This window comes from Rutidosis leptorrhynchoides, chromosome 2 (genome assembly GCF_046630445.1).
Source record: "Rutidosis leptorrhynchoides isolate AG116_Rl617_1_P2 chromosome 2, CSIRO_AGI_Rlap_v1, whole genome shotgun sequence".
Taxonomy (NCBI): Eukaryota; Viridiplantae; Streptophyta; class Magnoliopsida; order Asterales; family Asteraceae; genus Rutidosis; species Rutidosis leptorrhynchoides.
The window spans coordinates 282,789,433-282,933,611 of NC_092334.1; positions in this window are offsets into that span (position 1 = coordinate 282,789,433).

Consider the following 144,179-nt stretch of genomic DNA (forward strand, 5'->3'; position numbering starts at 1 on the left):
GAGAACTAAAAACACTATAAACCCAAGGGTGAAGTAGAAGAAAACAGATTCCTCCGGTGGAAGTTGGAAAAGGAGAATGATTATGGCGATAGTCAGGATAAGGACCAGGATTAGAACTAGACTAAGCATTTTCATAATCTTTTGGATGTATGAACTAAGAAAGAAAGTATAGGGATGGTGAGAATAATGGGATGGAGGAGTTTAATTTATAATGGAAACATCAGACAGAGTAATCGAGGCAGATCACAGTATTTAATTATAGAGATCTTAATTTCCTTATTCACCGAAGAATCAAATCTTATAGATTTCGAAGATTTTCTTTTAAATCCTTTGAATTCCGGAATTTAACTAAGACAATGTCAAAAGTTAAAACGAAAATTCATTTATTCATTTCACTCTTTTGTGATAGCTTCATTCGTGCTCTTCGAATAATCGAATTATTTTATCTGTATTATTCAATAATGATAAAACTCAATTTATCAACTCATATTTGTCATGAAAACATTTTAATTGTTAGCCATGACCACCTCACTCAAATTTCGGGACGAAATTTCTTTAACGGGTAGGTACTGTGAAGCGTTCAACGGTTCTTCGGCCTACCACCTTTCTCAAGGTTGAGCTTGTTTAATTGAAGCTAATGCTATGCTGCCCTTCCCTTGTTCAAGAGAAAGCGAGGACTTTCTTTTGGCCCAAACAAAAGAGATTAGCCTCTTGATCGATCGATTGATTGGATCGAACCACGCGATAGGTCAGCGAAGCGTGAGCGGGGGCGGAGAAGGAAAGGCCAAAGACTTCAGCCTAACGGGTTTCAACCAAATTTAAACTTAATTCTTATTTGGTTTCGAAAAGATAAGCAAGGTCTGTAATATTGAAATCTCGAAAATGTTTGGACTGTATCATATATCCATTTGACCTTTGACAATTTCCGACGATTCACGAACCATTAATTGTAATAAATGTGTATATATATAAATATAAATATAAATATATGTATATAATATATATATATATATATATATATATATATATATATATATATATATATATATATATATATATATATATATATATATATATATATATATATATATATATATATATATATATATATATATATATATATATATATATATATATATATATATATATATATATATATATATATATATATAATAACCTAAAATACTAACATATGATTTAATCGTTAGGACAGAAAATGTAAAATAATATACGATATAATTAAATTGGTATATATATATATATATATATATATATATATATATACATATATATATATATATATATATATATATAGAAAGTGTACATCAAATGTAATTATTTAATACTTGTAATGCACGTTGGACATTTTGATTATTATTTAGGGAAGGTTAATTCGAACTTATGAGATTTTAAAATAAATGTTGATCAGAAAATGGATTATATTTATATTTGTTTAAATATTACTCAGTATTACTTTTGGACTTATAGTTGACACGGCTCACTACTATTAATTTTTTTTTCCAATTGAATCTTACCGATTAATCAATGATAATTAATAAAGTATTTTTCTACTTTATAATTGGTAATATTTTAACATCAATCATGTTTGACATTTCATTTTTTTTTATTGTTACGATATACATCACTAGTGTTTGTTACCAGTCCTTTTCTATCTATAAATAAATTATATATATGGTATATGATGATATATGATACATGTAATCGATCCCCACAATCCACTACATAACAAATCACCAAATTCTTTACTATGTTAAATTGATCTTTACTATACTAAATTGCCTTAATTGATTGAGTTATAGTTTCAAAAGTCTACTTTCTTGTTACCTATCATTTTCCATCGATATATCTGTCTATGTTCATATATCGGTATCTATCTATATATATTAGATATACATATACATACATATGGACAGAAACACATTCCCAACACCATCACCTTTTTAAATCATGAACCATCATTCTTCATCAATAGCTATTAAATAAATAAACCATCTATACATATCCGCAACCAGAAGTTGTCTATAGTTTCTACTCAAAAAATACCATCGAGCCACCTCCACCTTAATGAACAATCACCACCGGGAGCACCATTGAGCATCAACTCAAATCATCATCATCATTTGGTAATCAACAACTTCCATTATGTTTATTTATTTTTTTCAAACAAGATCTCAAATCTGCAATAACACATAATATTATTTCATCAACTTTATAATATTTCAATTTCATATACAATTCAGAGAAGTTGTTTTTAAGGATCCAAGATTTATTAAACTCACAAAATACTAGTCTAAACCAAAGATGTTTATCTTTTGTTACATTGTCAAACAGCAATTAAATCAGTAATGGCAGTTTATACCTGTTTACTCATGAATGGGTCGAAGTCATATGCTTTAAAAATGGTCAAAGAGTCAATCGGTTCAACCAGGCATAACAGTTACCCATAATTAACCCAAATCCATTTTGACATCCCTAAGATATGTACGGCTTACCTCTTTGAAGGAATGAATGCCGCTTTCCCAGGGACAAACATCACGACTGTAGTGACCCGAAATTTTCCATGTTTATATATATTAATTGAGATTGATGTTTACATGATTAAATGTTTCCAACATGTTAAGCAATCAAACTTGTTAAGACTTGATTAATTGAAATAGGTTTCATATAGACAATTGACCATCCAAGTTGACCGGTGATTCACGAACGTTAAAACTTGTAAAAAAACTATATGATGACATATATATGGTTATATATATAGTTAACATGATATTATGATAAGTAAACATATCATTAATTATATTAACAATGAACTACATATGTAAAAACAAGACTACTAACTTAATGATTTTGAAACGAGACATATATGTAACGTTTATCGTTGTAACGACATTTAATGTATATATATCATATTAAAAGATATTCGTACATCATAATATCATGATAATATAATAATTTAAAATCTCTTTTGATATTATAAACATTGGGTTAACAACATTTAACAAGATCGTTAACCTAAAGGTTTCAAAACAACACTTACATGTAACGACTAACGATGACTTAACGACTCAGTTAAAATGTATATACATGTAGTGTTTTAATATGTATTTATACACTTTTGAAAGACTTCAATACACTTATCAAAATACTTCTACTTAACAAAAATGCTTACAATTACATTCTCGTTCAGTTTCATCAACAATTCTACTCGTATGCAACCGTATTCGTACTCGTACAATACACAGCTTTTAGATGTATGTACTATTGGTATATACACTCCAATGATCAGCTCTTAGCAGCCCATGTGAGTCACCTAACACATGTGGGAACCATCATTTGGCAACTAGCATGAAATATCTCATAAGATTACAAAAATATGAGTAATCATTCATGACTTATTTACATGAAAACAAAATTACATATCCTTTATATCTAATCCATACACCAACGACCAAAAACACCTACAAACACTTTCATTCTTCAATTTTCTTCATCTAATTGAACTCTCTCAAGTTCTATCTTCAAGTTCTAAGTGTTCTTCATAAATTCCAAAAGTTCTAGTTTCATAAAATCAAGAATACTTTCAAGTTTGCTAGCTCACTTCCAATCTTGTAAGGTGATCATCCAACCTCAAGAAATCTTTGTTTCTTACAGTAGGTTATCATTCTAATACAAGGTAATAATCATATTCAAACTTTGGTTCAATTTCTATAACTATAACAATCTTATTTCAAGTGATGATCTTACTTGAACTTGTTTTCGTGTCATGATTTTGCTTCAAGAACTTTGAGCCATCCAAGGATCCATTGAAGCTAGATCCATTTTTCTCTTTTCCAGTAGGTTCATCCAAGGAACTTAAGGTAGTAATGATGTTCATAACATCATTCGATTCATACATATAAAGCTATCTTATTCGAAGGTTTAAACTTGTAATCACTAGAACATAGTTTAGTTAATTCTAAACTTGTTCGCAAACAAAAGTTAATCCTTCTAACTTGACTTTTAAAATCAACTAAACACATGTTCTATATCTATATGATATGCTAACTTAATGATTTAAAACCTGGAAACACGAAAAACACCGTAAAACCGGATTTACGCCGTCGTAGTAACACCGCGGGCTGTTTTGGGTTAGTTAATTAAAAACTATGATAAACTTTGATTTAAAAGTTGTTATTCTGAGAAAATGATTTTTATTATGAACATGAAACTATATCCAAAAATTATGGTTAAACTCAAAGTGGAAGTATGTTTTCTAAAATGGTCATCTAGACGTCGTTCTTTCGACTGAAATGACTACCTTTACAAAAACGACTTGTAACTTATTTTTCCGACTAGAAACCTATACTTTTTTTGTTTAGATTCATAAAATAGAGTTCAATATGAAACCATAGCAATTTGATTCACTCAAAACGGATTTAAAATGAAGAAGTTATGGGTAAAACAAGATTGAATAATTTTTCTCATTTTAGCTACGTGAAAATTGGTAACAAATCTATTCCAACCATAACTTAATCAACTTGTATTATATATTATGTAATCTTGAGATACCATAGACACGTATACAATGTTTCGACCTATCATGTCGACACATCTATATATATTTCGGAACAACCATAGACACTCTATATGTGAATGTTGGAGTTAGCTATACAGGGTTGAGGTTGATTCCAAAATATATATAGTTTGAGTTGTGATCAATACTGAGATACGTATACACTGGGTCGTGGATTGATTCAAGATAATATTTATCGATTTATTTCTGTACATCTAACTGTGGACAACTAGTTGTAGGTTACTAACGAGGACAGCTGACTTAATAAACTTAAAACATCAAAATATATTAAAAGTGTTGTAAATATATTTTGAACATACTTTGATATATATGTATATATTGTTATAGGTTCGTGAATCAACCAGTGGCCAAGTCTTACTTCCCGACGAAGTAAAAATCTGTGAAAGTGAGTTATAGTCCCACTTTTAAAATCTAATATTTTTGGGATGAGAATACATGCAGGTTTTATAAATGATTTACAAAATAGACACAAGTACGTGAAACTACATTCTATGGTTGAATTATCGAAATCGAATATGCCCCTTTTTATTAAGTCTGGTAATCTAAGAATTAGGGAACAGACACCCTAATTGACGCGAATCCTAAAGATAGATCTATTGGGCCTAACAAACCCCATCCAAAGTACCGGATGCTTTAGTACTTCGAAATTTATATCATATCCGAAGGGTGTCCCGGAATGATGGGGATATTCTTATATATGCATCTTGTTATTGTCGGTTACCAGGTGTTCACCATATGAATGATTTTTATCTCTATGTATGGGATGTGTATTGAAATATGAAATCTTGTGGTCTATTGTTACGATTTGATATATATAGGTTAAACCTATAACTCACCAACATTTTTGTTGACGTTTTAAGCATGTTTATTCTCAGGTGATTATTAAGAGCTTCCGCTGTCGCATACTTAAATAAGGACAAGATTTGGAGTCCATGCTTGTATGATATTGTGTAAAAACTGCATTCAAGAAACTTATTTTGTTGTAACATATTTGTATTGTAAACCATTATGTAATGGTCGTGTGTAAACAGGATATTTTAGATTATCATTGTTTGATAATCTACGTAAAGCTTTTTAAACCTTTATTGATGAAATAAAGGTTATGGTTTGTTTAAAAATGAATGCAGTCTTTGAAAAACGTCTCATATAGAGGTCAAAACCTCGCAACGAAATCAATTAATATGGAACGTTTTTAATCAATAAGAACGGAACATTTCAGTTGGTATCCGAGCGTTGGTCTTAGAGAACCAGAAAATTTGCATTAGTGTGTCTTATCGAGTTTGTTAGGATGCATTAGTGAGTCTGGACTTCGACCGTGTTTTCTTTAAAAATGATTGCTTAACATTTTTGTTGGAAACTATATATTTTTAACATATGAATATTATGTGATATATTAATCTCTTAACGTGTTTGATATTATGTGATAGATGTCTACCTCTAGAACAAGTCCCATTGACTCACCTAATAATAATGAAGAGTCAAATGTAAATTGGAATTATTCGTGGACTGATTCACAAGTTCCCGAAGAGGAACCGGAAGAAGAGTCGGAACCGGAAGAAGAATCGGAACCGGACGAAGAATCGGAACCGGAAGAAGAATCGGAACCGGTGGGGGAAATAATAAAACGGTTAAGTAAAAGAGAATCCTCAACCAACCGACCAAGGTTAATTATGGTCAATGGTGTTTCCGCCAAGGAAGCAAAATATTGGGAGGATTACCAATTCTCCGATGAATCGGATTCCGACGAGAATTCCAATGATGTTATAGAAATTACCCCAACTGAATTTAAAAAGGCAAAAGAAAATAATAAGGGAAAGGGCATAAAAATAGAGAAATCTAATTCCAACCCCGATGAACTTTATATGTATCGTCAACCCCCGAAGTTCTTAAGTTGTAACAATGACCCGGGAACCTCTAAACCACCAGGTTTTTCTAAACCAATGTGGACAACGACGGCTCGTATTAGGGGAACGTCATATATCCCTAGAAACTTGGCAAAACGAACCAAAACCGAAGAAGAAGAAACGACCGAGTCGGAATAAGATAGTTGTATTCGTGTGGTGTAATATATGTAATATAGTGTTCTTATGCTTTATGATATATGTAAAAATTGCTTGTATTAATAAGTATTTTTTTATGAATCTAACTCTTGTCTATTTTACAGTTTAAAAACACAAAATGGATAGACAACCCGATATTTTAAGAGACCTACCCGGAGACATGATTGATGAAATCTTGTCTAGAGTCGGCCAGAATTCCTCGGCACAACTATTTAAGGCGAGATCAGTTTGTAAGACATTCGAAGAACGTTCCAAGAATGTCTTAGTTTATAAGAGACTTTCGTTTGAAAGATGGGGGATATCACATTGGGAAACCCATAAGTTACGATGTGTTTACTTTGACGCATATATTGCGGGGAACCCAAATGCTATTTTACGCAACGGGTTAAGAAATTATTTTGACTCAATATATCCGAATATTGGACTTCGTGATTTAGAAAAAGCGGCTAACATGCAACATAAAGAAGCATGTTATGCTTACGGATTAGTAATGTTCGCTTCTCACCAAAGTGAGAACAAGAACATCGGGCTACAACTATTAAACAAAACGTTTCCACAAGTGACGGAGTCGGTAATTGGGGTAAGAAATGAGGTTTTTAGATTATTACGGGACTGTTGGACATTACGTAACCCTCATCCCTTTGACGACGTTACAACACGCTGTCTTATCAACGGCCATAACGGTTATGTTGCACAAGACCAAGGATGGGAAGTAGTCCTAGTAAAACCAGAATGCATGACTTGTTTCTGGACGTATGAATTACGTGTCTTCATTGCCTTTGCTGAACGACTTGTGTACTAGCTAGAATTATCTTCACAACTATCTTGTATCAAAGTTATTGTGTGCTATATTTCATGCTTTATGTAAAATAAGCGGTATTGTAAGTTTGTAAAATATTGTATAAAAGTTTGAACGCGAAATATTATTATAATCAGTTTTTCATATAGAATTGTAGTAGTTGAATTGTATATTAGCTACTAAGTATGAACTTAACGGGTAGGTACTACCCGAATTTAAACTTATAAAACGCTAATATGAAGAAAAAGCTTTTATAAATGAGTTCATATTATGCTACGAAATACTATTAACTACTCTTAATATTCTGTATGATTAACTTGTTCAATTTGACTATTTTGAAGGAAATGGCACCGACTACTCGACACACCGTGAATATGAATGAAGAGGAATTCCGTACTTTTCTAGCTTCAAACATAGCCGCAGTACAGGCTGCGCTACATACCAACAATAACCTCGGATCTGGCAGTACAGGAAATCGTGTAGGATGCACCTACAAAGAATTCACTGCCTGCAAACCTTTGGAATTTGATGGAACCGAAGGACCGATCGGATTGAAACGGTGGACCGAGAAGGTCGAATCGGTGTTTGCCATAAGTAAGTGTACTGAAGAGGACAAAGTGAAGTACGCTACGCATACCTTCACAGGTTCTGCGTTAACATGGTGGAATACCTATCTAGAGCAAGTGGGACAAGACGATGCGTACGCACTACCGTGGTCAGCATTCAAGCACTTGATGAACGAGAAGTACCGTCCCAGAACCGAGGTCAATAAGCTCAAGACAGAACTTAGAGGGTTACGAACCCAAGGATTTGATATTACCACGTACGAAAGACGATTCACAGAATTGTGCCTATTGTGTCCGGGAGCATTCGAAGATGAGGAAGAGAAGATCGACGCGTTTGTGAAAGGATTACCGGAAAGAATCCAAGAAGATATAAGTTCACACGAGCCCGCCTCCATACAACAGGCATGTAGAATGGCTCACAAACTAGTGAACCAGATTGAAGAAAGAATTAAAGAACAGACTGCTGAAGAGGCCAATGTGAAGCAAGTCAAAAGAAAGTGGGAGGAAAACGGTGATAAGAATCACCAATACAATAACAACAGCAATTACAACAATAATCGCAACAATTATCCCAACAATCGCAACATCAATCGCAACTACAACAAACGGCCCAACAACAACAACAACAACAGCAACAACAACAGCAACTACAACAATCATCCCAACAACAATAATAACCGCAACAACAACAACAATCAGAAGCAACTATGCCAAAGGTGTGAAAAGAATCACTCGGGGTTCTGCACCAAATTTTGCAACAAGTGTAAAAGAAATGGTCATAGCGCGGGGAAGTGTGAGGTCTACGGACCAGGGGTTAATAGAACGAAAGGAACAAATGGTGTCGGAACGAGTAATGGCGGAGCAAGTAGTGTCGGAGCAAGTTATGCCAATGTAGTTTGTTATAAATGTGGAAAACCAGGCCACATTATTAGAAATTGCCCGAACCAGGAGAACACGAATGGACAAGGCCGTGGAAGAGTTTTCAATATTAATGCGGTAGAGGCACAGGAAGACCCGGAGCTTGTTACGGGTACGTTTCTTATTGACAATAAATCTGCTTACGTTTTATTTGATTCGGGTCCGGATAGAAGCTATATGAGTAGAGATTTTTGTGCTAAATTAAGTTGTCCATTGACGCCTTTGGATAGTAAATTTTTACTCGAATTAGCAAATGGTAAATTAATTTCAGCAGATAATATATGTCAGAATCGAGAAATTAAACTGGTTAGCGAAACATTTAAGATTGATTTGATACCAGTAGAGTTAGGGAGTTTTGATGTGATAATCGGTATGGACTGGTTGAAAGAAGTGAAAGCGGAGATCGTTTGTTACAAAAATGCAATTCGCATTATACGAGAAAAAGGAAAACCCTTAATGGTGTACGGAGAAAAGGGCAACACGAAGCTACATCTTATTAGTAATTTGAAGGCACAAAAACTAATAAGAAAAGGTTGCTATGCTGTTCTAGCACACGTCGAGAAAGTACAAACTGAAGAAAAGAGCATCAATGATGTTCCCATTGCAAAAGAATTTCCCGATGTATTTCCGAAAGAATTACCGGGATTACCCCCACATCGATCCATTGAATTTCAAATAGATCTTGTACCAGGAGCTGCACCAATAGCTCGTGCTCCTTACAGACTCGCACCCAGCGAGATGAAAGAACTGCAAAGCCAATTACAAGAACTTTTAGAGCGTGGTTTCATTCGACCAAGCACATCACCGTGGGGAGCTCCTGTTTTGTTTGTCAAGAAGAAAGATGGTACATTCAGGTTGTGTATCGACTACCGAGAGTTGAACAAACTTACCATCAAGAACCGCTACCCACTACCGAGAATTGACGACTTATTTGATCAACTACAAGGCTCGTCTGTTTATTCAAAGATTGACTTACGTTCCGGGTATCATCAAATGCGGGTGAAAGAAGATGATATTCCAAAGACTGCTTTCAGAACACGTTACGGTCATTACGAGTTTATGGTCATGCCGTTTGGTTTAACTAATGCACCAGCTGTGTTCATGGACCTTATGAACCGAGTGTGTGGACCATACCTTGACAAGTTTGTCATTGTTTTCATTGATGACATACTTATTTACTCAAAGAATGACCAAGAACACGGTGAACATTTGAGAAAGGTGTTAGAAGTATTGAGGAAGGAAGAATTGTACACTAAGTTTTCAAAGTGTGCATTTTGGTTGGAAGAAGTTCAATTCCTCGGTCACATAGTGAACAAAGAAGGTATTAAGGTGGATCCGGCAAAGATAAAAACTGTTGAAAAGTGGGAAACCCCGAAAACTCCGAAACACATACGCCAGTTTTTAGGACTAGCTGGTTACTACAGAAGGTTCATCCAAGACTTTTCCAGAATAGCAAAACCCTTGACTGCATTAACGCATAAAGGGAAGAAATTTGAATGGAATGATGAACAAGAGAAAGCGTTTCAGTTATTGAAGAAAAAGCTAACTACGGCACCTATATTGTCATTGCCTGAAGGGAATGATGATTTTGTGATTTATTGTGACGCATCAAAGCAAGGTCTCGGTTGTGTATTAATGCAACGAACGAAGGTGATTGCTTATGCGTCTAGACAATTGAAGATTCACGAACAAAATTATACGACGCATGATTTGGAATTAGGCGCGGTTGTTTTTGCATTAAAGACTTGGAGGCACTACTTATATGGGGTCAAAAGTATTATATATACCGACCACAAAAGTCTTCAACACATATTTAATCAGAAACAACTAAATATGAGGCAGCGTAGGTGGATTGAATTATTGAATGATTACGATTTTGAGATTCGTTACCACCCGGGGAAGGCAAATGTGGTAGCCGATGCCTTGAGCAGGAAGGATAGAGAACCCATTCGAGTAAAATCTATGAATATAATGATTCATAATAACATTACTACTCAAATAAAGGAGGCGCAACAAGGAGTTTTAAAAGAGGGAAATTTAAAGGATGAAATACCCAAAGGATCGGAGAAGCATCTTAATATTCGGGAAGACGGAACCCGGTATAGGGCTGAAAGGATTTGGGTACCAAAATTTGGAGATATGAGAGAAATGGTACTTAGAGAAGCTCATAAAACCAGATACTCAATACATCCTGGAACGGGGAAGATGTACAAGGATCTCAAGAAACATTTTTGGTGGCCGGGTATGAAAGCCGATGTTGCTAAATACGTAGGAGAATGTTTGACGTGTTCTAAGGTCAAAGCTGAGCATCAGAAACCATCAGGTCTACTTCAACAACCCGAAATCCCGGAATGGAAATGGGAAAACATTACCATGGATTTCATCACTAAATTGCCAAGGACTGCAAGTGGTTTTGATACTATTTGGGTAATAGTTGATCGTCTCACCAAATCAGCACACTTCCTACCAATAAGAGAAGATGACAAGATGGAGAAGTTAGCACGACTGTATTTGAAGGAAGTCGTCTCCAGACATGGAATACCAATCTCTATTATCTCTGATAGGGATGGCAGATTTATTTCAAGATTCTGGCAGACATTACAGCAAGCATTAGGAACTCGTCTAGACATGAGTACTGCCTATCATCCACAAACTGATGGGCAGAGCGAAAGGACGATACAAACGCTTGAAGACATGCTACGAGCATGTGTTATTGATTTCGGAAACAGTTGGGATCGACATCTACCGTTAGCAGAATTTTCCTACAACAACAGCTACCATTCAAGCATTGAGATGGCGCCGTTTGAAGCACTTTATGGTAGAAAGTGCAGGTCTCCGATTTGTTGGAGTGAGGTGGGAGATAGACAGATTACGGGTCCGGAGATTATACAAGAAACTACCGAGAAGATCATCCAAATTCAACAACGGTTGAAAACCGCCCAAAGTCGACAAAAGAGCTACGCTGACATTAAAAGAAAAGATATAGAATTTGAAATTGGAGAGATGGTCATGCTTAAAGTTTCACCTTGGAAAGGCGTTGTTCGATTTGGTAAACGAGGGAAATTAAATCCAAGGTATATTGGACCATTCAAGATTATTGATCGTGTCGGACCAGTAGCTTACCGACTTGAGTTACCTCAACAACTCGCGGCTGTACATAACACTTTCCACGTCTCGAATTTGAAGAAATGTTTTGCTAAAGAAGATCTCACTATTCCGTTAGATGAAATCCAAATCAACGAAAAACTCCAATTCATCGAAGAACCCGTCGAAATAATGGATCGTGAGGTTAAAAGACTTAAGCAAAACAAGATACCAATTGTTAAGGTTCGATGGAATGCTCGTAGAGGACCCGAGTTCACCTGGGAGCGTGAAGATCGGATGAAGAAGAAATACCCGCATCTATTTCCAGAAGATTCGTCAACACCTTCAACAGCTTAAAATTTCGGGACGAAATTTATTTAACGGGTAGGTACTGTAGTGACCCGAAATTTTCCATGTTTATATATATTAATTGAGATTGATGTTTACATGATTAAATGTTTCCAACATGTTAAGCAATCAAACTTGTTAAGACTTGATTAATTGAAATAGGTTTCATATAGACAATTGACCATCCAAGTTGACCGGTGATTCACGAACGTTAAAACTTGTAAAAAAACTATATGATGACATATATATGGTTATATATATAGTTAACATGATATTATGATAAGTAAACATATCATTAATTATATTAACAATGAACTACATATGTAAAAACAAGACTACTAACTTAATGATTTTGAAACGAGACATATATGTAACGTTTATCGTTGTAACGACATTTAATGTATATATATCATATTAAAAGATATTCGTACATCATAATATCATGATAATATAATAATTTAAAATCTCTTTTGATATTATAAACATTGGGTTAACAACATTTAACAAGATCGTTAACCTAAAGGTTTCAAAACAACACTTACATGTAACGACTAACGATGACTTAACGACTCAGTTAAAATGTATATACATGTAGTGTTTTAATATGTATTTATACACTTTTGAAAGACTTCAATACACTTATCAAAATACTTCTACTTAACAAAAATGCTTACAATTACATTCTCGTTCAGTTTCATCAACAATTCTACTCGTATGCAACCGTATTCGTGCTCGTACAATACACAGCTTTTAGATGTATGTACTATTGGTATATACACTCCAATGATCAGCTCTTAGCAGCCCATGTGAGTCACCTAACACATGTGGGAACCATCATTTGGCAACTAGCATGAAATATCTCATAAGATTACAAAAATATGAGTAATCATTCATGACTTATTTACATGAAAACAAAATTACATATCCTTTATATCTAATCCATACACCAACGACCAAAAACACCTACAAACACTTTCATTCTTCAATTTTCTTCATCTAATTGAACTCTCTCAAGTTCTATCTTCAAGTTCTAAGTGTTCTTCATAAATTCCAAAAGTTCTAGTTTCATAAAATCAAGAATACTTTCAAGTTTGCTAGCTCACTTCCAATCTTGTAAGGTGATCATCCAACCTCAAGAAATCTTTGTTTCTTACAGTAGGTTATCATTCTAATACAAGGTAATAATCATATTCAAACTTTGGTTCAATTTCTATAACTATAACAATCTTATTTCAAGTGATGATCTTACTTGAACTTGTTTTCGTGTCATGATTTTGCTTCAAGAACTTTGAGCCATCCAAGGATCCATTGAAGCTAGATCCATTTTTCTCTTTTCCAGTAGGTTCATCCAAGGAACTTAAGGTAGTAATGATGTTCATAACATCATTCGATTCATACATATAAAGCTATCTTATTCGAAGGTTTAAACTTGTAATCACTAGAACATAGTTTAGTTAATTCTAAACTTGTTCGCAAACAAAAGTTAATCCTTCTAACTTGACTTTTAAAATCAACTAAACACATGTTCTATATCTATATGATATGCTAACTTAATGATTTAAAACCTGGAAACACGAAAAACACCGTAAAACCGGATTTACGCCGTCGTAGTAACACCGCGGGCTGTTTTGGGTTAGTTAATTAAAAACTATGATAAACTTTGATTTAAAAGTTGTTATTCTGAGAAAATGATTTTTATTATGAACATGAAACTATATCCAAAAATTATGGTTAAACTCAAAGTGGAAGTATGTTTTCTAAAATGGTCATCTAGACGTCGTTCTTTCGACTGAAATGACTACCTTTACAAAAACGACTTGTAACTTATTTTTCCGACTAGAAACCTATACTTTTTTTGTTTAGATTCATAAAATAGAGTTCAATATGAAACCATAGCAATTTGATTCACTCAAAACGGATTTAAAATGAAGAAGTTATGGGTAAAACAAGATTGGATAATTTTTCTCATTTTAGCTACGTGAAAATTGGTAACAAATCTATTCCAACCATAACTTAATCAACTTGTATTATATATTATGTAATCTTGAGATACCATAGACACGTATACAATGTTTCGACCTATCATGTCGACACATCTATATATATTTCGGAACAACCATAGACACTCTATATGTGAATGTTGGAGTTAGCTATACAGGGTTGAGGTTGATTCCAAAATATATATAGTTTGAGTTGTGATCAATACTGAGATACGTATACACTGGGTCGTGGATTGATTCAAGATAATATTTATCGATTTATTTCTGTACATCTAACTGTGGACAACTAGTTGTAGGTTACTAACGAGGACAGCTGACTTAATAAACTTAAAACATCAAAATATATTAAAAGTGTTGTAAATATATTTTGAACATACTTTGATATATATGTATATATTGTTATAGGTTCGTGAATCAACCAGTGGCCAAGTCTTACTTCCCGACGAAGTAAAAATCTGTGAAAGTGAGTTATAGTCCCACTTTTAAAATCTAATATTTTTGGGATGAGAATACATGCAGGTTTTATAAATGATTTACAAAATAGACACAAGTACGTGAAACTACATTCTATGGTTGAATTATCGAAATCGAATATGCCCCTTTTTATTAAGTCTGGTAATCTAAGAATTAGGGAACAGACACCCTAATTGACGCGAATCCTAAAGATAGATCTATTGGGCCTAACAAACCCCATCCAAAGTACCGGATGCTTTAGTACTTCGAAATTTATATCATATCCGAAGGGTGTCCCGGAATGATGGGGATATTCTTATATATGCATCTTGTTATTGTCGGTTACCAGGTGTTCACCATATGAATGATTTTTATCTCTATGTATGGGATGTGTATTGAAATATGAAATCTTGTGGTCTATTGTTACGATTTGATATATATAGGTTAAACCTATAACTCACCAACATTTTTGTTGACGTTTTAAGCATGTTTATTCTCAGGTGATTATTAAGAGCTTCCGCTGTCGCATACTTAAATAAGGACAAGATTTGGAGTCCATGCTTGTATGATATTGTGTAAAAACTGCATTCAAGAAACTTATTTTGTTGTAACATATTTGTATTGTAAACCATTATGTAATGGTCGTGTGTAAACAGGATATTTTAGATTATCATTGTTTGATAATCTACGTAAAGCTTTTTAAACCTTTATTGATGAAATAAAGGTTATGGTTTGTTTAAAAATGAATGCAGTCTTTGAAAAACGTCTCATATAGAGGTCAAAACCTCGCAACGAAATCAATTAATATGGAACGTTTTTAATCAATAAGAACGGAACATTTCAACGACCACATCTCAGACACTCATATATCCTTCCACAGTTATCACCTACACGGACTGCGTCCTCAGGACCTGCTTCTGTAACTCGCACGATTTTAGAAATATTATAGGAATTGGTTTCTTAGCTACAACCAAATCAAAACAGGTCATTGTAACTATATATATATATATATATATATATATATATATATATATATATATATATATATATATACACTGACTCATATCAACATAGAATTAATTCGTGTGTTACTGAAATCTGTTACTGCAATAAAATTATTTCTGTCCAACGAAGTATGACATCAATCAAAACTTGCTATATTTTTTTTCTCGATAATCATTCAAACCAGAATCCATGGATACCGTTGTCTAATTCCACTATATTGCAATCACAAACAACTTTGAATCTGTCGGAAAATTTTATCTATATATTTTTTTTCTCGACTATCATCAACTACCCAAATCACAACCCACCAAAAACACCAATTATTATTATTGATTGTTTGATACATCTATAATGTACAGAGTAATTATATATAGAGGTAAAGAAATTTAGGAAATTTAATGAATCATTTACCTATTTCGTTAATTCAGGAAACGATTCCTTGATCGATGAGGATGGATGATGATCGATGATGATGACGATTACTGTTGATGATGATGAACGAGAATGATGACGGATTGATGGCCTGCTATTCATCGATGATTGCTACTTGATTGATCTATAGGAGATGAAGATAAATGATATTCGATTGATCGATGATGAAGAATTATTTTTTTTTTCTTCTTCTTTTCTTTTCTCTGCGTGTTATAATCGCTAGATCTCGATCTGGTTTAGAAACAGTGAACGAGGGATCCCATTTATTTAGGTAAATATATTATTATTAATTATTAATTTATCTTTCTAATTTTTATTATTATTATTATTAGTTATTATTATTATTATTATTATTTTTATTATTATTATTATTATTATTATTATTATTATTATTATTATTATTATTATTATTATTGTTATTATTGTTATTATTGTGATTACTATTATCGTTATTGTTATTATTAGTGTTATAGTCATTATTATAAGTATCATAATTGTATTTATTAATATTATCATAAAAATAAGTATCATATCTATTACTACTACTATTATTATTATGAGTAGTACTTATGATATTATTATTTTTAAAACTTTAATATTATTATCATTATGATGAAAAGGTTTATTATTATCATTATGAACATAATACAAATTATTATTATTTTCGTAAATACCAATATTAGTATCTTTTTGTAAATAATAAAATTGTGAATATTAACATAAGTATTATTATTTATATTATCATGAATAATATTATTATTAATTACTAAAATCATTATCATAACAACCATTAACCGTAAAATTTATATTATTATCATTAATATCATTATTATTATTATTATCTTATAACGAATAATGATTATTAATTATAGAAAATAAATAAAGTAAATATATTAAATTTATCTATATTTATACAACATATCATATAACAAGTATATTATGAATAATAAAATATATAAATTGTTCGATTACGATTATGTGTTTTAATATATATATATACGAATGATATAGGTTCGTGAATCTGAGGCCAACCCTGCATTGTTCAATATTATCATATGTATTTTTACTACAAAATACATTAGGTGAGTTTCATTTGCTCCCTTTTTAAATGCTTTTGCAATATATATTTTTGGGACTGAGAATACATGCGTTGTTTTTATAACTGTTTTACAAAATAGACACAAGTAATCGAAACTACATTCTATGGCTGGATTATTAAACCGAATATGCCCCTTTTTAGTCTGGTAATTTAAGAATTAGGGAACAGACACCCTAATTGACGCGAATCCTAAAGATAGATATATCGGGCCCAACAAGCCCCATCCAAAGTACCGGATGCTTTAGTACTTCAAAATTTATATCATGTCCGAAGGAGGATCCCGGAATGATGGGGATATTCTTATATGCATATTGTGAATGTCGGTTACCAGGTGTTCAATCCATATGAATGATATTTTTGTCTCTATACATGGGACGTATATTTATGAGAACTAAAAATGAAAATCTTGTGGTCTATTAAAATGATGAAAATGATTATTTATGTTAAACTAATGAACTCACCAACCTTTTGGTTGACACTTTAAAGCATGTTTATTCTCAGGTATGAAAGAAATCTTCCGCTGTGCATTAGCTCATTTTAAAGATATTACTTGAAGTCATTCATGGCATATTTTGAAAGACGTTGCATTCGAGTCGTTGAGTTCATCAAGATTATTATTAGGTCAATTATAGTTTGATATATTATGAAATGGTATGCATGTCGTCCACATTCGATGTAAATGAAAGGTTGTCTTTTAAAAACGAATGCAATGTTTGTAAAATGTATCATATAGAGGTCAAGTACCTCGTGATGTAACCAACTATTGTGAATCATTTGTAATCGATATGGACATTGTCCGAATGGATTAGGATGGGTCATGAAAGACCAAACCCTATATTCAAAGAATCCAGGTAATTCTGGATCCGATGAAATCTTTAGAGAATATCTTGCCCCGAAGCCATGTTAAAATCTTGCGAAAAATTTTTCTTCATCAAACTTCGAACTTAGAAATTCCAAAAATATAGGAATGGTGAGAATAATGGAAACGGAAGAGTTTAATTTATAATGGAAATATCAGACGGAGTAATCGAGGCAGATCACCGTATTTGATTATAGAGATCTTAATTTCCTTACTCGCCGAAGAATCAAATCTTTTAGATTTCGAAGATTTTCTTTAAATCCCTTAAATTTCAGAAATCAACCGTGACTACGTCACCGGTTAAGACAAACTTGCATTTACTCATTTCATTCTTTTGTGATAGCTTCACTCGTACTCTTCGAGTAATCGAATTATTTTATCTTTATTACTCAATGATGTTAAAGCTCTATTTATCAACTCATATGAGTCATGAAAACACACTTATTGTCATCCATGACCATTCTACTCAAATTTTGAGACGGAATTTCTTTAACGGGTAGGTACTGTGATGACCCGGAAATTTTTGACCAAATATAAACGTAATCTTTACATGGTTTCGACACGATAAGCAAAGTCTGTAATGTTGAGTCTCAAAAATTTTGAACTATTTCATAAATTCAATTGACCTTCGACCATTACCGACGATTCACGAACAACTAATTTGTAAATATATATATATAATTTTATTTGAAATATTATTTGAAATAATATATGATTTAATTGTTTAGAAATAATATCCGTATATTTAATATTATTAATTTAATATATAATATATAGATATGCATATAATTAAATATACATATATATACATATATATATATATATATATATATATATATATATATATATATATATATATATATATATATATATATATATATATGTATATTATAAAAAGAAGTGTTATATATTGTAATTGTTATAATCAATGTTGAAAAATCATAATAATGTATAACAATTATTATTTAAAGAGTATATATATATATATATATATATATATATATATATATATATATATATATATATAATAAAGTATATAGAATATATATTTTGTGATTTCGAAGCTATTTAACAAACGATGCTAACACTCAATTGTCATTCAATAGATAGTAAATGAGTTAAAAAGGAACTTATTTGATTTTAAAATAAACGGTGATCCGAAAATGAGTTTTATAAATTATAGGCTTAGTAAAAATGTATTTAGAAGCTATTTTTTTAAATTTTAAAACTTTTTATATTTTACTTGGGGTTGGGAGTGAATAATTAATGTAATTTTTATTTAATAGTTAATGATCGAATTTTATACCATAATGACCAAAATAAATAAATATAGTTAATTTAAAAATATGAGATTTTTCCAAATACTTTTATTCGTCACTAATTATCAACGGGGTACGATATAATATTCATATTAAAACTGTCGGCACTAAGTTTCAGAATTTAGGCTGCTTTTCATTTTATAACACGTTTTTAATTTTTATTTATTATTATATTATATATATTATTACTATCCTAAATCTTATACACAAACTTACATGAAGTTTAAAACAAAAACTCTGGCTGCTTACTATTTGATATTCCTATTTGACACTGTATCTAATTGAAAGGTTTTGGAACTTACTGTACTTGATTTTTATCTCACTAATTCTATAAATATGATACATATGCATACTAGATATTAGATATACTTAACCGTTGAATTTTACGACTACACACTACCACCTCAACCTACCTCCGGTGATAACTCCCATCACCAATCTTCTTCATCCACAACCATTACCTTAACCAACATACCACCCTAAACCATCACCACCATCACCTTATTTTTCCTCTCTATATCTCTCTTGAATCCACTCAAACATACACCATGACACCACCTTAATCCACCACAACTTACACCATATCAGACCACCATATTCACCCTCGTTAAGAGTTGCTGTGCTGCTGCCCAACCATCACAGACTCGCCACCACTCAACAGCCACCAACACTTCACAACACCACCCTCACCATCAACAAACCCACCACTATTTTCTATTGCAAACAAGCTAAAACAAAAATTACAAAACCATTTGATTACCTGCTGATACTTGAGTTTGCCTACTTATTTTTCTAAAATATGTTCGACCCAAACACTACCATCACCCTACTCTCTCTTTTCCCTCCCTCTCCCTTGCTTCTATTTTTTAAAACCCCAACAATAATTCGAATGCATCTATTTGTCTGCGTATTGTATCTGTTTACCATAATGAAACCACAAGAATCACCAAAACACTACTACACCCTTCTTCTTCTGTTTCTTTTCGTGAATCCACCTCACACAAACATAAACAACCACAGTAAAACACCAACGCCATGTTATTTTTTTTATTTTTCTTCTTTTCCTTCTTCATTTTTACGAACCCAGCTCAAAAAGTTGTTATTTTTCGCTATTCTTCTGTGTATGAACGATCACAATAAATCACTAAACAATCACTATTTATCCACCGTGAAATTCTTGTAGCTGCTATGCTAGTTCCCTTCTATTTTTCTGTCCAGCTTCAGCCTCAAAAACACTGATGTCCCACTTCAAATTCTATTAAACTCGCTGCTATTTTTGCTACTATTTAAATTGCTATAGCCGTACCTCTTTGAGGACCATTCTCAGTTGACAACCACAAGGAAATGGGGACGAATATATTTCCAATTTAAAATTTTGCCAACTTTTTTATAGAATAATAACATATGGTGTTTTACTAAATAATCAAGTGGGACAATATGGGACATCATGGCCGACCAAGAGGGTTTCCAAAAAGGGACGTTCATTATTTTTTTTCCTGAGGTAATTACGCATGTCATATGGTTAATACAATAGTTGATGATGATAATCATAAACCGAATCCTTTACATTATCCTGACCGACATTTAAGAAACACAAATGGGACTTGTTTATATTATTTGGGCTACTGCGTTAATAATTGGACTTGATCAAGTTAATTGGGTTTGTTAATCGGTTGTATGGGCTTCAATATATTGTTGGGCCAAAAGTCAAGTTATAGTTTTTCGTTGGGACGAACGATATTGTTGATGTTAATCACGTATTGTTTAAACATTGATAATGATGCTTAAATGATCAATGATGATGATCATGGTTCGGAAAGATTATGATGATGATGGAAGCTAGATGATATTAGATACTTTGATTATTTATGTTAAAATGTGGAAGATAAAAACAGAAAGAAGGATAAATAGATTAAGTTATGAATTGAATAAGAAAAGCAATAGCAGAGGAATGGTTTGATGTTGTTTGGTTTAACGAGAGGTCTTGGGTTCGAGCCTGAGTTATGGCATTTTTTTTTCTATATAAAAAGAAGAATACAGATATTTGTATTAGGATAAATAGATTGTTGTATTAATTAAATTAGAAATGAGGTGACCAAGGAATGGTTAAAGGCGTTATCGGGTTAGCGGGACGTCGCGGGTTCAAACCCGGACTTGGGCATTTTTTAAGGACTACTTCTTTGAGGTAGTATTACTATTACCATTATTATTATATTATTATTATTATTATTATTATTATTATTATTATTATTATTATTATTATTATTATTATTATTATTATTATTATTATTATTATTATTATTATAGTTATTATTATCATTAATATAATTTATATTATTATCATTATTATTATATTTAATATAAGTATTATTATTAATATCATTATTATTATGATTATTAGAAAAATCATTATTATTATAGTTATTATAATTATTATTATTATTATTAATATCATTTTTATCAAAATTTATAAAATTAACATTTAGATTATTATTAGTATCAATATTATTATTATTATCATTATTACTTTCATATTAATAAAATTATTATAACAAATAAATATTTTCTATATAAGAATATATTAATTACAACTATCATAATATTTCATATAATTATATATATTAGGATTACTTATATAAATATTTACATATAACAAATTATTGATTTTTAATATAATATTAATCATATGTATATATAACACTATATAAATATTAACTATTTTAAATATATATACAAATTAAATATATAAGATATATAATTCAAGATAATATATAAATTTGCTTGACTACGATTATATATATTAATATATATACCTGATATAGGTTCGTGAATCCAAGGCCAACCTTGCATTGTTCAGTTTCGTCGTATGAATATTTTTACTACAAAATATTGGATTGTGAGTTTCGTTACTCCTTTTTTAAATGCTTTTGCAATATATATTTTTGGGACTGGGAATACATGCGCTGCTTTTATAAATGTTTTACGAAATAGACACAAGTAATTGAAACTACATTATATGGGTGAATGATCGAAGCCGAATATGCCCCTTTTGCTTGGTAGCCTAAGAATTAGTAAACCGATCTACTAATTGACGTGAATCCTAAAGATAGATCTATTGGGCTTAACGAACCCCATTCAAAGTACCAGATGCTTTAGTACTTCGAATTCGTTTTTATCATGTCCGAAGGATTTCCCGGAATGATAGGGGATATTCTTATATGCATCTTGTTAATGTCGGTTACCAGGTGTTCACCATATGAATGATTATTTTTGTCTCTATGCATGGGACGTATATTTATGAGAAATGAAAATCTTGTGGTCTATTAAAATGATGAAAATGATCGATTATGATAAAATAATGAACTCACCAACCTTTTGGTTGACACTTGAAAGCATGTTTATTCTCAGGTATTAAAGAAATCTTCCGCTGTACATTAGCTCATTTTAAGGATATTATTGGGAGTCATTCATGGCATATTTCGAAAGACGTTGCATTCGAGTCGTTGAGTTCATCAAGATTATTATTAGGTCAATTATAGTTGAATGTAATATGAAATGGTATGCATGCCGTCAACTTTCATTGTAAAGAAATTTTGTCTTTTAAAAACGAATGCAATGTTTGTAAAATGTATCATATAGAGGTCAAGTACCTCGCGATGTAACCAAATGTAATGTATTCATCCAGATGGATTAGGACGGGTCTTTAAAATATCAAATCCTTGTGTTCGTAATCCCTTAAGCTCTACTTTTAGCTTATTGACCTCGCTTCTGGGACGATACTGCTCAGTCATCAGATGTTTGAATGCTGACCACAGTAGTACGTAAGCAGCATCTTGTCCCACCTGCTCGAGATAGGTATTCCACAATGTTAATGCAGCACCTGTGAAAGTATGCGTAGCGTACTTTACTTTGTCTTCTTCAGTGCACTTACTTATGGCAAACACCGATTCGACCTTTTCGGTCCACCGTTTCAATCCGATTGGACCCTAGGTCTCATCAAATTCCAGGGGTTTACAGGCAATGAATTCTTTGTAGGAGCAGCCTACACGATTTCTTATGGCGTTATTTGCATTGCTAGATTCCGAGTTATTGTTGTTGTTTTGCATTGCAGCTTGTACTGCGTCTATGTTTACTGCAAGGAAAACATGGAAGTCTTCCTCGCTCATGTTCAAATTCTGACGAGTCGTCGGTGCCATTTCCTTCAAAAATAGCCGAAAAGAATTAAGTTAATCATATAGAATATTAAGAGTAGTCAATAGTATTTCGTAGCATAATATGAACTCATTTATAAAAGCTTTTTCTTCATATTAGCGTTTTATAGTTTTAATTCGGGTAGTACCTACCCGTTAAGTTCGTACTTAGTAGCTAATATACCATTCAACTACTATAATTCTATATGAAAAACTGATTATAATAATATTTCGCATTCAAACTTTTATACAATATTTTACAAACTTACAATACCGCTATTATACATATAACATAAAATATAGCACACAATAACTTTGATACAAAATAGTTGTGACAACAATTTCTAGTTTAACGCAAGTTGTTCAGCAAAGGCAATAAAGACACGTAATTCATAGGTCCAGAAACAAGTCATGCATTATGGTTTTACTAAGACTACTTCCCATCCTTGGTCTTATGGAACATAACCGTTGTGGCCATTGACAAGACAGCATGTTGTAACGTAGTCAAAGGGATGAGGGTTTCGTAATGCCCAATAGCCCCGTAATAATCTAAAAACCTTGTTTCTCACCCCAACTACTGAATCCGTCACTTGTGGGAAGGTTTTATTTAAAAGTTGAAATCCGATGTTCTTTTTCTCACTTTGGTGAGAAGTGAACATCACTAACCTGTAAGCATAACATGCTTCTTTATGTTGCATGTTAGCAGCTCTTTCTAAAGCTCGAAGTCCTATGTTGGGATATGTTGAGTCAAAATAGGTTTTTAACCCGTAGCGTAAAATTGCATTTGAGTTCTCGCATTTAACGCTTTAAAGAAAATACGGCGTAACTTACGGTCTCCCCAATGTGATATACCCCATCTTTTAAATGAAAGCCTTTTATAAACTAAGGCATGCCTGGAATGTTCATCAAATGTTCTACACACTAATTTTGCCGTAAATAATTGTGCCGACGAATTCTGACCAACTTTAGACAAGATTTCATGAATCATGCCCCCGGGTAGGTCTTCTAAAATTTTTGGTTATCTATCCTTAACATCCATTTTTTTTTATACTGTAAAAAATAGACGAGGGTTAGATTCGTAAAAGATAATTATCAAATAATACAAGCAATTTTCACATACAACAAGAAAAGTACAAGCACACTTATTTTACATATTTTACACCTCATGATTACAACTATTTATTCTGACTTACTAGTTTCTTCCTCTTCGGACCTGTTTTGTTTTGCTAATTTTCTAGGGATATATGATGTTCCTCTAATACGAGCCGTTGTTTTCACAAATGGTTTAGAAAAACCTGGTGGCTTAGAGGTTCCCGGGTTATTGTTACAACTTAAGAAATACGGGTGTTGACGATACATATAAAGTTCATCGGGGTTGGAATCAGGTTTCTCTATTTTGATGCCCTTTCCGTTATTATTTTATTTTGACTTTTCAAATTAGGTCGAGGTAATTTCTATAACATCATCGGAATCCTCATCGGGATCCGATTCATCGGAAAATTGGTAATCTTCCCAATATTTTTCTTCCCCGGCGGAAACACCATTGACCATTTTTAACTTTAGTCCATTGTTTGAGGATTTTTTTATTTATCTGTTTTTCTATGGTTCCTAATATTTCCTCCTCCGGAACCTCTTCTTCCAGTTCCTCTTCTTCCGGTTCCTCCTCTTCCGGTTCCTCCTCTTCCGGTTCCTCCTCTTCCGGTTCCTCTTCGAGAATTTGTGAATCTTCCCAAACTATATTCGTCTCTTCATTATTATTAGGTGAGTCGATGGGATTTGTACTAGAGGTAGACATCTAACACACAATATCAAACACGTTAAGAGATTAATATATCACATAATATTTATATGTTAACAATATATAGTTTCGAACAAAAATGTTAAGCAATCGTTTTTCAAGTAAACACGGTCGAAGTCCAGACTCACTAATGCATCCTAACAAACTCGATAAGACACACTAATGCAAATTTCTGGTCCTCTAAGACTAACGCTTGGATACCAACTGAAATGTCCCGTTCATATTGATTATAAACGTTCCATATTAATTGATTTCGTTGCGAGGTTTTGACCTCTATATGAGACGTTTTTCAAAGACTGCATTCATTTTTAAAACAACCATAACCTTTATTTTATCGATAAAGGTTTAAAAAGCATTACGTAGATTATCAAATAATGATAATCTAAAATATATCGTTTACACACGACCATTACATAATGGTTGACCATAAGAATATATTACATCAAAAATAAGTTTCTTGAATGCAGTTTTTACACAATATCATACAAGCATGAACTCCAAATCTTGTCCTTATTTTAGTATGCAACAGCGGAAGCTCTTAATAATCACCTGAGAATAAACATGCTTAAAACGTCAACAAAAATGTTCGTGAGTTATAGGTTTAACCTATATATTATCAAATCATAATAATAGACCGCAAGATTTCATTTTTATAATACATCTCATATCAGGCATTTCGCAAACTGCATAGAGATAAAAATCATTCATATGTTGAACACCTAGTAACCGACATTAACATAATGCATAGAATATCCCCAAAACAGAACCTCTCGTCTGTATAATAATCTCGAAGTACTAAACCATCCATAACCTGAATGGGGGTTGTTAAGCCCAATAGATCTATCTTTAGGATTCGCGTCAATTAGGGGCCATTTCCCTAATTCTTAGGTTACCAGACTTGAAGGGCGATATTCGGGTTAATAATCCAACCATAGAATGTAGTTTTGCGTACTTGTTTCTATTTTATAAAACATTTATAAAGCTGCATGTATTCTCATCCCAAAAAAAAATATTAGATTGTAAAAGTGGGACTATAACTCACTTTCACAGATTTTTACTTTACCGGAAGTAAGACTTGGCCACTGGTCGATTCACGAACCTATAACAAATGTGTACATATATATATCAAAGTATGATCGAAATATATTCACAACATTTTTTATTACGTTTTTATGATTTAAGTTTGTTAAGTTAGCAGTCATCGTTAGTAACCTACAACTAGTTATCCACAGTTAGATGTACAGAAATAAATCAATATATATTATCTTGAATCAATCCACGACCCAGTGTATACACGTCTCAGCCTAGATCACAACTCAAAGTATATATATTTTTGGAATCAACCTCAACCCTGTATAGCTAACTCAAACATTACTACATATAGAGTGTCTATGGTTGTTCCAAATAATATATATAGATGGATCGATATGATATGTCAAAATATTGTATACGTGTCTATGGTATCCCAAGATTACATAATATGTATAATACAATATAAATTAGTTAGGATATGTTTAGTCTAGATTTGTTACAAAATTTTCGTAGCTAAAACTAGCAAGTTTATCCAATTTTATTTTACCCGTCATTTCTTCGTTTCAAATCCGTTTGGAGTGATTCAAGTTGCTATGGTTTCATAATGAATAAAAATTTATGAAACTAAACAGAAAATTTTATAGTCGGAAATACAGGTTACAAGTCATTTTTTAAAGAGGTAGTCATTTCGGTCAAAAAAACGACATCTTGATGACCATTTTGAAAAGCATACTTCCACTTTGAGTTTAACCATGATTTTTGGATATAGTTTCATGTTCATAAGAAAAATCATTTTCCTAGAAGAACAACTTTTAAATCAAAGTTTATCATATTTTTTAATTAACTAACCCAAAACAGCCCGCGGTGTTACTACGACGGCGTATGTCCGGTTTTACGGTGTTTTTCATGTTTCCAGGTTTTAAATCATTAAGTTAGCATATCATATAGATATAGATCATGTGTTTAGTTGATTTTGAAAGTCAAGTTAGAAGGATTAACTTTATTTGCCAACAAGTTTAGAATTAACTAAACTATGTTCTAGTAATTACAAGTTTAAATCTTCGAATAAGATAGTTATATATATATGAATTGAATGATGTTATGAACATCATTACTACCTCAAGATTAGTAGGTAAACCTATTGGAAGTAACAAAAATTTATCTAGCTTCAAAGGATTCTTGGATGGCTTGAAAGTTCTTGAAGTAGAATCATGACACGAAAACAAGTTCAAGTAAGATTTCCACTCGAAATAAGATAGTTACAGTTATAGAAATTGAATCAACGTTTGAATATGAGTATTACTTTGTATTATAAAGATATCTTACTGTAAATAAGAAAGATTTCTTGAGCTTAGATGACTACTTGGATTGAATTAGAAAGCTTGGAAGTAATCTTGCAAACTTGATAGTATTCTTGATTTTATGAAACTAGAATTTATAGAATTTATGAAGAACACTTAGAACTTGAAGATAGAACTTGAGAGAGATTAGTTAGATGAAGAAAATTGAAGAATGAAAGTGTTTGTAGGTGTTTTTGATCGTTGGTATATGGATTAGATATAAAGGATGTGTAAGTTTGTTTTCATGTAAATAATTCATGAATGATTTATAATATTTTTTGTAATTTTGTGAGATATTTCATGCTAGTTGTCAAATGATGGTTCCCAAATGTTTAATGACTCACATGGGCTACTAAGGAGCTGATCATTGAAGTGTATATACCAATAGTATATACATCTAGAAGCTGTGTATTGTATGAGTACGAATACGGGTGCATACGAGTAGAATTGTTGATGAAAATGAATGAGGATGTAATTGTAAGCATTTTTTTTAAGTAGAAGTACTTTGATATGTGTCTTGAAGTCTTTCAAAAGTGTACAAATACATCTTAATACACTACATGTATATATATTTTAACTGAGTCGTTAAGTCATCGTTAGTCGTTATATGTAAGTGTTGTTTCGGAACCTTTAAGTTAACGATCTTGTTAAATGTAATTGATCCATTGTTATAATACTTAAATAAGATGTTAAATTGTTATGTTAACATGATAACATGGTGTATGGATATAACTTAACATCATATATATATATATATATATATATATATATATATATATATATATATATATATATATATATATATATATATATATATATGTTAAAATACTTTTACAACGATAATCGTTACATATATATATATTGTTTCGAAATCCTTAAGTTAGTAGTCTCATTTTACTTCTATAGTTCATTGTTAATACACTCAATGATATAGTTAATTATCATTTTATCATGTTAAATATAGTATATCAATATCTTAATACAATACATATGTATTTAGTAAGACGTTGTTATAACGATAATCGTTATGTATATCATTTCGAGCTTCATAATTCAATATTCCCATTTTATGAATATAACTCATTGTTAATATACCTAGTGATACTTTCTTATCATAATATCATGTTAACTATATATATCCATATATATATATATATATATATATATATATATATATATATATATATATATATATATATATATATATATATATATATATATATATATATATATATATCATCATATAATTTTTACAAGTTTTAAAGTTCGTGAATCGCCGGTCAACTTGGGTGGTCACTTGTCTACATGAAACTCATTTTAAATAATCAAGTCTTAACAAGTTTGATTACTTAACATGTTGGAAACATTTAATCATGCAAATATAGTTTTTATTTAATATATAATCATGGCATAATCATGGAAAAGTTCGGATCACTACAAGACACATGCTACTTCTACTATTTACAATTTAGACACAAGTACCAACTGTTAAATTATACTATACCTGGCTATGTCCTGCAAAGTCCCTACAGTGATATTTTTAATTGCTCGTTAAATGCATTCTTAATTATTGGGGGTAGGCCTATCGGGAGTAACGTCCCCAATACATTTGACTAAGTCTTTGTATTACTTAATAATGAAATTAAACCGAAAAGGACAGAACAACTTGTCATTGGGGAAAATTTTAAACGTTTAGTCTAAATATAACAAACTGGCATAACTTTTTGATCTGCGAGATCAACTTTATAAACAAAAATCTTGTGGTCTAAAACAACAGTCAAACATATTTGTTAAACCTATGAACTTCACTCAACCTTTTTGGTTGACACTTTAGCATGTTTTGTCTCAGGTGCTGATTGATCAAGTTTACTTACCTACTACTTTTGTGATGCTACTTGGACTTAGGATCAAGAACTATCGCATTTATTATTCTTGCATTTGAAATATTTACTTTATTGTAATTTTAAATTCTTGTAACGACATTCTATTTTTCGCTGCGTACTCAATAAAGTTTGTTTTATCATATAGTATTGTTCTCGTATTATAATATGTTGGTTTATTTGATATTAAGTCACATTTCACCCAGGCCCTAACTGGGGGTGTGATAAATTTCTTTCTTAGAACATTAACTATGTTCAATTCGAAATTCATATCTACGAATTATGGACCATTATTCGCTTGACTTGAAGTTGGGAAGGAAAAACAAAAACATGTAGCTTCAGAATATAAATAAGAATCTGAGCGAAAAGAAATTACAAACCGTGTATATCGATGCGTATAGCAATATAAAGACACGGGAGAACTAAAAATATTATAAACCCAAGAGCATAGTAGAAGTAAATAGATTCCTCTGGTGGTAGATGAAAAAGAAGAATGACAGATATGAAAGTTAGGAGTATATCAAGAATCAGAACTGGATGAAGCATAATGACGAATGCTTTAAAGTATAAAATGGGAAAGAAAGTATAGGAGATGAGAGTGTGGATATAAGGAAACGAAGATGGTGGATTTATAGTAAAATATTCGACAGAGAAATCAAAATATATTATCGCATTTAACTAATGAGAATCCTAATTTCCTTAATTACCGAAGAATCAAATTTTATTACGAAGATTTTCTCTAAACCATTGAATTCTGGAAATCAACCGTGATTACGTCACTGGTTAAGACGAACCTGCATTTACTCATTTCACTCTTTTGTGATAGCTTCACTCGTACTCTTCACATAAACAAATTGTTTTATCATTATTACTCACTGATGATAAAACTCTAATTTCCAACTCGTATGAGTCATGAAAACATACTTATTGTCAGCCATGACGATCCCAATCAAATTTCATGACGAAATTTCTTTTAACGAGTAGGTACTGTCATGACCCAGAAATTTCGGTCAAATTTAAACTCTGATAACTCCTACAAGATAAGCAAATTGATATGTTGCATTAAAATGTTTTCATACATTTAATTAACCTTTAGACTTTTCCCTGCGATTCACGAACATACTGTAATTTAAAACTCGAACCTGTCATGATTTATATATGATTTTACCTTCTTAAACGAAGACGTTTTATGATATAATAATTTCTATTACTATAACCTCATAATAAAATGATTTTGAATATAATTAGTTCTAGAAAACTAAATTTTATAATATTTATATATGAAATGATAATTACTATTAAACGATGCTATTTCAAATTAAAATTTTTTTACGTATTAAGTCGATTTATTTTTATGATATAATTTCTGTATTTTTTTAAGAAACGAAGTTAAATTAAAAATGTACAATTTGTAAAGCACAACGTATAATAATGTAACTTAAATAGTTGAACAGAAATTAATTCATTTACTATTCATATGAATAGTAAATGAAACAAAGTTAATTAATTTACTATTCACATGAAAATGACATGATAGAAATTATTAATTATAAGTTATATAATATACCCCTGAAGTATTTAATAAATACGACTTTTTAAAAATTTACTATTCAAATTTGATTCTAAATTTATTATTATATTATTATATTTTATTTAAATATTATTATATTCATTATATTATTATATTAAAATTTATATTATATTATATATCTTTGTTCAGTCAAAAATTAGGAAAACACATATTACGCTTATAAACATTATAAACAAATTTTTTTACAACTAATTTTATAAATCTTAAGATCAAAATAGATATATATAAATATTCAAATATAAAAAGTGAAATTTTTACTCATACTTTTACCCGTCAATTATTAGCAACAGAGTACGAAATACCGGTCCGTGAAAACTGTCGGCAGAAATTGATAAAATGAATTTCACACATTTTTTTATTATTATTATATTATTACTTTATTATATTATTATATTATATTTATATTATTATATTATTATATTTTATTTCAAGATTATTATATTATTATTTTATTAATCTATATATATGAATGATCGATTTTTCATTCTGGCTCATTCAATTTTTACACCGCATATTATCATTAGTATTTATATTATTATTATTATTATTATTATTATTACACTTATTATCAATCTTATTATTAATATTAAGTAGTATTATTATTAGTATTATATATAAAATACTACGACGGGGGTATGCTCGGGTGATTTCAAAATGGGTTTTTCAAATGGTTTAAAGTTAAGGAATTCATGGGTATTAAATAAGGAGTTTATGGGTAGTGATCGGGGGTATTGTTCGTGAATCAAAGGCGAACCTTGCATTTATCATCTCCGTTGCGTCTGCATACTTTTCCTACAATATTGAATCACAATATTGGTACGTTCGTGAATCCGAGGCAACCCAACACTTGTTCAGTGCCGTCATATACATAGTTGCTACGAAATACAGTATTGTAAGTTTCATTTGCTCCCTTTTTAAATGCTGTTGCATTATATATTTTTGCGCTGAAAATACATACGTTATTTTTATAACTATTTTACGAAATGGACATAAGTACTAAAAACATATTCTACGTTGAGTTGTACCACTTTGTATATTTTTCCCTAATAGCTTGGTAACTAATATTTACATGTTGTAAGAGCATGTAAGCACGAATCCTATTGATAGATCTATTGGGTTTGACAACCCCAACCGGGCTAGTCGCTCTAGTATCGTAAACGGTTGCATAGTACTTCGTTTTTACTACACTTGGTACAGTGTAGGGAGATTTCATAATAAAGGGAATATGCCACATTAATTGTTAAGTATGGTTACCGAAGTGCTCAACAACTTATATAATACTTTTGTACACTTGCGAGTGTACGGATATTTATGGAAACTAAAATCTTGTGGTCTATTAAGATTATGGAAATGATTGATTATGATAAACTAAAGAACTCACCAACCTTTTGGTTGACACTTTTAAGCATATTTATTCTCAGGTATGAAAGAAATCTTCCGCTGTGTATTTGCTCAATTTAGAGATATTATTGGGAGTCATTCATGGCATATTTCAAACGACGTTGCTTTCAAATTATTTGAGTTTAAAAAGATTGTTAATAAATGAATGTCAGATTAGTCAATTATATTTGGGAAACATGAAAATATCATTGGTATGCATATTTGTAAACTTTCGTTGAAATGAAAGTTACTCTTTTAAAAAAAGAATGCAATGTTTCTAAAACGTATCATATAGAGGTCAGTACCTCGCAATGTAATCAACTATTGTGAATCATTTATAATCGGTATGAACGAGTCCTTTCAGTTGGTATAAGAGCGGTAGTCTTAGCGAACCAGGTCTTGCATTAGTGTATCTAACTGATAGTTGATAAGATGCATTAGTAAGTCTGAACTTTGACCTTAGCTGCATGTCAAAAGTTTTGCTTATCATTTCTTGTCAAAAATTACCTGCTTATCGTTCTTAAGTCTAGACGCGTTTTCCTGCATTTATTGCATAAATAGTGTATAGACGAATTCCTATCTTAGCATATCTGTTACTATGAACTTTGCCTGACATCTTTCAAAGATTCCTCCGTAATTTATGGGATTTTGGTATTATATATACATATGTAAATTATGTATTGAAGAATACCAAATCTAAGTCCCATATCTATTTCATACCAAAAATTCTTTCCCTGATTATACAAGATGGATCCCGCATTTAGTTCAAATTCCTCGGATTTCGACAGCTATTCCGATATGGAATTCAACATGAGCTCCGAAAGCAACGTAATCGGAATGGATCAATCAATTAGCCATCATCTATTCTGGATGAATTAGGAATGGGTTCATAATCTACTTAACCATTGGATACAAGAAGAAGGTGATCCCTTCCATCCACCACATTCACCTCTTGGCGAAGAACCTGAAGCACTTATCGGTGAACCTGTTCGGAACAACTTTTTCTCTCTCATTTCCAGAGTATCTCGTCACAATTATATACTATCCCAAATACTGAATCTTATTCATTCGCTCGTCCGAACCGACAATCATCCCGGTGTAATAGAGGAAGTCAACGAGCTTCGCGCTAGCGTGACGGCTTTGGAGAATATGGTGCAAGGATTAAAAGCACCATCAACAACACCAGTACCGCTAACAACATCCACATCGGAAGCCTCAATACCACAAACACCAGCAGCATCACTGACATCAACAGTACCATCATCAACATCAACAGTATCATTACCACCACCAACCACGTCCACATCCCACACCTCAATATCACATCTAAAATCTGTACTTCGAGCATCAACATCATATGCACCATAGGTACCAAGGAGTACCAACAATAACAAATGATGAAGTATCGATTCATCACTTCATTGAAGAAATATTCTGCAGAGAATATGTAATTTCTAAAAAATTTTAGAGATTACTTATTCTAGTTCTAACCATAAACCATAAGAGTAGATGGATAGAGATGATAGAGGAAACCCTGACAAGAATGGTGTGTGATCTACAAGCTAGACTGGTTATACAAGCGTCACCAGAAGTACCACCAGCATCACTATCAGTATCACCAACACCAGTAACACCTGTAGCATCACAAGCTCCACCAACTCCATAACCACCGACGATATCGACAACACAATCACCGAGGAGTATATTGGAATAATGTGTTATGAAGTATTAACTCATTATTTCCAAAGAATTTATATATTATATATATGAATTTTGGAAACCATAATATATCTTTTCGTACTAAGCTATTAAGTATGAATTGAAAAAGAGTAGATACTACTCGGTTAATTCATATTACTAATATGCTAGGATGTACATCCTTTGTTAACTACAATATCTGTTTCAAACCAATGAATTCCATTTCATAATAAACCAAGTGTATTATTCAACTACAGGTTTGATTTTACACTCCTATTTTCGATATACACAAAACTTTCCAGAAAACATCATTCGTACTTTGCGGAATTCACAAGTATTTCATGAGCATCAACATCCTTCACCAAGGAATATCAATAAGAATAAATAATGATGTATTAATTACATTAGTGAAATACTCCGCAAAGATTATGTAATCTCTAAATTTTTAGGGATTATTCATTTCTAGTTCCAACCGTAAACTAAATGAGATTAATATAATATTAACTCATTAAATGCATATTACATCTGAAGAAAATATACATACATATATTTTCATAAAGCATGTAATAAAAATTCTTTTGTACAAAATATTACTTCTGAAATTTTATTTTAACGGGTAGGTAATACTCGAGAAATACTTGAGTTCTCATTAATATGTTACGCTGTATATTTTAAATGATGTTTCGACAATTGTTAATTATACTCTCTCCTTTCATAGCAATATACATCATTTCACAAAAATCAAGACAACCATTTTCCATGCCAATTCAATTACATATTCTGATTTTGAAAAATCTAAATCCAAGTCAAGATTTAAGAAGTGTCATCAATCTTAAATTCCTACATCCTTTGAAACCATACTTTGAATTCAAAATGTTATTCATAAAACCGAGGAGAATATTATTCGTATCTTTCATAATTCGCGATGATTTCACCTCCATCATCATATACTAATGGATACAACCTGTGTTCAAATACTCCAATTCAAAATTCTTGAAAGCACTCCAGTTTAAGAATCAATTCTTGGAATTTTGAAAAGCTGATGAAGCAGCAAAAACTGTAAATGACCTTAACAGTCAAAAGTTTGATGATAAAGAATAGCGTGTTGAAAAAGCTCGAAAAATGAGAAAATTTGGTACTAAAAAATGGATAGAGCAAACCATGAAGGAGGCTGTGGACAAATCACAAAGACAAAATCTACCTTCAAAGAATCCAAATTATTCAGTATCTACTGAAGACATTAGCGAATACCTTGCTCCTGACTCTAAACCTTTACGGACAAATCTTTTTCATCATCCTTCGATATTAGAAATTCTAAGATATCATCGTATCTTTCATTATAAATATGATCGATATTTCTGAAGATATTTTCATAATTATTCTTATCTGAAATCATTTATGTGACGACCCGGGAATTTCTGACTAAATTTAAACTTAATCTTTATATATTTTTGACACGATAAGCAAAGTCTGTAATGTTGAAATCTTACAAACTTTGAACTGTGTTTAATATATTCATTTGACCTTTGACTATTTCCGACGATTCACGAACATCTGTGTGTAAATAAATATGTAAATATATATATACACATATATAAATATAAGAGTACATATTAAGTTGAATTAATAAAATGCAAAATAATCATTTGAATTGAAAATGTAAAGTAAGGTGCAAAGTAATTAAGTTGTTATATATATATATATATATATATATATATATATATATATATAACATATAAATATTCAAATAGGTTATTATATAATACATCATATGATTAATAAATATTAAATAATTAAAATATAGTTGTTATACTATTACTACTTTCATAAATATTAAAATTGATATTAATATCAGTATTATGAATATTATTACTTTAATATAATATATAGATATAAAATTTGATACCTTTAAATTGTACTAATGTTATTGTTATCATTATAAATATCATTAATTAGTAGTAACATTATGATCTTAATTATCATTATGATTAATATTAGTAATAAAAATTATCATTTATAATTTAATTACTAAAAATTATATATATTTTTTTAAAATCTCTATTATCATTATTTTTACGATTTTTATCATTGTTTTTATTATTAGTATTATTTTGATATTATTAATATTTTTATTTTTATTATTAGTTTTTCTAATAATATTAACAATATTATTATTGGTAGTATATTTATATTTTACTAAATACTAATATTAACTATATAGATAAAATCACATAGAATCCAATTCTGTTTCAAGTCTCGATCCTACTGTAATGACTTTTGTTTTGTGTCTCTGATTTGGTTACAAGATCAAATTCAATCTCAATTGAAGACAAAATCCGTTGCAATTTAGTATCGACTTTTAATTTTTATTTAATTTTTTTTTATTTCTTCCTGAGCTATTATAATCTGTCAAGCACTTCAGTTATAAAAATAAATGGTGTTATCCTTCGACATGAATAACTTCATGAAGTTCCTTCATCCTCACTGTCAAATATCACCTTAATCCATCTTCCTTTAATCGAATTTAACCTGAAAATCAATGCCATCCCCTGTTCTTACTTTTTTTATTCAAAAGCTCGATATTGAATGAGATTTCAAAAACTAAAAATGTGGTTTTGTTAGGAATACTTTAAAAGATCTTTATGCAAAATTTTAAGTTTCAATTCATCATATCAATCGAGAATTTGTGGAGTCAAAGTTTCGATGTTAAAAGTCAAACGAATTGTCATTAGTAAAATTCAAGTTCGTTTTATGGATTTTGGATCAATTGATGATTCACACAATTTATATGAATGGATACTACATATTTCAAGTAGTAATTTTAAACTAAAAATGTCTAGAAATTTGAAACAAGTTTCGAGTTCATATGGGTTCATTATCGAGTCCTGTTGCTGCTATTTTTGATGTTTTTCTTTTCTGTAAAATTAATCCAATAACAACTGAGTGATTCGTTTCATTTCCATAACCTAATTAAAATCTTGAATGCACAGTTATGATTATTTGGGTTCCAGTCAGTTATTGTGTGAAGAAGGAGGTGAAGAAGAACATGAAACAGATATGATATATAATTAAATTAGGATAGATTAATCTCAGAAAAGATAGAAATAGAGGGACGGTTCAAGAGTGTTTGTGTTTACCAGGAGGTCTCGGGTTCGAACCTAGCTTGATGCAATTGTTTTTAAAATGGCTCTTTAAGGTAGTCTTTTTTTTTCTTAAATTTATTATTATTATTATTATTATTATTATTATTATTATTATTATTATTATTATTATTATTATTATTATTATTATTATTATTATTATTATTATTATTATTATTATTGTTATTATTATTATTATTTATTGTTATTATTATTATCGTTATTACTACCAATATTATTGCTAATAAAAGTATTAGTTACAATTTATTATTATTATCATTACAATTATTATTATTGTTATTATTATTATTGTTGTTATTATTAATTGTTATTACTACTAATTAGTAGCATTATAATTATTACTAGTATTATAATTATTGTGAGTATTATAACCAATATTATTATCATTAATATTAGTATTAGTATCATTTTCGACGTATTATTATTATTAACAAAAGTATTATTATCAAGATTGCCATTCGTAATAAGACTGTTATAATTACTAATATTATTAGATATTAAGTACTAATATCAAAATTATTATTTTTATCATCATTATCAGTAAATCATTCATTATATTAAAAACTATAGATATTATCATTATTAGTATTATTATTATTAAAAATATTATTATTACAACTGTATTATTATTAAACGAATCATTATAAGTAAAACTATCATTTTATCATTATTAGTAAAAATATCATTTTTAGTAAAATTATCATTTATATTAAAGTTATAAGCATAAAAAAAATGAAGATTAGATATTTAAATATATATATATATATATATATATATATATATATATATATATATATATATATATATATATATATATATATATATATATATATATATATATTTAATACACATAACTTAACTATATTAATATATATATATATAAAATGAAAATATATATAATGAAACTTATTAATCTATTATATAAATGAACTACATCACTAATAATAATAAATTTGCTCGATTACAAATTATGTATATTAATAAATATACAAATGATATAGGTTCGTGAATCCGAAGCCAACCCTACTGTTGTTCAATGTCGTAATATGTATTTTTACTACAAAATATAATATGGTGAGTTTCATTTGCTCCCTTTTAAATGCTTTTGCAATATATATTTTTGGGACTGAGAATACATGCGCTACTTTTATAAATGTTTTACGAAATAGACACAAGTAATCGAAACTACATTATATGGGTGAATGATCGAAGCCGAATATGCCCCTTTTGCTTGGTAACCTAAGAATTAGTAAACCGATCTACTAATTGACGCGAATCCTAAAGATAGATCTATTGGGCCTAACGAACCCCATCCAAAGTACCAGATGCTTTAGTACTTCGATGTTGTTTTTATCATGTCCGAAGGATTTCTCGGAATGATAGGGGATATTCTTATATGCATCTTGTTAATGTCAGTTATCAAGTGTTCACCATATGAATGATTATTTTTGACTCTATGCATGGGACGTATATTTATGAGAAATGAAAATCTTGTGGTCTATTAAAATGATGGAAATGAATGTTTATGATAAACTAATGAACTCAACAACCTTTTGGTTGACACTTGAAAGCATGTTTATTCTCAGGTATTAAAGAAATCTTCCGCTGTGTATTAGCTCATTTTAAGGATATTACTTAGAGTCATTCATGGCATATTTCGAAAGACGTTGCATTCGAGTCGTTGATTTCAGTAAAGATTATGATTAAGTAAATGACAGATTAGATCATTTATAGATGGATATTATAAGAATGGTATGCATGCCTGTCAACTTTCGATGTAATGAAAGTTTGTCTTTTAAAACGAATGCAATATTTGTAAAATGTATCATATAGAGGTCAAATACCTCGCGATGTAATCATATGTTATTGTATTCGTTCTTATAGATTAGGACAGGTCATCTCATGTGGTATCAGAGCGGTGGTCTTAGCGAACCAGGTCTTGCATTAGTGTATCTAACTGATAGTTATTTAGATGCATTAGTGGGTCTGGACTTTGACCGTGTCTGCATGTCAAAAGTTTTTCTTATCATTTAGTGTCGAAAATTATTTGCTTATCATACTTAAAGTCTAGACAAGTCTTACTGCCTCTATTGCATAGACTGTGTATAGATAAATTCATATCTTAGCGTATATGTTATTGTTACCTTTGTCTGACAGCTTCCGTATATTCCTCCGTAACTTATGGGATTTTAGTATTATATATGCATATGTAAATTATGTATTGCAGGGTACTAATCTACATCCTATAATCTATTTCTTATCAAAAATCCTTCATATGATCGTACGAGATGAATCCCTCAACCAGTTCGAGTCCCTCAGATTTCGATAACTATTCCGATAGTTATCCCGACAGCTATTCCGACATGGATATTCACCTAAGCTCCGAAAGCGGGACACGTATACAAGGTTTTTGTGATGACCCAAAAATTTCTGATCAAATTTAAACTTAATCTTTATATGTTTCCGAAACGATAAGCAAAGTCTGTAATATTGAAATCTCAAAAATCTTGAACTGTGTTCATATATATATATATATTTGACCTTAGACTATTCTCGACGATTCACGAACAAATGTGTATAAATAATTATATATATATATATATATATATATATATATATATATATATATATATATATATGTATAATATATAAAAACTATATGTATATATTATCTAATTATTAAATATTACATAATTAATAGTATTTAAAATTTATGTATTAAACTACAAGCTAAAATATAGATTTTTATATTAATAATATTATTAATTTATTTACTATTAGTATTAATATCAGTCGTATTAATATTATTCATCTAGTATATAATATATGAGATTTGATAAGTATAATCTGTTGTATCTATATTGCTAGGGTTATCTTTGTTAATATTATTAGTAGCATTTTTGAGAAAATTACTATTAGTAGTTTTAATATTATATATCTTTACTATTATTATTAGTATTATTTGATGTTGTTAATTATTATCACTAAGATTAGTATTATCTCTATGATTATTAATAGTATTTTTATTAAAAATAATAACAGTTACAGGTTTATTGATAGATTTTTACTATTAATTAATATTACAAAATTTAATACAATGAATTGATATAAACAGATATATGTAAACACAATTTTATATAAATACAGTTAAATAAACAGATATATAAACCAATGTATAAATACGGTTATCAATATATTCTATTATATACAAAATCGTATACAGATAATTGCAACTCTAGTTTCAAGTCGCTGTCTTTCTATTAAATTTGTCTAACTGATTGATGTTCATATCAAAATCAAATCACAGTTTATCAATTTAATCAACCATCATTTTGTTTGTATTTCTTTTTCCTGTTTCATCTTTTGTTTTTGTCTAGTAATTGATGGAGTTGTTAAACGTCAAAATCCCAAATCAATATCACAGCTCAATTGTTAATCATCTATGCCACTTTACAACTACTTGTGTTATAACTCAAACCTACAGCACCTTTATTGCTTCTTCTTCTAATTAATCAGATTACCAATCCAAAACACTTGTAATGTAATCTATTGCTACTAAATTTATTTTTGATTCTTCATGCCATCAACCACCTTCCCCTTTCTTGTTCTGGCTTCGTAAACCCACTTAGTTATCACTCCAAAAACACTCCCACTTATTGTTAATACTACTGTTATTGTTTCGTGATGATTAAATCATATCAACCACTATCATCGAATAATATTACCTTTCATCTTGATTGCTTCCTTGTACGAAAAACAAACCCATAAACCATACACTGCAGTTCTTATTTTAATTCCTGCAACTCCTGCTGTACCTCTTCGTGTCTCTTTTCGATGCCCAACAAAATCAAAAACCCTTGATAACCGCCACTCTACAGTCATCCTTGAACACGACCATCTCTCTATCTCGTTCCCTCTTTCTCCTAATTATAATCGAGAATCACCACTCATTCGTCATCCCAACTGCTCAACAGCCGCCACCATCAGAATGTATCACCATCACAGCCCAACCATCATAAACCACCACCACTGCCGAGCACCATCACCATAACCCGTCACCTTATCTCTCTCTCTCCACCTTCATCTTCATTAAAATAACCACCTTCATCATCACAAACAATCACCCAACCAAACCTCACGAAACCTATTAACAGCTATCTATCGAACACTTTAAATGAGGGAGAATGGTGATGCAGGTTAAAGATGTCAACGTGAATATATATATAATAGAACTTCATGATTGGAACAAAAAGGAATTAGATGGCCGACATTTATAAAGCTTTCAACCCACCTCACCCACTCAAATGTGTTTCTAAAAGGTATTAATTAAGCATATTACCATGTTTAAGTTAGTGTAAATATGGGCTAATTATAATTTAAGTTAATGGATGATGACGAGTGATGAGCTGTTGAATCATGTTAATGATTAACGAATTAAGAATAATGGAATGTGGGGATTTAAATATCGATAAAGATATCAAGTAGATATCGGTATTGCTTTTCCTGTTTCGAATCCGAGATATACCTGTTGGGCTCCTAAGGAAAACGGGTCCATGAGGTTATTAACTCTCTTATTTTATTTTTACTTTTGCTGTTCGATTTCTTCCCCTACTACGATGATGATAGTGACGAAATAATGCAAGAATGATGATAATATTATGATATGTGATAAGGATGTTGGATGAAGATGATCACGAAATTAATAATGATTTTTAATATAGTTGATTGATGATGAAGATGATAGTTTAGGAATATCGAATATAAGCTGATGATTTAGAGGACAGAAATACGAGTTATAAGAAATTAAATCGGTGTTATTACAGAAAGAAACTGATAGTTTGATGGTTAAAGGTGCGTGCGTTGAAGTAGAAGGTCCCAGGTTCAATCCTGGTCTGGGGCATAAATATTTTTTTAAGAAGAAGTAGAAACAGAAGGAATAGTTTAAGTATATTTGGGTTATGATTAAATACAAGAAAACATAATCAGATGAGTGGTAGAGAGTGTTTATCGAGATGTCGCGGGTTCGAACCCGGGTAGTGGCAGAAATAATTTTCCTTTTTAGGGAAGATTATAAATTCCTTTAAGGTATTATTATTATTATTAGTTAATTATTATTATATTATTATTATTATCATACAACATATATTACTTACTAAAATTTATCTAACACATATATAATACTTATGTTAATATTACAAACTATTTTTGTTTTCAAAATAAATTATTATTATTTATTATTAATTAAATTACATATAAGATATAAATATATTTTAATATAACTATATATATAAATTTTAATATATCATATATGTTTTACTTAAAGTACTTTAATAAAAATTCGATATATATAAATGTTAACTGTGTGTTTAACATATATAAAGTAGATATAATTAATATATTTATTAAGAGTGACATATAAATCATTAATAAAACTAGTATATCAATAATATCAACTTGTTTAAATGTTATTATAGGTTTTAATATGTATAACTGATATAGGTTCGTGAATCCGAGACCAACCCTACACTTGATAAATGATGTCATATGTATTTTTACTACAAAATACATTATGGTGAGTTTCATTTGCTCCCTTTTTAAATGCTTTTGCAATATATATTTTTGGGACTGAGAATACATGCGCTGCTTTTATAATTATTTTACGAAATAGACACAAGTAATCGAAACTACATTCTATGGTTGGATTATCGAATCGAATATCACCCTTTTTAGTCTGGTAATCTAAGAATTAGGGAACAGAAACCCTAATTGACGCGAATCCTAAAGATAGATCTATCGGGCCCAACAAGCCCCATCCAAAGTAACGGATGCTTTAGTACTTTGAAATTTATATCATGTCCGAAGGAGGATCCCGGAATGATGGGGATATTCTTATATGCATAATGTGAATGTCGGTTACCAGGTATTCAATCCATATGAATGATATTTTTGTCTCTATGCATGGGACGTAGGTTTGTGAGAAATGGAAATATGAAATCTTGTGGTCTATTAAAATTATGAAATGATATTTATGTTAAACTAATGAACTCACCAACCTTTTGGTTGACACTTTAAAGCATGTTTATTCTCAGGTACGAAAGAAATCTTCCGCTGTGCATTTGCTTATCTTAAAGATATTACTTGGAGTCATTCATGACATATTTCAAAAGACGTTGCATTCGAGTCGTTGAGTTCATCAAGAGTATTATTATTAAGTCAATTATAGTAAGATATGTTACGAAATGATATGCATGTTGTCAACTTTCGATGTAATGAAAGATTGTCTTTTCAAAAACGAATGCAATGTTTGTAAAATGTATCGTATAGAGGTCAAGTACCTCGCGATGTAATCAACTGTTGTGAAACGTTTATAATCGATATGGGTCCGTCCGGATGGATTAGGACAGGTCTTCACAGTTGGTATCAGAGCGGTGGTCTTAGCGAACCAGGTCTTGCATTAGTATGTCTAACTGATAGTTGTTAGGATGCATTAGTGAGTCTGGACTTCGACCGTGCCTGCATGTCAAAAGTTTTGCTTATCATTTCGTGCCAAAAATTTGCTTGCTTATCATTCTTAGGGAATCACTTTCTTATCACTCTTAGTCTAGACACGTCTTACTGCCTCTATTGCATAGACAGTGTATAGATAGATTCATATCTTAGCGTATCTGTTATTGTTACCTTTGTTTGACAGCTTCCGTTGATTCCTCCGTAACTTATGGGATTTTAGTACTATATATGCATATGTAAATTATGTATTACAGGGTACTAATCTACGTCCTATAATCTAATTCTTATCGAAAAATCCTTCATCTGATCGTACGAGATGAATCCCTCAACCAGTTCGAGTCCCTCAGATTCCGATCGCTATTCTGACATGGATACTCACCTAAGCTTCGAAAGCGGAGTCACCAGAATGAATCAATCAGTCAGCCATTCCCAATTCATCTGATGGGTTCGTAGTCTACTTAATCATTGGAGACAAGAATAAGGTGATCCTTTTCATCGACCGAATTCACCTCTTGGCGATGAACCTGAAACATTTACCGACGAACCTATTCGAAACACCATTTTTTTTTCCTCTCATTTCTAAAGTATCTTGTCAAGATTAAATACTATCTCAAATTCTAAACCTTAATCATCCGCTTATTCCTATCAACAATCATCCCGGAGAAATGAGTCAACGAGCTTCGCATTCGAGTTGTAGCTTTGGAACATATGGTGCAAAACGTACCAGCTTCAGCAACAGCACCATCAACATCAATACCATCAACAATCCACGACTCAACATCTCATCCTATACCTCGTGTATGAACATTGTTCTACGTATCGTTCTACATCAATTATCTTCGTTCTTCATGGCGATTATGTAATCTCTAATGTTTTAGAGATTATGTATTCTAGTTCGGACGTTAAACCAAATGAGATTAATATCATATTATCTCATTAAATCCATAATTACATCTGAAGAAAATATATATATGTAAGTATATTTTCATAAAGATTGTAATAAAAAAAAAATTCTTTTGTACAAAGTGTTAATGGTGAAAATATTTTAACGGGTAGGTAATACCCGAGGAATATTTAGATTTCACATTAATACGTTACACTGTACATTCGTTGAATTTGATTCAACAGTCGTTTACTATCCTATTTACAACCACCGATATACGTATCCGTTCACCGCAGAATAACTATTTTCATTCAATTTTAAATTTGGATTTTGACCTATCAGAATCCAACAAGTGGCATAATGAAGGAAAACATTTGATAAAATAAAATTTGTTAGAAACAGACTAATTAACTATAAAAAAAAAATTTTGTTAAGAATCCACGCTAACTGTTTCCAGCTAATTGTTCCTAGCTAACTGATTACACTTTATTTATCGTAGTTTATTTATCGCAATTTAATTTATCGTCATTTAATCTCTGTTATTTATTTTACGCACTTTAAATATCGGGACACGTATACAAGGTCTTGACATATCATATCGACGCATCTATATATATTATTTGGAATCACCATAGACATTCTATATGCAGTAATGATCGAGTTCTCTATACAGGGTTGAGGTTGATTCTATAATAATATATATACTTTGAGTTGTGATCGAGTCTGTGACATGTACACGGGTCACGATACGTATTAATTAATTCGAATATTATATATTAAACTACATACGAATTATTGGACTGTTAACTGTGGACTATCAACTGAGGACTAGCAACATTAGACAATTAAAATGAATTAAAATATTGATTATAACATATGAAACTAAACATTCTTCAAGTTTGCCACTTGAATTCATCTTAAACTTCATTTGTATCTTGACGATTACAACTACGTTCAAACCTTTCATGATTTTTGAAAACACCTCAATGGAGAGGATGAACCAACTGAACTTCATCTAAGGGAGGAAAGATTTGGGCATATAGTTATACACTTGAAAAAAACTCGGAACCTGAGTAAACGTTTAACACGTATCTGTGTTAGCTTATTTGGCATTGTTATTTTCAAAAATAACAATGCAAATCCTTTTCAAAGTAGCCAATTTTATCACAGCTTCAACAAATCAACTTCAACTTCCATTCGAATTAACCTTATTATAACCTCGATATATAAGTTTGCATGTCGTCATCGTTATCGGAGAACCGTTTATATTTCACCACATTAGCAGTAAAATTACCAGCAACTTCAATGAATTTGGACTTTTCGAAAAATCATTATATTCATTGAAACCCCATCTTGTATTCATCTATACCCTGTAACAATAATTGCCATACCAATTACCGGGAATCAGCAATCATTATTTCGAATCTCGTAGCATTTTTACATCAATAGTTATATGTATACATATAACAATTATCTCCTAGGATTACGATCTTCAATTCTGAAATTTTGAAAAGGCACCCAGTTTACGAATCGATACTCTGAATGTTGGAACAGCTCAGAAATGTTGGAACTGGAAAACGGATAAAGTTAACCATGAAGGAGACCAAGGACAAATACAAGGACCATACCCTATATTCAAAGAATCCAGATAATTCTGGATCCGTTGAAATCTTTAGAGAATATTGTGCTCCGAAGTCATGTTAAAATCTTGCGGAAAACCTTTCTCCATCAACCATCGAACTTAGAAATTCCAAAATATCATCATCAATATCTTCGATATTTCTGAGGATATTTTCATAAATATTCTCGTCCGAAATTATATACCTCTACGTGCTTCCTGTGTATCATTATATTGGAAACATTCAATAGAAAATTTAGTACTGAAAAGCAGATTATGCGAAACTATGAAGAAAAACGTGGATAAATCACAAAGAATAAGTTTGACTTCAAAGAATCCAAATGATTCAATGTCTGCTAAAGTCTTTATTGAATATCTTGCTCCTTACTCTAAACCCTTGCAGACAATAGTTTCTATCATCCTCTGATTTTAGATATTCCGAGATATTATCGTATCTTTCATTATAAATATCCTTCATATTTCTGGAGATATTTTTATAACTATTCTTATCTGAAATCATTAATCTCCTCGTGCTATCAGTATTACATCATGTAGAAACTGTTAATTTCTATATTCTGTAAACTTTCAAGTATAAATTATGAAGGATATTGAAGTAGTGTTGGGAACTGATGCATGAGTTAGTATAACATAATGACACTTGATCAACGTGATTATATTACAGTAAGTCATGCTGAGTTTCTAATGGGACGTGATGATTCACAGATCATAACGTCATCATGTGCCATGTTACATAACTCTGTCATTCTGCTTAACTTCTGAACATATCAAGAAAGTATATTCTTGATAGTTCTATTCTCAGTGAATCTGGTAATTTGACAAATCAAATCGTGCTATTACGTTCCTTCTTATTTAGAACAATAATAATGTTCATTCTGAAACTTATATCTGCAAATTCTGGACCATTACAAGAGATGCCAAATCGGCAGAAGAAGAAACGAAGGGACAAAGCTCTGAAATAGAAATTGGAGTATAAATCGCAGCAAATAGGAGGGAGTATTAACTGTGGATAACAATGATTATAGGAAATAGAAAGGGGGACATTGAAATATAAGGAGAGATATAAAGCCCGATAACAACGCATAAATTACAAACCATGTATATCAATGTTTATCACAACATAAAGACACGGGAGAATTAAAAGCACTATAACCCCAAGAGCAAAGTACAAGTAAGCAGATTCCTCGGGTGGAAGTTGGAAAAGGAGAATGATTGTTACGATAGTAAGGATAAGGATAAGGATTAGAACTGGATTACGCATTTCCACAATCTTTTGGATGTATGAACTAAGGAAGAGAGTATGGGAATGGTGGGAATAATGGAACGGAAGAGGTTAACTTATAATAGAAATATCAGATAGAGTAATCGAGTCAGATCACCGTATTTAATTATAGAGATCTTAATTTCCTTACTCGCCGAAGAATCAAATCTTTTAGATTTCGAAGATTTTCTCTAAATCCCTTCAATTCCGAAATTCAACCAAGGCAACGTCAGAAGTTAAAACAAAACTTCATTTATTCATTTCACTCTTTTGTGATAGCTTCACTTGTACGCTTCGAGTAATCGAATTATTTTATTCAAAATATTCAATAATGATAAAACTCTATTTATCAGCTCATATTCGTCAGGAAAACATATTTATTGTTAGCCATGACGACCTCACTCAAATTTCGGGACGAAATTTCTTTAATGGGTAGGTACTGTGATGACCCGGAAATTTCCGATCAAATTTAAACTTAATCTTTATATGTTTTCGACACGATAAGCAAAGTCTGTAATATTAAAATCTCAAAAATCTTGAACTGTGTTCATATATATATATATATATATATATATATATATATATATATATATATATATATATATATATATATATATATATATATATATATATATATATATATATATATATATATATATATATATATTTGACCTTAGACTATTCTCGACGATTCACGAACAAATGTGTATAAATAATTATGTAAATATATATATATACATATATATATATATACATATATATATATATATATATATATATATATATATATATATATATATATATATGTATGTATAATATATAAAAACTATATGTATATATTATCTAATTATTAAATATTACATAATTAATAGTATTTAAAATTTATGTATTAAACTACAAGCTAAAATATAGATTTTTATATTAATAATGTTATTAATTTATTTACTATTAGTATTAATATCAGTCGTATTAATATTATTCATCTAGTATATAATATATGAGATTTGATAAGTATAATATGTTGTATCTATATTGCTAGGGTTATCTTTGTTAATATTATTAGTAGCATTTTTGAGAAAATTACTATTAGTAGTTTTAATATTATATATCTTTACTATTATTATTAGTATTATTTGATGTTGTTAATTATTATCACTAAGATTAGTATTATCTCTATGATTATTAATAGTATTTTTATTAAAAATAATAACAGTTACAGGTTTATTGATAGATTTTTACTATTAATTAATATTACAAAATTCAATACAATGAATTGATATAAACAGATATATGTAAACACAATTTTATATAAATACAGTTAAATAAACAGATATATAAACCAATGTATAAATACGGTTATCAATATATTCTGTTATATACAAAATCGTATACAGATAATTGCAACTCTAGTTTCAAGTCGCTGTCTTTCTATTAAATTTGTCTAACTGATTGATGTTCATATCAAATTCAAATCACAGTTTATCAATTTAATCAACCATCATTTTGTTTGTATTTCTTTTTCCTGTTTCATCTTTTGTTTTTGTCTAGTAATTGATGGAGTTGTTAAACGTCAAAATCCCAAATCAATATCACAGCTCAATTGTTAATCATCCTTGCCACTTTACAACTACTTGTGTTATAACTCAAACCTACAGCACCTTTATTGCTTCTTCTTCTAATTAATCAGATTACCAATCCAAAACACTTGTAATGTAATCTATTGCTACTAAATTTATTTTTGATTCTTCACGCCATCAACCACCTTCCCCTTTCTTGTTCTGGCTTCGTAAACCCACTTAGTTATCACTCCAAAAACACCCCCACTTATTGTTAATACTACTGTTATTGTTTCAAGACGATTAAATCATATCAACCACTATCATCGAATAATATTACCTTTCATCTTGATTGCTTCCTTGTACGAAAAATAAACCCATAAACCATACACTGCAGTTCTTATTTTAATTCCTGCAACTCCTGCTGTACCTCTTCGTGTCTCTTTTTGATGCCCAACAAAACCAAAAACCCTTGATAACCGCCACTCTACAGTCATCCTTGAACACGACCATCTCTCTATCTCGTTCCCTCTTTCTCCTAATTATAATCGAGAATCACCACTCATTCGTCATCCCAACTGCTCAACAGCCGCCACCATCAGAATGTATCACCATCACAGCCCAACCATCATAAACCACCACCACTGCCGAGCACCATCACCATAACCCGTCACCTTATCTCTCTCTCTCTCCACCTTCATCTTCATTAAAATAACCACCTTCATCATCACAAACAATCACCCAACCAAACCTCACGAAACCTATTAACAGCTATCTATCGAACACTTTAAATGAGGGAGAATGGTGATGCAGGTTAAAGATGTCAACGTGAATATATATATAATAGAACTTCATGATTGGAACAAAAAGGAATTAGATGGCCGACATTTATAAAGCTTTCAACCCACCTCACCCACTCAATAGTGTTTCTAAAAGGTATTAATTAAGCATATTACCATGTTTAAGTTAGTGTAAATATGGGCTAATTATAATTTAAGTTAATGGATGATGACGAGTGATGAGCTGTTGAATCATGTTAATGATTAACGAATTAAGAATAATGGAATGTGGGGATTTAAATATCGATAAAGATATCAAGTAGATATCGGTATTGCTTTTCCTGTTTCGAATCCGAGATATACCTGTTGGGCTCCTAAGGAAAACGGGTCCATGAGGTTATTAACTCTCTTATTTTATTTTTACTTTTGCTGTTCGATTTCTTCCCCTACTACGATGATGATAGTGACGAAATAATGCAAGAATTATGATAATATTATGATATGTGATAAGGATGTTGGATGAAGATGATCACGAAATTAATAATGATTTTTAATATAGTTGATTGATGATGAAGATGATAGTTTAGGAATATCGAATATAAGCTGATGATTTAGAGGACAGAAATACGAGTTATAAGAAATTAAATCGGTGTTATTACAGAAAGAAACTGATAGTTTGATGGTTAAAGGTGCGCGCGTTGAAGTAGAAGGTCCCAGGTTCAATCCTGGTCTGGGGCATAAATATTTTTTTAAGAAGAAGTAGAAACAGAAGGAATAGTTTAAGTATATTTGGGTTATGATTAAATACAAGAAAACATAATCAGACGAGTGGTAGAGAGTGTTGTGGTTTATCGAGATGTCGCGGGTTCGAACCCGGGTAGTGGCAGAAATAATTTTCCTTTTTAGGGAAGATTATAAATTCCTTTAAGGTATTATTATTATTATTAGTTAATTATTATTATATTATTATTATTATTATCATACAACATATATTACTTACTAAAATTTATCTAACACATATATAATACTTATGTTAATATTACAAACTATTTTTGTTTTCAAAATAAATTATTATTATTTATTATTAATTAAATTACATATAAGATGTAAATATATTTTAATATAACTATATATATAAATTTTAATATATCATATATGTTTTACTTAAAGTACTTTAATAAAAATTCGATATATATAAATGTTAACTGTGTGTTTAACATATATAAAGTAGATATAATTAATATATTTATTAAGAGTGACATATAAATCATTAATAAAACTAGTATATCAATAATATCAACTTGTTTAAATGTTATTATAGGTTTTAATATGTATAACTGATATAGGTTCGTGAATCCGAGACCAACCCTACACTTGATAAATGATGTCATATGTATTTTTACTACAAAATACATTATGGTGAGTTTCATTTGCTCCCTTTTTAAATGCTTTTGCAATATATATTTTTGGGACTGAGAATACATGCGCTGCTTTTATAATTATTTTACGAAATACACACAAGTAATCGAAACTACATTCTATGGTTGGATTATCGAATCGAATATCACCCTTTTTAGTCTGGTAATCTAAGAATTAGGGAACAGAAACCCTAATTGACGCGAATCCTAAAGATAGATCTATCGGGCCCAACAAGCCCCATCCAAAGTAACGGATGCTTTAGTACTTCAAAATTTATATCATGTCCGAAGGAGGATCCCGGAATGATGGGGATATTCTTATATGCATAATGTGAATGTCGGTTACCAGGTGTTCAATCCATATGAATGATATTTTTGTCTCTATGCATGGGACGTAGGTTTGTGAGAAATGGAAATATGAAATCTTGTGGTCTATTAAAATTATGAAATGATATTTATGTTAAACTAATGAACTCACCAACCTTTTGGTTGACACTTTAAAGCATGTTTATTCTTAGGTACGAAAGAAATCTTCCGCTGTGCATTTGCTTATCTTAAAGATATTACTTGGAGTCATTCATGACATATTTCAAAAGACGTTGCATTCGAGTCGTTGAGTTCATCAAGAGTATTATTATTAAGTCAATTATAGTAAGATATGTTACGAAATGATATGCATGTTGTCAACTTTTGATGTAATGAAAGATTGTCTTTTCAAAAATGAATGCAATGTTTGTAAAATGTATCATATAGAGGTCAAGTACCTCGCGATGTAATCAACTGTTTTGAATCGTTTATAATCGATATGGACTCCGTCCGGATGGATTAGGACAGGTCTTCACAGTTTTGACATATCATATCGACGCATCTATATATATTTTTTGGAATAACCATAGACACTCTATATGCAGTAATGCTGGAGTTAGCTATACAGGGTTGAGGTTGATTCTACAATAATATATATACTTTGAGTTGTGATCGAGTCTGAGACATGTATAATGGTCACAATACGTATTAATTAATTCGAATATTATAAATTAAACTATATATAAATTACTGAACTGCTAACTGTGGACTATCAACTGTGGACTACCAATATTGGACAATTAAAATGAACAAAAACATTGATTGTAACATATGAAACTAAACAATTCTTCAAGTTTGCCACTTGATTTCATCTTTAACCTCATTTGTATCTTGACAATTACAATCTGTGTTCAAATCTTTTATGATTCTTGAAAAAACCTCAATCGGGAGGATGAACCAACCGCACTTCATCTACGGAAGAAAAGATTTATGCATATAGTTATGCACCTGAAAAACACTCGAAACCTGTGTAAACGTTTAACACGTATCTATGCTAACTCCTTCGACGTTGTTATTACCAAAAATATCTTTGCAATCCCTTTCCAAAGTAGCCAATTTTTTCACAGCTCCAGCAAGTCAACTTCGACATTTCAGTAGGATTAGCCTTATTATAACCTTGTTATATAAGTTGCCTTTCATCGTCGTTACCGGAGAACCTTTTATATTCTATCATATTACCAGCAGACGTACCAGCAACCTCGTTGCTCCTTGGCTTAAATCTCTCCGAAAAATCACTATATTTATCTATTGAAGTCTCATCATGTACTCATCCGCATCTTGTAACAAGAATTGCCATACCAATTACCGGGAATCAACAAATCTGTATTGTGAGTCTCGCAACGTTTCCACATCAACAATTATATGTATCCATATAACATTTATCTCTTAGAACTATGATCTTTCATTCTGAAATTCTGAAAAGCACCCAGTCTGCGAATTAATGCTCTGAATTTTTAAAAAGTTGAATGAAGCAACAAAAACTGTAAATGATCTCAACAGCCAAAAGTTGATGATAAAGAATTGTATGTTGGCAAAGCTCAAAAAAAGTTTGAAACTGAAAAACTGATTGAGCAAACTACGAAGGAGTCTCTGAACAAATCACAAGGACTAAACTTGTACATTAAGAATTCTGATGATTCTGTTTATGATGAAATCTTTAGTGAATACCTTGCTTCTGACTCCAAACTCTTGCGGACAAATTTTCTTCACCATCCTTCAATATTATAAATTCCAAGATATCATCGTATCTTTCATTATAAATATCCTCCAAATTTCTGAAGATATTTTCATAACTATTCTTATCTGAAATCATTAATCTCTTCGTGCTATCAGTGTTACATCATATAGAAACTGTTAGTTTCTATATTCTGTAAACTTTCGAGCTTAAAATATGAATGTTATTGAAGTAATGTTGGGAACTGATGCATGAGTTAGTATAATATAATGACACTTGATTAAAGTGATTATATTACAGTAAGTCATGCTGAGTTTCTAATGAAACGTGATGATTCACAGACCATAACGTCATCATGTGCCATGTTACATGACTCATACATTCTATCTAACTTATAAACATATCCAGAACATATTTCTTGATAGTTCTATCTTTTCCCGTAGCTTCTGATAATTTAACCAATCAAGCTCGTGCTATTACGTCCCTTTCTACTTAGAACATTAGGATTATTCGGAACTCCATACCTATGAATTCTGAACCATTATTCGCTTGATTTAAAATCAGGAAGAGAAAACAAAACAATGAAGATCTGAAATAAAAATGGGAATATAAATTACAGTAAATTGGAGAGAGTATTAACTATGGATGTCAATGATTACAGAAGGACAGAAGCAGAGACATCAAAATATAAAGGAAGATATAAAAACCCAACAACAACTCAGAAGTTACAAACTGTAGATATTAATACGAATAGCAATATAAACACACGGTATAATTAAGAATAGTATTACCCCAAGGTAATAGTAGAAGTAAACAGAGTTTTCTGGTGGAAGATTGAAAAGAAGGATGACAAAAATGATAATTAGAAAATATCAAGGATTAGAACGAGATTAAGCATTTTCACAATCTTTTGGATATATGAACTAAGAAAAAAAGTATAGGAATGGTGAGAATAATGGAACGGAAGAGTTTAATTTATAATAGAAATATCAGACAAAGTAATCGACGTAGATCACCGTATTTAATTATAGAGATCTTAAATTCCTTATTCTCCGAAGAAACAAATCTTATAGATTTCCAAGATTTCCTTTTGAATCCCTTGAATTCCAGAATTCAACCAAGACTACGTCAAAAGTTAAATATCTATCTCAACCTTTTGTGACAGCTTCACTCGTACGCTTCACATAATCGAATCATTTTATCTATAATGATAAAACTCTATTTATCAATTCATATTCGTCTTGAAAACATTTTTATTGTTAGTCAGGACAACCTCACTCAAATTTTGGGACGAAATTTCTTTAACGGGTAGGTACTGTGACGACCCGGGAATTTTTGACTAAATTTAAACTTAATCTTTATATGTTTCCGACACGATAAGCAAAGTCTGTAATGTTAAAATCTTAAAAACTTTGAACTGTGTTTAATTTATTCATTTGACCTTTGACTATTCCCGATGATTCACGAACATCTGTGTGTAAATAAATATGTAAATATATATATATATACACATATATAAATATAAGAGTACATATTAAGTTGAATTAATAAAATGCAAAGTAATCATTTGAATTGAAAATGTAAAGTAAGGTGCAAAGTAATTAAGCTGTTATTTAAATAAATCTATATATATATATATATATATATATATATATATATATATACATACATATATATATACATATATATACATACATATATATATATATATATACATATATATATATATACATATATATATATACATATATATATATACATATATATATATATATATACATATATATATACGTATATATATATGTATATATATATATATATATATATGTATATATATATATATGTATGAAATCTATAAATAATTGATATTATATGTATATTGTAATATATATATATATATATATATATATATATATATATAAAATATATAACATATAAATATTCAAATAGGTTATTATATAATACATCATATGATTAATAAATATTAAATAATTAAAATATAGTTGTTATACTATTACTACTTTCATAAATATTAAAATTGATATTAATATCAATATTATGAATATTATTGCTTTAATATAATATATAGATATAAAATTTGATACCTTTAAATTGTACTAATGTTATTGTTATCATTATCAATATCATTAATTAGTAGTAACATTATGATCTTAATTATCATTATGATTAGTATTAGTAATAAAAATTATCATTTATAATTTAATTACTAAAAATTATATTTTAAAAAAAAAATCTCTATCATCATTATTTTTACGATTTTTATCATTGTTTTTATTATTAGTATTATTTTGATATTATTAATATTAATATTTTTATTATTAGTTTTTTTAATAATATTAACAATATTATTATTATTAGTATATTTATATTTTACTAAATACTAATATAATTATATAGATAAAATCACATAGAATCCAATTCTGTTTCAAGTCTCGATCCTACTGTAATGACTTTTGTTTTGTGTCTCTGATTTGGTTACAAGATCAAATTCAATCTCAATTGAAGACAAAATCCGTTGCAAGTTAGTATCGACTTTTAATTTTTATTTAATTTTTTTTATTTCTTCCTGAGCTATTATAATCTGTCAAGCACTTCAGTTATAAAAATAAATGGTGTTATTCTTCGACATGAATAAATTCATGAAGTTCCTTCATCCTCACTGTCAAATATCACCTTAATCCATCTTCCTTTAATCGAATTTAACCTGAAAATTAATGCCATCCCCTGTTCTTACTTCTTTTATTCAAAAGCTTGATATTGAATGAGATTTCAAAAACTAAAAATGTGGTTTTGTTAGGAATACTTTAAAAGATCTTTCTGCAAAATTTTAAGTTTCAATTCATCATATCGATCGAGAATTTGTGGAGTCAAAGTATCGATGTTAAAAGTCAAACGAAGTGTCATTAGTAAAATTAAAGTTCATTTTAAGGATTTTAGATCAATTGATGATTCACATAGTTTATATGAATGGATTACTACATATTTCAAGTAGTAATTTTAAACAAAAAATGTCTAGAAATTTGAAACAAGTTTCGAGTTCATATGGGTTCATTATCGAGTCCTGTTGCTGCTATTTTTGATGTTTTTCTTTTTTGTAAAATTAATCCAACAACAACTGAGTGATTCATTTCATTTCCACAACCTAATTAAAATCTTGAATGAACGGTTATTATTATTTGGGTTCCAATCAGTTATTGTGTGAAGAAGGAGGTGAAGAAGAACATGAAACAGATTCGATATATAATTAAATTAGGATAGATTAATCTCAGAAAAGATAGAAACAGAAGGGCGGTTCAAGAGTGTTTATGTTTACCGGGAGGTCTCGGGTTCGAACCTAGCTTGGTGCAATTGTTTTTAAAATTGCTCTTTAAGGTAGTCTTTATTTTTCTTAAATTTATTATTATTTATTATTATTATTATTATTATTATTATTATTATTATTATTATTATTATTATTATTATTATTATTATTGTTATTGTTTGATGTTATTATTATTATAGTTATTACTACCAATATTATTGCTAATAAAAGTATTAGTTACAATTTATTATTATTATCATTACAATTACAATTATTGTTATTATTATTATTGTTGTTATTATTAATTGTTATTACTACTAATTAGTAGCATTATAATTATTACTAGTATTATAATTATTGTGAGTATTATAACCAATATTATTATCATTAATATTAGTATTAGTATCATTTTCGACGTATTATTATTATTAACAAAAGTATTATTATCAAGATTGCCATTCGTAATAAGACTGTTATAATTACTAATATTATTAGATATTAAATACTAATATCAAAATTATTATTTTTATCATCATTATCAGTAAATCATTCATTATATTAAAAACTACTGATATTATCATTATTAGTATTATTATTATTAAAAACTATTATTATTACAACTGTATTATTATTAAACGAATCATTATAAGTAAAACTATCATTTTATCATTATTAGTAAAAACATCATTTTTAGTAAAATTATCATTTATATTAAAGTTATAAGCATAAAAAATGAAGATTATATATATATATATATATATATATATATATATATATATATATATATATATATATATATATATATATATATATATATATATATATATATATATATATATATATATATATATATATATATATATATATATATATATATTTAATACATATAACTTAACTATATTAATATATCTATACATATAAAATGAAAATATATATAATGAAACTTATTAATCTATTATATAAATGAACTACATCACTAATAATAATATATTTGCTCGATTACAAATTATGTATATTAATAAATATACAAATGATATAGGTTCGTGAATCCGAAGTCAACCCTACTGTTGTTCAATGTCGTAATATGTATTTTTACTACAAAATACAATATGGTGAGTTTCATTTGCTACCTTTTTAAATGCTTTTGCAATATATATTTTTGGGATTGAGAATACATGAGCTACTTTTATAAATGTTTTACGAAATAGACACAAGTAATCGAAACTACATTATATGGGTGAATGATCGAAGCCGAATATGCCCCTTTTTGCGTGGTAACCTAAGAATTAGTAAACCAATCTACTAATTTACGCGAATCCTAAAGATAGATCTATTGGGCCTAACGAACCCCATCCAAAGTACCCGATGCTTTAGTACTTCGATGTTGTTTTTATCATGTCTGAAGGATTTCCCGGAATGATAGTTGATATTCTTATATGCATCTTGTTAATGTCGGTTACCAGGTCTTCACCATATGAATGATTATTTTTGTCTCTATGCATGGGGCGTATATTTATGAGAAATGAAAATCTTGTGGTCTATTAAAATGATGGAAATGAATGTTTATGATAAACTAATGAACTCACCAACCTTTTGGTTGACACTTGAAAGCATGTTTATTCTCAGGTATTAAAGAAATCTTCCGTTGTGCATAAGCTCATTTTAAGGATATTACTTGGAGTCATTCATGGCATATTTTGAAAGACGTTGCATTCGAGTCGTTGAGTTCAGTAAAGATTATGATTAAGTAAATGACAGATTAGATCATTTATAGATGGATATTATAAAATGGTATGCATACCTGTCAGCTTTTGATGTAATGAAAGTTTGTCTTTTAAAACGAATGCAATGTTTGTAAAATGTATCATATAGAGGTCAAATACCTCGCGATGTAATCATATGTTATTGTATTTGTTCTCATGGATTAGGACGGGTCGTCTCAATTTATCTCTTCGCGCTATCAGTGTTACATTATAAAGGAAACTGTTTTAGTTTCTAAATTCTGAAAAATTCGAGTTTAAAATATGATTGTTTTGAAGTAGTGTTGGGAATTGAAGCATGAGTTAGTATAATATAATGACACTTGATCAACGTGATTATATTACAGTAAGTCATGATGAGTTTCTAATGAAACATGATGATTCACAGACCATACCGTCATCATGTACCATGTTACATGACTCTTACATTCTATCTAATCTCTAAACATATCAAGAACATATTCTCTTAATAGTTCTATCTTTTTCCTTGAATTCTGGTAATTTGACAAATCAAGATCGTGCCATTACAATTTCTTTCTTAGAACATTAACTATGTTCATTTTGAAATTTATATCTACGAATTATGGAACATTATTCGCTTGACTTGAAGTTGGGAAGGAAAAACAAAAACATGTAGCTTCGGAATATAAATAATAATATGAGCAAAAAGAAATTACAAACCGTGTATATCGATGCGTATAGCAATATAAAGACACAGGAGAACTAAAAATACTATAAACCCAAGAGCATAGTAGAAGTAAACAGATTCCTCCGGTGGTAGATGAAAAAGATGAATGACATATATGAAAGTTAGGAGTATATCAAGAATCAGAACTGGATGAAGCATAATGATGAATGCTTTAAAGTATAAAATGGGAAAGAAAGTATAGGAGATGAGAGTGTGGAAATAAGGAAACGAAGATGGTGGATTTATAGTAAAATATCCGACAGAGAAATCGAAACATATTATCGCATTTAACCAAAGAGAATTCTAATTTCCTTAATTACCGAAGAATCAAATCTTATTACGAAGATTTCCTCTAAAACCTTGAATTCCGGAAATCAACCGTGATCATGTCATCGGTTAAGACGAACCTGCATTTACTCATTTCACTCTTTTGTGATAGCTTCACTCGTACTCTTCACATAAACAAATTGTTTTATCATTATTACTCACTGATGATAAAACTCTAATTTCCAACTCGTATGAGTCATGAAAACATACTTATTGTTAGTCATGATGATCCCAATCAAATTTCGGGATGTAATTTCTTTTAACGGGTAGGTACTGTCATGACCCGGAAATTCCGGTCAAGTTTAAACTCTGATAACTCCGACAAGATAAGCAAATTGTTATGTTGCATTAAAATGTTTTCATACATTTAATTAACCTTTAGACTTTACTCTGCGATTCAAGAACATACTGTAATTTAAAACTCAAACCCGTCATGATTTATATATGATTTTACCTTCTTAAACGAAGACGTTTTATGATATAATAATTTCTATTGCTATAACCTCTTAATAAAATGATTTTGAATATAATTAGTTCTAGAAAACTAAATTTTATAATATTTATATATGAAATGATAATTACTATTAAACAATGCTATTTCAAATTAAAAAAAATTTACGTATTAAGTCGTTTTATTTTTATGATAAATTTTTTTATTTTTTTAAGAAATGAAGTTAAATTAAAAATGTATAATTTGTAGAGCACAACGTACAACAATGTAACTTAAATAGTTGAACCGAAATTAATTCATTTACTATTCATATTAATAGTAAATGAAACGAAATTAAGTAATTTACTATTCACATGAAAATGACATGATAGAAATTATTAATTATAAGTTACATAATATACCCTGAAGTATTTAATAAATAAGACTTTTTAAAAATTTACGATTCAAATTTGATTCTAAATTTATTATTATATTATTATATTTTATTTCAATATTATTATATTAAAATTTATATTATATTATATTTCTTTGTCCAGTAAAAAACTAGGAAAACACATATTACGCTTATAAACGAGCTTGTTTACAACTAATTTTATATAGCTTAAGATCAAAACAGATATATATATATATATATATATATATATATATATATATATATATATATATATTCAAATATAAAAAGTGGAATTTTCACTCATACTTTAACCGTCAATTATTAGCAACAGAGTACGAAATACCGGTCCGTGAAAACTGTCGGCAGAAATTGACAAAATGAATTTCACACATTTTTTTTATTATTATTATATTATTACTTTATTATATTATTATATTATATTTATATTATTATATTTTATTTCAAAATTATTATATTATTATTTTATTAATCTATATATATGAATGATCGATTTCTCATTCTGGCTCATTCAATTTTTACACCGCATATTATCATTAGTATTATTATTATTATTATTATTATTATTATTATTATTATTATTATTATTATTATTATTATTATTATTATTATTATTATTATTACACTTATTATCAATCTTATTATGAATATTAAGTAGTATTATTGTTAGTATTATACATAAAATACTACGACGGGGGTATGCTCGGGTGATTTCAAAACGGGTTTTTCAAATTGTTTAAAGCTAAGAAATTCATGGGTATTAAATAAGGAGTTTATGGGTAGTGATCGGGGGTATTGTTCGTGAATCAAAGGCCAACCTTGCATTTATCATCTCCGTTGCGTCTGCATACTTTTCCTACAATATTGAATCACAATATTGATACGTTCGTGAATCCAAGGCCAACCCAGCACTTGTTCAGTGCCGTCATATACATAGTTGCTACGAAATACAGTATTGTGAGTTTCATTTGCTCCCTTTTTAAATGCTGTTGCATTATATATTTTTGGGCTGAGAATCCATGCGTTATTTTTATAAATGTTTTACGAAATGGACACAAGTACTAAAAACATATTCTACGTTGAGTTGTACCACTTTGCATATTTTTCCCTAATAGCTTGGTAACTAATATTTACATGTTGTAAGAGCATGTAAGCGCGAATCCTATTGATAGATCTATTGGGTTTGACAACCCCAACCGGGCTAGTCGCTCTAATATCGTAAACGGTTACATAGTACTTCATTTTTACTACACTTGGTACAGTGTAGGGAGATTTCATAATAAAGGGAATATGCCACATTAATTGTTAAGTATGGTTAACGAAGCGCTCAACAACTTATAGAATACTTTTATACACTTGCGAGTATACAGATATTTATGGAAACTAAAATCTTGTGGTCTATTAAAATTATGAAAATGATTGATTATGATAAACTAATGAACTCACCAACTTTTTAGTTGACACTTTTAAGCATGTTTATTCTCAGGTATGAAAGAAATCTTCCGCTGTGCATTTGCTCAATTTAGAGATATTACTGGGAGTCATTCATGGCATATTTCAAACGACGTTGCATTCAAATTATTTGAGTTCAAAAAGATTGTTAATAGATGAATGTCAGATTAGTCAATTATATTTGGGAAACATGAAAATATCATTGGTATGCATATTTGTAAACTTTCGTTGAAATGAAAGTTAGTCTTTTAAAAAAAGAATGCAATGTTTGTAAAACGTATCATATAGAGGTCAGTACCTCGCAATGTAATCAACTATTATGAATCGTTTATAATCGGTATGAACGGGTCCTTTCAAATAGCGTGTGTTATCTTAAGGTAGTTGAACAGACTGTTTAGATGCATTCCATACGGAAGAGATCTAGTTGATTCAGTCATCAGATTGCTCATTCGTGATGCCATTAAAAATGCCACATTAATCTCCATATTTAATTCAATTGCCCACATGACAAAAATTTGGGTGACATGAATGTGAGAGTGGTTTCCCAACCTACAGTAGATGTTGTGGTCAATGATTTTGTTCAAGATATCCAGATCTAATCGGAGATCCTTTCCAGTTAGTCCCTTAGATATGATTTCTGAGTGATTGGCGTTAGGTTTGCAAAGCAAGGTCAATACATCGGTAGCTTGAATAAAACCAGGAAGATGTTCTAGTTTGTGTCGTCTACTGTAGAACTCCATTCCTTCAGTGGGAACACCCAGAATTTCACCAAAAGTACTGAGAGGAAATTCCCACCACTTTTTGTTGAGATGAAATCTTACCATCTTAGTTTCTATGTTGAAGTTATAGTTGGCATAGAACTCTCTTATCAGCTCGGGATATATAGGCCCATTGATTAGTACGAACGAAGCTAGATTCCTTTGGAACAGCTTGTCAATTACTTCAGGGAATGCTTCAAGGCTTATGACTCTTCCTTCTGCTATTGCTCTTGTTTTGAGCCATTTCTTGTTATATGTTGTACGTTGTCTCACATCAGTTGGAGGATTATATCTATTCTCTCCTCCCCTAGATTGAGCATCTTGGGTCCTTGCCATTTTTCTACACAATGATACTTCACATTAATTCAAAGTGTATAATTTCAATTGTAGGCAACAAGTTTTGCAAACTTTAATTATCATCAATACTTAGATGTTTTGATGTTAATATTCTTCACATTTTCACTCTTCATTAGTGTCAATGAGTTTGCAACTAGATTAAAATTTTCACAAAGTTCATATGTGTTCTAGACTTTTGAAATCATCATCAACACATGTTTTGACATTCAACATTATTACACTCAATTTGCAACAATGTCATTTATATCATATGAACAATGCTTCTTTGAAAATCTAACCTAGATGTATAATGAACACTAGAATTATCCAAAGTTAAATCAATGCATAGATATATTACAATCATTACTACAATTGTTTCTAAATTGTTCTTCAAGAACAATTTCAATTATTTGCATCAAATTTAAGTTTTGATTCATTCTAGTTAGGGTTTCTTCATAACCCTAATCCATCATAAAAACACAATTGAATGTTAGGAAAGCAAGGATTAATCATACCAAAAGTAGGAATTGAAGTTGATGGAATGAGCGTTCTTCTCCGTGCGGTCGATCTCCTCAACCGTGTGTAGGTGTGTGTGTTTTGAAGTGGGTTGAAAAGAAATAAAAGTGAGGGTTTAGTTAAATTTAAGACAGAATCAGACCACGCACGGTCGAAGCACGGTCGACCGTGGTGTAAGCCGTGCAGTAATTTGTACACGTACAGGACAAGAATTTGCGGTCGTGTATACGGTCAGCCGTGCTACTGCCGTGGATCCTTCTGATCACTTATTTCTTCACTTCTTCTTTCTTTGAAAGCGTTTTGACGATTCTTAATCATCAATGACACGTAATATACAATATCTATATGTGTGTATATATATATATATATATATATATATATATATATATATATATATATATATATATATATATATATATATATATATATATATATATATATATATATATATATATTTAATCATCCACATAGTATACACAAAACGCATCAATCTAGTATTTAGCATGCAATATATATTTTTACATAAACACACAATCCTAAGGCAAGTAAGCTTCCTACACTAATCTTTCAAAATCATTTTTCAAAAACAAATTTGCATTTGCAAGAAAAACCTTTCATTAATACAAAGTCTTTTTTGAGAAGGTTATTCTCATTAGCATTTTGATCATTGATTTTTATTGATTTTAAGATTACCCAATTCTTGACTTATCCCTACCATGGAATTGCTAGCTTGGTCCATTTTTCCCATATTTTCAATTTTCCTAATAATAGATAATGGACTTTGATTACACGATTTGTGTTTGCTAGAGTCGTGACATATATTCGTTTCATGTTTACCTCTTGATGAATCACAAATAGTTATCCTTTCTAGTTTTCTTTTCAAGGTGTTATTTTCATCAATTAAAACTTTGTTAAGTTCTCTAACTTTGTGTAATTCTTTCTCCAAATGTTTTACTTTGTCACGACTACCATCATACACAAATTTAATAGTCTTGTAATCATCTAATAATTCTTCATAATTAGAAGGATAGAATACATGTACCTCATTGCAATCCATGCTTGAGACATCATCTTCTTTGAATGGAGATTCAACCTCTTCTTCACTTTGACCATCTTGATCCAAAATATTCAAAGAACTCATGAGGCAAAAGTCTTCATTTTCATTCAACCCTTTTGCTTGAGAATCACCAACCTTTTCCAAATCCTTCCCAATTCCTTTACCCTTTAAACTCCTAGAGTTTAAATCTTCTTGAGAACATAGTGAATCCCAACATTCTTTAGCACTTTCACATGAAATTATCTTTAACCTTTCTTCACTAGGAAGAATTCCATGAAGTAGTGAAATTGCATCAAATTGTTTCAAAACATCATTGTTTTGAAATGTTGACTTCACTAGCCTTGAACTAGCTTGTGGTACAAAGTCTCCTACTTTGATTATTCTCAACAAGTAGTAATCCTTGGATTTGAGATAAGACCCAAATCTTAATTTCCACACATCAATATTCATCTTATCAAAGATTGGTGCTTCTTTCACCAATTCTTCCAAGTATCCCATAGTTTGAGTTTGACTCAAGTTTTTGCACAAAACAAATTTTGACACTTTTGCAATCGTTTATAGCGCAATGATTTGGGCAACCACTCTGATACAAATTGTAGTAACTAGAGGGGGGGGGTGCATAGTTACTTGATACGTTTTTAACAATTTTTCGATTGATCACCAAATTCGATTTAACTTTGATCAACCAACTCAACTCAAACTTGATGTGTGTAGTGCATATGTTTGAAATGATAAATGAAGTAATGTAAAGAACATAGACACAAGAATTTATAGTGGTTTGGGTAGATGTTAACAAATCCATCTTAATCCACTCCCCGATTACACTAATCGGGATTTGTTGCTTCACTAAGCACTTTTCTTCAAATTCAGTGGAGATCCGATTTACAAGTCTTCAACTTCTTTGGTAGACAACAAACCTAATCTTTCTATCCCTTTGAAAGATCAACTCCAACCTAGATCAACTTGTCTTCACCTTGGACAAGTATTAATCTCCAAATAAGATTAATCAACTTCCTAATTCCCTTTAAGGAAGTAGATCACTAAGCTAGCCTATGCTTCTACTAATTGAAGTTACAAGACTTATACACTTTGCAATGATGATCCTAAGATAATTCTAGGACATACATTACATTAAGTAAACTCACAAGATAAATGATTTTGATTAGTAAGTTTACAACAACCCAATTCTATATCTATCAGATCATAGAATCTTCTCTTGCTTGATCACATTTGAGTAGTAATTGAAGGTTTTTCGTATGCCTGAGAGACATATCAAATTAATGTGGCTAATATGTTTTGATCCAAGTCGGGTCATACCCAATAACAAGCTTACCGACACCTTATACGTATTTGATCTTAACGATTGGATCATTAAACAAATACGCGACACTTGGATTTTAGAAAATCGGGTTTCTAAAATATTATCACTTGAGATAAATTATTTGGATAATTTATATATAATTGTTTATGGGTTTAAATGATTATATTGTGTTATATTTTATAAAAGGTTTTATAAAATATATAAGTAACAAAATAATACATAAGTTTATAACAAGTTTATAAACTTTTATAAACTTACAAGTGTTATTATTAAACATTATAAGTGTGCAGATTTTGGGACTCCAAGGAGACACCCCATGCTTATTTTGGTTACTTTAAAGTTGACACAACTCCTAAGGAACATGCCTAACTAGTTTACCAAGGCTTGACTCAAGTGATACATAAAATACACAAAAAATAGCAAGTAAAATTCAGCTCCTTTTGCTGAATTCTGGCTGATTTTTCTGCTGTCCAAGAGGGAGTTCTTGAGCTTATTTGGAAGCTTATTTTCAAGTGTCAATAAATCCTAACCATTGTACAAGGTGTTGGTGTCAAGTTTGGGGTATAATCTCTTGAGGTTTCATCACTTTGAGGCTTGCATTCATCATCATCTTCATCATCATCTTGCAACTTTAAAAACAACCCTCAACTAGCTTGAGGAGGTATAATCTCTAAACCCACTCTTAGTTTGTAAGTATGTTTCACAACTTGATCCTATTTGGGATTTAACTTTAAATGGTTAAAGATTTACAAGTTTTAAAATGGTAATTTATACGCTTCCGCAAATCTTATTTCTTGAATGATTATAAGTATTATGAAACTTGTTAAATCCCAACAATGGTAACTAGAGCCGAAGTTGTTGAAATATGCTTCGAGATGGTTATTAAACCCACTATAATTTTGCATTCTATGAACATGCATGAAGTAGAATGTAAAATTTTCGGTTTTGAGTGGTTTGTCATTTTGGCCAAAATCACTTGTGATTCTGCATTCTGTGTTGCCGATCACTTGTGATTCTATGTTGCAAATCACTTGTGATTCTATGTTGCAAATCACTTGTGATTCTATGTTGCCGATCACTTTTGATTCTGTATTACCAATCACTTGTGATTCTGTGTTGCAGATTACTTGTGATTCTGTGTTTCCAATCACTTGTGATTCTGTATTGCCTATCACTTATGTTGATGATGTTCACAATCTAAGCCTTGACCTTGTGTTTGGTTGCATGTTTGGTTGATTTAATATTTATTCATTTGGTATGTAATAATATTATTTTGGTTATGTAATTTATTTTATATTTGGTATGTAAAATAGATTAGGTTGTAATTTCACTTTTTTAGACAAAATGTATTAGGATATATTTTGTAAAAAGATGAAGATGATGAAGACTTGAAGAACACAAGAAGAAGCATTTGGATGCAAGATTAAGTGGGAGATTTAAAATCTCCTAGTTTGTGTTATAACCCCTTATCCGGTGGCATTTGTTTTCGGCTAAACAAATGTCTACCAAAATGGCTTGATTGTGAACATATTTGTTTTGCATGCATGGTTGTTTATTGTATGATTGTGGATTGTATGTTTGTATGCTACAAGTTAATCACACAAGTTAACAACAAGCAAAATGGCAATTTAATTGGTTAAATTATACATTAATTAACGACATGCAAAACGACAATTTAATTGGTTAACTTAAAAATGGCTAAAAGGACATTAATAAATGGTTATTAAGAACATGATTAGGATCATATATATAAAATGGTTTATAGACATGAAAATGGATTTCAAATGAACCATACACTAAATGCATGTTGGTGTATGGCATAAAAGTTTTCTCAAACCAGAATTAATGAAAACTTAAAATCCCTTATTAACAAGGCAAACAAGTTAAACGCCATCCTTTTGTGCAACACTTAAAAATATTAGGGAACTCACAATGGGATAAAGGTCACCTAACCGTTATGAGCAAACTAATATGATTAAGGTGAATTTCGCATGCTTGTGGGATAAAGGTCACCTAACCACTTGTATGTTAAGTTTACATGTTTACACAAGTAGGACGACTTGATTTGGAAATCATGAACTTAGGGTCACCGAAGCATGAGGAACAAATAGGCGTTGATGAGATAAATATGCCATGTAAAAGGATTGCATGATCCCATAACTTAGAAGTTGTAAAAGGATTGCAATTGTCATATAATGACTACCTAGCTAAATCAAATGACGGGATAAAGGTCACCTAACCGAAATTTGGTTTACCGTTGGATTCTAAAATTTAATAAATATCAATAGGATTTAAAGGGTATTGATCGTTAAATTAAAATTGATACTTAAACAACTTTGTTAAATTTTGTAGATGGCCGCCAATAACAACAACATTCCGAACGCACCAATAAACTTTAACAACCTATCATTGAGGTCAATCCTCGAAAAGGAAAAACTCAACCATACGAACTTCATGGATTGGTTCCGCAATCTAAGAATTGTCCTCAAACTAGAGGACAGGGCGTATGTGTTGGAAGACCCCATTCCCGATCAACCGGACGAGGATGATACGGAAGGCATGGCTTATTGGGAGAAATATTGCACCGATTTGTTGCAAGTTTCTTGCCTCATGCTTGGGACTATGATACCCGAACTCCAAAAGGATTTTGAGCATCATAGTGCATATGACATGATCACACAGTTGAAGGAGATGTTCCTTCAACAAGCTCGTGTCGAGCGCTTCGAAACGGTTCGAGCGCTTCATGCATGTCGGATGGACGACTCCCAATCAGTTTCATCTTATGTCCTTAAGATGAAAAGCCTTATTGATCGAGCGAACCGTCTAAATTGCAACGTGTCTAATGAATTAGCCACGGACCTCATTCTCAACTTATTGTCAAAAAGGGTTGACACATTTGTAATGAATTACAATATGAATGGTTGGGATAAAAGCATTGGCGAATTACATGCCATGCTTAAGACGGCAGAAGCAAGCATGGGTAAAAGGGCTTCACCCGTGTTTACGATCAATGAATTCGGGTCCAAAAACAATAACACTTCTAAGCCAAAGGTGGCTAAGAGGAAGGGACCCGCCTACCAAGGCAAAGGCAAGGGAAAAGGGAAGATGGTTACCCCAACCAACAACAACAAGAAGCAAAAGGTTGCTGGTAAAGCTAACCCCAAGGAAGATCCGTGCTTTGGTTGCGGTGAGATGGGTCACTGGAAACGCAACTGCCCGGTCTACCTAAAGGAGTTGAAGGAAAAGAGGGATGCAGGGCAAACCTCAGGTAATGTATATATGGTATACATTGAGCTTAGTATTACTTCTTCTAATACATGGGTATTAGACACAGGATGTGGAACTCATATTTGCAATTCTTTGCAGGGGGTTCAAAAGAAGTAATCAAGATGCGGGAACAACAAGTCTCTTCATGGGAAATGGAGCAAGGGTGCAAGTGAAAGCTCATGGAGACTTTGTTTTAAAGCTTCCAAGTGGTTTGGAGCTTATTTTGAAAAATGTTTTGTATGCACCCGATTTATCTCGAAACATTATTTCTGTATCCCGTTTGAAACAATATGGTTTTAATCTTAATTTTATTAATGATGATATCCATGTTTCTTTAGATAATGTGTTCTATTTTAAGGCTTCACCTTCGAATGGTATTTATGAATTGGTTCATGATGACACATCATACAATAGCTCAATATACCATGCAAACACAAAGAAACTCAAAAGGGATTTGAGTGATTCCTACTTATGGAATTGTCGCCTTGGTCACATAAACAAGAATCGAATGCATACACTTCAAAAGAATGGCCTTTTGAAATCAAATGAACTAGACTCGTTTGATGTATGTGAATCTTGTTTACAAGGCAAAATGACCAAAGCACCTTTCAAAGGGACCTATGAAAGGGTTAAGGACTTATTGGGATTAATACACTCGGATGTATGTGGACCCTTTAAGCCCATAACTAGGAATGGTGAAAGATACTTCGTTACTTTCATTGATGACTTTAGTCGTTTCGGATATGTCTACTTATTAAGACACAAGGACGAAACTTTTGAAGCATTCAAGGAATATCAAAACGAAGTACAAAATCAACTCAATAAGACAATCAAGGTACTTCGTACCGATAGAGGAGGTGAATACCTAAGCGATGCTTTCCAAGATCATCTTAAAAGTTGTGGGATTATCTCACAACTCACTCCTCCTGGAACACCCCAACTTAATGGAGTTTCCGAAAGGAGGAATCGAACCCTAATGGATATGGTTCGATCTATGATGGCTAGAAGCTCGTTGCCTCTATCATTTTGGGGTTATTGTCTATGCTCCACGGCTCGTATTTTAAATATGGCCCCAACCAAGAAAGTGGAACGAACTCCTCATGAGATGTGGTTTAGAAAACCTCCATCTCTATCATACTTAAAGGTATGGGGATGTGAAGCTTACCCTAAGCGTTACATCCCTAATAAGTTGAATGCTCGATCCACGAAGTGTATCTTCATAGGATATCCCAAGGATGATATGGGATATTATTTCTATGATCCATCCGAGCAGAATGTATTTGTTGCTCGAAAGGCTAAATTCCTTGAAACTAAGTTTCTAATGGAAGGAAATAGTGAAAGGAAGATAGATCTTGAAGAGGTTCAAGATCAAGTAGATGATACACAATTGGTTGACATTAGCACTCAACATGAAAATGTTGAGAGTGATCAAATGGATGATCAAAATACACAAGACGTTCGTAGATCTGGTAGGATTAGTAATCCTCCTGAGAGATATGGGTTTCTCATGGATGGTTGCTATGTGGTTTATTTGGATGAACCAATAAACTACCAAGATGCTTTATCAAGGATTGATAAAGATAAATGGCAGGAAGCCATGAACGCTGAGATGCAATCCATGTATGACAACCAAGTTTAGGAACTTGTTACACAACCTGCTGGCTCAAGGCTAGTTGATTGTAAATGGCTTTTCAAAATGAAAACCAACATACATGGAAACTTGGATACATATAAAGCTAGACTTGTAGCAAAAGGTTTCACTCAAACTCAAGGGGTTGACTATGATGAAACTTTTTCGCCTGTGACAATGCTAAAGTCTATTAGGATATTACTTGCCATTGCTGCTCATTATGATTATGAAATATGGCAAATGGATGTCAAGATCGCTTTCCTAAATGGACATCTTAAGGAAGATGTCTATATGGTTCAGCCTGAAGGTTTTGTTGATCCGAAATATCCTAAAAAGGTATGCAAGTTAAAGAAGTCAATCTACGGATTGAAACAAGCATCTAGAATGTGGAATCATCGATTTAATGAGGAGGCCAAGAAATTTGGCTTCATTAAAAATGGTGATGAAGCTTGTGTATACAAGAAAGCTAGTGGGAGCACTATCATGTTCCTTGTATTATATGTGGATGATATATTGTTATTTGGAAACGATATTCCGGCAATGCAAGGTGTTAAAACTTGGCTAAGTAAATGCTTCTCCATTAAGGATCTTGGAGAAGCACAATACGTTTTGGGGATTGGGATCTACAGGGATAGATCCAAGAAACTGATAGGTTTGAATCAAAGTGCATACATTGAAAAGGTCTTGAAAAGGTTCAAGATGGAGAACTCTAAGAAAGGTTTGGTACCTATTCAAAGAGGAACGCTCTTTAGTTCATCTCAGTGCCCCACCACGAAAGATGAACAGGAAAGAATGAAGAATGTCCCATATGCTTCTGCTATTGGGTCAATCATGTATGCAATGATATGCACTAGACCGGATGTATCATGCGCTCTAAGCTTGACAAGTAGATACCAGAATAACCCAGGAAACAGTCATTGGATTGCTGTTAAAAGTATATTGAAATACCTTAGGAGGACTAAGGATATGTTTCTAATATATGGGTCTGGTGAGGAGGAACTCGCTGTAAAAGGTTACGTTGAAATGTCCCGTTCTTATTGATTAAAAACGTTCCATATTAATTGATTTCGTTGCGAGGTTTTGACCTATATATGAGACGTTTTTCAAAGACTGCATTCATTTTTAAAACAAACCATAACCTTTATTTCATAAATAAAGGTTTAAAAAGCTTTACGTAGATTATCAAATAATGATAATCTAAAATATCCTGTTTACACACGACCATTACATAATGGTTTACAATACAAATATGTTACATCGAATTCATTTTCTTGAATGCAGTTTTTACACAGTATCATACAAACATGGACTCCAAATCTTGTCCATATTTTAGTATGAAACAGCGGAAGCTCTTAGTATTCACCTGAGAATAAACATGATTTAAACGTCAACAAAAATATTGGTGAGTTATAGGTTTAACCTATATATATCAAATCGTAACAATAGACCACAAGATTTCATATTTCAATATACATCCCATACCTAGAGATAAAAATCATTCATATGGTAAACACCTGGTAACCGACATTAACAAGATGCATATATAAGAATATCCCCATCATTCCGGGACACCCTTCGGATATGATATAAATTTCGAAGTACTAAAGCATCCGGTACTTTGGATGGGGTTTGTTAGGCCCAATAGATCTATCTTAAGGATTCGCGTCAATTAGGGTGTCTGTTCCCTAATTCTTGATTACCAGACTTAATAAAAAGGGGCATATTCGATTTCGATAATTCAAACATAGAATGTAGTTTCACGTACTTGTGTCTATTTTGTAAATCATTTATAAAACCTGCATGAATTCTCATCCCAAAAATATTAGATTTTAAAAGTGGGACTATAACTCACTTTCACAGATTTTTACTTCATCGGGAAGTAAGACTTGGCCACTGGTTGATTCACGAACCTATAACAATATATACATATATATCAAAGTATGTTCAAAATATATTTACAACACTTTTAATATATTTTGATGTTTTAAGTTTATTAAGTCAGCTGTCCTCGTTAGTAACCTACAACTAGTTGTCCACAGTAAGATGTACAGAAATAAATCGATAAATATTATCTTGAATCAATCCACGACCCAGTGTATACGTATCTCAGTATTGATCACAACTCAAACTATATATATTTTGGAATCAACCTCAACCCTGTATAGCTAACTCCAACATTCACATATAGAGTGTCTATGGTTGTTCCGAAATATATATAGATGTGTTGACATGATAGGTCGAAACATTGTATACGTGTCTATGGTATCTCAAGATTACATAATATACAATACAAGTTGATTAAGTTATGGTTGGAATAGATTTGTTACCAATTTTCACGTAGCTAAAATGAGAAAAATTATCCAATCTTGTTTTACCCATAACTTCTTCATTTTAAATCCGTTTTGAGTAAATCAAATTGCTACGGTTTCATATTGAACTCTATTTTATGAATCTAAACAGAAAAAGTATAGGTTTATAGTCGGAAAAATAAGTTATAAGTCGTTTTTGTAAAGGTAGTCATTTCAGTCGAAAGAACGACGTCTAGATGACCATTTTAGAAAACATACTTCCACTTTGAGTTTAACCATAATTTTTGGATATAGTTTCATGTTCATAATAAAAATAATTTTCTCAGAATAACAACTTTTAAATCAAAGTTTATCATAGTTTTTAATTAACTAACCCAAAACAGCCCGCGGTGTTACTACGACGGCGTAAATCCGGTTTTACGGTGTTTTTCGTGTCTCCAGGTTTTAAATCATTAAGTTAGCATATCATATAGATATAGAACATGTGTTTAGTTGATTTTAAAAGTCAAGTTAGAAGGATTAACTTTTGTTTGCGAACAAGTTTAGAATTAACTAAACTATGTTCTAGTGATTACAAGTTTAAACCTTCGAATAAGATAGCTTTATATGTATGAATCGAATGATGTTATGAACATAATTACTACCTTAATTTCCTTGGATAAACCTACTGGAAAAGAGAAAAATGGATCTAGCTTCAACGGATCCTTGGATGGCTCGAAGTTCTTGAAGCAGAATCATGACACGAAAACAAGTTCAAGTAAGATCATCACTTGAAATAAGATTGTTATAGTTATAGAAATTGAACCAAAGTTTGAAAATGATTATTACCTTGTATTAGAATGATAACCTACTGTAAGAAACAAAGATTTCTTGAGGTTGGATGATCACCTTACAAGATTGGAAGTGAGCTAGCAAACTTGAAAGTATTCTTGATTTTATGTAACTAGAACTTGTAGAATATATGAAGAACACTTAGAACTTGAAGATAGAACTTGAGAGAGATCAATTAGATGAAGAAAATTGAAGAATGAAAGTGTTTGTAGGTGTTTTTGGTCGTTGGTGTATGGATTAGATATAAAGGATATGTAATTTTGTTTTCATGTAAATAAGTCATGAATGATTACTCATATTTTTGTAATTTTATGAGATATTTCATGCTAGTTGCCAAATGATGGTTCCCACATGTGTTAGGTGACTCACATGGGCTGCTAAGAGCTGATCATTGGAGTGTATATACCAATAGTAAATACATCTAAAAGCTGTGTATTGTACGAGTAAGAATACGGGTGCATACGAGTAGAATTGTTGATGAAACTGAACGAGGATGTAATTGTAAGCATTTTTGTTAAGTAGAAGTATTTTGATAAGTGTATTGAAGTCTTTCAAAAGTGTATAAATACATATTAAAACACTACATGTATATACATTTTAACTGAGTCGTTAAGTCATCGTTAGTCGTTACATGTAAGTATTGTTTTGAAACCTTTAGGTTAACGATCTTGTTAAATGTTGTTAACCCAATGTTTATAATATCAAATGAGATTTTAAATTATTATATTATCATGATATTATCATGTATGAATATCTCTTAATATGATATATATACATTAAATGTCTTTACAACGATAATCGTTACATATATGTCTCGTTTAAAAATCATTAAGTTAGTAGTCTTGTTTTTACATATGTAGTTCATTGTTAATATACTTTATGATATGTTTTATTATCATAGTATCATGTTAACTATATATATATCCATATATATGTCATCATATAGTTTTTACAAGTTTTAACGTTCGTGAATCACCGATCAACTTGGGTGGTCAATTGTCTATATGAAACATATTTCAATTAATCAAGTCTTAACAAGTTTGATTACTTAACATGTTGGAAACATTTAATCATGTAAATATCAATCTCAATTAATATATATAACATGGAAAAGTTCGGGTCACTACAGTACCTACCCGTTAAATAAATTTCGTCCCGAAATTTTAAGCTGTTGAAGGTGTTGACGAATCTTCTGTAAATAGATGCGGGTATTTCTTCTGCATCTGATCTTCACGCTCCCAGGTGAACTCGGGTCCTCTACGAGCATTCCATCGAACCTTAACAATTGGTATCTTGTTTTGCTTAAGTCTTTTAACCTTACGATCCATTATTTCGACGGGTTCTTCGATGAATTGGAGTTTTTCGTTGATTTGGATTTCATCTAATGGAATAGTGAGATCTTATTTAGCAAAACATTTCTTCAAATTCGAGACGTGGAAAGTGTTATGTACAGCCGCGAGTTGTTGAGGTAACTCAAGTCGGTAAGCTACTGGTCCGACACGATCAATAATCTTGAATGGTCCAATATACCTTGGATTTAATTTCCCTCGTTTACCAAATCGAACAACGCCTTTCCAAGGTGTAACTTTAAGCATGACCATCTCTCCAATTTCAAATTCTATATCTTTTCTTTTAATGTCAGCGTAGCTCTTTTGTCGACTTTGGGCGGTTTTCAACCGTTGTTGAATTTGGATGATCTTCTCGGTAGTTTCTTGTATAATCTCCGGACCCGTAATCTGTCTATCCCCCACTTCACTCCAACAAATCGGAGACCTGCACTTTCTACCATAAAGTGCTTCAAACGGCGCCATCTCAATGCTTGAATGGTAGCTGTTGTTGTAGGAAAATTCTGCTAACGGTAGATGTCGATCCCAACTGTTTCCGAAATCAATAACACATGCTCGTAGCATATCTTCAAGCGTGTGTATCGTCCTTTCGCTCTGCCCATCAGTTTGTGGATGATAGGCAGTACTCATGTCTAGACGAGTTCCTAATGCTTGCTGTAATGTCTGCCAGAATCTTGAAATAAATCTGCCATCCCTATCAGAGATAATAGAGATTGGTATTCCATGTCTGGAGACGACTTCCTTCAAATACAGTCGTACTAACTTCTCCATCTTGTCATCTTCTCTTATTAGCAGGAAATGTGCTGATTTGGTGAGACGATCAACTATTATCCAAATAGTATCAAAACCACTTGCAGTCCTTGGCAATTTAGTGATGAAATCCATGGTAATGTTTTCCCATTTCCATTCTGGGATTTGGGTTGTTGAAGTAGACCTGATGGTTTCTGATGCTCAGCTTTGACCTTAGAACACGTCAAACATTCTCCTACGTATTTAGCAACATCGGCTTTCATACCCGGCCACCAAAAATGTTTCTTGAGATCCTTGTACATCTTCCCCGTTCCAGGATGTATTGAGTATCTGGTTTTATGAGCTTCTCTAAGTACCATTTCTCTCATATCTCCAAATTTTGGTACCCAAATTCTTTCAGCCCTATACCGGGTTCCGTCCTCCCAAATATTAAGATGCTTCTCCGATCCTTTGGGTATTTCATCCTTTAAATTTCCCTCTTTCAAAACTCCTTGTTGCGCCTCCTTTATTTGAGTAGTAAGGTTAGTGTGAATCATTATATTCATAGATTTTACTCAAATGGGTTCTCTGTCCTTTCTGCTCAAGGCGTCGGCTACCACATTTGCCTTCCCCGGGTGGTAACGAATCTCAAAGTCGTAATCATTCAACAATTCAATCCACCTACGCTGCCTCATATTCAGTTGTTTCTGATTAAATATGTGTTGAAGACTTTTGTGGTCGGTATATATAATACTTTTGACCCCATATAAGTAGTGCCTCCAAGTCTTTAATGCAAAAACAACCGCGCCTAATTCCAAATCATGCGTCGTATAATTTTGTTCATGAATCTTTAGTTGTCTAGACGCATAAGCAATCACCTTCATTCGTTGCATTAATACACAACCGAGACCTTGCTTTGATGCATCACAATAAATCACAAAATCATCATTCCCTTCAGACAATGACAATATAGGTGCCGTAGTTAGCTTTTTCTTCAATAACTGAAACGCTTTCTCTTGTTCATCATTCCATTCAAATTTCTTCCCTTTATGCGTTAATGCAGTCAAGGGTTTTGCTATTCTGGAAAAGTCTTGGATGAACCTTCTGTAGTAACCAGCTAGTCCTAAAAACTGGCGTATGTGTTTCGGAGTTTTCGGGGTTTCCCACTTTTCAACAGTTTCTATCTTTGCCGGATCCATCTTAATACCTTCTTTGTTTACTATGTGACCGAGGAATTGAACTTCTTCCAACCAAAATGCACACTTTGAAAACTTAGCGTACAATTCTTCCTTTCTCAATACTTCTAACACCTTTCTCAAATGTTCACCGTGTTCTTGGTCATTCTTTGAGTAAATAAGTATGTCATCAATGAAAACAATGACAAACTTGTCAAGGTATGGTCCACACACTCGGTTCATAAGGTCCATGAACACAGCTGGTGCATTAGTTAAACCAAACGGCATGACCATAAACTCGTAATGATCGTAACGTGTTCTGAAAGCAGTCTTTGGAATATCATCTTCTTTCACCCGCATTTGATGATACCCGGAACGTAAGTCAATCTTTGAATAAACAGACGAGCCTTGTAGTTGATCAAATAAGTCGTCGATTCTCGGTAGTGGGTAGCGATTCTTGATGGTAAGTTTGTTCAACTCTCGGTAGTCGATACACAACCTGAATGTACCATCTTTCTTCTTGACAAACAAAACAGGAGCTCCCCACGGTGACGTGCTTGGTCGAATGAAACCACGCTCTAAAAGTTCTTGTAATTGGCTTTGCAGTTCTTTCATCTCGCTGGGTGCGAGTCTGTAAGGAGCACGAGCTATTGGTGCAGCTCCTGGTACAAGATCTATTTGAAATTCTACGGATCGATGTGGGGGTAATCCCGGTAATTCTTTCGGAAATACATCGGGAAATTCTTTTGCAACGGGAACATCATTGATGCTCTTTTCTTCAGTTTGTACTTTCTTGACGTGTGCTAGAACAGCATAGCAACCTTTTCTTATTAGTTTTTATGCCTTCAAATTACTAATAAGATGTAGCTTCGTGTTGCCCTTTTCTCCGTACACCATTAAGAGTTTTCCTTTTTCTCGTATAATGCGAATTGCATTTTTGTAACAAACGATCTCTGCTTTCACTTCTTTCAACCAGTCCATACCGATTATCACATCAAAACTCCCTAACTCTACTGGTATCAAATCAATCTTAAATGTTTCGCTAACCAGTTTAATTTCTCGATTCCGACATATATTATCTGCTGAAATTAATTTACCATTTGCTAATTCGAGTAAAAATTTACTATCCAAAGGCGTCAATGGACAACTTAATTTAGCACAAAAATCTCTACTCATATAGCTTCTATCCGCACCCGAATCAAATAAAACGTAAGCAGATTTATTGTCAATAAGAAACGTACCCGTAACAAGCTCCGGGTCTTCCTGTGCCTCTGCCGCATTAATATTGAAAACTCTTCCGCGGCCTTGTCCATTCGTGTTCTCCTGGTTCGGGCAATTTCTAATAATGTGGCCTGCTTTCCCACATTTATAACAAACTACATTGGCATAACTTGCTCCGACACTACTTGCTCCGCCATTACTCGTTCCGACACCATTTGTTCCTTTCGTTCTATTAACCCCTGGTCCGTGGACCTCACACTTCGCCGCGCTATGACCATTTCTTTTACACTTGTTGCAAAATTTGGTGCAGAACCCCGAGTGATACTTTTCACACCTTTGGCATAGCTGCTTCTGATTGATGTTGTTGTTGCGGTTATTATTGTTATTGGGATGATTCTTGTAGTTGCTGTTGTTGTTGTTGTTGTTGTTGTTGTTGGGCCGTTTGTTGTAGTTGCGATTGATGTTGCGATTGTTGGGATAATTGTTGCGATTATTGTTGTAATTGCTGTTGTTGTTGTATTGGTGATTCTTATCACCGTTTTCCTCCTACTTTCTTTTGACTTGCTTCACATTGGCCTCTTCAGCAGTCTGTTCTTTAATTCTTTCTTCAATCTGGTTCACTAGTTTGTGAGCCATTCTACATGCCTGTTGTATGGAGGCGGGCTCGTGTGAACTTATATCTTCTTGGATTCTTTCCGGTAATCCTTTCACAAACGCGTCGATCTTCTCTTCCTCATCTTCGAACGCTCCCGGACACAATAGGCACAATTCTGTGAATCGTCTTTCGTACGTGGTAATATCAAATCCTTGGGTTCGTAACCCTCTAAGTTCTGTCTTGAGCTTATTGACCTCAGTTCTGGGACGGTACTTCTCGTTCATCAAGTGCTTGAATGCTGACCACGGTAGTGCGTACGCATCATCTTGTCCCACTTGCTCTAGATAGGTATTCCACCATGTTAACGCAGAACCTGTGAAGGTATGCGTAGCGTACTTTACTTTGTCCTCTTCAGTACACTTACTTATGGCAAACACCGATTTGACCTTCTCGGTCCACCGTTTCAATCCGATCGGTCCTTCGGTTCCATCAAATTCCAAAGGTTTGCAGGCAATGAATTCTTTGTAGGTGCATCCTACACGATTTCCTGTACTGCTAGATCCAAGGTTATTGTTGGTATGTAACGCAGCCTGTACTGCGGCTATGTTTGAAGCTAGAAAAGTACGGAATTCCTCTTCATTCATATTCATGGTGTGTCGAGTAGTCGGTGCCATTTCCTTCAAAATAGTCAAATGGAACAAGTTAATCATACAGAATATTAAGAGTAGTTAATAGTATTTCGTAGCATAATATGAACTCATTTATAAAAGCTTTTTCTTCATATTAGCGTTTTATAAGTTTAAATTCGGGTAGTACCTACCCGTTAAGTTCATACTTAGTAGCTAATATACAATTCAACTACTACAATTCTATATGAAAAACTGATTATAATAATATTTTGCGTTCAAACTTTTATACAATATTTTACAAACTTACAATACCGCTTATTTTACATAAAGCATGAAATATAGCACACAATAACTTTGATACAAGATAGTTGTGAAGATAATTCTAGCTAGTACACAAGTCGTTCAGCAAAGGCAATAAAGACACGTAATTCATACGTCCAGAAACAAGTCATGCATTCTGGTTTTACTAGGACTATTTCCCATCCTTGGTCTTGTGGAACATATCCGTTATGGCCGTTGATAAGACAGCGTGTTGTAACGTCGTCAAAGGGACGAGGGTTACGTAATGTCCAACAGTCCCGTAACAATCTAAAAACCTCATTTCTTACCCCAATTACCGACTCCGTCACTTGTGGGAACGTTTTGTTTAATAGTTGTAGCCCGATGTTCTTGTTCTCACTTTGGTGAGAAGCGAACATTACTAATTTGTAAGGATAACATGCTTCTTTATGTTGCATGTTAGCCACTTTTTCTAAATCACGAAGTCCAATATTCAGATATATTGAGTCAAAATAATTTCTTAACCCATTGCGTAAAATATCATTTGGGTTCCCCGTAATATATGCGTCAAAGTAAACACATCGTAACTTATGGATTTCCCAATGTGATATCCCCCATCTTTCGAACGAAAGCCTTTTATAAACCAAGGCATTCTTGGAACGTTCTTCGAATGTCTTACAAACTGATCTCGCCTTAAATAGTTGTGCCGAAGAATTCTGACCGACTCTAGACAAGATTTCATCAATCATGTCTCCGGGTAGGTCTCTTAAAATATTGGGTTGTCTATCCATTTTGTGTTTTTATACTGTAAAATAGACAAGAGTTAGATTCATAAAAAAAAATACTTATTAATACAAGCAATTTTTTTTTTTACATATATCATAAAGCATAAGCACACTATATTACATATATTACACCACACGAATACAACTATCTTATTCCGACTCGCTCGTTTCTTCTTCTTCGGTTTTGGTTCGTTTTGCCAAGTTTCTAGGGATATATGATGTTCCCCTAATACGAGCCGTCGTTTTCCACATTGGTTTAGAAAAACCTGGTGGTTTAGAGGTTCCCGGGTCATTGTTACAACTTAAGGACTTCGGGGGTTGACGATACATATAAAGTTCATCGGGGTTGGAATTAGATTTCTCTATTTTTATGCCCTTTCCCTTATTATTTTCTTTTGCTTTTTTAAATTCAGTTGGGGTAATTTCTATAACATCATCGGAATTCTCGTCGGAATCCGATTCATCGGAGAATTGGTAATCCTCCCAATATTTTGCTTCCTTGGCGGAAACACCATTGACCATAATTAACCTTGGTCGGTTGGTTGAGGATTTTCTTTTACTTAACCGTTTTATTATTTCCCCCACCGGTTCTATTTCTTCATCCGGTTCCGATTCTTCTTCCGGTTCCGATTCTTCTTCCGGTTCCGACTCTTCTTCCGGTTCCTCTTCGGGAACTTGTGAATCAGTCCATGAATCATTCCAATTTACATTTGACTCTTCATTATTATTAGGTGAGTCAATGGGACTTGTTCTAGAGGTAGACATCTATCACATAATATCAAACGCGTTAAGAGATTAATATATCACATAATATTCACATGTTAAAAATATATAGTTTCCAACAAAATTTGTTAAGCAATCATTTTTCAAGTAAACACGGTCGAAGTCCAGACTCACTAATGCATCCTAACAAACTCGATAAGACACACTAATGTAAAATTCTGTTTCTCTAAGACCAACGCTCGGATACCAACTGAAATGTCCCGTTCTTATTGATTAAAAACGTTCCATATTAATTGATTTCGTTGCGAGGTTTTGACCTCTATATGAGACGTTTTTCAAAGACTGCATTCATTTTTAAAACAAACCATAACCTTTATTTCATAAATAAAGGTTTAAAAAGCTTTACGTAGATTATCAAATAATGATAATCTAAAATATCCTGTTTACACATGACCATTACATAATGGTTTACAATACAAATATGTTACATCGAAATCATTTTCTTGAATGCAGTTTTTACACAGTATCATACAAACATGGACTCCAAATCTTGTCCTTATTTTAGTATGCAACAGCGGAAGCTCTTAGTATTCACCTGAGAATAAATATGCTTTAAACGTCAACAAAAATGTTGGTGAGTTATAGGTTTAACCTATATATATCAAATCGTAACAATAGACCACAAGATTTCATATTTCAATATACATCCCATACCTAGAGATAAAAATTATTCATATGGTGAACACCTGGTAACCGACATTAACAAGATGCATATATAAGAATATCCCCATCATTCCGAGACACCCTTCGGATATGATATAAATTTCGAAGTACTAAAGCATCCGGTACTTTGGATGGGGTTTGTTAGGCCCAATAGATCTATCTTTAGGATTCGCGTCAATTAGGGTGTCTGTTCCCTAATTCTTAGATTACCAGACTTAATAAAAGGGGGCATATTCGATTTCAATAATTCAACCATAGAATGTAGTTTCACGTACTTGTGTCTATTTTGTAAATCATTTATAAAACCTGCATGTATTCTCATCCCAAAAATATTAGATTTTAAAAGTGGGACTATAACTCACTTTCACAGATTTTTACTTCGTCGGGAAGTAAGACTTGGCCACTGGTTGATTCACGAACCTATAACAATATATATATATATATATATATATATATATCAAAGTATGTTCAAAATATATTTAAAACACTTTTAATATATTTTGATGTTTTAAGTTTATTAAGTCAGCTGTCCTCGTTAGTAACCTACAACTAGTTGTCCACAGTTAGATGTACAGAAATAAATGGATAAATATTATCTTGAATCAATCCACGACCCAGTGTATACGTATCTCAGTATTCATCACAACTCAAACTATATATATTTTGGAATCAACCTCAACCCTGTATAGCTAACTCCAACATTCACATATAGAGTGTCTATGGTTGTTCCGAAATATATATAGATGTGTCGACATGATAGGTCGAAACATTGTATACGTGTCTATGGTATCTCAAGATTACATAATATACAATACAAGTTGATTAAGTTATGGTTGGAATAGATTTGTTACCAATTTTCACGTAGCTAAAATGAGAAAAATTATCCAATCTTGTTTTACCCATAACTTCTTCATTTTAAATCCGTTTTGAGTGAATCAAATTGCTATGGTTTCATATTGAACTCTATTTTATGAATCTAAACAGAAAAAGTATAGGTTTATAGTCGGAAAAATAAGTTACAAGTCGTTTTTATAAAGGTAGTCATTTCAGTCGAAAGAACGACGTCTAGATGACCATTTTAGAAAACATACTTCCACTTTGAGTTTAACCATAATTTTTGGATATAGTTTCATGTTCATAATAAAAATCATTTTCTCAGAATAACAACTTTTAAATCAAAGTTTATCATAGTTTTTAATTAACTAACCCAAAACAGCCCGCGGTGTTACTACGACGGCGTAAATCCGGTTTTACGGTGTTTTTCGTGTCTCCAGGTTTTAAATCATTAAGTTAGCATATCATATAGATATAGAACATGTGTTTAGTTGATTTTAAAAGTCAAGTTAGAAGGATTAACTTTTGTTTGCGAACAAGTTTAGAATTAACTAAACTATGTTCTAGTGATTACAAGTTTAAACCTTCGAATAAGATAGCTTTATATGTATGAATCGAATGATGTTATGAACATCATTACTACCTTAATTTCCTTGGATAAACCTACTGGAAAATAGAAAAATGGATCTAGCTTCAACGGATCCTTGGATGGCTCGAAGTTCTTGAAGCAGAATCATGACACGAAAACAAGTTCAAGTAAGATCATCACTTGAAATAAGATTGTTATAGTTATAGAAATTGAACCAAAGTTTGAATATGATTATTACCTTGTATTAGAATGATAACCTACTGTAAGAAACAAAGATTTCTTGAGGTTGGATGATCACCTTACAAGATTGGAAGTGAGCTAGCAAACTTGAAAGTATTCTTGATTTTATGTAACTAGAACTTGTAGAATATATGAAGAACACTTAGAACTTGAAGATAGAACTTGAGAGAGATCAATTAGATGAAGAAAATTGAAGAATGAAAGTGTTTTTAGGTGTTTTTGGTCGTTGGTGTATGGATTAGATATAAAGGATATGTAATTTTGTTTTCATGTAAATAAGTCATGAATGATTACTCATATTTTTGTAATTTTATGAGATATTTCATGATAGTTGCCAAATGATGGTTCCCACATGTGTTAGGTGACTCACATGGGCTGCTAAGAGCTGATCATTGGAGTGTATATATCAATAGTACATACATCTAAAAGCTGTGTATTGTACGAGTACGAATACGGGTGCATACGAGTAAAATTGTTGATGAAACTGAACGAGGATGTAATTGTAAGAATTTTTGTTAAGTAGAAGTATTTTGATAAGTGTATTGAAGTCTTTCAAAAGTGTATAAATACATATTAAAACACTACATGTATATACATTTTAACTGAGTCGTTAAGTCATCGTTAGTCGTTACATGTAAGTGTTGTTTTGAAACCTTTAGGTTAACGATCTTGTTAAATGTTGTTAACCCAATGTTTATAATATCAAATGAGATTTTAAATTATTATATTATCATGATATTATCATGTATGAATATCTCTTAATATGATATATATACATTAAATGTCTTTACAACGATAATCGTTACATATATGTCTCGTTTAAAAATTATTAAGTTAGTAGTCTTGTTTTTACATATGTAGTTCATTGTTAATATACTTTATGATATGTTTTCTTATCATAGTATCATGTTAACTATATATATATCCATATATATGTCATCATATAGGTTTTACAAGTTTTAACGTTCGTGAATCACCGATCAACTTGGGTGGTCAATTGTCTATATGAAACATATTTCAATTAATCAAGTCTTAATAAGTTTGATTACTTAACATGTTGGAAACATTTAATCATGTAAATATCAATCTCAATTAATATATATAAACATGGAAAAGTTCGGGTCACTACATACGTGGATGCGAGTTTCTAAATTGATCGAGATGATTTTCGATCACAATTCGGTTATGTCTTCACGTTAAATGGAGGTGCGGTCTCTTGGAAGAGTTCAAAACAGGATGTTGTTGTATTATCCACTACAGAGTCAGAGTACATTGTCGCCTCATTGGCAGCGCAGGAAGCTGCATGGATGAAGAAATTCATCGACGACTTAGGAGTAGTCCCTTCCATTTAGGACCCTCTTGAGATCTTTTGTGACAACGAGGGTGCGATTGCTCAAATCAAGGAACCTCGTGCTCACCAAAAGACCCGTCACATTGAGCAGAGATTCAACTACATAAGGGATGAAGTTGAAAAGGGAAAGATATGTATTCAAAAAGCTCACACAGATCTTAATATAGCGGATCCACTCACGAAACTCTTACATGGTGCAAAACATCAAGGGCATGTTAGTGCATTAGGGCTTCGATATTCTAGTGATTGGTCATGATCTGTTTTAAGTATTGTAATGGAACGAAATTATTCAAACTCATTAATATAATTATGGTATTAATTTATTTTGAGTTATGTTCCTATTTTGCATATTTTATCCATGAATAAGTAATTATTCTAAATTCCGTAGTCGATCACATTTGTGGGAATAAGTGTGAGGTTTAGACTATTGTGAACTTGGATTGGTATACATTCACGGGATGAATGTGGGGCAAGGTTGCAACCAAGGTTCATAGATATTTATGGGATACAAATATTGTAAGACCCGCCCTTAAGATTCACTAAATGGAGCCTTTGTGGTTGATCACATGTAATCTTGAGTAAAGGCGAATATCATCGTATCCTCTAACCTGAGATACATATTAGGTTCGGATATTCACTAAGTATTGTGCCTTGATTCTTTCCTTCGCTATTCTGAAATATGGTAGTTCATAAGGAAGAGCTCAGATATAATGCATAGTGTATATCTAGGACATATGTAGTCAAGATGGAATTTTTCCCTCTTATTCGTTGAGAGTCAGATGTCTAAGGCCTGATAAAGTTAAATCTAGAAGAGAGTGATCACTCTATGTCTCTTGGATTTAACATGACATCTAGGATGAAAGGATATAATGAAAAGATTCACCTATTCATATTCAAGATGGGAACTCGAAAGGGATGATGTTATTGAATGGCACTAAGTCATAACATATTAGGGGTGATGGACGGTCGTTAGGTGGTATCCGTCACTTGCATTAATTTCTTATGTTTCTCGTGCAAGTGGGAGATTGAAGGTTTTTCGTATGCCCGAGAGACATATCAAATTAACGTGGCTAATATGTTTTGATCTAAGTCGGGTCATACCCAATAACAAGCTTACCGACACCTTATACGTATTTGATCTTAACGATTGGATCATTAAACAAATACGCGACACTTGGATTTTAGAAAATCGGGTTTCTAAAATATTATCACTTGAGATAAATTATTTGGATAATTTATATATAATTGTTTATGGGTTTAAATGATTATATTGTGTTATATTTTATAAAAGGTTTTATAAAATATATAAGTAACAAAATAATACATAAGTTTATAACAAGTTTATAAACTTTTATAAACTTACAAGTGTTATTATTAAACATTATAAGTGTGCAGATTTTGGGACTTCAAGGAGACACCCCATGCTTATTTTGGTTACTTTAAAGTTGACACAACTCCTAAGGAACATGCCTAACTAGTTTACCAAGGCTTGACTCAAGTGATACATAAAATACACAAAAAATAGCAAGTAAAATTCAGCTCCTTTTGCTGAATTCTGGCTGATTTTTCTGCTGTTCAAGAGGGAGTTCTTGAGCTTATTTGGAAGCTTATTTTCAAGTGTCAATAAATCCTAACCATTGTACAAGGTGTTGGTGTCAAGTTTGGGGTATAATCTCTTGAGGTTTCATCACTTTGAGGCTTGCATTCATCATCATCTTCATCATCATCTTGCAACTTTGAAAACAACCCTCAACTAGCTTGAGGCTGTATAATCTCTAAACCCACTCTTAGTTTGTAAGTATGTTTCACAACTTGATCCTATTTGGGATTTAACTTTAAATGGTTAAAGATTTACAAGTTTTAAAATGGTAATTTATACGCTTCCGCAAATCTTATTTCTTGAATGATTATAAGTATTATGAAACTTGTTAAATCCCAACAGTAATTGATCCACTTGTGATCACTGGAAATAAGCCTTTGAAATATGCAAGAGGGTTAGCTTCAAATGCTCTTAAATGTTTGCCTTATATAGTGAAATTCAAAAAGTAGCCGTTGACACACGGTTGCCGTCACGGTCGACCGTGGTACGACCGTGCGTGCTCCAGTCCAAATTTAGTATCTGTTGTATAGCCGTTTGACTCAAATTTAAACACCACATTTTGGCACCTTTACTCCTTCTAGCACTTGCAAAAGAAACCAAACATCCTATACAAGTACTATATGCATTAAGTGTGTGAGATTTGGTCTTAATGCATGAAAGTGACTCATCATTCTAAAAGTGGCAAACCCAACATTCTTGGAAAAGTGTCTTGATTGATATTTTGGGAAATCTCATTTTGGTCAAGACTTAGTTAGTCACTTTAATGCCCTTGGTTCAATTCTAAAGACTAGTACTATATGCATTAAGTGTGTGAGATTTGGTCTTAATGCATGAAAGTGACTCATCATTCTAAAAGTGGCAAACCCAACATTCTTGGAAAAGTGTCTTGATTGATATTTTGGGAAATCTCATTTTGGTCAAGACTTAGTTAGTCACTTTAATGCCCTTGGTTCAATTCTAAAGACTAGTCACTATGTCATTAACTTCCTAGTTTCAATTAATCACAAGTTATGTTCTTTTTTAAGTTTAGTTAGAGATTAATTGAATAATGTCTCTATAAGATAATCATGAAGTATGTAGAGACATCAAAGTTAAGTCATAAGCAATCACCCTTAGTTACTTACACTAGACCAAATAGACAATTGACTATACTTTCATTGTGAACCATTTTACACTTAATCTATTGGAGTAGGTTAGTCACTTGAATTCTAACTAATGAGCACATAGCAAACATATTAATCAAGTTGAGAAGTTTATGAGTATTAACCATATTGACAAGTAGAAAGTAATACTCACATAGCAAGAGATAGTTATTCTAGGATCAATCATATAGATACTTGCACAACTTATAATTCAAGCACTTAATAAGTTTAATTTGCAATATAACATATTGCTTGATTAATGTGTAAGCACACATTAATGTCCAACACATGCACAAGGGAAGAGCAATCTCTAGTTGGGACTTGGTGACCATCCTAAATGTATCTAAGTGTGTTTTAGGATTACAAGTCATTACTAGTTAACCTTGAGAGCATTGTTCCTCATTTAGCCTTAATTAATCACTAAGTCATTTCTAATAGCAATTATTTTTCTAGTGACATTGGCTTAAGTGTGTTGGTACTTGATGATCATACTAAGGATATCTAGATAAGAATTAAGATCACAAGTTGTTGATTAACACTTATGTGTTATGCCTAATCTTGGTTAATTTGTCATTAAAATGTCATTAGGCGTAATTAATCACAATTAGTTTTTTTATGACCAAAACTCATTTGAGTATGGAGAAGGCATCTATTCTAAGCATGTTGAGAAAGGTTTCATGAATTATAGATGTCGAGAACTAGTCAAACTTTATTTGGTCGAAAATGGTAATAGAGAAAACTGCGATCGCACTGCGGTTGAACGTGGTGGCGACCGTTCAACTTGTTTTCACAAAACTGCGTTGCAATTCAGTTTGGGGTTTCACGGTTGACTATGCGGTCGACCGTACCTCGACCGTGTTTAGCTGAACTTTTAATTTCATTCTTTAACATATATTTGACTTGGTCATTTGCAAGATAAAGTATGAATTAGTGACCTTGTGTGTTTTATGTTAAGATGTCAGTCATCACTTATGCATATGTATGTGTCATCATCAAAACATATTCTTTGGTTAATCATACTTAAGTTTATTATTTAGTGCATTAACCCACATTCAACCAACATAAAGACATTAATTTTAGTTTTAGAACAACTTTTTTTTGCTGTTAGATTTTATTTATATTTTGCTGACTCAAGCCAAGATGTGCTAATTAATCATTGTTTTAGACTTATTATAATTAGTAAATTAATTTTGGTTCATCCTTTATTTTGGTTGTTGTAATACATGTAAATATCTACTTACTGCAGTAGCTGACCCAAGGAATGAAGGTGTGCTAATGAATCATCCATCAATGCTTCCAAAGATCTTTAATGGAAGGGAGCTTTTAAAGAGGATTCATGCTGACGAAGCAGTTGCAGGAGTTGCATGAGTTCTTAAATGGATACCTAATAAAGTACAAGATTGTTGCATTAGTTGCTACTGAAAGGACCCGTTCATATACAATATAAATGATTCACAATAGTTGATTACATCGCGAGGTATTTGACCTCTATATGATACATTTTACAAATATTGCATTCGTTTTTAAAAGACAAACTTTCTTTACATCAAAAGTTGACGGCATGCATACCATTTCATAATATATCCAACTATAATTGACTTAATAATAATCTTGATGAACTCAACGACTCGAATGCAACGTCTTTCGAAATATGCCATGAATGACTCCAAGTATTATCCTTAAAATGAGCTAATGTACAGCGGAAGATTTCTTTAATACCTGAGAATAAACATGCTTAAAAGTGTCAACCAAAAGGTTGGTGAGTTCATTAGTTTATCGTAATCAATCAATTTAATAGACCATAATATTTTCATTTTCATTTCCATTTCTTATAAACATAATCTCATATTAGGCATTTCGCATGACATAGAGATAAAAATATTCATATAGTGAACGCTTGATAACCGAACTAACAGGATGCGTATAGAATATCCCCATCATTCCGGGACTCTCATCGGATATGATAATCGAAGTACTAAAGCATTCGTAACCCGAATGTGACATGTCAAGATCCATAGATCTATCTTTAGGATTCGCGTCAATTAGGGGTCATTTCCCTAATTCTTAGGCTACCAAGCTAAAAAGGGGCATAATCGATTTCGATAATCCAACCATAGAATGTAATATTTGAATACTTGTGTCTATTTCGTCAAACATTTATAAAAGCAGTGCATGTATTCTCATTCCCAAAAATATATATTTCAAAACCATTTAAAAAGGGAGCAAATGAAACTCACAATACTGTATTTTGTAGTAGAAATACATATGACGATATTGAACAATGCAGTGTTGACCTCGGATTCACGAACCTATATCATTTGTATATATATTAAAACATATAATCGTATTTGAATAAGTTTATATATATTATTATTATTAATTATACTTGTTAAATTATGTGTTATATCGATAAATTTAATATATTTTATTTATATATTTTATATCACTAATATTCATCACTAATATTCATTATAACATATTAATAATATTACTTTATATTAAGGTTTATGTAAATATATATATATTTATATTTTAATTGATATATTTTTACATATAGCTTAGTTAATATCATTTAATAACAAAATATAGTGATATGTAATATTAATATTATTGTAATGTATTTTTATAAAAATTTCTATTCGTAATAATACTAACATGGGAAGAATGATAATACTAATGATGGTAATATTAATAATAATAATAGTGTTAGTTTTATTAATGATAAAGATAATAGCTTTACTAATTTTTGATAAAAATAATAGTTTTAATAAAAATAATAAATTTGATAATTTTTAAATATAATGATACTTTACTTTGATAATATACTGATAATAATAATAACAGTGTTAGTAGTAATAAGTTTTATCATAAACTTTGTGTTAAATTTGTAACCTATATCTATATTTCCTATAACTTAAGGTTATAACCGTGCTAATAATAATAATAATAATAATAATAATAATAATAATAATAATAATAATAATAATAATAATAATAATAATAATAATAATAATAATAATAATAATAATAATAATAATAATAATAATATAATAATAATAATGTTTGTCACCATATTCATAAAAAAAATTTAGTAAAGATAATCTTTCTCATGGTACTTATATTAGTAGTAATAATAATAATAATAATACTAGTAATTGTAACAATATTAATAATAAATAATAATAGTAATAATAATACTAAGGATAATAATAATGTAAATGCTAATAATATTAATAATGATAATAATATAAATTATATTAGTAGTAATAATTTTTAATGACCATAATAATAATGTTAATAATTAGTAATACAATAATACTAACATAAATACATAACAATAATAATAATAATAATAATAATAATAATAATAATAATAATAATAATAATAATGATAATAATAATAATGATAATAATTAATAATGATAATAATAATAATAATAATAATAATAATAATAATAATAATAATAATAATAATAATAATAATAATAATAATAATGGAAATGGGAATAAAGTGTATACCCCTTAAAAAATGCTCTAGACGAGAATCGAACCCAAGACCTCTCGATTATCGTCAACACCCTAAACCATCAACCCATCTGCTTTTTATCTGTTTCATATCCTATTTTAAATCCTTTATCCATTGTATTCGTATTTCTTTCTTCTTCTTCTTCAAATTTTCAGTCGACTATGAAATCCTAATTTGTAACAAGCTATAATTTGTTTGTTTTAGTAATTATAAACGAAACAGAAAACGAGTTGTGATTGTGCAATTGGTTTAGCAAAAAATAATAAAAAAATAAAACAGCATTGTGAAAACTCAAGAACACTCCAAACTCCAATTTCGAGTTTAAGTCAGTTTTAGTCAAAGGTTACAACACAAATTGTGTTACAAATGATTCATAAATACTTTATGATTTAACAATTACAACAGAAACGATACCTATAATTCCAATTTGCTCCTTAAATGTCCGGTTGACTTTTTATTCAAAATATTTGACTCGTAAATTCGAAACGAATAATAGGAATTGGAAGCTGCTATTTTACAGATAGTTTAAACAAAATATTCCTAACAAGACCTCATTTATACATTTTGAAATTAAAATCGAATTTGAGTTTTGAATAAAAAGTTATGAAGAACAGAGGAGTTGCTTATTTTCTTAAATTTTTCTCTCTTCACTCTCGAATTACAGTAGGTAATTTATATCATATGATATAGTACAAGATGTAACATCTAATTTCATTTATTAAAGTGTGAGATCCACTAGTAACATCCTGGAGACAAGAAGTACGAGCACTAGGTATTAAATAAAAAAAATCAAAACAGGTAGTAACTCTAACAGATGTTGTTTGGATTTGTGCTATGATCGACAAAAGGAATCACTTAAAAGATATACAAACAAAATTAGAACAAAAATCGACTCAGACTGGTAACTAATCAGTACGATTTTTATGATTTTTATTTTTATTTTTTTATTAATATTATTAACTAATAAATATATAGATATATGGATAATTTTATTAATAATACAAAAATAAAAATACTAATAATAATAATTATTATATAATTAAATATAATAATAATAGTTATTAATAGTCCTAACAACCTTGATAATAAAAATAATTATTAATGACACTCTTAAATATGATATTATTAATGGTAAAAATAATAATTTGTATTATCTTTATAATAGTATTTATAATATTAATTATGATTTTAATGATAATGGTAATAATGAAAAATGATAATCTTAATAATAACTAAATTCATAATTTTTATTATTAATTATAATGATATTGATATTAACATTAATTTTAATATTTATTTTAATAATATAACAACTACATTTTAATTTGTATGTATCTTTAATATATATATATGTTACATACTATTAATTATGTAATATTTAATAATTATCTAACATATTTTGAATATTTAATTTATACATTTTCATATATATATATATATATATATATATATATATATATATATATATATATATATATATATATATATATATATATATATATATATAATATGTTTTCATATTATATTATACTATACATGTAAATATGAAAATATTAATAAGGTTTTATATTTATATAATATATGTTTTCATATTATATTATACTATACATGTAAATATGAAAATATTAATAAGGTTATATATATATATATATATATATATATATATATATATATATATATATATATATATATAATAAGCCTTATATCTTTACTTAAAATATTCTATTATTTTATAACAGAAATGGATATTATAAGTTCAACACATAATATTTATAATATTTATATTTTACAACATACATATATTAATAATTATGTATAGTAATCATACACACACACACACACACACACACATATATATATATATATATATATATATATATATATATATATATATATATATATATATATATATATATATATATATATATATATATATATATATATATATATATATATATATATATATATATATATATATATATATATATATATTCAAACTACCATATATAATATTATGTTTTAAAATTCCCCAAATATATTAATTATAGATTAAAATAATTAAACTCAGATTATATCATTTAATACTTTGTTAATGTTATTTTTATATGTTTATTCACACCTAATCATAAACAACTATTTGTGAATCGTCGGAAGTAGTCGAAGTCAAATGATTTCATGAAACAGTTCAAAATTTTTGAGACTTAATCTAACAGACTTTTCTTATCTTGTCGAAATAATATAAAGATTAAAGTTTAAATTTGGTCAGAAATTTTTGGGTCGTCACAGTCCCTACCCGTTAAAGAAATTTCGTCCCAAAATTTGATTGGAATGGTCATGGTTAACATTAAGTACGTTTTCATGACTCATATGAGCTGGAATTTAGAGTTTTATCATCAGTGAGTGATATGGATAAAACAAATTGTTTATGTGAAGAGTACGAGTGAAACTATCACAAAATAGTGGAATGAGGAAATTAAGTTTCGTCATAACTTTTGACGTAGTCATGGTTGAATTCCGGAATTCAAGGGATTCAAAAGAAAATCTTAGAAATCTATAAGATCTGATTCTTCGAGATTTAAGGAAATTAGGATCTCTTTAATTAAATGCGATGATCTGTCCCGATTACTACGTCTGATATTTCCATTATAAATTTACCTTTTCTGTTCCATTAGTTTTCACTACTTCTATACTCAATTCCCAAATTCAAAAGATTTTGAAAATGCTTAATCCAGTTCTGATCCTTGTCCTTATCCTAACTATCACAGCAATCATTCTCCTTTTCCAACTTCCACCGGAGGAATCTGTTTACTTCTACTTCGCCCTTGGGGTTATAGTATTTTTAATCCTCCCGTGTCTTTATGTTGCAATAAACATTGATATCCACGGTTTGTAATTTATGTGTTGTTATCGAGCTTTATATTCTCCCTTATATTTCGGAGTCCCTACTTCTGTCTTCTATAATCATTGTCATTCACAGTTAATGCTCTCTCTTATTTGCTGCGATTTATACCCCTTTTCTATTTCGGAGCTTCATGCTTTTGTTTTCTTTTCACAAGTAATGGTCCAGAATTCGTAGGTATGGGGCTTTGAATTATCATAATATATAAGGTAGAAAGGAAAGGTAGTAGCACAATTTGATTTGTCAAATTACCAGAATATCCGAAAAAGACCGAATCATCAAGAAAATATTTTCTTGATATTTTTGAGGTTAAATAGAATACAAGAGTCGTGTAACATGGCACATGATGACGTTATGATCTGTGAATCATCACGTTTCATTAGAAACTCAGCATGACTTACAGTAATATAATCACGTTGATCAAGTGTCATTATATTATACTAACTCATGCTTCAGTTCCCAACATTACTTCAAAAAACATTCTTAATTTAAACTTGTAGGCTTATAGAATATAGAAACTAAACAGTTTCCTTTATGATATAACACAGATAGCGTGGAGAGATAATTAATATCGAACGAGAATATTTATGAAGATATTTTTAGAAATATTGAGGATATGTATAATGAAGGATATGATGATATCTTATAATTTCTAATATCGATGGATGATGATGAAGATTTGTCCGTAACAGTGTAGAGTCGGGAGCAAGGTATTCATTAATGACTTCAGCTGATACTGAATCATTTGGATTCTTTGAAGGCAGGTTTGGTCTTTGTGATTTGTCCACAGCCTCCTTCATAATTTGCTCAATCTGTTTTTCAGTACCAAATTTTCTCATCTTTTGAGCTTCTTCAGCCACTATTCTTTATCATCAAACTTTTGGCTGTTAAGACAGTCTTCAGTTTTCACTGCTTCATCAGCTTTTTCAAAACTCAGAAACCTGATTCATAGGCTAAAGCGCTTTTCAGAAATTCAGAATTGAAGATCACAATTCTAAGAGATAAATGTTATATGTATACATATAACTATTGCTGTAGAAACACTGCGAGATTCAAAATACTGATTGCTGATTTCTGGTAATTGGTATGGCAATTCTCGTTACAAGATGCGGATGAGTATATGAATAGGTTTACGAACAAATATAATGGTTCTTCAGAGAGACTTAAGCCAATGAGTAATGAAGTTGCTGGTAAGTTTACTGCTAATGTAGTGGAATATAAACGGTTTTTCGGTAACGATGATGAAGGACAAACTTATATATCAAAGTTATAATAGAGTTTATTCGAATGAAAGGTTGAAATTGATTTGCTGAAGCTGTGACAAAATTGGCTACTTTGGAAAGGGATTGCAAAGTTATGTTCGGTAATGACAACGCTAAAGAAGCTAGCACAGATACGTGTTAAACGTATACTCAGGTTCTGAGAGTTTTTTAGGTGAATAACTATATGCATCAATCTTTTCTTCCGTAGATGAAGTGCGGTTGGTTCATCCTCTCAATTCAGGTGTTTTCAAGAATCATGAAAGATTTGAACGCAGATTGTAATCATTAAGATACAAACGAGGTTTAAGATGAAATCAAGTGGCAACCTTGAAGAAATGTTTAATTTCATATGTTATAATCAATATTTTAATTCATTTTAATTGTCCAATGTTGGTAGTCCAAAGTTAGTAAGTCAATAATTCATATATAGTTTAATATGTAATATTCGAATTAATTAATACATATCGTGACCCATTGTATACATATCTCAGACTCGATCACAACTCAAGGTATATGTATTATTTTAGAATCAACCTCGACCCTTTATATGCGAACTTGAACATTACAGCATATAGAGTGACTTATGGTTATTCCAAATAATATATAGATGACGTCGATATGATATGTCAAAACATTGTATATGTGTCCCGATAAAGTGCATAAAATAAATAACAGAAATTAAATGACGATAAATAAAATTGCGAGAATTAAATTTGCGATAATTAAATTGTAACAGGGAGTTAGGAACAGTTAGCTAGGAATAGTTAGCGTGGATTCTTAACAGAATTTCTCATAGTTAATTTGTTTGTTTCTAATAAATTTTTTATTTTTGTCCAATGTTTTCTTCATTATGCCACTTGTTGGATTCTGATAAGTCAAAATCCAAATATAAAATTGAATGAAAATGGTTATTCTGTGGTGAACGGATACGTATATCGGTGGATGTAAGTAGGATAGTAAATGACTGTTGAATTGGATTGGAAGAATGTACAGTGTATCTTATTAATGTGAAATCTAAATATTCCTCGGGTATTACCTACCCGTTAAAATATTTTCACCATTAACAGTTTGTACAAAAGAATTTTTTATTACAATCTTTATGAAAATATATATACATATATATTTTATTCAGATGTAATCGTGGATTTAATGAGTTAATATGATATTAATCTCATTTGATTTACGTTAGAACAAGAATATATAACCTCTAAAACATTAGAGATTACATAATCGCCATGTCGAACGAAGATAAAATAGATAGAATGATACGTAGAATGATGATTATGCTCATGGTACAGAATGTGACATTGAGGCATATGATGTTGAAACTTGGGTTGTTGGTGGTACTGTTGGTGCTGGTGATGTTGCTGAAGCTGGTAAGTTTTGCACCATATTTTCCAAATTGATTTCTCGAGCGCGAAGCTCGTTGACTTCTTCCATTATTCCGGAATGATTGTCGGTCGGAACGAGATGATGAATAAGATTCATAATTTGAGATACTATATAATCGTGACGAGATACTCTGGAAATGAGAGAGAAAATGGTGTTTCGAACATATTCGCCGGTAAGTGCTTCAGGTTCTTCGCCAAGAGGGCAATGTGGTGGATGGAAATGATCGCCTTTTTCTTGTCTCCAATGATTAAGGAGGCTACGAACCCATCTCCAATTCATCCAGAATAGATGATGGCTAATTTGTTGATCCATTCCAGTCACACTGCTTTCGGAGCTTGAGTAGGATTCCATTTCGGAATCTGAGGGAGTTGAACTAATGACGAATTCCATTTCGTACGATTGAATAAAGGATTTTTCGATATAAAATGATTATCCGGCTATCAGATGGTATTCTAATTACATAGAATATCTATATATATATATAGAGCAAAAGATTTCGTAGATTACGGAGGAATTTAGGGATTATGTCAGGCAAAGTTTACAGTAATAGATACGCTAAGATATGATTTAGCAGATATGCTAAGATATGAATTTTGTCTATACACTATTCATACAATCAATGCAAAAAGATGTGTCTAGACTAAGAATGATAAGCAGGTAATTTTTCGACAAAAATGATAAGCAAAACTTTGACATGCAGACATGGTCGAAGTCCAGACTCACTAATGCATCCTAACGACTATCAGTTAGACAAACTAATGCAGACCTGGTTTGCTAAGACCACCGCTCTGATACCAACTGAAAGGACCCGTTCATATACAATATAAACGATTCACAATAGTTGATTACATCGCGAGGTATTTGACCTTTATATGATACATTTTACAAACATTGCATTCGTTTTTAAAAGACAAACTTTCTTTACATCGAAAGTTGATGTCATGCATACCATTTCATAATATATCCAACTATAATTGACTTAATAATAATCTTGATGAACTCAACGACTCGAATGCAACGTATTTCGAAATATGCCATGAATGACTCTAAGTATTATCCTTAAAATGAGCTAATGCACAGCGGAAGATTTCTTTAATACCTGAGAATAAATATGCTTAAAAGTGTCAACTAAAAAGTTGGTGAGTTCATTAGTTTATCGTAATCAATCATTTCCATAATTTAATAGACCACAAGATTTTCATTTCCATTTCTCATAAACATAATCTCATATCAGGTATTTCGCACGGCATAGAGATAAAAATCATTCATATGGTGAACACTGATGGAATTCTCCACATGAACAAGTCACAAAACCCATTTATATATGTATATATATATGTGTATAAAGCGGAAGCATTTTAACAAGTTTATGCATGCAAAGTTTTAACCTTTTAAAACAAGAATTCCATTAAAGATCTAGTCTTGAAAATACACTTAAATGTAAATAGAAGCTAGTGAAAGGTTATACCTACTCCAAAAGGAGGTGAAGAACAAGGAAGAAGATGATGATGGTGAAAAGCAAGTTTCTAACTTGAAACCTCAAGAGATAATACCCACAAGCCTTAGAACAACAACACCCTTGTATGTAGTTAGGATTTTAACACCAAAATAAGCTTGAGATCAAACTTGAAGAACCTTTTTTTCCTCTTCAAAATTTCGGCCAAGAAGATGGTGAGGAGAGGATTTTTGGTTGTTCAAAATTGCAAGTAATTGATGTGTGTGAAAGTATCAAAGGTGTGGTATCAAATGGGGATATTTCAATGACCAAGACAAGCATGGGGTGGCTCTTTCTTGGAGCCTACAAACCGCCACCCCCATTTAATGGGTAGAAAATATTACATTTTTTTTTTATATAATTCAAATTAATAAGATTAATTTGTGGAGGAAAATCCCATTTGATACTTACACTTAATTTTCTTTATAAAACCCATTATAAAGATAAGTAAATATAAATATATTTACTTGTAAATTATAAAACTTATAAGCCATTTATAAGTTATCCATTTGTTACTTGCACATATACTTAATTTTATAACCATTTTATAAAATTATCACACTTGCATTTATAATTATCCAAATAATTATTCAAGCATATTATCTTTAGAAAACCAATTTCTAAAGTCAAAGTGCCTAGTATTTATTTTAAAATCCATTCATTAAAACAAATACTATTTAGGTGTTGTCGGCTTGTTATTGGGTATGACCCGACTTGGATCATAACCTATTGGCCACATTAATCACTTATGTCTCTCGGGCATATGAAATACCTTCAATCTCCCACTTGCACGAGAAACATAAGGAATTTATGCAAGTGACAGATACCACCTAACGACCGTCCATCACCCCCAACATGTTATGACTTAGTGCCATTCAATAACATCATCCCTTTCGAATTCCCATCTCGAATATGATTAGGTGAATCTTTCAATATATCCTTTTGTCCTAGATGTCACGTTAAATCCAAGAGACATAGAATGATCACTCTCTTATAGATTTAACTTTGTCAGGCCTTAGACATCTTACTCTCAACGAATAAGAGGGACAAATTCCATCTTGACTACATACGTCCTAGACATTACACTTCATACCATGCCTGAAGCCTCCCTTAAGTACTACCATGTTTCAGAATAGCGAAGGAAAGAATCAAGGTACAATATTCGGTGAATATCTGAACCCAATATGTGTCTCAGGTCAGAGGATATAATGATATTCTCCTTTACTCAAGATTACATGTGATCAACCACAAAGGTTCCATATAGTAATCTTGAGAGCGGGTCTTCCAATATTTGTATCCCACAAATATCTATGAACCTTGGTTGCAACCTTGCCCCACATTCATCATTTGAATGTTAACCAATCCAAGTTCATAATAGTCTAGACCTCACACTTGTTCCCACAAATGTGATCAACTACGGAATTTAGAATAATAATTTATTCATGGATAAAATATGCTAAATTTGAACACGACTCATAATTGAATTAATACCATAATTATATTAATGAGTTTGAATTAATTCGTTCCGTTACAATACATAAAGTAGATCAATTCCAATCACTAGAATATCGAAGCCCTAATGCACAAACATGTCCCTCATGTTTTGGCCCATGTAAGAGCTTCGTGAGTGGATCCGCAACATTTTGATCTGTGTGAACTTTGTGAATACATATCTTTCCTTTTTCAACCTCATCCCTAATGTAGTTGAATCTCCGCTCAATGTGACGAGTCTTTTGATGAGCACGAGGTTCCTTGATTTGAGCAATCGCACCCTCGTTGTCACAAAAGATCTCAAGAGGGTCCTGAATGGAAGGGACCACTCCTAAGTCGTCGATGAATTTCTTCATCCATGCAGCCTCCTGAGCTGCCAATGAGGCGGCAATGTACTCCGACTCTGTAGTGGATAACGCAACAACTTCCTGTTTCGCACTCTTCCAAGAGACCGCACCACCATTTAACATGAATACATAACCGGATTGTGACCGGGAGTCATCTCGATCAGTTTGGAAACTCGCGTCCACGTAACCTTTTACAACGAGTTCCTCCTCACCAGACCCAAATATTAGAAACATATCCTTAGTCCTTCTAAGGTATTTCAATATACATTTAACCGCAGTCCAATGACTATTTCCTGGGTTATTCTGGTATCTACTTGTCAAGCTAAGAGCGCATGACACATCCGGTCTAGTACATATCATTGCATACATGATAGACCCAATAGCAGATGCGTATGGGACTTTCTTCATTTTCTCTTGTTCATCTTTCGTGGTAGGACACTGAGATGAACTGAGAACAGTTCCCTTTTGAATAGGTACCAAACCTTTCTTAGAGTTTTCCATCTTGAACCTTTTCAAGACTTTATCAATGTATGTACTTTGACTTAAACCTATCAATCTCTTGGATCTATTTCTATAGATTCCAATCCCCAATATGTATTGTGCTTCTCCAAGATCCTTAATGGAGAAGCAACCTTTTAACCAAGTTTTGACCTCTTGCATTGTGGTTATATCATTCCCAAATAATAATATATCATCCACATATAGCACAAGGAACATTATAGAGCTCCCACTAGCCTTCTTGTATACACAAGCTTCATCACCATTTTTAATGAAGCCAAATTTCTTTGCCTCTTCATTAAAACGATGATTCCACATTCTAGATGCTTGTTTCAATCCGTAGATTGATTTCTTTAACTTGCATACCTTTTTAGGATTTTTCGGATCGACAAAACCTTCGGGCTGTACCATATAGACATCTTCCTCAAGATATCCATTTAGGAAAGCGGTTTTGACATCCATTTGCCAAATTTCGTAATCATAATGAGCAGCGATGGCAAATAATATCCTAATAGACTTTAGCATTGCCACAGGCGAGAAAGTTTCATCATAGTCAACCCCTTGAGTTTGAGTGAAACCCTTTGCTACAAGTCTAGCTTTGTATGTATCCAAGTTTCCATGTATGTCGGTTTTCATCTTGAAAATCCACTTGCAATCAACTAGCTTAGAGCTAGGAGGTTGCTCAACAAGTTCCCAAACTTGGTTGTCATACATGGATTGCATCTCGGCGTTCATGGCTTCCTGCCATTTATCTTTATCAATCCTTGATAAAGCATCTTCGTAGTTTACCGGTTCATCCAAATCAACCGTATAGCAACCATCCACGAGAAAACCATATCTCTCAGGAGGATTACTTATCCTACTAGATCTTCGAACGTCTTGTGTACCTTGATCATCCTCTTGATCATATTCAACATCCTCATGTTGAGTGCTAGTGTCAACCAATTGTGTATCATCGGCTTGATCTTGTACCTCTACAAGATCTATTTTCCTTTCACCATCACCTTCCATAAGGAACTTGTTTTCAAGGAATTCCGCTTTCCGAGCAACAAATACCGTTTGCTCGGATGGATCATAGAAGTAATATCCCATGTCATCTTTGGGATATCCTATGAAGATACACTTTGTGGATCGAGCATGTAGCTTATTTGCTACATAACGCTTAGGATAAGCTTCACATCCCCATACTCTCAAGTATGAAAGAGAAGGAGGTTTTCCAAACCACATCTCATGAGGAGTTCGTTCCACTTTCTTGGTTGGGGCCATATTTAAAATACGAGCCGCGGAGCTTAGACAATAACCCCAAAATGATAGAGGCAACGAGCTTCTAGCCATCATAGATCGAACCATATCCATTAGGGTTCGGTTCCTCCTTTCGGAAACTCCATTAAGTTGGGGTGTTCCGGGTGGAGTAAGTTGTGAGATGATCCCACAACTCCTAAGATGATCTTGGAAGGCATCGCTTAGGTATTCACCTCCTCTATCGGTACGAAGTACCTTGATTGTCCTATTGAGTTGATTTTGTACTTCGTTTTGATATTCTTTGAATGCTTCAAACGTTTCGTCCTTGTGTCTTAGTAAGTAGACATATCCGAAACGACTAAAGTCATCAATGAAAGTAACAAAGTATCTTTCACCATTCCTAGTCATGGGTTTAAAGGGTCCACATACATCCGAATGTATTAATCCCAATAAATCTTTAGCCCTTTCATAAGTCCCTTTGAAAGGTGCTTTAGTCATCTTGCCTTGTAAACAAGATTCACATACATCAAACGAATCCATTTCATTTGATTTCAAAAGTCCATTCTTTTGAAGTGTATGCATTCGGTTCTTGTTTATATGACCAAGGCGACAATTGCCATAAATAGGAATCACTCAAATCCCTTTTGAGTTTCTTGGTGCTAGTATGGTATATAGAGCTCGATGATGCGTCATCATGAACCAATTCATAAATTCCATTTGAAGGCGAAGCCTTGAAATAGAATACATTATCTTTAGAAAAATGGATATCATCATCAATAAAATTAACATTGAAATCACATTGTCTTAAGCGAGAAATAGAAATAATGTTTCGACATAAATCCGGTGCATACAAAACATTTTCTAAAATAAGCTCCAATCCACTTGGAAGCTTCAAAACAAATTCTCCTTGAGCTTTAACATGCACCTTTGCACCATTGCCCATATAGAGACTTGATGTTCCCGTTTTATGATCACTTCTTTTGAACCCCTGCAAAGTATTGCAAATATGAGTTCCACATCCCGTGTCTAATACCCATGTATTAGAAGAAGTAATACTAAGCTCTACATATACCATGTATATATTACCTGAGGTTTGCCCTGCATCCCTCTTGTCCTTCAACTCTTTAAGATAGACCGGACAGTTTCGTTTCCAATGACCCATCTCACCGCAACCGAAACATGGGTCTTCCTTGGGGTTTGCCTTCTCGGCTACCTTTTGCTTCTTTGCCTTGTTGATGGTTGGGGTAACCATCTTCCCCTTCCCTTTGCCTTGATGGGCGGGTCCTTTTCTCTTAGCCACCTTTGGCTTAGAGGTGTTACCTTTAGACCCACCTTGATCGATTCCTAACACGGGTAAAGTCCTTTTACCCATGCTAGTTTCCGCCGTCCTAAGCATACCATGAAGCTCACCTATACTCTTATCCATCCCATTCATGTTGTAATTAATTACAAATTGATCAAACCTCTTTGATAGGGAGTTAAGGATAAGATCGGTGGCTAACTCATTAGATATGTTAAGGTTAAGACGGTTAGCACGATCGATAAGGCTTTTCATCTTAAGTACATAAGATGAAACCGATTGGGTATCGTCCATACGACAAGCATGAAGCGCCCGAACCGTTTCGAAACGCTCAACACGTGTTTGTTGGAGAAACATCTCCTTCAATTGTGTTATCATGTCGTATGCGCTATGATGCTCGAAATCCTTTTGGAGTTCGGGTATCATAGTCCCAAGCATTAAGCATGAGACTTGAAGGGAGTCGTGGCAATACTTATCGTAAGCGGCCATTGCCTCCACATCATTCTCATCCGGTTGATCGGGAATGGGGTCCTCAAGCACATACATTTTATCCTCTTGTTTGAGGACAATCCGAAGATTGCGGAACCAATCCATAAAATTTGTATGGTTGAGCTTGTCTTTCTCGAGGAGAGACCGTAACGATAGGTTGTTAAAGTTAAGTGGTGCGTTTTTCATGTTGTTGTTGTTATTAGCGGCCATCTACAAAATTCAACAAAGTTCATTTAAGTATTGATTTCAAATTTAATAAACAATACCCTTTTAATTTGTTTTATTAAATATTAGAATCCAACTGTAAATCAAATTTCGGTTAGGTGACCTTTATCCCGTTATTTGATTTTGCTAGGTAGTCATAATGACAATTGCAATCCTTTTGCAACTTCTAATTTATGGGATCATGCAATCCTTTTGCATGGCATATTAATCCCATCAACGCCTATTTGTTCCTCATGCTTCGGTGACCCTAAGTTCATGATTCCCAAATCAAGTTGCCCTACTTGTGTAGACATGTAGACTTAACATACAAGTGGTTAGGTGACCTTTATCCCACATGTATGTGAAGTGTACCTTATTCATATTAGTTCACTCATGACGGTTAGGTGACCTTTATCCCATCAAGAGATTCCTAATATGTCTAAGTGTTTCCACAAAAGGATGGCGTTAAACTTGTTTACCTTGTTTTATTAAAGGGATTTTAGGTTTTCTACATTCTAGTTTAGAAAACAAAGAGCTATATACCAACATGCATTTGGTGTGTAGTATGTTTATGAAAAACCCATTTTCATGTACCTTTTAGTAACCAATTACTAGTTTTAACCATTCCATTGCTTTTAAATAAACCATTTTATCTAAGTCTAATAACCAATTATTAGTGTCATTTTGTTATGTTTTATTATAACCATTTTATAATGTATTATGCAAGTGTTATCTAGTGATGATCTTGTAGCAACCAAACATACAAACATTCACAAACATGCATAACAAAGTGTTCACAATCAAGAGCCATTTTGGTAGACATTTGTTTAGCCAATAAACAAATGTCACCTAAGGGGTTAACCAAAGTAAGAGATTTTTAACCAAAATCTCCCACTAAATCTTGTAACTTCATAAGCTCCATCTTGTAATCTTCTTCATGAATCTTCACTTTCATTTTACAAAATCATATCCTAATACAATTTTTCTAGAAAATGAAATAACAACCTATTCTATTTTACAAACCAAAATAGAACAAATTACATGGAAAAATTACAAGATTACATACAACTTATTACAAACCAAAATTACAAAATTATTACAAATCATATGAATGAATATTTCAACCAAATCAACCAAACATACAACCACATGGTCTAGGCTCGATTGTGAACAACAACATAACAATAATCTTGGCCAAATTTGAAGTCCAAACCCACTTTTGGAACCCCAAATAATTCGGCCAAGCCATCATCCCCACCAAAACTCAAAATTTTTTACATTCTACTTTCATGCATGTTGGTAGATTGTAAAGAAAGTGAGTTTACTAGCCAAAAACAAGAAGCATATTAACAAGACTTTGGCTCTAGATACCATTGATGGAATTCTCCACATGAACAAGTCACAAAACCCATTTATATATGTATATATATATGTGTATAAAGCGGAAGCATTTTAACAAGTTTATGCATGCAAAGTTTTAACCTTTTAAAACAAGAATTCCATTAAAGATCTAGTCTTGAAAATACACTTAAATGTAAATAGAAGCTAGTGAAAGGTTATACCTACTCCAAAAGGAGGTGAAGAACAAGGAAGAAGATGATGATGGTGAAAAGCAAGTTTCTAACTTGAAACCTCAAGAGATAATACCCACAAGCCTTAGAACAACAACACCCTTGTATGTAGTTAGGATTTTAACACCAAAATAAGCTTGAGATCAAACTTGAAGAACCTTTTTTTCCTCTTCAAAATTTCGGCCAAGAAGATGGTGAGGAGAGGATTTTTGGTTGTTCAAAATTGCAAGTAATTGATGTGTGTGAAAGTATCAAAGGTGTGGTATCAAATGGGGATATTTCAATGACCAAGACAAGCATGGGGTGGCTCTTTCTTGGAGCCTACAAACCGCCACCCCCATTTAATGGGTAGAAAATATTACATTTTTTTTTTATATAATTCAAATTAATAAGATTAATTTGTGGAGGAAAATCCCATTTGATACTTACACTTAATTTTCTTTATAAAACCCATTATAAAGATAAGTAAATATAAATATATTTACTTGTAAATTATAAAACTTATAAGCCATTTATAAGTTATCCATTTGTTACTTGCACATATACTTAATTTTATAACCATTTTATAAAATTATCACACTTGCATTTATAATTATCCAAATAATTATTCAAGCATATTATCTTTAGAAAACCAATTTCTAAAGTCAAAGTGTCTAGTATTTATTTTAAAATCCATTCATTAAAACAAATACTATTTAGGTGTTGTCGGCTTGTTATTGGGTATGACCCGACTTGGATCATAACCTATTGGCCACATTAATCACTTATGTCTCTCGGGCATATGAAATACCTTCAAACACTTGATAACCGAACTAAAAGGATGCATATAGAATATCCCCATCATTCCTGGACTCTCATCGAATATGATAATCGAAGTACTAAAGCATTCGTAACCCGAATGGGACATGTCATGTCCATAGATCTATCTTTAAGATTCGCGTCAATTAGGGGCCATTTCCCTAATTCTTAAGCTACCAAACTAAAAAGGGGCATATTCGATTTCGATAATCCAACCATAGAATGTAATTTTTGAATACTTGTGTCTATTTTATCAAGCATTTATAAAAGCAGTGCATGTATTCTCAGTCCAAAAAATATATATTGCAAAAGCATTTAAAAAAGAGCAAATGAAACTCACAATACTGTACTTTGTAGTAAAAATACATATGACGACATTGAACAATGCAGGGTTGACCTCGGATTCACGAACCTATATCATTTGTATATATATTAAAACATATAATCGTATTTGAATAAGTTTATATATATTATTATTATTATTAATTATACTTGTTAAATTATGTGTTATATAGATAAATTTAATATATTTAATTTATATATTTTATATCACTAATATTCATTATAACATATTAATAATATTACTTTATATTAAGGTTTATATAAATATAAATATATTTATATTTTAATTGATATATTTTTACATATAGCTTAGTTAATATCATTTAATAACAAAATATAGTGATATGTAATATTAATATTATTGTAATGTATTTTTATAAAAATTTCTACTCGTAATAATACTAACATGGTAAGAATGATAATACTAATGATCGTAATATTAATAATAATAATAGTGTTAGTTTTATTAATGATAAAGATAATAGCTTTACTAATTTTTGATAAAAATAATAGTTTTAATAAAAATAATAAATTTGATAATTTTTAAATATAATGATACTTTACTTTGATAATATACTGATAATAATAATAACAGTGTTAGTAATAATAAGTTTTATCATAAACTTTGTGTTAAATTTGTAAACTATATTTATAGTTTCTATAACTTAATGTTATAACCGTGCTCATAATAATAATAATAATAATAATAATAATAATAATAATAATAATAATAATAATAATAATAATAATAATAATAATAATAATAATAATAATAATAATAATAATAATAATAATAATGTTTGTAACCATATTCATAAAAATAAAATTAGTAAATGATAATCTTTCTCATGGTACTTATATTAGTAGTAATAATAATAATAATAATAATACTAGTAATTGTAACAATATTAATAATAAATAATAATATTAATAATAATACTAAGGATAATAATAACGTAAATGCTAATAATATTAATAATGATAATAATATAAACTATATTAGTAGTAGTAATTTTTAATGACCATAATAATAATGTTAATAATTAGTAATACAATAATACTAACATAAATACATAACAATAATAATAATAATAATAATAATAATAATAATAATAATAATAATAATAATAATAATAATAATAATAATAATGATGATGATGATGATGATGATGATAATAATTAATAATGATAATAATAATAATGGAAATGGAATTGGGAATAAAGTGTATACCCCTTAAAATGTAGCGACCCGACAAAATCGACATTGACGGTGCCGCTAACTTAGGTCCCGTTACGTGGTCGTAGTCCCTATATGAGACTCGTTGATCAAAATTATGTCGCATTCATTTGAAACGTACGAGACTTACAAGGTTTAGTTTACCAAACGGATCGACAACAAGTATAAGTTTACAAAAGTTATAAAGTGTAAATGAAATAACTTGCGACATAATTAGTTAAAAATCACAGTTACTATAAATAGCGTAAGTATCTAAACAATATGTTTGAATCCAAAGGTGCTATCACTAGCGTATGCATGTATGTATGCTTGACCCCAAGAAAGTATGAGTGTATGCGGAAGCATGTATCAAATAGCCATGTTTGAACCTGAGAAACATATAGAAAACTGTCAACGCAAAAACGTTGGTGAAGTCATAGTGTTTGTAAACGTTGTTTTTGAACCACAAGATTTTCTATAGTTGATTATCTGAATCGTTTGTATTCCAAAAGTTTGTTCGCGAGCACCCAATTATCAAACTAAATTGTTTTGCACCCTGTTGCGTAGTTTTTGAACATACACTAAACTCGAAAATATATTTCATCCGCTAACAGTAGCGAACCGTCCGAATGAGGCTCGTCAAGCCCATGTGATCACATAATATAAGTTCACGTTTACACCCTGCAAGTGTAACTAATGATAATTGAATTGAGGCTTTTCGTTCTAACCCGCTGTGGAATGTTTGTTTCCCCGTACTTGTGTTCAAAGCATAAAAGTATGTAGTATAAAATGGTATATGTTTCTCAGCCCACAATTTAAAAGTATAAAAGTTGTTGAAAAGGTGGGACTATGATTTCACCTTGAGTGCACGAGTATAAATGTACTTCACAAAGTAAACGTGTGCATGAAAGTTGTTTAGCCTTGACCTAAACAAGTAAGTTGCATCAATTAACCGGTTACGATACAAGGTCGGGCGAAATGTGTTCAATTAGTCCTATGGCTCGTTACGACTCGAATGTATAGCATGTGAATCACGTTATCAAGTTTCATGCAAGAATCAAGTATAAAATAAGACTAGAACGATTGCATAAGTGTTTTGTTAAGTTTGACTAAAAGTCAAACTTGGTCAATGTCAAAGTCAAAGTCAATGGGGTCGGGTCGGGTATCCGACAATTTTTCTATGAAAGATAAGTAAATGAATTAAACGTAAATGAAACTTTTTGGACAACAGGCAAATGGCGCTTCGCTCAGATAAGTGGCGCGCCGCTCCATTTCAAGGCAAAAGTCTCGACACCACTTTGTAGGCATTCGACGCTCCGATCAGAAATCGGCACGCCGCTCCGTATGCCTGACAGAAATTCTGGGCTGTTTTCATGTGTAGGCTCGAACCAAAATTCAAACAAACGTAACTTATGAACCGTAAACATTCAAAACACGTATCTTATATCATTGGAAAGGTAATTTAATGAGGAATACAACTAAACACATTTCATCAAGCAAAAACATCATTTAAAATAACCAAAATCTCGCCTAATGATCGTTATTTAACGTTTCAAGCTCAAAAATGCAAATGGTGATTCGGGAATCCAATTTACACATACGATATGCCGTTTCGAAGGTAATTAAACATACATTGCAACTGAACACTTATCAACAACATTTATAAGTATTCAATGCATCAAAAGTTCGTTTTAAGTCTATCAAACCCTAACCAAAAATCATAAAATCCACAATCATGCTAACAAAGTTTTTCTAAATCAACCTACATATCAAATTGAAGCTAATGATGCTAGTAACACATTTAATACATGAACTTTAACATTTAAACAACATTTAATCACCCAAAATCAAGGATTTAACAAACCCATTTTTCATATTCAAGCTAGTTACTCAAAACGAACAAATCGAGCAAACTAAACATATATTCATGTTAGACTTGAGCCATAGACACTAATTAACATCATTTCAAGTATATAAAATGAATTTAGAGAAATCTAGTGTTTTTTAGAAAGTTACCTAAACTTGATGAAATTGGTACCATAATGTAGAGGATGAAGAGATGATCACGAAAATGTAATTTGTTTTGATGTTTGCCTCTTGATCCGGATTTAGATGATGATTTTGTTAGTTGGGTGTTTGAGTTCATAAAATGGAAGTAGAGAGAAAATGGGGAGGTGGAGGGTGGAGTGAATGAATGGTGGAGAGTGGGGTTTGACTAGTTGACCTAGTCAACTAGTTTGGCCCCTTTATAACTTTGGTCCCTCAAGTTTCAAAGCGGGTGCGGGAATTAGCCAAACGAATATTTTAAAAACGCTCGAGTAAACAAGTGATGTTATATTTAAATAACGGGAATATTATGAACGTTAGTCAACGGAGACTACGAATTTAAATAATGAAAGATATTATTTTTTTTTTAAAAAGATAGTGTTAAAAAAAATTTAACGGAAAAATGCGGGATGTTACATTACCCACACCTTAAAAGAAATTTCATCCCGAAATTTATTTGGAAGTAATAGTTGTTGTTTCCTCCTCGAAATCTTACGTTGCCAATTCTACGAATAGGTGAAGGTACTTCCTTGGGCAATTCAACGAACTTTGACAATCGGGGTTTTACGTTGTTTCAGAGTTTGGTTTCACGATTCATAGTTTCAACCGGTCCTCCTAGGAAGTGAAATTTATCATCGATAGTAAGCTCATCGAAAAGGATAACAAGTTTTTGTTTTGCAAGACACGTCTTTAAGCTTGATACATAGAATATAGGATAAACGAAATTCGATTGAGTTGGAAGTTCGAAACGGTAAGCAATGGGTACAATACACCCCAAGATTTCAAAAGGATTTAGATATCGTGGATTTAGCTTTCAACGTTTCCCGAAATAGATTACACCTTTTCAAGGTGTGACTTTTAACGTTACGCGGTTTCCCACTTGGAATTCGAAAGGTTTACGTCTAACATCGGCGTAGCTCTTTTGGTGACTACAAGTCGTGTTGGGTCCCTCTTGGATTTGAATGATCTTAATGGTTATTTCATGAATGAGTTCGGGTCCGGTGGTTTGCTTGTCACCTACTTCGGTTCAACAATTTAGAAAACTACAATTGCGGATATTAAGGTTTTCGAAGGGTGTGGCGTCAATACTCGTGTGATAACTATTGTTGTAAGAGAATTCGGTTTAAGGCAAATACTTTTCTCAAGTAAATTTGAAGTTGATAACACAAACTCGTATTATGTTTTCCAAGGTTTGAATCGCGTGTTTGTTTGGTCCGTAGGGTTGTGGTTGATGCGCGGTACTCATGTCTAAACATGGTCCCGAAGCTTTTTGTAAGGCACCCCGAAATCTAGAAGTGAAACAAGGATCTCGATCCGAGACGAGGTACATTTACTTAAGGTATATTTGAACAAGTTTTCGTTTCTCAAAAAAAATTCGCGCCGCGGAAGATTTATCGGTTTCTAAAAACGTTTGTTAGGACTATTCACCCTCGTGGAGAATACTAGTATAACGTGAAGAGTCTCTCTCCATTGAGAATTTAGAATAAAAGATTTCCTTAAACGGAAGTACGAGTGTAATGCGGGAGAAGTTTCCGTCTTGATGTGAGCATAACAAGCATAGTGTAGTTCGTCGATAAAACTGTGCGAAAACAAGATAGTATACGCGTGTAACATATGTTTGAAGTTGAAATAATTTGTCATTCATTCGGAAGCATGGATATGGTTCGACAATAATCGAAGGTGTGTCCCTGGAATGGTTGTTATCAGTATTCTTGGAGTTTTCGGATGTTCAAACAAGAAAAATAAAGTCATGTACATGGCACATGGTGGTGATTAGGTTGATCGAGTCCAATCACCATCACGAGTCATTAGAACTTTGGTATGACTTACCGTAATATAACCACGTTGATCGAGTGTCGTTATATTACGCTAACTCATACCTCCATTCCCACATCACTTCATAGATTCAAGTTCGTGTAATCGTGAAGTTTTAAAATGAACAAAGTGTAACGACGCCTCTAACGTGACTTGTATTGAATCAAAAGAATTAGTGCAACTCTGTCATACCCCCAAATAGGGCCGGGGAAGATATGACATCACAATATCACAACACAAGTATGTATAAACGAGAACGACTCTATATGAGACATTTTAATTGATTACCAATGTATTAAAGCAGCAGAAAGTGTTATGTCATTACAATAAATGTTTTAATGCAATAATATGTATGTATAAATGCGGACTCCAATAGCAGCAAAGTCCAAATAGTAAATAATCTTTAGCAATCTTCACCTGAGACAAAACATGCTTAAAGTGTCAACCAAAAATGGTTGAGTGAACAACATAGGTTTAATAGTTATAACAAGTTTTCAGACCACAAGATTTGATTATGAGGTTTAATCAGTTCGGTAGTAGTGCTGGTGTATTTGATATCGATACTAACCATTAGTTACCCTAAACACATCACGTTCGTGTCGTTCATCGTTATTATGTATCCATTGACCAGCGGTCATCCGGATAGAGACGTCACCCTCAATAGCGCTATAACAATAGCTAAGCTTACCAAATTCCAGTAATTAACGATATCATGGTAGGGATTAAGCATGAATCAAAGCATGTTAGCAACAGTTTGAACTAATCAAAATAAAGTTTGAGTACTCGTGTCTAAGCGTAAAACAGTTTAAAAGCAAGCATGTGTCTCACCCCAAAGTTTAAAATAAGTAATAGAAACAGTTAGAAAGCGGGGCTATGAAGTTCACCTTAGTAGCAGATAGGTATTCCACGCAAGTAGTAAGAATGGAGTGTGTAAGCGGAGATCTCAACCTAGAGATGTAATGTTCGATTAGGTAATGTCTAATAGACATAAAGTTTGTTTATTAATATAGTAAACTATATTAACAGTGACCGTTTTCGAGAAAGGTTGTATTTATATAAGTGATAATATTATTAGTGTTATTAAGTGTTACTATATAATTAAGTGTATAGGTTATACTAATAATAATATTTTACTTTAATCAGTTACTATGTATATCTATCACTATATGTTACTTCTATAAATATACCTCTATGTGATACATACATATACATATATTCTTTATTATTATTATACATGTATGTGTTTGATACTATATGATATATATATATATATATATATATATATATATATATATATATATATATATATATATATATATATAGTAGGTGTATGTGTTACTTATATAATAGTGTAAGATGATACACATATATATATGATACACATATATATATATATATATACACACTTATTACTTTTTATTATTATGTTACAAACTTATTATAACTTACACGATACACTTTCATACATACATACACACGTACATATACATACATATATACACATACATATACGCGTATGTATATATTTACATATATACCCAAGCATATACCTACCTATACATATGCACATACATACGTATGCATGCATGCATGCATGTATATCATCTTTTCTATTACTTTTCTTATTATTTTCACTAAGTTTCTAAAATCATAACTTTTGTCATAATCATAACCTAATACTATTAATCACCATCACATAAAATCATAACTCTTATTTTTTCTATAACAACTCATCATAAACATAATTACTAACCATATCCTTGTTAAGTTGATAATCTTATTAATCATTATACATTACTAATCCTTAAAATCATATATTAACACTAATCTTTACTATCCACAATTATCATCCAATCCAATTTTATATGTACAAGTCCATATTAATTTACATAAACACACTAACTAAATTATATCCTAATAACTTTTAACCTCATTCATAACCTTTAACATCATACCTAGTTATAATACTATTAATCTAACAATCTTATTGATCATCATCAAAATCTTTTATGACACTTTTAACCTTTTTCATTACTCATCTAACTTATTCATAATCTCTTAAGTTTTACAATCTTTAATCTTATTAATCACATTCATGACTAGTTTATTAATCACTAACCAATTATTCTTTCATGCACAATACTTATAATCATATATCATTAACATTAATTAACCTAGTGTCTTATTAATCTATATCATGATCATACATCTTTTATCCTTTAACCTTTTTACATGAAATCATAACTTTTTGTCATTCTATCCAATCATGTTCATTATCCCTAAACTTAATAATCTTAAACATACTCGTTATCATCTTTTAGTTTTACTTTTACTTTGATCATAACCATTAACATTATTCATGATATTCATAACTCATTAATACGTATTACTCATAATCTTTTCATGTACATAATCTTAGTTCTTTTAATCACAAACTTATTAATAATCTTGAAATACTTATTCATAATCACCATATTTATAACAACTAATAAATCTCATTATCATAATATTTTTAACCATATTCCTACATAAAATCACAAACTTCTTATTAATAACAATCTTTATCTACCTTCTTAACAAGTAAATTTCATTAACCAACTTTTATCAATTCTTTTTAACCTCATCAATTCATCTTACTATCATAATAACAAGTTCATATTCATTATAGTTATTCATTCATTATTCATGATACTTTATAATAATACCTAACCATAATGTTTTTAACTTATCATAATCAACATCTTAATCTTCAGTATTAATCATACTTGATCAAGATCAATCCTTAACCTTATTAATAACCATAACATTTTTAAATTTTCACAATCTTATTAACCAAATCCTTCATTATCTTTTAACCCTCATTCTTTACTTAATCTTATTATTCATAAATCAACTTTATAATACATAACATAAAACTTAAATAACAACTTAAGAGATTAAAGTAGGATTGAAATAGGGTTTGAGGACTACCTTATAGGAGATTAAAAATCAAGGGAAGATGATGATTATGAAAACTGAATCTGCAACACACTTCCAACAAGCAATCACAAACCTAACAAGGGACTGCTTGGACTGTTTTGGTTCGCAAATACAGCAAGTAACTCAGCAGCAATCACGACCCAAATTGGAGGGTTCTTTGGGTCTGAGTTGGCTGGTCTGAAATAGCAAAACAGCAGCACTTCTTGGGTTGATTCTGAAGCTGGTTTGGATCAGCAATTCAGGAGCACTTTGGCGACAAAATAAAACTGTTTGTGGTACCGAAACAGAAGGCTGTTACAGCAGCAAAAAGTGTACCTTTGGGGCTGTTTAATGTCGACTAAAAAGGCTGTAAAGGTGGTGAATGATGAGCTGTGACAGGTGATCAAATTGTAGACTTGGAGGGCTGATTGAACGTCCATGGTAATGAGAGGATTTGCTGCAGATGTCGACTAAAAGAGAGGGTAATGGGGCTGTAACCTGTCGATTGGACAGCAAGTAATCAGGCTGCCTTGGGTGATCGACAAATACAAGGGGTTTTGTGGTGATTTTTTATGGAAAGACTTGAGGGTTTATATAGGTGCATTTGAGTTTCCTAATTGCACTAGGTTCCTAAGATTACTTGGTGATCAAGAGTTAGAATTAGACTTAAACTAGGACTAGTTAACTTAGTGATCAAGATGGTTTCCTCTTTTAGTTTATTTACTAGCCGATTTGTTTTTGTTACTTCATGTGTTTATATTTTTTTTTATACCGTATTTCTTATTTATTTATATATATATTATTTATTTATTTTTTTATATTATTAATATTAAGGTTACATTTATTTTAATTACATTTTATTTATATATTTGTCCCTAACTTTTATTAATTTTATTTAGTTCCAATTAGTTTACATAAATTCTTATTTGTTTAAATCTTATTAATATAATATTGTCACATTTTAATTTACTACATATTATTTATATTATTTATTTAGTATTAGGGTTAGGATTAATATTCAATATTAAATGCTATTAGGGTTTCGTATTTATTGTATAGGGTTAAGTTTAGGATTTTTATATATTATTAGGGTTTTAACAATACTTACGATCATTTAATGAAAGCATAAATGTTCGTTTGTCGAAATGGATAACAACCCTAATGATGATGCACAAAATATGACATTGAAACCCTAAGGATAACTTGATTAATTCAGAAGGGAAAAAATGAGGGTTGTTATAGTACCTCCTCGTTAATTTAAACTTCATCCCGAAGTTTCAGTAGGACTTCTCGGATGCACCAACAGTCGAGAATAGATGTGGATATTTTCCGCTTCATCTGATTTTCACGTTCCCAAGTATACTCGGGGCCTCTACGTGAATTCCAACGGATCTTAACAACAGGAATAGAGCTTTGCTTCAAATGTTTAACCTCACGATCCATAACTTCTATAGATTTTTCGATGAAGTGAAATTAATGCGAAGATCATTCAAGGGAATAACGAATGTGTCGTCAACAAGACACTTTTTAAGATTCGAGATGTGAAATGTATAAACTTTAATTAACAGGAAGTGTTGACTAAAAATTACCATTCGGTCAATGTTTTGTTAAAGCAAAGTCTATACTTAATTACAGTGGGGACCTACTTGAATGAGAGTTGATATTGTATGAAGTGTCAGCTAAAAGAGCCTAGGTGATTAGAATATCTAGTCTTATGGACTTCCTCCATGACTAGTCCTTGAAAATTTCTGATAAATGGTGATTTTTATTGGATCGACATGTATTCCTTCACTATTAACTACATGTCCAAGGAATTGTATGATTCGTAGCCAAAGTTCACACTTGGAAAAACTTGGCATACAGTTGTTCCTTCTTTAAGAGCTCTGGATTCAATCACAGATGTTACTCATGCTCTTTTCTCGCTCTTGGAATAGATTAAGATGTCATCAATGAAAACGATCACGAATTGGTCAAGGATGGGTTTGCATACATGGTTCATAAGATCCATGAATATAGCAGGAGCATGGGTTAAGTCAAAAGCCATGACAAGAAACTTATAGTGTCTATAACGAGTTAGGAAAGTAGTCTTAGAAACATTGGTTTTCTTGACTCTCAATTGATGATAACCCGACCTAAGATCAAGTTTCGAATAGATACTTGACCCTTGCAGTTGGTCAAACAGGTCATCAATAAGCGGAAATGGATAACGATTCTTGATGGTTAGCTTGTTGAGTTCTCGGCAATTAATACACATTCTCAACGTGCCACCTTTCTTAATGAAAAGAACGGGTGCTCCTCACGGAGGCAAGCTAAGACGAATGAAACCTTTCTCCAAAAGCTCTTGGAGTTGGCTGGATGATTCCTTCATTTCGGGTGGAGCTAATCGGTATGATATCTATGCAATAGGTATAGCACCGGGCGTGGATAATTGATAAGTAGAAGATATATAATATCTAGGGTTGATATTTTTAGTTGACAATATAGTGATAAGGAGTATGTAATGGTACACAGTGGTCCTAAGGTAGATCAAATCTTATTCCCATCATGATCCATTAGGATTTTTTTATGACTTATCATAATATAATGACGTTGATCAAGTGTCATTATATTATTCTAAATCATACTTTTATCACTCCATAAGGTTACTACTATGTCATCCACTCAATATTCATCTTCATCGAGGTGAATGATTCAATGGAAAATGAAAGAAAAGAAAATAACATCATTCATTAAAAGGAAATAACTAAAGTATTATAGAAACTTAATGAAATCTTCCAAACTATAGAAGTACTAAACGGTAACATAAAGAATACTATGAAAATTTAAATGTCTCTAGTGGGTTCCAAAACTCTTCATTGTGCCTCTTTATTCTTCTTCTTATCCAAGCATTGATTTTTGAAATGCCCTACTCCTCCACAGTTATAGCAAGTAGGAACGTTTGCATTTGCCTTTGTGACTGGAGTTTTGGCTGATGGAGTAACAACTCTACAAGTCTTGGCTACGTGACCCACCTTCTCGCACTTGGTGCATTTGGCCTTACACCATCCTTCATGATGTCTCTCACATCTTTTGCAATAAGGACGTTTTCCCTTATACAACTTGTTGAATTTTCCTTTATAAAGCTTGTTGAATTTGCTTTTAGAATTTTCTTGCTTCATCCCTTCTCTCTTCCTTTTTGCACCTTCTTTCTCCTTATGTTTGTCGATAAAATAGCTTGCCATGCAAGCAGCTTCTTGTATGGTGCTCGGGTTCTCCAAGATAACATCTCTTCGGACTTCATTAGGCAATCCATTGATGTAGCATAGGATCCCTAGATATTCGAGAGTAGCCATGAGAACAAACTCTTGAAATTGGTTGGTGTAGCTCATGAGATCAGTATTCACCATTTCTATATTACTGAGCCCAGGTCTTTCAGTACTCTTGTATGTAGGGGGCGGGTAGTTTATGAAACTTTGATGAGAACGAATAGTCGAAAGGTTTCGCGGTATGCCATTGTGGCCATTGCCTTGAACAGAGGACTCGGACTTGGATTCTTCCTCAACTTCTTCTTCTTCAATTCTCTCCTCTACAAACTCTTCCTCCTCATCATCCCCATCATAGTTATCATTAGTGTGGGATTCTTCCAAATGAGGGTAGTGTGGTGGACTAGCAGGGACATAGTTTGGGTGAGTTAGTGAAAATGGCGGGGAAACGGGTCCATAAGTCGGTGTGTGGACAGATCTTTCGGAGTAGGATCCATCGGACTCGTTGTCGGAGATGATGATCGGTCTATTGCGAGACATACTAAATGAATAGAAAGAGAGATGATTAGGTAGGTTCTAAAGATGACGCAAAAGCACGAATAAAATGTAAGGAAAAAATGCACTAGAACTAAAACAGGAAAGGTTATAGTCCTATAGATTGCTAAGGCACCTAACTAACACATAAGGCACACATAATATGCAATCCTGGTTCTCTATAACAACCTGGCTCTGATACCACTCTGTCATACCCCCAAATAGGGCCGGGGAAGATATGACACCACAATATCACAACACAAGTATGTATAAACGAGAACGACTCTATATGAGGCATTTTAATTGATTACCAATGTATTAAAGCATCGGAAAGTGTTATGTCATTACAATAAATGTTTTAATGCAATAATATGTATGTATAAATGCGGACTCCAATAGCAGCAAAGTCTAAATAGCAAATAATCTTTAGCAATCTTCACCTGAGACAAAACATGCTTAAAGTGTCAACCAAAAATGGTTGAGTGAACAACATAGGTTTAATAGTTATAACAAGTTTTCAGACCACAAGATTTAATTATGAGGTTTAATCAGTTCGGTAGTAGTGCTGGTGTATATGATATCGATACTAACCATTAGTTACCCTAAACACATCACGTTCATGTTGTTCATCGTTATTATGTATCCATTGACCAGCGGTCATCCGGATATAGACGTCACCCTCAATAGTGCTATCACAATAACTAAGCTTACCAAATTCCAGTAATTAACGATATCATGGTAGGGATTAAGCATGAATCAAAGCATGTTAGCAACAGTTTGAACTAATCAAAATAAAGTTTGAGTACTCGTGTCTAAGCGTAAAACAGTTTAAAAGCAAACATGTGTCTCACCCCAAAGTTTAAAATAAGTAATAGAAACAGTTAGAAAGCGGGGCTATGAAGTTCACATTAGTAGCAGATAGGTATTCCACGCAAGTAGTAAGAATGGAGTGTGTAAGCGGAGATCTCAACCTAGAGATGTAATGTTCGATTAGGTAATGTCTAATAGACATAAAGTTTGTTTATTAATATAGTAAACTATATTAGCAGTGACCGTTTTCGAGAAAGGTTGTATTTATATAAGTGATAATATTATTAGTGTTATTAAGTGTTACTATATAATTAAGTGTATAAGTTATACTAATAATAATATTTTACTTTAATCAGTTACTATGTATATCTATCACTATATGTTACTTCTATAAATATACCTCTATGTGATACATACATATACATATATTCTTTATTATTATTATACATGTATATGTTTGATACTATATATATAGTAGGTGTATGTGTTACTTATATAATAGTGTAAGATGATACATATATATATATATATATATATATATATATATATATATATATATATATATATATATATATACACACACACACTTATTACTTTTTATTATTATGTTACAAACTTATTATAACTTACACGATACACTTTCATACATACATACACACGTACATATACATACATATATACACATACATATACGCGTATGTATATATTTACATATATACACAAGCATATACCTACCTATACATATGCACATACATACGTATGCATGCATGCATGTATATCATCTTTTCTATTACTTTTCTTATTATTTTCACTAAGTTTCTAAAATCATAACTTTTGTCATAATCATAACCTAATACTATTAATCACCATCACATAAAATCATAACTCTTATTTTTCTATAAAAACTCATCATAAACATAATTACTAACCATATCCTTGTTAAGTTGATAATCTTATTAATCATTATACATTACTAATCCTTAAAATTATATATTAACACTAATCTTTACTATCCACAATTATCATCCAATCCAATTTTATATGTACAAGTCCATATTAATTTACATAAACACACTAACTAAATTATATCCTAATAACTTTTAACCTCATTCATAACCTTTAACATCATACCTAGTTATAATACTATTAATCTAACAATCTTATTGATCATCATCAAAATCTTTTATGACACTTTTAACCTTTTTCATTACTCATCTAACTTATTCATAATCTCTTAAGTTTTACAATCTTTAATCTTATTAATCACATTCATGACTAGTTTATTAATCACTAACCAATTATTCTTTCATGCACAATACTTATAATCATATATCATTAACATTAATTAACCTAGTGTCTTACTAATCTATATCATGATCATACATCTTTTATCCTTTAACCTTTTTACATGAAATCATAACTTTTTGTCATTCTATCTAATCATGTTCATTATCCCTAAACTTAATAATCTTAAACATACTCGTTATCATCTTTTAGTTTTACTTTTACTTTGATCATAACCGTTAACATTATTCATGATATTCATAACTCATTAATACGTATTACTCATAATCTTTTCATGTACATAATATTAGTTCTTTTAATCACAAACTTATTAATAATCTTGAAATACTTATTCATAATCACCATATTTATAACAACTAATAAATCTCATTATCATAATATTTTTAACCATATTCCTACATAAAATCACAAACTTCTTATTAATAACAATCTTTATCTACCTTCTTAACAAGTAAATTTCATTAACCAACTTTTATCAATACTTTTTAACCTCATCAATTCATCTTACTATCATAATAACAAGTTCATATTCATTATAGTTATTCATTCATTATTCATGATACTTTATAAAAATACCTTACCATAATGTTTTTAACTTATCATAATCAACATCTTAATCTTCATTATTAATCATAATACTTGATCAAGATCAATCCTTAACCTTATTAATAACCATAACATTTTTAAATTTTCCCAATCTTATTAACCAAATCCTTCATTATCTTTTAACCCTCATTCTTTACTTAATCTTATTATTCATAAATCAACTTTATAATACATAACATAAAACTTAAATAACAACTTAAGAGATTAAAGTAGGATTGAAATAGGGTTTGAGGACTACCTTATAGGAGATTAAAAATCAAGGGAAGATGATGATTATGAAAACTGAATCTGCAACACACTTCCAACAAGCAATCATGAACCAAACAAGGGACTGCTTGGACTGTTTTGGTTCGCAAATACAGCAAGTAACTCAGCAGCAATCACGACCCAAATTGGAGGGTTCCTTGGGTCTGAGTTGGCTCGTCTGAAATAGCAAAATAGCAACACTGCTTGGGTCGATTCTGAAGCTGGTTTGGATCAGCAATTCAGGAGCACTTTGGCGACAAAATAAAACTGTTTGTGGTACCGAAACAGAAGGCTGTTACAGCAGCAAAAAGTGTACCTTTGAGGCTATTTAATGTCGACTAAAAAGGCTGTAAAGGTGATGAATGATGAGCTGTGACAGGTGATCGAATTGTAGACTTGGAGGGCTGATTGAACGTCGATGGTGATGAGAGGATTTGCTGCAAATGTCGACTAAAAGAGAGGGTAATGGGGCTGTAACCTGTCGATTGCACAGCAAGTAATCAGGCTGCCTTGGGTGATCGACTACAGCAGGGTTTTTGGTGGGGATTTTCAGTCGACAAATACAAGGGGTTTTGTGGTGATTTTTATGGAAAGACTTGAGGGTTTATATAGGTGCATTTGAGTTTCCTAATTGCACTAGGTTCCTAAGATTACTTGGTGATCAAGAGTTAGAATTAGACTTAAACTAGGACTAGTTAACTTAGTGATCAAGATGGTTTCCTCTTTTAGTTTATTTACTAGCCGATTTGTTTTTGTTACTTCATGTGTTTATATTTTTTTTTTATACCGTATTTCTTATTTATTTATATATATATTATTTATTTATTTTTTATATTATTAATATTAAGGATACATTTATTTTAATTACATTTTATTTATATATTTGTCCCTAACTTTTATTAATTTTATTTAGTTCCAATTAGTTTACATAAATTCTTATTTGTTTAAATCTTATTAATATAATATTGTCACATTTTAATTTACTACATATTATTTATATTATTTATTTAGTATTAGGGTTAGGATTAATATTCAATATTAAATGCTATTAGGGTTTCGTATTTAATGTATAGGGTTAAGTTTAGGATTTTTATATATTATTAGGGTTTTAACAATACTTACGATCATTTAATGAAAGCATAAATGTTCGTTTGTCAAAATGGATAACAACCCTAATGATGATGCACAAAATATGACATTGAAACCCTAAGGACAACTTGATTAATTCAGAAGGGAAAAAATGAGGGTTGTTATAAACTCTAAAGAAGCGTTCCCCGAGGGAAGTGTATAAATGATTTTTCACGTCAATGCGGTTCAAGTCAAACAATAATGTATTCCGGTACGAGAAGTGTAACAAATCATGATAACAAATAGTACGCAACCGTAGTGATAAATAGTGATGACGATACTCACCTAGAGTAGTGATGTAGTAACAAGAAGTGGTAATTAGTAAGGAACACCGGTGTGACACCGATAGTAAGTTGAAACGGTGGCGAATAACAATCTGGGAGACAGAGTTCCCGAACAAGTGTGACTAATGAAGTCGTCGTCATCCTTACGCGTATGAATCATGAATTTACGTGTGTTACCAGAAAGTGGTAGAATACGGATTTGTATGATAAAAGTTTGGTACCATTAAGAAGTTTTCCTAAGAATGATTCAAGTATAATGCACAAGTAGTCAAGTAAGTGTTATCTATAGTAATGTATGTCAGAATGAAATGGCTAACTATCCGGTTGTAGTCTAGATTCACTAATGCGTCCTAACGACTCTGTCAGACACACTAATGCATATCCTAGTTCCCTACAACCAACGCTCTGATACCATCTGTAGCGACCTGACAAAATCGACATTGATGGCGCCGCTAACTTAGGTCCCGTTACGTGGTCGTAGTCCCTATATGAGACTCGTTGACCAAAATTATGTCGCATTCATTTGAAACGTATGAGACTTACAAGGTTTAGTTTACCAAACGGATCGACAACAAGTATAAGTTTACAAAAGTTATAAAGTGTAAATGAAATAACTTGCGACATAATTAGTTAAAAATCACAGTTGCTATAAATAGCGTAAGTATGTAAACAATATGTTTGAATCCAAAGGTGCTATCACTAGCGTATGCATGTATGTATGCTTGACCCCAAGCAAGTATGAGTGTACGCGGAAGCATGTATCAAATAGCCATGTTTGAACCTGAGAAACATATAGAAAACTGTCAATGCAAAAATGTTGGTGAAATCATAGTGTTTGTAAATGTTGTTTTTGAACCACAAGATTTTGTATAGTTGATTATCTGAATCGTTTGTATTCCAAAAGTTTGTTCGCGAGCACCCAATTATCAAACTAAAATGTTTTGCACCCTGTTGCGTAGTGTTAGAACATACACTAAACTCGAAAATATATTTCATCCGCTAACGGTAGCGAACCGTCCGAATGAGGCTCGTCAAGCCCATGTGATCACATAATATAAGTTCACGTTTACACCCTGCAAGTGTAACTAATGATAATTGAATTGAAGCTTTTCGTTCTAACCCGCTGTGGAATGTTTGTTTCCCCGTACTTGTGTTCAAAGCATAAAAGTATGTAGTATAAAATGGTATATGTTTCTCAGCCCACAATTTAAAAGTATAAAAGTTGTTGAAAAGGTGGGACTATGATCTCACCTTGAGTACACGAGTATAAATGTACTTCACAAAGTAAACGTGTGCATGAAAGTTGCTTAGCCTTGACCTAAACAAGTAAGTTGCATCAATTAACCAGTTACGATACAAGGTCGGGCGAAATGTGTTCAATTAGTCCTATGGCTCGTTACGACTCGAATGTATAGCATGTGAATCACATTGTCAAGTTTCATGCAAGAATCAAGTATAAAATAAGACTAGAACGATTGCATAAGTGTTTTGTTAAGTTTGACTAAAAGTCAAACTTGGTCAATGTCAAAGTCAAAGTCAACGGGGTCGGGTCGGGTATCCGACAATTTTTCTATGAAAGATTAGCATATATAAGTATGTTGGCCAAGTTTCATGTTAATCGGAGGTGCGTAGCATAGTTAGAATTAAACGTAAATGAGACTTTTTGGACAAAAGACAAATGGCGCTCCGCTCAGATAAGTGGCGCACCGCTCCATTTCAAGGAAAAAGTCTCGGCACCACTTTGTAGGCATTCGGCGCTCCACTCAGAAATCGGCGCGCCGCTCCGTATGCCTGACAGAAATTCTGGGCTGTTTTCATGTGTAGGCTCGAACCAAACTTCAAACAAACGTAACTTATGAACCGTAAACATTCAAAACACGTATCTTATATTGTTGGAAAGGTAATTTAACGAGGAATACAACTAAACACATTTCATGAAGCAAAAACATCATTTACAATAACCAAAATCTTGCCGAATGATCATTATTTAACGTTTCAAGCTCAAAAATGCAAATGGTGATTCGGGAATCCAATTTACACATACGATATGCCGTTTCGAAGGTAATTAAACATACATTGCAACTAAACACTTATCAACAACTTTTATAAGCATTCAATGCATCAAAAGTTCATTTTAAGTCTATCAAACCCTAACCAAAAATCATAAAATCCACAATCATGCTAACAAAGCTTTTCTAAATCAACCTACATATCAAATTGAAGCTAATAATGCTAGTAACACATTTAATACATGAAATTTAACATTTAAACAACATTTAATCACCTAAAATCAAGTATTTAACAAAACATTTTTCATATTCAAGCTAGTTACTCAAAACAAACAAATCGAGCAAACTAAACATATATTCATATTAGACTTGAGCCATAGACACTAATTAACACCATTTCAAGTATATAAAACAAACTTAGAGAAATCTAGTATTTTTAAAAAGTTACCAAAACTTAATGAAATTGGTACCAAAATGTAGAGGATGAAAAGAGGATCACGAAAATATAATTTGTTTTGATGTTTGCCTCTTGATCCGGATTTAGATGATGATTTTGTGAGTTGGGTGTTTGAGTTCATAAAATAGAAGTAGAGAGAAAATGGGGAGGTGGAGGGTGGAGTGAATGAATGGTGGAGAGTGGGGTTTGACTAGTTGACATAGTGAACTAGTTTGGCCCCTTTGCAACTTTGGTCCCTCAAGTTTCAAAGCGGGTGCGAGAATTAGCCAAACGAATATTTTAAAAACGCTCGAGTAAACGAGTGATGTTATAATTAAATAACGGGAATATTATGAACGTTAGTCAACGGAGACTGCGAATTTAACGAAAGACAGTGTTAAAAATAAATTTAACGGAAAAATGCGGGATGTTACATAAAAAAAATGCTCCAGACGAGACTCGAACCCAAGACCTCTCGATTATCCTCAACACCCTAAACCATCGACCCATCTGCTTTTTATCTATTTCATATCCTATTTTAAATTCTTTATCCACTGTATTCGTATTTCTTTCTTCTTCTTCAAATTTTCAGGCGACTATGAAATCCTAATTTGTAACAAGCTATAATTTGTTTGTTTTAGTAATTATAAAAGAATCAGAAAACGAGTTGTGATTGTGCAATTGGTTTAGCAGAAAAAATTTTTAAAAAAATTAAAACAGCATTGTGAAAACTCAAGAACACTTCAAACTCCAATTTCGAGTTTAAGACAGTTTTAGTCAAAGGTTACAACACAAATTGTGTTGCAAATGATTCATAAAAACTTTATGATTTAACAATTTCAACAGAAACGATACCTATAATTCCAATTTGCTCCTTAAATGTCCGGTTGACTTTTTATTCAAAATATTTGACTCGTAAATTCGAAACGAATAATAGGAATTGGAAGCTGCTATTTTACAGATAGTTTAAACCAAAGATTCCTAACAAGACCTCATTTATACATTTTGAAATTAAAATCGAATTTGAGTTTTGAATAAAAAGTTATGAAGAACAGAGGAGTTGCTTATTTTCTTAAAATTTTCTCTCTTCAATCTCGAATTGCAGTAGGTAATTTATATCATATGATAGAGTACAAGATGTAACATCTAATTTCGTTTATTAAAGTGTGAGATTGAGTGGTAACATCATGGAGACAAGAAGTACGAGCACTAGGTATTAAATAAAAAAAATATCAAAACGGGTAGTAACTCTAACAGATGTTGTTTGGATTTGTGCTGTGATCGACATAAGGAATCACTTAAAAGATATATAAACAAAATTAGAAAAAAAATCGATTAAGACTGGTAACTAATCAGTACGATTTTTATGATTTTTATTATTTTTATTTTTATTTTTTTATTTATATTATTAACTAATAAATATATAGATATATGGATAATTTTATTAATAATACAAAAATAAAAATACTAATAATAATAATAATTATATTATTATTAAATATAATAATAATAGTTATTAATATTCCTAACAACCTTGATAATACAAATAATTATTAATGACACTCTTAAATATGATATTATTAATGATAAAAATAATAATTTGTATTATCTTTATAATAGTATTTATATTATTAATTATGATTTTAATGATAATGGTAATAATGAAAAATGATAATCTTAATAATAACTAAATTCATAATTTTTATTATTAATTATAATGATATTGATATTAATATTAATTTTAATATTTATTTTAATAATATAACAACTACATTTTAATTTGTATGTATCTTTAATATATATATATATATATATATATATATATATATATATGTTACATATTATTAATTATGTAATATTTAATAATTATCTAACACATTTTTAATATTTAATTTATATATTTTAATATATATATATTTTAATATAATATATGTTTGCATATTATATTATACTATACATGTAAATATGAAAATATTAATAAGGTTTTATATATATATAAGCCTTATGTGTTTACTTAAAATATTCTGTTATTTTATAACAGAAATGGATATTATAAGTTCAACACATAATATTTATAATTTATATATTTTACAACATATATATATTAATAATTATGTATAGTAATAATATACACACACACACACATACACACACACACACACACATATATATATATATATATATATATATATATACCTATATATATGTATATGTATATATATATATACCTATATATATGTATATATGTATATATATATGTATATATGTATATATATACATGTATATATGTACATATATACATATAAATATATATATATATATATATATATATATATATATATATATATGTACATATATACATAAAAAAATATATATATATATACATAAATATATATATATATATATATATATATATATATATATATATATATATATATATATATATATATATATATATATATATATATATATATTCATAAATATATATATATATATATATACATATAAATATATATATATATATATATTCATAAATATATATATATATATATATATATACATATAAATATATATATTTATATGTATATATACATATATATATATTTATATGTATATATACATATATATATATATATATATACATATATATATATATATATATGTATATATATATATATATTTATATGTATATATATATATATATATATATATATATATATATATATATTTATATGTATATATATATATATATATATATATATATTAATGGTGTATCCTATCGTATACACGCATAAAGGCGCAATATTCGCATGAAAATATCATCAGGAACACTGAGAACAATGGTTTTGTGAAACTGTCCGTCAAGCGTTCTCCGCTGTGCAGGCTGCTTCCGTCATGCATAAGCCCTGAAGGCCGCCTAGCGCTTAAGCCCTGACCGTAGAACGTCACATCTAGCGCATATTTCGGATCACGAATAACAGAACGTATCATCATCTGACACGTGTCCCTGAACAATCCGGTGGATCTGACACTATAAATAGACCCCTTGGGTCATCATTTTACGGATTCAGACATTCTGACAACTTGTGAGCAGAGACTTCACCTTTCTCTCTCACATAGTACTTTCTCTTACTCCTGATGCTTCTGCAGTTACAGAGAGGACTCTAGGTGATTGATCAACAATACAGTAGTTACAGCGGTTGATTCCCTAAGTTGATCAGAGCGGAGAGCGTTGAAATGAGGTTTTAGCTCAGGGATAGCATAACCCTGCAAAAGAAAAATGTCATGATCAATATTGACAATTCATGTAAATAGAATGCAAGCACATAATTGCAAGATATTTTATCATTAATACCTGAAGCAGAGTTGAAAAATCTTTCCCCTGAAGCAGGAATGGATGGCTCTTGAACATTTGATGATGTGACAGGAGGGATAGTGGTACTGGTAGGTAGAGAATGATAGGAGACATCGTCTTCCGACCTCTGCTCATGGAATTCAGCTTCATCAAATAGAGTAAAGTTCTGCTCCGGAGTTTTCAGAACTTTATCTCCTTGACTTTCAAGATTCTCCTCCGGCCTCTGCTCACCACCTTAGCAGCTTTTTCTTAGTTATCATCAGAATCTACTAAAATCACTAACATAAATAAATTAGCAAACATAACAGTTATAAGAAAAGATATATGCAGTATCAAGAAAGGGTAAAGTGGGCATACTTCTTCTACGTTTCAGCTTTGGGCTTCCCTCAGTGCTTTTTGCCCTCTTAGAGCCTATGCTCTTCTTGCGTGTCTTTTTGATTGGAGGAGGAGTGGGGAGCGTCTCACCAGTAATGTCAACTGAGCCTGTTGTTTGCTGCTCAGTGGTCTCCTCTGCCGTTCGCTCAGAATCTGTCCGTTCAGATTCGGACCTCACTATCAGAACTGCCACCACTGCTTTCTTCACCCTTCTCAGCATTAGCAGCAGCAGCAGCCTTAGTCTCAACTGCAACCATATTTGCCTCTAGCTCGACAGGCATCTTATCACGGGCAGTGATAACCACATCATCCTCAAGATCGAGGGATAACAGAGCAGAACGAACAAGCATTTCAGTATTAATATATATATATGTATATGTATATATATATATATGTTACATATATACATATATATATATATGTATATATATACATATCTACATATATATATATGTATATATGTATATATATACATATATATATATATACATATATATACATATATATGTATATACATATATATATACAATATATATATATATGTATATATATATATACATATACATATATATATATACATATATATATATATACATATATATATATATATATATATATATATATATATATATATATATATATATATATATTAATGGTGTATCCTATCATATACACGCATAAAGGCACAATATTCGCATGAAAATATCATCAGGAACACTGAGAACAATGGTTTTGTGAAACTGTCCGTCAAGCGTTCTCCGCTGTGCAGGCTGCTTCCGTCATGCATAAGCCCTGAAGGCCGCCTAGCGCTTAAGCCCTGACCGGAGAACGTCACATCTAGCGCATATTTCGGATCACGAATAACAGAACGTATCATCAGCTGACATGTGTCCCTGAACAATCCGGTGGATCTGACACTATAAATAGACCCCGTGGGTCGTCATTTTACGGATTCAGACATTCTAATAACTTGTGAGCAGAGACTTCACCTTTCTCTCTCGCATAGTACTTTATCTCACTAGAAGTCATCCGGCTAACAACTAAATGCTAAACGGACAGCAGATTGATTAAGCCACCCCACAGATTTCCAGATCTGTGTATTGGGTCTGCAGGGATTATTTCCCAAGGGTAAAAATCAATTGACAACACTCCCCCACCTTTAGCTAGATCACTTCTAGTATTGTGCTAACACACTAAGCCTTACCTCATAAGGAAATAGGTGTTAACAATGGCGCCATCTATGGGACTCGAGCCCATGACCACGTTTAGCCAAGGAACGTTAAGCGTCAATAGCTCTCTTGCGAGCATTTACACCTTCAGCCATCTCAGTACGGGCTATGGCAAGCACGAACTCCTGATGCTTCTGCAGTTGCAGAGAGGACTCTAGGTGATTGATCAACAATACAGTAGTTGCAGCGCTTGATTCCCTAAGTTGATCAGAGCAGAGAGCGTTGAAATGAGGTTTTTGCTCAGTGATAGCATAACCCTGCAAAAAAAAATGTCATGATCAATATTGACAATTCATGTAAATAAAATGCAAGCACATAATTGCAAGATATTTTATCATTAATACCTGAAGCAGAGTTGAAAAATCTTTCCCCTTAGTGGCAGGGTTATCAATTAGCGACTGCAGCGTGCTCACATAAGCAGGAATGGATGGCTCTTGAACATTTGATGATGTGATAGGAGGGATAATGGTACTGGGAGGTAGAGAATGATAGGAGGCATCGTCTTCCGACCTCTACTCGTGGAATTTAGCTTCATCAAATAGAGTAAAGTTCTGCTCAGGAGTTTTCAGAACTTTATCTCCTTGACTTTCAAGATTCTCCTTCGGCCTCTACTCACTACCTTAGCAGCTTTTTCTTGGTTATCATCAGAATCTGCTAAAATCACTAACATAAATAAATTAGAAAACATAACAATTATAAGAAAAGATATATGCAGTATCAAGAAAGGGTAAAGTGGGCATACTTCTTCTACGTTTCAGCATTGGGCTTCCCTTAGTGCTTTTTGCCCTCTTAGAGCCTTTGCTCTTCTTGCGTGTCTTTTTGATTGGAGGAGGAGTGGGGAGCGTCTCACCAGTAATGTCAACCGAGCCTGTTTTTTGCTGCTCAGTGGTGTCCTCCGCCGTTCGCTCAGAATCTGTCCGTTCAGATTCGGACTCACTATCAGAACTGCCACCATTGCTTTCTTCACCCTTCTCAGCATTAGCAGCAGCAGCAGCAGCCTTAGTCTCAGCTGCAACCCTCTTTTCCTCTAGCTCGGTAGGCGTCTTATCACGGGCAGTGATAACCACATCATCCTCAAGATCGAGGGATAACAGAGCAGAACAAACAAGCATTTCGGTATTTGTTTTAAAAATTAAACAAACACAAAAATTGCAATATAAGCAACAATAACATAAAGTAGACAGACATTTATGTATATTAGGATGATCATATCACATCCTACCCTTGTTTTTCTGACGGAGTACTGGTACAGAAGTAGTTGGGCATTCCTGGCTTACTCTGCACAACACAAGAATCCCCTCATACTTTTCATATGATCTGGGCGGAATGTAGATATCTTTCAGGCGATCCACTATTCGTCTCTCTGCGTTGGTTATCTTAACACCCTTTTCCACACCAGGATCTAAAGGCTTCCATTTCCGGACAACGGTATACTCTTCCGGAATTACTATCTCGTCAATAAAGAAAAATGGACTCTTCCAGTCTTTCAAGTTTGACTCTTTATTAGTACCAACAAAATGTGCATTTCGTTTATTATCAATAGTAAGCCAACATTGGCTAATCGTACGAATTCTAAAAAGAGAGATAAAAACTTTAATGCGAGGCTTAATAATGACAGCATTACATTACATTTCAAACAGGATAATTTTTTGAAGGCCATGGGGATGCATTTGGCTAAGGCAGGCTTTATAATATCTAAGGATGCGGAGGAGAAATTTAGTAAGAGGAACACGGAGATTGTCGTGAGTAAGTTGTAAAGCATATAAAGAAATTTTTCCGGAAGGAGGATCGTTGGCAGTTTGCCTATTGGTAGGAAGAATAGGGTTGTATTGATTATGATGATGAAAAGCAATCTTCAAGCCGTCCAAATGGCTCGCCGATAATGATGATGCCATTGTGCTAACCTCAGGCAGATCAGTGGTTTATGGAGAAGAAACCTCAATGTGTTCTTGGCCATTACTCGGTGCAGAAGCCATGGTAATAAAGTAAAAAGATATCAACAAGAAAGAAATAGCAGTAAGATGAAGTGTAACTGACCTTGGAAGACGATAAACCTTAAAGAGTTGAAAGTTGAAGAAAGCGATGAAGATTTGGGAAGAAATGTGCTTTTTGGATCTTGGCAAAGGTAAAAAAAGTGAAGGTAAAAGGGTTATGACGGTTTATATAGGAGTTCATCGATGCAATTTTTATGGACACGATTGCGATACGGGTACGGGCAAGTTTAAATGTGGGGTACGAAGTCACACTTTTTCCAACTGGAGGTGCATGGAGAATCTCAACCATTTAAAATTAATCATCACAGCGTCAGTAAATTTCGTCTGCAATTAATTCCTGTAACATTTTTCCTGATGCAAATGGCAAATGTGAAGACTTGTTTGGCACAATATTCAAAATTTATTTCGAATATTGTTTGGCATGCGTTGGCAGAAGTTTAACAACTTAATCCTTTTTCAAATGCTTAAGTCATTAAACTGGGAGGACTTAATGGTGTATCCTATCGTATACACGCATAAAGGTACAATATTCGCATGAAAATAGTATCAGGAAGACTGAGAACAATGGTTTTGTGAAACTGTCCGTCAAGCGTTCTCTGCTGTGCAGGCTGCTTCCGTCATGCATAAGCCCTGAAGGCCGCCTAGCGCTTAAGCCCTGACCGGAGAACGTCAAATCTAGCGCATATTTCGGATCAAGAATAACAGAACGTATCATCAGCTGACACGTGTCCCCGAACAATCCGGTGGATCTGATACTATAAATAGACCCATTGGGTCGTCATTTTACGGATTCAGAAATTCTGACAACTTGTGAGCAGAGACTTCACCTTTCTCTCTCATATAGTACTTTCTCTCACTAGAAGTCATTCGGCTAACAGCTAAATGCTAAACGGACAGCAGATTGAATAAGCCACCCCACAGATTTCCAGATCTGTGTACCGGGTCTGCAGGGATTATTTCTCAAGGATAAAAATCAATCGGCAACACTCCCCGCCTATGACAACCGGGAAATTTCCGACTAAATTTAAACCTAACTTTTATATGATTTCGACGATTCACGAAAAATTTTATGTAAATATATATATATCAATTAAAAACGTTACGTGTTATAATAATTTCTATTATTTAAATGATTTTAAAATAAACTTTAAAATATAATTTATTTTGAAAAACTAAATATTAAATAAATATTTCAAATATATATTTTGAAATGAATATATATATATATATATATATATATATATATATATATATATATATATATATATATATATATATATATATATATTTCAATGTAATGAATTATTAAAAAGAAAATAATACTTATCATGTAGTAAATGTAATAATAATAATAATAATAATAATAATAATAATAATAATAATAATAATAATAATAATAATAATAATAATAATAATAATAATAATAATAATAATAATAATAATAATAATAATAATAATAATAATAATAATAATAATAATAATAATGAGACTAAAAAGAATCCTAAACAAATACATCCTTATGTTGACTAAAAATAAATAAAAATTAATAAAAAGGGAAAGTATAAACTAGTACATCCTTATGTTGACTAAAAATAAAATTATAAACTATTATACATATAGTCAATTTTGGTACATAAAGTATGTATTTTTATATTGAAATTTTAGGCTATAAATACTCATGAATACAAGCATTAAACTTGCACCATTTCTCACACTTACAAAGTGTTTCTTTCTTTCTCTCCATTATCATCTTTGTTCTTACACTTCATTATTAGTATTCTTAATCAAGAATCAAACCACTAAAGGTAGTTATAAGCCTACTGAATTATAACATAATCAAACCACTAAAGGTAGTTATAAGCTTACTGAATTATAACATAATCAAACCACTAAAGGTAGTTATAAGCCTACTGAATTATAACATATTATTATTTATACATAAAATACTACGACGAAGTCATGAGCGGGTCATTTCAAAATGGGTTTTATGAGCGGGATAGAGCTAAGGAAAGTATGGGTTATAGCTATAGAGGTTATGGGTATTGTTCGTGAGGTCAACCTAGCATTCGTAATGTCCGTTACATCTGTGTACTTTTTTCTGCAATATTGAGTCACAATATTGATACGTGAGTGATGTTTCCATTTTCAATTATTATTATTATTACTATCATTATTATCACCAAGGTTGTAATCAAGATAACGTGCACTATATATGAACCTCAACGCTACTTAAGGCCTAGGGTGATCGTTGGTACCACTATGGGACGCTTGTGGATTTCGAATGCCAAACTTAGATTTTGGTCGAGAAATCCTGGGCCAACCGGTAAAAATAGATCATTCAAGTGACTCGGCGGTGGAATAGATGTATGGGTATGGTGCACAATATCAAACCCGACTATAGTAATCATATACTCACTAAGTGAACAACACTTAGTCACTTACACACTTAATAAGTAGTGGACTTATTAAGAACAACTCACTAGTATTCAACACTAACTTACTAAACATGGAAACTTACTAAAAGTGGAAACTTTCCATCGATAGTAACCTTTCCGAAAATGGAATTTCTTTCAGAAAACCATTATCATTGGTATAGTTACCATACTTATGTCTATTAGACAACATCTGATTGTACATTCTATATCTAGGTTGAGATCCCGATCACTTATTTCCATTCATTTCATTCCTTTCAAGGAATACTTCAACTGCTATTTAATGTGAGTTTTCATAGTTCCCTTTTTATCTATATTTTTGGGCTGAGAATACATGCGCTACTTTTATAACTATTTTTATGAAATGAATACAAATACTAAAACTGATTTTTCGTGAGTTTTCGTAGTTCCCTTTTTATCTATATTTTTGGGCTGAGAATACATGCGCTACTTTTATAACTGTTTTTATGAAATGAATACAAATACTAAAACTGATTTTTCATGAGTTTATTTGATTCCCTTTTACTCTTTACATTTTTGGGCTGAGAATACATGCACAACTTTTATAACTGTTTTACACGCAAGACACAAGTACCAACTTTAAACTATGCTATACCCAGTTATGTCCGACTAAATCCCTAACCAACAAGTATAAACACAACTTGTCTTTGGGGCAAACTATGAACAACTTTTAGATCTACGTGATCTACTAATTGGTCCCTGCGAGACCAAGCTTATGAATAACTTTTTGATCTGCGTGATCTACTAATTGGTCCATGTGAGACCAAGCTTATGAACAACTTTTGGATCTGCGAGATCTACTAATTGGTCCCTGCGAGACCAAGCTTATGAACAACTTTTTGATCTACGTGATCTACTAATTGGTCCATGTGAGACCAAGCTTATGACCAACTTTTGGATCTGCGTGACCTACTAATTGGTCCCTGCGAGACCAAGCTTATGAACAAAAATCTTGTGGTCTAACACTATTACCTATGAACTCACTCAACCTAGTGTTGACTTTTTAAGCATGTTTATTCTCAGATACTTAAGTATTGCTTCCGCTGTGCATTTGCTAATTGAAAGCAACATTTCAACGAGTCATTCATGGATAATTTGAAGGACCTGCATTTGCTAAACTGATGATAATTGATTGCTATGCTTGGAGTCTTCATCACATATCACATCAACTAAAGACATTTAATGCATTGTTCATTAAATATAATGTAATCTATTTATCTTCCGCTGCAAAACTCAATAAAACGTCTCATATAGAGTCGTTCTCGTTTATACAACTGTAATTTGATATATTTCGTGACATTATTCTTCCAGGCCCTATCTGGAGGACGTCACCGATTGGTATCAGAGCAGGTTGTTGTAGAGAACCAGGATTGCATTTTATGTGTGCTTTATACAATTAGGTACTTTAGCAATGTAGGACTACAACTTTCCTTGACCATAGTGCCTTTAATTATTGCCTTTAACTATTAAATGCTACACTATACATTATAAACTTTACTTATCTTAGAATGCAAAGCCAATCTAAGAACTTTACTAAGTATTATCCAATTACGCCACCGCATTTAAATCCGATACCAAGATTTCAGAAATTCTTGACATTCCTATGTCATCTATCATGGTTTTGTGTATTACATATGTATTACATGAAACATTATCCATGATTTTTGAAACTCCTATAATTGTTACTATTCATACTCAAACGTATATAACTCCCTGTTATATCACGTACCTATATGCCTTATGCCTATATGCATCGGTTTGCGAACCAAAAAATGTCATTGGGTTATCACAATATACGAATTAAAAGTCTTTAATCGAAAGATTATTAGATTACATACTTATCATTTTATGATCTCGACACGTCATACTGCCATTATTGGAGTATAGACACATCATATCTTATTATATCTTATCATATCTATCTCAATAGACTTTGTCTAACACTTTTCCTAAATTTCCTGCGTAAATTACGGAAATCTTTTTGCTATATATACGTATTCAAGGAGACGAATATATCAATCAGTATCCAACACTTATTTCATATCAAACCCTACTCCAAACACATAATATGGATTCTTCGAACTCCTTGAGCTCCAATGGCAGCGTAACTAGAATAAAAGAACCAATCAGCCATCATCTATTCTGGATGAATTGGGGATGGGTTCGTAGTCGACTTAATCAATGGAGAAGTGAAGAAGGTGATCCTTTTCACCCACTACATTGCCCTATTGGCGAAGAACCTGAAGCACTTACCGGCGAACCAGTTCGGAACACTATTTTCACCCTCATTTCCAGGATATCCCGTCAAGAATATATAATATCTAGAATTCTAGATCTTATTCATCCGCTAGTCCGAACCGCCAATCATACCGGAGTAAGAGAAGAAGTCAACGAGCTTCGCGCTCGAGTGGTGGCTCTGGAGAATATGGTGCAATATCTACAAGCATCAGCAGCACCAGCAGCATAACCAGCAGTACCATCAGTACCATCAGTACCATCAACATTACCGACACCGCAAGCACTATAAGCACCATCAACATCACCACCAACAACAACAGTATCAACAACAACATCCGCATCCCACGTCTCAACATCACACTCGGTACCTCGGATATCAACATCATACGCACATAGATACCAAGGAATATTAGTAATAATGAGTTAAGATGTATTGACTCATTCTTTCTGAAGAATTATATATGTATACTTTATATATATATGGTTTGGAATAATAATAAATCTTTCCGTACTAAGCTATTCCGTGTGAATCTTAACTAGTAAATACTACTTGGTTAATTCATATCACTAATATGCTATGATGTACATCCTTATTTAATGAAATGTCCCGTTCATATTGATTATAAATGTTCCATATTAATTGATTTCGTTGCGAGGTTTTGACCTCTATATGAGACGTTTTTCAAAGACTGCATTCATTTTTAAAACAACCATAACCTTTATTTTATCAATAAAGGTTTTAAAAACATTACGTAGATTATCAAATAATGATAATCTAAAATATACAGTTTACACACAACCATTACATAATGGTTTACAATAGAAATATATTACATCGACATATGTTTCTTGAATGCAGTTTTTACACAATATCATACAAACATGGACTCCAAATCTTGTCCTTATTTTAGTATGCAACAGCGGAAGCTCTTAGTATTCACCTGAGAATAAACATGCTTTAAACGTCAACAAAAATGTTAGTGAGTTATAGGTTTAACCTATATATATCAAATCGTAACAATAGACCACAAGATTTCATATTTCAATACACATCCCATACATAGAGATAAAAATCATTCATATCGTGAACACCTGGTAACCGACATTAACAAGATGCATATATAAGAATATCCTCATCATTCCGGGACACCCTTCGGATATGATATAAATTTCAAAGTACTAAAGCATCCGGTACTTTGGATGGGGTTTGTTAGGCCCAATAGATCTATCTTTAGGATTCGTGTCAATTAGGGTATCTGTTCCCTAATTCTTAGATTACCAGACTTAATAAAAAGGGGCATATTCGATTTCGATAATTCAACCATAGAATGTAGTTTCACGTACTTGTGTCTATTTTGTAAATCATTTATAAAACCTGCATGTATTCTCATCCCAAAAATATTAGATTTTAAAAGTGGGACTATAACTCACTTTCACAGATATTTCCTTCCTCGGAAATAAGACTTGGCCACGGATCGATTCATGAACCTATAAAAATATGTACATATATATATCAAAGTATGATCAAAATATAATTACAACCATTTTTATTATGTTTTAAAGATTTGAGTGTATTAAGTCAGCTGTCCTCGTTAGTAACCTACAACTAGTTGTCCACAGTTAGATGTACAGAAATAAATCGATATATATATTATCTTGAATCAATCCACGACCCAGTGTATACACGTCTCAGGCTAAATCACAACTCAAAGTATATATATTTTTGGAATCAACCTCAACCCTGTATAGCAAACTCCAACATTACTGCATATAGAGTGTCTATGGTTGTTCCAAATAATATATATACATGGGTCGATATGATATGTCAAAACATTTGCATATGTGTCTATGGTATCCCAAGATTACATAATATATTAGAATACATGTATAATACAATATAAGTTAGCTAGGATATGATTTGTATAGATTTGTTAAACATTTCCCGTAGCTAAAAAGATCAAAAATATCCAATCTTGTTTTACCCATAACTTCTTCATTTTAAATCCGTTTTGAGTGAATCAAATTGCTATGGTTTCATATTGAACTCTAATTTAAGAATAACAACAGAAAAATTATAGGTTTATAGTCAGAAATTTAAGTTACATGTCAATTACTAAAGAGGTAGTCATTTCCGTCGAAAGAACGACATCTTGATTGTGACGCCCCGTACTAAATTATCATGTACGGACCATCATCAACCGGATCATTACAAGGTTAAGTACTATATGCGTTTTCAAAACAGAGTTTGCATTCATTAATAAAAGTGACGTCATGACAAACGTCAAATGTTTTACAATTCAAAAGCATGCTTCGTTAAGTAGAAGCAATAAATAAGTGTACGTGACCCCAATGGCCGTTACATAACATAGTTCAAAAGTAAATAAGTTTGAATGCAAGATAAGTAGTCATGCGATAATAACTCTAAGCAGCGGGTTCTACAGCACGACTAGTAAGATAGCGGAAGCGACTTCAAGCATCTGAGAAATACATGCTTAAAAAGGTCAACACAAAGGTTGGTGAGCTATAGTTTAAGTATAACAGTAATGTAAGTAGGCCACAAGATTTCAGTGCTACAACGAGCGTTCAAAAGTATGTAAAAGTATATGCTTAACCGTGGGCACCCGGTAACTAACTTAACGTTTAATGTACCCCCTTAAAGTGCACTTGGCAAGTGCGTAAAACCTCGAAGTATTAAACACCCGTTAAATGCTAGCGCTACTAGCCCGAGTGGGGATGTCAAACCCTATGGATCCATATCTAAGATTCGTGTTCACGGTTCAAAAACCAATGATTAAACGTTACCGAGCTAAAGGGAATGTTTATGCCGTTATATAACCCACACATATATAATGTTTAAGTACTCATGCCTAGTATGTAAAACATAAAGTCCGCATGCATTCTCAGTTCCCAAAATAAGTTAAAGTAAAAAAAAGGGAATGCTATAACTCACAATGATATGTGGCGGTAAAGTAGTAGTCGGGAAAGGTGTGCAAGTAAATGGTCCGAAGTCCTCAACCTAAGTCAAATAGTACTAAGTCAGTAAATCGTCTTAATAGGTTTAAAAGTATGTATTTAAGGTCTTAAGGGTCATCATTAATCATCATTAAACAAAAGGCGTAAAGTAAGTTTCGTTTATGAAAGTAGTTTTCAACAAAGTCTGACTTCGGTCAGTCACCACGGCCTCTACCCTTACTGAATTAAGGTGAGACCAGTGGCCATGGCTCCGTCTATGATTCCCTTAAGTGTGGTAAAATTTACAGAAGCAAACTCGTCTTGGTTTGACCGTGGCGACGGTCTAAGTGCGAGTAGGTCAGAAATTTTCTGCACAACGTTAAAGGACATAGTGACGAACAGAGGGCCATAAATCCTAAACCGTAACTCGGATGAAGACGAATCCTAAATGAAAAATTATCTAATCGAAAAGTTCTATCCAAAAATCAAGATGGGATCAGCCCAGACCTACTGGTCTGGTCCAGAAAAAGTAGGTCAGAAACTTTGGGACAGAAAGCAGAAAGTTTGGAGGGTTCCGGTGGTCTTGGTGCTTGATGTTCATCATGGCTCTCATCCTTGATGCATATAGCTTCAAGTGTACAACTCATGGATGTGTTTACATCATATTAACCAAGTATTGGCCATCATAACCCTAGTGCAAGTCTAAGACATTAATTTGATGAACCAAAGTTACATCAAGTCCTAGATCTACACACACATGAACAATGAAAGTAATACTAACTAAGTTGTGACACTAGCAACACAAGTGTGAGTCTAAGACATGTAGATCAACTCACTTAAGAGTTGTATGATGTTTGATGAGCCAAAGTTTCATCAAAGTCTTAGATCTAACACATACATCAACTTTAAAACTAGTCATAAGCTACAAACTTGAAAATAAACTTAAGTACACAAGATCTTAGGTTGTAGAACTGAGTTCTTAGTAGATCTTGAAGATCTTAGTTTCAAATGTATAGATCTAGTACTTAAGTTAATTCAACACAAGTATGTGAAGTTGTAACTAGCAAGTTACACTTCTATGTCTTGAACTTACAAAGTTTCAAGAATAATAATCAAGTCTTTAACTAGTAAGTACTTGACCATGAACATAAATCACAAATTTAACTAAGTAAAAGTGAAACAAATAACTAGATCTACAAGTTTTATGTTTACATTTGTTTCATACTTGAGAAGATCAAACCAAAGTGTAGATCTTAATAGTTCAAGTCAACAATATAAACAATAAGAAAGTTTTGAAACTTATGAATTTGAAAACATGAAATTAAAGTGAACATAAATAAAGTAAGTAACTAGATTTTTAAGTATTTGTTCATGTTTGTATCATGCTTGAGAAGATTCAACTAAGTTTTGAATCTTAAGAGTTCAAGTCTACAAATCATGAAAACAAAGAAAGATCTTAAGGTTTATGAACTTGAAACATGAAATTACATAATTATGGAACTACAAACTAGTGAGTTTGAGTTCTTGTTCTTGGTTCTTCAAAATCAAAAGAAGAAATCAAGATTTAAGAAGATTCAAGCTAAAGAGACTTGATCTTTACAACAAACAAGTAACAATTTACAAACAAGCAAGTAATAAACAAAAGATGATGATGGATTAGAGTAGTTCTTGGCCACGTTTTTAAGAGAGAAAAGGAGAAGAGATAGAGTTTTGCTTACTTACAAACTAGAGAGAAAAAGGAGAGAAAGTTGAGAGAAGTTTGTGTGTGTGTGAAATGAAATGGAAATGCAAGTATACAAGTAACAAGTGAAGTGAAAAATGAACTCCCCATATGCTAGCCAAGGTGGACGGTTTTGGGGATGAAAGGGGAAGGTCAAAATGTGCTTTCAAGCCTTGGAAAGATGGTGGAAGCTAAGAAGGGTAATAAGGTTAAAAGACTCATGCATGCTTGAGACAACTTTGTCTCTTCATTAGTTTAATTACCCACACTTATCCTTAATGTAATACTAGTTTAAGAAATGGGCTTACAAGTCCATAAAAGTGTAGGGTGGGCTTACTAGTCCAAGTTTATATAATTAAAGGCCCAAGTCCAATTAAAGATGCAATTTAAATAATTAAAGCCCAAGTAATTAACCACTAACCTTGGTTAATTAAAATGATTAATAATAAATAATCATGAATGTAAATAATATTCTAAAAATATTATTCGTGAAGTTTCGTGTGTCGCAGAGACGTTTCGGGCTATTAAAAGTCAAGTACGGGCAATCATGGCAACATGTAAATGTAATTATATACATTCGTTTAATCACGCGCATTAATAATAATAATTATTAATAAATAACGTTGGAAAAACCAGGGTCGTTACATTACCCACCTGTTAAAGAAAATTTTGTCCCGAAATTTTAAGCTGAATCTGAAGGTGATGGAGGAGGTGGGAAAAGGTGAGGATACTTCTGTCTCATGCGGTCCTCTCGTTCCCAAGTAAACTCAGGTCCTCGTTTGGAATTCCATCGAACTCGGACGATCGGAATCCTTTTGTGTTTCAACTCCTTGACTTCTTTTTCCATGATTTCAACAGGCTCTTCCACAAAGTGGAGTTTATCATCAATAGTAAGTTCCTCCAATGGTATAATAAGTTCAGGTGGCGCGAGACACTTCTTCAAGTTTGACACGTGGAAGGTAGGATGAACTGAACTCAATTGTTCTGGAAGATCAAGACGATAAGCAACGGGTCCAACACGCTCCAAAATTTCAAATGGACCAATGTACCGCGGGTTTAACTTTTCGCGCTTTCCAAAACGGATCACACCCTTCCAAGGTGCAACCTTCAACATAACACGATCACCGATGTTGAATTCAAAGTCTTTACATTTACTATCAGCATAACTCTTTTGGCGATCACGGGCTACCTTGAGTCTGTTTTGAATCTGAGCAATCTTTTCTGAGGTTTCGTGGACTATCTCGGGCCCGGTGAGTTGCACTTCACCTAGCTCGGCCCAACAAAGGGGAGAACGGCACTTGCGGCCATACAACGCTTCAAAAGGTGCAGCTTTAATGCTCGAGTGATAACTGTTGTTGTATGAGAATTCGGCGAGTGGCAAATGCCTTTCCCAGGCCTTTCCAAAATCAATAACACATGCACGTAGCATGTCCTCCAAGGTTTGAATTGTTCGTTCACTTTTCCTGTCCGTCTGAGGGTGATATGCAGTGCTCATGTCGAGACGAGTTCCCATGACTTCTTGCAAAGAACGCCAAAATCTAGAAGCAAATCGAGGATCGCGATCAGAGATGATCGATAAGGGTACACCGTGTCGTGATACAACTTCCTTAATGTAGAGTTGAGCAAGCCTCTCCATTGTATCGGTTTCTTTCATTGCTAAGAAATATGCAGTCTTGGTAAGACGGTCAACAATAACCCAAATGGTATCGTATCCGCCCACTGTCTTTGGCAGCTTGGTGATAAAGTCCATAGTTATCATCTCCCACTTCCATTGTGGGATTTCCGGCTGTTGAAGCAACCCAGAAGGTTTTTGATGCTCGGCTTTAACCTTTGAGCAAGTTAAACACTTACTAACATAAGATGCAACGTCTTTCTTGAGGTTGGGCCACCAATACTGTTCTTTAATATCATGGTACATCTTGCCCGCTCCAGGATGAATCGAATATCGAGACTTGTGAGCTTCGTCAAGTATGAGGCTTCGGAGGTCTCCATAGCGAGGTACCCAAATCCTTCCGGCATAACATCGGAGTCCAGATTCTCTAACCTCGAATTTAGAGACGAGAATGTTCAAGTATTCATATCGTAAGTGCTTCTCTATGAGAGCCTGTTCTTGGGCTGCTCGAATTTGGTTCTGGAGATTGGAATGAATCGTGATGTTCAATGCTCGAACACGAAGAGGTGCCGATCTCTCCTTTCGGCTTAATGCGTCAGCAACAACGTTGGCTTTACCTGGATGGTAGCGAAGTTCACACTTGTAATCATTTAGCGTCTCAATCCACCTTCGTTG